General features: G+C 36.7%; 1 protein-coding gene and 1 pseudogene across 4 annotated transcripts; one reads left to right on the top strand and one right to left on the bottom strand.

Moving 5' to 3' along the window:
* Positions 1-26,749: 26,749 nt before the first annotated feature.
* Positions 26,750-142,196, bottom strand: LOC131679051 (coiled-coil domain-containing protein 170). 4 transcript variants are annotated; one of them, XM_058959593.1, is made up of 10 exons: positions 141,973-142,196; positions 38,121-38,168; positions 28,894-29,635; positions 28,655-28,836; positions 28,413-28,583; positions 28,192-28,356; positions 28,021-28,128; positions 27,813-27,950; positions 27,432-27,737; positions 26,750-27,372 (listed from the first exon to the last, which is right to left on the bottom strand). In XM_058959593.1, the coding sequence occupies exons 2-10, from the start codon at positions 38,163-38,165 to the stop codon at positions 26,986-26,988; spliced, it is 2,244 nt and encodes a 747-aa protein (XP_058815576.1). In that variant the 5' UTR covers positions 38,166-38,168; positions 141,973-142,196; the 3' UTR covers positions 26,750-26,985. The 4 variants fall into 4 exon arrangements, with proteins under 4 accessions (XP_058815576.1, XP_058815575.1, XP_058815573.1 ...); XM_058959592.1 differs by lacking the exon at positions 141,973-142,196 and adding an exon at positions 120,548-120,870; XM_058959590.1 differs by lacking the exon at positions 141,973-142,196 and adding an exon at positions 58,020-58,355.
* Positions 136,662-137,461, top strand: LOC131679633 (putative nuclease HARBI1; annotated as a pseudogene).
* Positions 142,197-144,179: the final 1,983 nt, after the last annotated feature.

Below are 144,179 nucleotides of genomic sequence, written 5' to 3'. Positions count from 1 at the left end.
AAGAAATGTTAAAGAAAGCACCGGCCACGACTAATTTCTACGCTTCTTACGCTTCTTCTAATGTGCCTATCAGTTTCCGAAAGAGGAGAATCCTTTCCTCCCTTAAATTTCCTTGTAAAGGCCGGAAAGTGTCTCTTGATGGATGCTGCTACCCGAAGAAAGTGGCTTCTGGTCTCGGAAAGTCCACATAGGACATCCAAACTCCAAGTGTTTCTTTATTTCAGTCCAGAGACAGAGAATGCTCAGAAATGTATGCGAAAAGGTCCTATGAGGACTTTTTGAACGTCGCATCGCCTAAATTTTTCCGAATATACGCAACGTTAGAAACGCAAACGAATAATATGATGCAAACTGAAAAACACGGTTATTGGCACCGGTTCGTCGACGGATTACGAGAGAAATAATATTTCGTGTGGTAGCTGGGCCCTACGTTGTGGACTCGATTCGACCTTTGATCGGAATACACGGAACTAAGAATCCTTTATCGGCGACAACAGTATTCCACGTAGATTAACATTCAAATGATAGACGTTTCGCGATGAAATTATATTAATGTATATAAACGTAATAATTGTTCTTCAAACAAACAAATTTATCTGACAGAAAAGATACTCGCGCTAAGCATTCTCCCCACAAAACGTATCGTTTTATATTTACCTACGACCATGTCCACATCGTCGCAGTTCCAAGTAGGCGCTTCGATCGATGGAACAAGGAAAGCACTCTGTGCTTCTCCTGGAGAAAATATGGTTGTTCCTAAATTATTTATGTCAAAATCGTTCCCGATTACCTGATACAAATATTAGATGGAGTTCTTTTGCATTGTTCTATTCCGGGTAATGCGAAAAGTGGCACTTAGATTAGAATGATAATGAGAAGGCGGACACCTAGGCCTTAGAAGGTAATATTTCAGACAGATCGGGCAGCTTTAACGAATTTTTCAATATTTTTTATCAGAGGACACTCGAAGATGGGCAAATTGCATGGGATAAAGAAAGTTTTGGAATCCCAAACGCATCAACCAACCTTGGTTAAAAAGGAAGGATGAAAGTTGTGACTTCCTTCGAGTGGCATCTCGGGACATGTCCAAACATTATACGTTGAATGCGCATCTCCGGCGTATTGGGATCGTGGAGAACGTTCTCTGCGCTTGGGGTGACGACTATCGCGACATTAAGCATGTTGTCTGGTCGTACGCCTAGTGTTGTAGCTCCAGATCTCCGGGGCCGGTTTTCCGGGTCACATATTTTTTGTCTCTAAAAATGGAGACAATGCATCAAACACTTTAAAAAAATCAGAGAAGTTGCAAACAGTCTGTTCTTTCATGCCGCGTGTTCTATTTTGCAAGATCTACCTACATCAAAGCGATAAAAATTGAAAACACCGCCAACTAACCCCGGCCCCCCCTAATTGATAACAACTGCTTCTAACTCTTTTTCCCTTTCGGGAGTTTGCGTAATTTCAGGCGTTTGGCTCTCAAGCCTAAAAACAGTAGTTCGTTATCACTATCCTGTAAGAGACTGGTGATTTAGGCGTTCAGTGTAAACTATTCGGTGAAAAAAATCGTTCTTTAAAAAAATGTTTTGGCGAGGCAGAGAGTGTTTGTCGGTTCTGTAATTTTCCATATAATAAGGCAATATTTGAACAACATCTTTTGTAGGAAATCAGATTCTTGGCTTCAAAGTGCTACGAAAAATACATAAATCGGAAAAAAACCCGCCCTTGTTACTTGGAGAATTTTTTGGATAATCACTGTACACAATTTGGAAACGATTGATTCAGTAGGGCTATGGTGTATTTTGCAATACCGGCCGAAAACAAATTAAAAAAAAATATTTCTGCTCCATTTAACTGAAGATAATTTAATGCTACCCATAGCATTAATTTTTTTTGCTGCATACCCATGAGGCAATGCAATTACAATGTAGACAAATGTCCGTTGGATATGCATCGGTGCCGCAAGCAACCGCGATCGTGCACTCGCGTCAAAGCTCTCCACTCTTCCTCATCCCCTTCATTTTGGCGGTCAGTTGAAAAGAAATTTACCACCATAATTTTCCCGCGGAATGTTTCCTCCCACTATGATTAATGTGACCGGCTAAATCGTCTCAAATCGTCGCTATCAGAAACAACGAGGAGTGAGTATCTCGCGCTTGCTTCAATGTCGTGACTCGTGACCGCCATCAGCGTGGACTTGCGCAGGTCGCCATCGAACGCGCTTAACAGGTTAATTATGGGATTAATTGCAAATGCAGCGGCTTATCATCACTATAAACTCCAGCCAAGAAGCTGATCTTTACCGCGACGAGATAAGCTTTGTCGCATCCGACTTGACACGCATCTGTAATTAAGAGAAACTACGTGTAGCCACGGGTTATGTTTTTTTGACGCGCTGATTATGATTCCGATAGTTTGACATATTTTGATAGGGAAAGACATAACTGCCATGGGAATGAAGTGGTTTACCCAAAATTCATTATGCTATATTTCTCCAATGGAGAAAAAATTAGATAAAAACAGTTTTTTCTCCACTAAGAAGAAAATTGTTTTAAACGGCATTTGCGCGTCAAGGGCACAATACTTAGAAATAAAGATAGAAAGATGAACGACCACTTTGTTTTCAGTAATGAGAGATGGCGTTTGGTCACGGATGAAGGCATAGACCTTCGAAACGTTGGTAATAGACGCAATAAAATATTATTGTAAGAAATCCGTGACCAAACGCCATCTCTCATTACTTAGAAATAAATTAATTATGGAATTTGCGTTTGGACTTCGTCTCATCAGATTTCGACAATAACCTAATGCCGGATTATCTCCTTTTCTTGCGGGATATCACCCAGCCTAGGAGTTTGCTCAGAAATTAAGTTGGAGTCGGATTCTGATGAGACGAAGTCGAAATGTAAATTCCATAATAAAAATCATATCATATCAATTTCATGATATTATTTGGAAAAACCCTGTTCATTCTACAAGTTTCACCCAATCACAATTCCAAAATTGATCTCCCTCTCTCGGTACAATGTGCATATACCATCAGTGGCAAATAAATCACCTGTTGCAAATTGCCAACCTCAAACATAAACTACAACAACACCAACACAGACAATTAAGTTCAATCCATACCGGTTTACCGACTCAGTTAATGGACAGAAACCGCAACGAAAGTAAATTTCTCCTTTATTTCGATTTTAGCCTGACCACCACGGACAGCCAAAAGGTCAGGTCTGGACCCGGCGGGCGGCACCAGCAGTGAACTAGCAGTCGCCGTCGCTGACCAACCGGAAAGATCTTGTTTTGTATGGTAGGTATGTATCTAAATAAAGTACCGATACCGGATCGATTATTTGCGCTCACTTTTGGTTTCTGTGGGCAATTTGGGGTTGGCGAATAAAACATAATTGATTGCTGTTGGGTGCAGTATTAACTTGTGCGGATGTGATTTTCGCGTGATCGGTACTATGTTTCATAACTGCTTATATAGCGTTTAAAACGCGTGTAATTGTTATTCCAATAATGCAAACCTTTCTTAAAATTAAAGCGACGACATTTAAGTTGTATTCATGTACGTGCTGTAATATTGCCAAACTTAAAGCTAGACGTTGAAAAAATAATGAAAATAGCATAAATGACCCTCGGACAGACCCCACGGAATTTCCGTATTAATCCGGAACCGGTTATCTGACCTGACCAAACTTCTGTCTGTCACGTTACAAGTTTACGCATATTTTATAAGATAAGTCTGCAAAAACGATAAAAACAGAGTCTATCACAATTGCACATTATTAAGGTCACCAAACTTCACATTTTTTATACAGAAAGTTATTTTCTATCATGAACAGTTTTCGCTTTATTGTCATGTTGATACGTCTGTCACGTTACACAATTTTCGCAGTGAGTTTGGAGGTTGCCCGACTAAATTGAAAAAAGTCCTTTCCGTTGGCCCCCAAATTTGCGTGAACATAGGTTTAAGTTGAAGATTGGAAAACAAAGAAGAATTTAAAATATAGATTTCCCGAAGAAAAACTTTTTTTTTCGTTTTTATGGGGTATTCTCAATGATCTGTCACGTTACAGTTCTGTATTTTTATTGAAGCAAGAATATCGAGACAGTCATACACAAATCACCCTTGATCTGGGAACAGAGTATTAAGGGGAAATTTCATGTATATTTTGAAAGACATACTGGTTTTGATGAACAAACGTGAATAACTTATGAAATGGTCGTAATTTCACGAAGTAACACATTATGTCGAAAGAAAATCTAAAATAACTTAGAAACATTTGCATTTTGAAGGACAATTTTTCAGGAGCATTTTGAATTGAAAAAACATTTTGAAATCCATTCTATAACTAAATTTATTAAAGAAAAAAATTAAATTTAAATTAAAAATTTACAGAATTTTTGAAATATATCTCAATTTTTCATTATAAAATCTTCTATTGTTATTTTCTTCACAGTGCAATTATATTTTAAACTTTTTTTTATTTTCAATCAAATTTTAAACGTGGTATATTTTTTGCGTTTAGTATTTGTGAGTAACTTATTAAAAGGGCGTATTTTCACTACTAGATATTTTTTTAGGAAAAAAAACAAAACATTTCGGAAAAAGAGCGCATTGCTTCGAAATGATATTTAGTATTAATATTGTATAAGAAAATTATATTTATGAATGTAAAATAATAAGAAATTTAGAAGCATGCTTAAAGTCGTTGTTAAAAACGCTTTCGTACTAATATCTTCTCAATACTGCAATTATAGTTTCTTCTATTTTTAAACTTGGATTAACAAAAATATTCATTGGTTTTTTGTAATTGTTTGTTCAACATTGACACAGAAGAATTAATTCCCTAGAAGTCGTTGTAATATAATTTCGCTGCACAAATGGCTACTTTCGAACAATATAATTTGGAAGCAGTGTATTCAAGATCTCATACAGCCTTTTTAAATGTTACTATTGAAGAAAAATTGTTTGTTTAACCCTTTCATGCCCAACTTTTTCTAGTGCATGTAGGGTTTCAAAACTATTTTTCCTTGAAAACGGTGGGGTCAAGAAACACGAAAAGCCTATTTTCATAAAGATAAGTGCTTCCATGGCAGTGCTAGAAGATGGTCAATTTTTACCTTCTAATGCTCAATACAATTCTCCTAGAATAATTACAATAGTCAAATAACGTGGAAAACGTAGCCAACTACAGTCTAAATTGATAAGTTTTATCAGTTTTCAATAATATTGCACCATAATGAAGATATATGAAAAAATCATTTTCCGTCGTCCACGTAAACTGTCCCTGGCAGCACTGCTCCATCGGAATCCATTCAGACTAATTGCAATAACTTCAGTTCCAGAGCTGATCCTTGTAACTTGTATTACTCAAATTAAAGGCAATAATCACATTAATGAGCCTTACTTGTTTTTGTGAGCAAATCTCGCTTCAATCAAAAGTTATAGCTGTTTAAAAACGTTGTTGTCCACAAACAACATGGGCATGAATGGTTTAACATTAGTCTCCCATATAGATGAAACGCAAAAAGTTTAATCAGAATCGAAGATGGTTGCCATTTTGACGTAATTGAATTAATCTTGATGGACTTGCTTTATAGCAGAAAACATCTGTCACGGTACATAGAATCAATTGTGTTTTCTCAAAAATGAATAAAAGTTTAAAGTTTTCACAGTACAGTTTCAAAAAGTATACTCAAAGAAGTAGGAAAAAGTGTAGATTAGACATTGTATGCAAGGTGTTAGTGTGGTCCACAAAACTTTCGAATTTTTGATCTGTCACGTTATAAGTTGTTTTCCATTACTTCTCAATTAAAAATAAGCATTAGCTTATTTTCATCTCAAAATTTCAAGCAATATCATCAAGTTCAAATTAGACTACGAAGTTATAATGTGGTTTCAGGCAAAAAGTTTTAAATATGGCTCTCCTTACGGCCTTTTAGTCAATTTCAGGTCATGCAAGAAGCATAAATAAGTTTTAATAAATAACAAATATCAAATTTTTATGGGCTCACCATTGTTTAATATTAGAGATTGTATACATACGGGAAAACAACAGCTGGACGAAAAATTTGATAAAAAAAAAACTACAAGGGGCAGCCCTATGGGGTTGCACGAACTGTTGACGTAGGACTATACTTCTTAATGTAAAATATTTATTTTATTAGTACTTAATGTGTGGGAAAAAACACCCGGACCGGTGAAGAAAAATCAAATTTTAGACAATATAATCACATCTCATGTATAGAACAAGCTTTCTAGTTGCTCTCAAACAGATCCTAAAAGTTCAAACACCCATGGATAACCTCAAGTTTGTAGATGTGTTTCGATGCCACAGGATTGTAAAATGGTTAATATTACGTCATGAAAATTCAATTCTTCCGTGACAATATTTTTGCCTGCGGAATGCCCTGTGTGTATGCAAAGCTCATGATTTGTTGGGATGTTAGCATTGATCGGAAAATGCTTTCCAACGCTGCGCATTACATACATAAGGACATTTTGCAGGTCACCAGAAGCTGTTCATTTTACCACCGCCACATGTTCATTTTACCCACTCGCTATAAACATTTTGCACATGTTTAGAAATCAAGAAAACATTTTGGACATGTTTAGAAATCAAGAAAACATTTTGGACATGTTTAGAAATCAAGAATCATGTTTGAAAAAATGTTTTTATGACGAAATATTTTTACCAGATATGTACAAAACATGTCTAACAAGAAACATAAGGTGATTGTAATATCTCATTCACTTATTAGTTAGAAAATAATGACTTTGCTTAACGTGTTCATTTTACCGCCAGTTCCTCTACCTACCAACACATTCGCACCAATCATTGAACCCAAGCGTACAATGCAAAATGAGTCAACGCTGATGATGATGGGTAGAGCGAAAGAGGCAACTAGTACCACCACGGCACTATTAGCGCGTTTCACCAAAATTCCACGCGGCCTTTCCCAATTGAAAGGAACGGCTGCGCTTAGCCCATCTGTCATAATATCGTGATTTTGCATAGCGAAGGGCTGAATGATTTTGTTACAAGAAACAGCCCAGCGTTATGCAACACTTTGTGCAGGTTGATTATACCAGTTGCAAGTGGGGCCAAATTCACCAAGTTCCGTAAAATTCCTTTTAAATTACAGAATTGATAAAATTGCTTAGATGAGCTAAACTAATTAATCAAATCCTGTTTTAAAAATTGTCCTTGCGTTTAAACCAAAATGGGAAGCTTATTACTACCACTACATTACTTAATTTCAAGCGCAAATAGCAAATACATGCGCTAGTTAAACCAAAAATTTACTGGCAACATTACAGCGGCATTTAGGAAGCAGTTGGAGCGGTCGCCTGTTGGACGACACAAGGTAGCGTCCCTCCACAGCCAGTGTAACGGACTTCTAACTCAGCTACACTGGCTGTAAAAAACACAGCGCAGTGATCTGCTTCGCCAGCCGTTCAACAGGGAACTGAGCGTGTCTGGCCAAGTCCGTTCTTTAAATAGTCGATGATGACGTCATTCATAGAAGCGTTGCGCGCTAGGTACACCAATTCGTCGTACAGGGCTTGGGAAGCGCTATCTTCTGTGTGTTAATGCGCGATATTTTGACAAGGTTGTATATTTTTAATTTTTTAATGCTATGATATCAAAAATCTTTGGATTTATCTATTGGAATCAATTCTTAGAAGTATTTCGGGGCGATTTGTTCAAAAAAATTGAAAATTTATCTTGAGATGGCTGAATTATATGCGTTTAAAATTGGACCACTTTTCGTTACATACCATTTTTGTAGAATTTGCAGAGTGCACCCCCATATCGAAAACAAAGACGTAGTCCTACGTCAAAAATTCGCTTGTGGTTGCCATTTTCGGAGCCTTGCCCATACGCATATCACGGAAGCGTACAACCAGCCCGGGGAATATTTGACAGCTCCCATATATTGAACTCATAGGTAAATTTTGTGGTGATTTGGTGATGTCATGGCGGCTCGAATGAAGCAAAATTTGAAAAAGGCTCATCCCATTTATTATTTTCCATATCTGTGAAAAATAAACAATAAAAAGTATTTCTACCATCAAATTTATTTCGTTGTTCAAATGAGAAACTATCCTCATTCCATCATACCTAAACAGAACCATAGATTCCATTTCGAATTTTAAAAATCCAAAATAAAATAAATCGATTTTTGGAAATACAAGACTTTCAAAATCAAGCCACTTCGACGTATCGAACCAGCATCGCCCCATGTATGAAATTCTCCGATAGATGCCGTTCCGTTAGGTTTATATCAGACTGGAGCCGAGTAAAATGACAAGATTATTGCAAAAGTCGAACAAAACTCTGGCAGAAATCGAACAATATTGTACATTCCTGGCAGCTTTCTTGCTGAAATCGAGCACTACCGGTTTGCTGCCAGAATACTGATAAAAGCACGCCAATTCTATTCAAAACCAATTTTACTAAATGTGTAGAAAAAATTGTCGCAGTAGCAAATTATCCGGACGCATTTACTCATATGAGCGATAAATGCAATGCCTGATGGCAGCGTATTTTTTGCCTTTCGATTGAAAACTGAAAAACAAACATTTGTTTCCAAAACAAATAGGACTAGGACAGAGCAGATTTTAACAAGCATGTAAGCCAATGTATTATAATTATGGTTCAAAAATGTTATTGAAAATACAAATATGTATATTATTTACTTTCTTTCAAATTCGCTTCTTTCATTTGTAAACAAGGAATCATAACCTCGAAATTCACTCAAGTGGTGGCCCAATCGAGGCCCAACGCTCCATACAAAAATTTGTCCAACGATGGACTCATGTTGGTCGTCCAAAAAAGAGTTGCAAAAACTTCTTTTGTGAGTCCCTCGTTGTGCGATTTATTGAACGTTCGTTGGACCGTCGCCCAACAAATTGGGCCAACGAAGGACTCTCGTTGAGCATTTTTTCTTAGAGGGAAGCAAAAGCGGCCCTTGCACATTCAATATTTTTGTCAATACACAGTATTGACGATATTGCTTCAATACGCCAATCCCATTTTAAATGCAGATCGTCAATACGTCAATACTTCCATTACACGTACAATACTTTTGTTAAATACTCTCTAGTATTGACAAAAATATTGAACGTTTAAGGGCCGTTGAAAACACCAGCTGTCGTTCCACTCGCAGCAAACGTCAAAACGGCCGCGAAGTTGAAATCTTGGATTCCCTGTCAAAAAAAAAATGCGGACGAACATTGTCAGGCGATTTAAAAAGTTTGGCGTTTGACTCAATTCGCCTGTGCTAATTGCCCTTAGGAACAAATACAATTTGCGAATGCGATTTAAAGGCAATTTCAATACTTAGACAAATTTTCTGGCGGCTGAAATGGACTTGGTTGTTTTTTTGCGTTTTTCAAACATGCCGGTTCATGTTTGGCTTAAGCTTAAAATTGTTTTTTGAACAATTGGTGTGTTCTCACTTGTATTTTGTTTGTCTAGTGCACTTCATTTAGACAACGAATGTAGAAAATTGTGGAATCGTGTGTAAGTATAGTAGAACAAGATCTCTGAATGAACGTCAGATTGTGATAAGTTTTGGTGTGCAATACCAATTTCACCTTTGATTTTTCCAATAAGTTGGTGGTGATTACCTAGTATACTGGTAAGTATATGTAAGTAGATAATGAATCCGAAAATAAGTATTATTTTTAATTTTAATATTAGGCAATTAAGTGCAATTAAATGGCGCGTTCCGTGAGCGATTTGGGGACGATTTAAGGACGGGTTGGGCGGCAAAAAAATGACGGCGGCAAATCGCCCAAATGTTGCATTTGAAATAGCCCCCTAATTGCCAGCAATTTGCTGGCAAATTGAAGGGCAATTAGCGCATTCGAGTTGGCAAATAGCCCCCCGTTGGCCATCAACTTGCCCTTTTTGACTGGGTTGGACTATTGTTCGAGCTACGACGCTCACCGCTTCTAGAAGCCGCAAGCACTCACGGTCACTCACGCTGCTGTCAACAAATACCGCTTAGGGGCCGTACACAAATGACGTAGCTTTTTTTCAGCGATTTTTGACCCCTCCCTCCCCCCTCGTAGCATTTGGTCACAAAATTCTAACCTCCCCCTCGTAAATAACGTAGCATTTACCTACCCCCTCCCCCTCGTCCCATGCACAGCGCCCGGGTGATGAAAAAAAAATTACATGCTTTTCAATTATTTTAAACACATGTCCTTTCGAAATGTTTGACGACTTTTATCAACATTTTCATTATAACAACAAATTTCGTGTAAAATAAGCCCATTTCATCACAAATATAGTGTTGATAGTTTTGTTTTGAATTTTATATGTCAAGGGGAGCATGAAGAGAAGTTCTCTCAATCCTGTAGCTGCCAATGATTCTAAGAAACATACGTTCATCTAAATTACTAAATTTAGTTTGGTTGATTCCGAAGTGAAAATTTAATTCAGCTTCCAAACTAAGTCTACTAGTTAGCAACATTAGCTAACTAATGTAGCAAGTTAAATCCGCATACAAAATCTTTTCGTATTTTTGCGAACTTGAAATTGAAATTCTGCGAATTGTAAAATTTACCTCATGAAAAACCGCATCAAAAGTAACTTGTTTGAATTTAAATTCATTTCTCTTGGGAACGGAGGATCATTAAATTGTTTTCTCTAAACAATGGGTTTTAAACATAATGCTACGTCGCACAACTTCTGACCCTACCCTCCCCCTCGTCACACTTCGTCACAAATTTGGTATACCCTCCCTACCCCCCAAAATGCTACGTCATTTATGCATGGCCCCTTACGTAAACTTGTCAAGAAGTAAATGCGATGCCGATTATTGTTTTGGTGCTCCTGGATCGCGAGGCGACAAAATCAGGCAACTGGCATCCCTATCGCTACATACAGAGTTTGACAATAGGCACCGATCGAGGGGGGTCAGTTTGACAATGTCAAAATCGCTTGAAATGTCATCAACAAACAATACTAGCAGTAAACAAAAATAATAATGAACACTTTCTCTGATTTGATGTAAACTGAAGTGCTCCTCGTTCGTAATTAGTGTTAAATTCGATAATTTTGTTACAAAGTTCTTATGTTGGCTACGAGAATATGACGTCACGCCACCCTCTTGGATAAAATATGTTGTGAATTTTGCTCTATATGCTTCCATCTTAAGTGTGCCAATATAAATTGTTCTCTCGTAAAATCTACTCGTGACTACCCCAGTATTTATATCATTTTCTTCGTTTTTTATTTGCGAAATCAGCTGAACAGCTGAAAGTACAGAATTTATTGATTCACTGATACATAAATACCCTGAACAAAAAAAACACTTTTAATCCACCAGTGTGATGAGACATTTGTTATTACTTATCATTCTCTTCGGATATTATATTGATTGAGAACATTTAGAATTTGATGTTTTGCGATATTTTTGATAACACATACTATTTTTGACAGTGGATTCAGGGACCTAAGAACTGAAATTCCAGCTCTTGATATCACGCGACCTCTGAAGTACATGCGTGCATAGTTCAAACTTTACTTCGATATCGACTTTTTCTAAAAGTGACTTCACAGTAGTACCTTTGATTTGAATTATTATCGCTAATCCTCTCGAAACCAGTTAGAGCAATTCATCGTTAAACTTCATTAAACTTTTCGATATCCTTCCGTCACTTGTGTTAGTGCACTGGGTGGGTGGGCTGGTATCCCATTCAGAGCCATCTGCTCGATTTACGGCGGTAATGATATGTAAAGAATTCAAAAAACTAACTTCTATTCCATAATTTTCACTTCAGCAATTCAAGAGATCGTACTCACCGTAAGCCAAGAAAAATAAACTGCCTTGTGGAGCGACGGTCACTACTCCGTTTATTAAAAAATAAAACTATTAAAAAATTTCAAATACTTTATAATTTTCACAACCTTATTAAGAAAAGTTATTTAATAAGCTTTTGTAATAATGTGTAGGAAAAAAGCTAGAAATCTCTGTATTTTATCTATCTGCAACATATAAACCCTTAAGTACACCAATAAATTTAGGATACCTTTTAACATAAACTATCAAACGAATAGGAATAGGTTCACCACATTTTGAAAGAAATCGATAAAATAACCCCTTGAAAACTACCAAAAATTTGGTGTAGCTCGATACATTTAAAAAAAATATCCTCAAAATATGGGATGTACCTATTAATGGGGGATCGGTGTCATCCCCATGGTGTATTTTTGGCTGACGAAATGGGGACATTGTCTAAAACGGAACATATTTTTTCTTTTTTTATAATTGTTAAAAAACTGAAATTGTTAAAATATTATTCCCTTCCCTTGATGTAGTCTGATAACTAATTCTGATTATTTAATATAAATTTTCCTTAAAGGTGTCTTCTAGCGTAAAATTAAAACAAAAATGATTTTTTTTGTATATTTGAATCTTTAAGATAAGTAAAATATACACAAGAAAGTATTTACTCGAATTCAGCCTTGTTCGTCTGCTAGAGCCCATCAAACATATTTTCATATTAGGCTGACAAAATCGGGGGCACACTAAATCGGGGGCTGATCAAATCGGGTCTTCAATGTATTATAATAGATAGGCAGTATTTGAAGAAGTTTCTTGTGGACAAGTGTAGAAAGACTTTGTTTTTACTTGCTTGGAGTCAGCTGCGTAGCGGCGTTTTGGTGGGGGTTTGGTGAAAATTGAACTTTCTGCCCAAATGGCATAATTCCGAAACCGTCATCTTAGAATTTTGGATACATTTAGATGTTTTGGATTCAGGAACTCGACCACTTTTTGATTCTGTGATATGAATCAATGATGAATATATCTTATTCTTGGTAATCCGGATTTTCCGGAGTAATGTTCCAGTACTGTAAATTTTAATAATGTCCTAAAATATGGGAGAATTTTTTTATTAATAGTAAAAGAGTTTGTCTATTTAGCAAATTTGTTGACACTATCATTTTAATTAGCTTTATTAAAGGCATGAATACTACGTGTAGGAAGTATATCGAGTTATAAAATGATATATTTTTTCTAAAATAACTTTCTATTGTAACTCAAGCTTTGGATAAAATGTAAATTTTATTTTTTTTAAACAGTAAAAGAGATTTATCACAAACAGTAAAATCATAATAACTTATTTAAAGATAAATACAAATAGCCTAAAATATTTTGATACCCCTGGAGCCTTCATTTTTTCAACAAAATGGTATGTAAAGGCACTCCCCAAGATGTTGCTGTCTCGAATTATTTAAGGGTCATTCGCCTTTTTTCGGGTTGGAGAAATCTCTTTTGGAATAATCTCTAAACCTATATGCGGGGTTGGGAATCGAACCCAGATGAGCTGCGTACAAGGCAATCGATTAACCAACTACGCTATGCCGGTTAATGTAGAATTAAATTTATTTGAAGAATAAATTCTCCATCGAAAAAAATCGGAAGAATAATCGAAGATAATAAACCTACGAAATTGGCGGTTTCAAAATGATGTGATCTTGATCTTAAATTGCTGTGTTCGAACATTTTTGTTACCTATTCACATAATTGGTAATACAACAAAAATCAAATGCTCATCAAAATCGGTCAGGACCTGCTAGCGTCGAACGGAAAACGCCATTTTTCATAAATACAAGCCAAACATGTCAAATGGTCCTAATTGCAAATGACAGTCTCTTTGTTTACTTTCTCCTTCGCTAATAACTCGACCGTTTATACGTTTGTTCCTTGAATCTTAGCATAATATCCTAGTCGAAATCTGGGTTTTTCGATATATCCTGAAACAATATTGAAAAGTTTTATGATGATGCCTCCGTAATAATCGAAAGAGAAAGTAAACAAAGATAGGCTCTTATTTGCACTTAGGACCATTTGACATGTTTGTCTAGAATATCCCTCTACTTTCGGAAAGTTTTATCCTCGTTATTAACCGTTAGGTGTCCAACAAAAATAAACACCTTTAACGGGCCGACGAGGGTACCCGGGTACCCACAAATTTAAATGTTCATAAATATGGCTTCCTTTAACCGATTTGGATACATTAAGATGTTTTGGATTCAGGAACTCGACCAGTTTTTGATTCTGTGATATGAATCAATGATGAATATATCTTATTCTTGGTAATCCGGATTTTCCGGAGTAATGTTCCAGTACTGTAAATTTTAATAATGTCCTAGTAATATGAGTATCAAAACTCTTCAAATTGTCTCGGAAGTCTGTTATTTATTGTTACGGAACCCTATGGTAACTTGAAAAATGGAATCCTCGAGAACTTGTTCCGGAATGTGTGTTCCGAGGTCAAACCACCAAATGGTTCCAAAACCACGAGATACAGCCTACTGATGCAATTCCAAGAATTTTTATACTCATAAGGCTAGTATTTAATTGAAGTTTACGAATAGTATCTCAGCATTAGAACCTGCAGAAATCCAGATTTCCAGGAATTGAATTAAGCAACCCGATTCATTTTTACCAAGTCCAAAAGTGGATGAGTTTCTGAATCCAAAACCCCCAAAAATGGCAACCAAAATTCAAAGCTAAAACATATCGTATTCATTTGAAAGTAGCATAAATATAATTTGAAATAGCACATGAACTGCATTTAAATAGATTTTTATGTGAAATTCGAAGAGAAATCATTTGATTTGCTTTTCAACATGCAAGTGCACTTGAAAATTATGTTAAATTTCCTTTGGTTTTGTAGTGTGATTTTTTATCAGTGCACATATTCCCAATAGTATCGTGAACACCGCTGCAGCCTCCAATTCCTCCCAATTGACCTATCGACCCTCAATGTAAGCAGATATAAGCAGATCGTCACCCCCAAAAGTATCAGAATCGGTTGGAAATAATCTTAGTTATTGGCATTTCAGTTTTGTGGGTACCCGGGTACCATCGTCAGTCTGTTGCGTACTAAAAAAATTCAGGAGCCCCACCTTACTCCCCCCCCCCTTTACTATATCAACAATATTATTAACCCAAAAGTTTGACTTAGTGAAGTTCTAAGATGTCACAAAGCTTCAATTTCCAGCTATGGATAAAACATTTCATTAATTGAAACCTAAAAAGGTGTTCCTAAAACCGTTATTAACTAAAAAAACCTATTTTAATCCACCTAGCGGTGCAATTGTGCCTTTCTCAATCATGAATCACAAGAATGTGTGCGTTGTTTATATTCATTAAAAGCTTTTAAATGCATATATTACATTTTATTATTGTACATCACATGACAACTATATACAGGAAAATAAATCATTATTCGAGTTCTAAAATTTTGAAAAAGAAAAAACAGCCACGGTAATATTGAACTGAAAAAAAGTTGCGAAATCGGCAAAGTCCCAAAAAGTCGACTTTTTATAAAAAAATTTTTTCGAGATAACATAACGTTTCATGCATTTTAAAGATGTTTGGCATCAAAAATACGAAATCGATTTCTGAAATTTCATGGGGTCCCCCCTTTGAAAAAAATTGAGTTCCGGCTTATATGAGAATTTCATGTGTGACCGGACCGTTCAGTCTATATTTCCGGAACCATACAAGCGATCCGTGCGAAATTTTACAGACATCTGTGAGGATAATATAAGTTTGTGAAAATCGGCCCAACCATTTCCGAGAAACTGATATGAGTTTGCTAGTTATGAAAGATGGCCGCTTTTTCCGGGTACTTCCGGAACCGTCTATGGTGGTCAATGTAGTCAACGAAAGTTTGTTTGGCCGTCGGTGACCTAGAACTGCAAAGTTAAGTTATTTGAGAGACATTTTAGCGAAATTTTTACCTTTTTTGCTTCCATCGGAGTATCGGTTTGAATCACAATTTGCTATGTGATCGCACGCCACAACCCGTAACTTCGGAACCGGAAGTCGGTTGGGAATAAAAATTAATAGCCATTTACGGGGACGCTTCCGGAACCGATGATGGTGGCCAATGTGACCAAAGAGACTTTGAATGGCTGTTAATGACCTAGTACTACAAATCGAAGCAGTTGTGGACACATTTTGGAAAAATTTTCACCATTATACATTCATTGCAGAATTTCTTAAAATCAACATTTTCTGCGTGATCGTACTCATCACCCTGTAATTCCGGAACCGGAAGTCGGATCCATTAGAAATTCAATAGCAGCCTATGGGTACGTTGCACCTTTAATTTGGGACTAAGTTTGTAAAAATCGGTTCATCCATCTCTGAGAAAAGTGAGTGAGATTGTGTTCGCGTACACACACAGGCGCACATACACACACATACATACACACACAGACATTTGCCGAACTCGACGAACTGAATCGAATGGTATATGTCACTCCGCCCTCCGGGCCTCCGTTAAAAAGTCGGTTTTCAGAGCAATTGCAATACCTTTCTATTGAGAAAGGCAAAAATGACCATAAGTTTGGCATACGGCATTCGAAAGATACAGCATCCAAGCATCTTCTCAGTGAATTTCAAAATGATCCATCGAGGAATTCGAGAGATATGGCGATTTGAAGTTTTATGATACGTTTCATAAAGCTACCAGCAAACACCCACGGGCTTGGTCCAATCTCTATAAACAAAAAATATTTGTCTACTAATTTAGTACATGGCATTCGAAAGATATAGTAATCAAGTATATCCCTTGCAAGTTTGAAAATATTTTATTGACGGAATCGAAAGTTATAACGGTTTGGATGTGGTATGCGGTCATAGATGGGTTTTCTACCAGACTTCAAGCGTGAATCCATGTTTGTCCATTGACTATTTAGATCGTTTATACGTGTCGCGATTTTTAAAGGAAACCCTTGCGATTTAATTACATACATATAATGTACAAATGGTGTTATTTATATGGTGCACTGAAAAAAATATGAAAATAGGGTTGTCTACCAAACGTTCAATATAATGTGTAAATTAAAAAAAATAGATGAAAGTTGGAATGTTTACTTCAAAAGGCCATATCTCAATGGTATGTTGACTGATTCTAATTATTTTTTCATTATTGAACAAGTAGACGTTTCATCGTTAATTTTCATCAAGAAGAATATAAAATAGAGTTGTCTACATAAATAAATAGACAATATAGTCTCAACTATATGTATTATAGTCTCAACTATATGTATTATAATTATTTAGTGATTATTTTTGTATTAAAAATACAAATATTTATATACTAGTTGATTGCATTTGCTTTTTACTACATATTTTGGATATATGAAATGTTAAAACTAACACAGTCGTGATTCGCTGGTCGCTCAATTTTTAACAGGATCCGCTTTTTAGTTGGACCTCCGCTAGTTGGTTCATTGTCGACATCTAAATGTCAAATTCTCATGTTAAATTCAATTCGACAATAAAACTGACAATAGTTAGAGATATGACCAGATGAACTTGTACTAATAACATCCCCTGTGATCCCTCTACTAATAACATCCCCCAGTTTTAACATCTGTCAACCCAACCAGCGAATCACGATTGTACAAAATTTCCAACAAAAACCGTATCATAACATAAATTGATCTGAATCAGCAAATACCTTAATATTTCTTAAATTTAAGGTTTTATATTTCCATGATTTGTAGTTTGCGTACGTTGCATTCAACTAATGTATAGAAATTGATAGGTCGTCGTTTTGAATATAAAAATATTCACTAAATAGTGATAATACGTATAGTTGAGGATAATTATGTTGACTATTGTTTAAAGTAACCAACTCTATTTTATATTTTATATCTTGATGAAAATTAACGATGAAACGTGTACCTGTTCAATAATGAAAAAATAATTAGAATCAGTCAACATACCATTGAGATATGGCCTTTTGAAGTAAACATTCCAACTTTCATCTATTTTTTTTAAATTACACATTATATTTAACGTTATGTAACCCTATTTTCATATTTTTTCAGTGCACCATATAAATAACACCATTTGTACATTATATTTATGTAATTAAATCGCAAGGGTTTCCTTTGAAAATCGCGACACGTATAAACGATCTAAATAGTCAATGGACAAACATGGATTCACGCTTGAAGTCTGGTAGAAAACCCATCTATGACCGCATACCACATCCAAACCGTTATAACTTTCGATTCCGTCAATGAAATATTTCCAAACTTGCAGGGGATATACTTGATTACTATATCTTTTGAATGCCATGTACTAAATTAGTAAACAAATATTTTTTTGTTCATAGAGATTGGACCAAACCCGTGGGTGTTTGCTGGTAGCCTTATGAAACGTATCATAAAACTTCAAATCGCCATATCTCTCGAATCCCTCGATGGATCATTTTGAAATTTATTGAGAAGATACTTGAATACTGTATCTGTCGAATGCCGTATGTCAAATTTATGGTCATTTTTTTTTAGTTAATAACGGTTTTAGGAACACTGTGCCCAGTTACCGTGTCGGACACATAACGAATCAATGAAATTATTCATGACTGTCCATCTTGCCCCACGAATACACATATTTTTTAAACGTTTGCACGTATTCACTTATAAATCAACTTACCTCTTTTTTCCACTACGATGTCACTTAAGAGTTATAATGTCGAAATAAGCCAAAAATCCGCAAAAAAAATATTATTTTCACAATAAACCATAAAGATAAATTGAGTCTTAAAAATTACAACGCACTAAAAGACACTATAGATTTGCAATGTTTACTTAATTTGTACACGCTTGACAGTAATCAAGGCCTACTGAATGTTTCACAATTCAAGGTTATCCATAATGATAACGAACACCATTCGACAACGAGTCGTGCTCGCAGTTAGACGTGATTTTCATTATCTCTTATAGATTAATCCACACGCTTTGTCTCAACCAGAACAATGGATTCGTCCATTGTGTGAATAATCAGTTGCCTTAAACCGTATTGTGTGATCTAAGTAAGGTTATAATCCAACGACCACGTTTTTTGAAATGGCAGAGTCAAAAGTACGAGTGAACACGTTAAAGTTTACCTTCGGGCGTGGTGCTAGTGAGCCTACGGATGCGGAAATGTTCAACTTCTGTCGAGAGCTACAATTCAAACCGGAGGATGTTTACTCAGTTCACAAAGAAAGAGATGCAGGCGCAATTTTCGTTAAACTGAAGAGCGAAAGTGTAATGAGGGCTGCGCTGCAAGCGTTGCAGCAAGTAGTAACGTTTGGTTACAATAATGGAACAACGACCAATGTAACGGTATCGGAAGCAGACAACTCCTTCAAGTATGTCCGGATTTTCAATCTCCCTCCAGAGATTGAAGACAAAGAAATCCACATGGTTTTATCGCAATATGGCATTATTCGACAGCAAGTACGAGAACGATATCATCAAGACACCGGATTCCCAGTGTTCTCAACAGTTCGCGGATTGTATATGGAAATAACTAAGGAAATTCCCTCGCAGATTCGGATTCGACACTTCCAAGCCAGAATATATTATGATGGTCTCGTGAACAAATGCTTCATATGTCAAAGCCCCGATCATGTAAAAATGAATTGTCCTAAACGTCCAGCACAGGTCCTGAAAACTCCAGCACAGGACCGACTGTACAGTGAAGTGGCAGCTGCTCGGTCATTACTCCCACGATTTCTTAATCCTCTATCCACGGGAATAGAGGTCTGCCAGATGACCACTCTCGGTAAGCGTCCCGATGGCATCCAACCTACATTGAATATCGGAGGCGTTTCGAAATCACCGTCGCTCCCCAATGACCCGTCGGTGCTAGGTCAAGCGACAGCTTTGACAAGTTCGCCAGCAGATTTGCAGATAACAACAGAAGTTCAACCAACAGAGACACAAAGCGTAGAAGGAATCATGGATGTAGAACGAGACGCAGAAGCATGGGAGGAGCAACGTAAGAGAGGTCGCCCGAAAAAACGAGAAGATTCCAGTTCACCAGGGTCCGAAGCAGTTGCGAGAAAGCGTGACGGGAATTCATTGCTGGCAGCACAATCGCAGCGTACCCGCAGCAGGAGTGAAAGACGAAAACCTAAGGGAAAACTGGTCACTGCGACAACGTCAGCCGAGTCATCAATGCCCAAACAACAGCAAGTTAACAAGCGTGACGACACCACCAACAACAATGACAGCGAATCACCATTTAATGCGTAAGTTATCGAATTCTCTAAAATGACTTTCACGAAGAAAATTGCTACTATTAATCTGAATAGTATTAGGACAAACGTCAACAAATCTTTGCTCAAAGATTTTATCATCAACGAAAATTTAGATTTTATTTTCTTGCAAGAAGTTTTATTTGAAGACTTTTCATTTATAAGCACGCATAGAGCGTTTGTGAACATAAGCGATCAAGACAAAGGTACCAAGCCGTGTGGTGTCCGGCGGGCTGAAATCTTTTTGCACTATTTCAACCAAGAATAGAACCTCTGGGAACTGCTCCCATGTCGTAAGAGGCGACTAACAACATGCTAGGAGTTCCTAGGCCGAGGTTTTGTTCCGTACCGAAGACTTAATCTGGGCGGACCTTAAGGTTTTCCATATTACCCTCTTTCCAGTCTGTATTTAGTGAATCACTGACATATACCTTTTCTGATTCGCCTTTCTTGATTGTGTACCAACGTTTTAAGTTTCTTCTGGCGGTTGTATATTAGCCGTAAATGACGAAATCTAATTCTACACTAAGTAACAGAATATATTAATATACCGGCACTTCCACGCCAAGGTTTAACTTCCAAAGCTTTGGCTTAAAAACCGTTTTTAAAAAATGGAAACTTTCATGCAGGAAATTTATTGAATTGGCCTAAGATGGAGCTGTCGAATTTCACAAAAAGCTTTTTATGTTGCAAGTGATCTGTAGTTGTGTTAAATTAGGTATTTTTCTATTATATTTGGAACCGTCTACCGACAAATCTACATTTACGAATACCTCCAAAAGTGACTTCTTGAGGTCTCATGAAGGCCTGACACTAGCTTTATGATACTTTTGCTTTTCTAAACAGTAATAAAAATCTCAACATTCAAGAACTTCACTTTGTCAGAAAATGTAGGGCCATCGGAAGCTAAAACTTCGTAAAATCGCACTCCTGGTCCTTTTTTCAGTGCAGTACTCTACGTCACTCGTTCAAATTTGCACCGCTCTTATGGTAGTCGGTATTTGCTAGTATTACTGTTCTCCCATCCATTCTGGTAGTCAAACGGTGGGATAGCAAAATTCTTACAAATTTCCTATCTCATGCCTCCACGCGATTGTAAGTCTATTGATGACATTTGGTCCTTAGACCGCAGAATGAGAGGGTGCGAACAGAATGAGAGGGTGCGAACAGATCTAGTCGAGAAAACATTGCCGTAAAAATGAATAGTTGATCGGAAATTAGCCCCAATACGACTAATCTGACTAGTATCTATGAACACGGCTCAATACGTATTGAAAATTCGCCGCGTCTGTTTTTATGAACCTAATTTAAAGCTCCGTTATTGCTAACAAGCCCGTGCATCAGATTAACAATCCTTTATATTTCCCTTCAGTGTTCGGTATTATCGCTCGTATACTTGTATTCCACAAACAATCCGATATGGAAAATAAGAAATACTTTCCTTGATTTATAACATCTCGCGCTATTTTTGCCAGTATAATATGCTGTCACTTGGTAGTTTTCAAGCCAATAAATATATCGTAGAGAAGAAGTAGCGAGTTCTGTCCAAATACTGTTGCAATAAATAGTGAACCGGCCCATTACGCAGATAAGATTAGCTTTTCCAGGCAATACTCCCACGATCGGCTGTGTGGAGTTCAAATTGTTTTTGTTTAGGGAACATAGTATACTCTCGGTAGCCGGCTGCCCAGAGTTTAAAAATAATCAAAAACTAAACAAGATCATCTCTTTTTCGAGTGATCGTGCACTCGAAGACTAACTAAACAACTACCTAATAAAATATGCTTTACAGGTCGCATCGTTTGCTTGGAGCGAATCCTAGACCTGATACCCTTCCAAACCACCAACTCCGCGACACCTATGGAAGAGTCTGATGAATCGTCGTCCTTCCGTTAAGTAGGTGGAGCATCAACACTTCCTGTCTACCTTATCCTTTATCCTTCCCCGTGAACGATGGAGATGGGGGCGGCCGGCAATGATGGCTATCATGCTGTTGAGGTTTTAATATGGGTCGGATTGGTATGAATTCCTACTTACCACTTCCTAAGCAACTCTTATTAGATAATCAGCAGTCAAACATGATGAAGTCAGTGTGCAATCCGCCAAAATCATCGTCACAACGCAACGCAACGCAACGCAACGCAACGCATAAGCGATCAAGACAAAGGTACCGCCATTCTTATCAGGAAAAATCAAAGTTTCAGGTACTTAATTTACGATCCAAATGGACGGATTTTATCTATTGTTTGCGATGATATCAATCTTGTAAATATTTATGCTCATTCCGGGACTAACAAGAAGCGCGACAGGGATGAATTGTTCAGAAATTGCATTACACCTCACGTTATGAAGGGTAATTGCACACAAACAATAGTTGGGGGAGACTTCAACTGTGTTCTTAACAAACGAGACAGTCGAAGTACAACGACGAACTTTTGTCCTGGTTTAAAAGATTTGGTAACTTCCATGCAGCTCAAGGACGTAGCAAATGAGCGAAATGGATATAATGTTGAACACACATTTCTCAGAGCCGAATCCGCCTCACGATTAGATCGATTTTATGTTACTGAGCAGTTTCTTGGAAAGGTCGTTGATATACGAACAATTCCAGTTGCTTTCTCAGATCATTCAGCAGTGGTAATGAAATATGAAGTGAACCAATCAGATCTTTGTATGCGGGGAAGAGGATATTGGAAACTTAACAGCAGTCTCCTAACGAACGATGAAATCTCATCCAGATACGTTGCGGACTATGAACAGTTGAAAACTCGGCATATTTACTCGACTAATAAAAGCACTTGGTGGAACACTGTTGTGAAACCAAAAGCACAGTTTTTCTTCAAGAATGAGAGCAAACTGCTAAACTATCGGATAAACGCTGCTAAGAGCACTCTTTATGGCACGATGTATGAACTTTCAGCTGATCGTGCTAGAGGAGTTGATAACAGGAATCAACTTCAAGTAATTAAATCAAAACTGATGGAAATCGAATTGGACAGATTAAAGTTTTATGGTTCAAAAATCTCGAATACATCCTTAATAGAGAGGGAAAAAATGAGCGTTTTCCATGTCTCCAATCAAATGCATAAGTACAACACTTCGGGTAATTTTCAATTGAAGGACGGTATCCACATTATTCAAGATTCTAACCGTTTGAAACAAATTATTCAAGATTATTTTACGAACATATTTCAAAAAGAAGACCCTAACCTGGAAAATGTAGCAACATCATTAAATAATATCTCTAAATCACTCGACCATCAGCAAATACTGGACCTCGTTAGACCAATCACAGAGATTGAACTTAAAACCGTGATACAAAATGCGACAAAGAAAAAATCGCCTGGACCCGATGGGATTTCGTACGAATTTTACTCTACCTACTTTGAGACCTTAAAGAATGAACTACTGCACCTATTCAATCGCTACTTGGATGGCTCTCTAAAGCCACCTAAGGAATTCACTGCCGGAATAATTATATTAATTCCGAAAGTGAAAAACGCTGAAACATTAGATGACTTCCGACCAATTTCAATGTTGAATACAGATTACAAAATATTTGCAAAGATTCTGGGGAATCACCTTCAATCTGTAGTAGAACATTTGTTGGGACCAGGTCAAGTAGCATGTACAAAAAATCAGTCATGTTCTTCAAATTTAATTGATTTAAGAGCGATTATTACAAAAGCTACTGAATCGAAGCGCTTCAAAGCTTTCTTGCTAAGCATTGACCTTGAAAAAGCTTTTGATAAGGTGAGCCACGATTTCCTGTGGAAGGTGTTACAGAAGTTTCGAATTCCGGAAAGATTTATAAACTGCATTAAAAATCTCTATTCTACTGCTTCATCACGGATTATTTTTAATGGCTTTCTCACATCGGATATCAAAATTAACAGTTCTGTGAGCCAGGGCTGTCCGCTGAGCATGCTTCTCTTCGTACTGTATATTGAAGGATTGATTCGTAAAATTTCTTTGAACATCCGGGGAGTTTTACTATCTGGAAAATTCATTCGGGTGTTGGCGTACGCGGACGATTTAGTAATACTCATCAGGGATGACGCTGAGTTTGATTTGATCCTTCAAATTATCAACTCCTATGCAGAAGCATCCTGCATAAAGCTTAACCTACATAAATCAGCATTCATTCGTCTCAACAACGCAAAAAGTGGTCCGCAGCAATTCAAGGAAGCAGACGAAATCAAGATTTTGGGAGTCATTTTCAAAGAGAAATGGTCATCCATTATCAAACGAAATTACGATAAGCTGGTTGATGACATCCGATATCGCTTATCCAAGCACAGAATACGTAACCTGAACATAATTGAGAGGTCATGGCTGCTGAATGTTTTCGTGCTGTCAAAAATGTGGTACATTTGCCAAATTTTTCCGCCAGATAATAAGCACATTGCCAAGCTGAGGAGGATAATTGGCAGTTTTATCTGGGGACCCAAACAAATTTTTAAAGTGGAGCGGAATCAGTTGTACCTCGACTTTGAGCAAGGTGGAATAAAGCTCGTCGATCCAGAAGCGAAAGCTAAGGCTTTGTTCATTAAAAATAGGCTATGTGGATGTAGAAGTGAGAATCTCGAAGACTCTACCCTTTTGTATTTCACCAAAAAACAAGCGCTGAGTAGAAATACAAAGGAATGGCTTGAGATTGCTTTGCAACTGAAGCAGAATAACATGTTAACATCAGTACAAATACTGTACAACTACTTCAGAAATGAGAGAAATACAAGCCCCAAAGTCGTAGAGCATTTTCAGGAACTATGTTGGGAAAACCTATGGGGAAATATAGGACATAGCTTCTTAACCAGTGAGTGTCGATCGCATATGTTTCTTCTCTACAATGATCTAGTGGTCTCGAAAGAAAAATTATTTGAATACAACATCGGACGTCTAACGGATAACTTGTGTGAGTACTGTGGTGTCCCGGAGAGTAATGAGCATAAAATTAAGCATTGTGACAAAACGCGTGAGGTATGGGAATGGCTTAGGAAAACTTTGAGTTCCCGTTTCAAAATTGTAGTAGACCCTGAAAATATTTTAAGTTGGCGAATAGATACCAAAAATCAAAAAGAAAAAGCAGCGCTTTGGCTAAGCATGTATGTTATTTCATTCATCATCAAAACTTATCCTAATAGCAGCTTGTTTTACCTCCAGAAAGGAATCAGAGATAATAGATGGAACAATCGACTATATTATAAAAAATGTTTTGGTCAATGGCTTGATGTATGCTAGCTATAGTAATATGATATAAAAATGTAAATGTAAATAATTTGGACACAATAAAAAAAAAAAAAAAAAAAAAAAAAGCAACAAATAAAATGGTACCGCACACCAGTTTTGAAGTTCGAAACAAAAAAAAAAAAAAATAAAAACATAAAATTCATTTGAATTTTGTTATATGCCTAAAATAACCATGTATTTGTCATTACACTCACACCCCCCCCCCTCACCACCACCATCACTGTGTATCTTACCTACAGTTTCCCTTAGGGGCCATGCATAAATGACGTAGCATTTTGGGGGGTAGGGAGGGTATACCAAATTTGTGACGAAGTGTGACGAGGGGGAGGGTAGGGTCAGAAGTTGTGCGACGTAGCATTATGTTTAAAACCCATTGTTTAGAGAAAACAATTTAATGATCCTCCGTTCCCAAGAGAAATGAATTTAAATTCAAACAAGTTACTTTTGATGCGGTTTTTCATGAGGTAAATTTTACAATTCGCAGAATTTCAATTTCAAGTTCGCAAAAATACGAAAAGATTTTGTATGCGGATTTAACTTGCTACATTAGTTAGCTAATGTTGCTAACTAGTAGACTTAGTTTGGAAGCTGAATTAAATTTTCACTTCGGAATCAACCAAACTAAATTTAGTAATTTAGATGAACGTATGTTTCTTAGAATCATTGGCAGCTACAGGATTGAGAGAACTTCTCTTCATGCTCCCCTTGACATATAAAATTCAAAACAAAACTATCAACACTATATTTGTGATGAAATGGGCTTATTTTACACGAAATTTGTTGTTATAATGAAAATGTTGATAAAAGTCGTCAAACATTTCGAAAGGACATGTGTTTAAAATAATTGAAAAGCATGTAATTTTTTTTTCATCACCCGGGCGCTGTGCATGGGACGAGGGGGAGGGGGTAGGTAAATGCTACGTTATTTACGAGGGGGAGGTTAGAATTTTGTGACCAAATGCTACGAGGGGGGAGGGAGGGGTCAAAAATCGCTGAAAAAAAGCTACGTCATTTGTGTACGGCCCCTTACAGTCCAAAATCCTTGTTGTCTTTCCACGAATGCTCAAACGGTTAATTTGGTTTCAGTGTTAACTTGTTCGATTAAACTGAGTAGTCGCAGTCATCTGCATCAATAAAGCTTATCAACGGCTTTCGTAAGTTCTCGATTACTTTTTCAAATGGACGTAAGTAACATTGAGAGCCTCTCTTTGTTTACTTTCTCTTTCGTTTATTACGACGTCATTACAACACTTTGTACTAATTTTCCAGTACATATCGAAAGCCGACGGTTTTTACTACAATATTATGCAAAGAGTAGAGTAGTAAATGTTGAAATGGCCGAGTAATGAACAGAAGAGAAAGACCTCAAAGAGAATCTCTCATTGTTACTTACGTCCATTTGAAAAAGTACTCGAGAGTTCAATATTTTTCAACATTTATTGCATACAACATTTTCTTCAATTTATAGCTACAACTGGTTCGCTTCGACTATCCACGCCTAGGTGTCAGCAGCATGCACATAAAGTCCCTATACATATAATGGTTAACTATAAAATTGCGAGTTTTTCTCATTCCACACGTTTCCATTTGGCGGAACAACTCGAGAAGAGGCAGTGATGCATGTTGGCTTCCACGCGGTTCGCAGAGCAGGTTCAATACTTTTTGCCAAAATCGAAATCATCATCAAAGTGATGATCGTGATCGTTAAAACCCGAATCGATATACCGTCTGGTATGGACCGGACTGGAACTTAACGGTCTACAACCGGAAGAGGCCGCCGGTCCATCATCATACCGGGAGCAATGATGGTCACTACCGGCGGTTCCCAGCGGCGATGTCGACCCATAACGGCGGCCCAAACAGGTGCAATGGTGATGAGAAATGCAGATGGATTGAAGCTTGTGAAGTAGCTCCGATTCCGGGCATTCATGCATGTGCATCAATTTTGCCACCGAAGTGCGAAAGGCTTGCAGTTGCGAGAGACGATGGCTTGTGTCCGCCAGTTGAGATTTTATCCGGGACAGCTCTTCGCGCAAATGCTGAACGGGAAGAAATCGGTTAATAGTCTGAATAGAAGATAATTAAACTTTTGACTTACCGAAATGGCATGCTCATCACGAACTCTCCGGTCGTGGGAACTTTCGACGGCCGAACGTGCCTTCGATTTATACGCTGCCAGTTGATTCACTAGTCGTTCCCGCTCGCCCTCGAGCTGGCACAGCCGAGCCTGCAGCTCGTCACATTTCCGGGACCGTTCCAGGGCAGTCAGTTTGTAATCGGATGCTTCGTTGAGTTGCGTTTTTACTTCCACTAGTTGAGCTTTCACCTCGGCCAGCTGCTCGGCGGTTCGTTCGGCATTTTTGGAATTTTTGCGTGCCCTGTGAACTGCCTCATCGCGCTCGGTCTAAAATTGTGAAAAGTACAGAATTAGAATGGTAATCTTAAGTCGAAACTGAACGAATGGTTGAATGAAATCTACTTGAAGCATCACTTTCCCCCTAGCATTGTCCTCTAGCAGTGCAATTTTTCTCCGTAGCAGCTCCAGGTGCAAGTCTCTCCGCTGCACCTGCTCCCTAAGGACACGAACCCGCCGTTGCAAATTGTACAGTGCGGAGCTCTACAAAATGAGAATGCCATGATCTGAGTGACTAAGTAAGTGCTGTGAAATGGGACAGTAGTCTGTTTACTTCTTTCATTGGCAGATCGGTGCAGGAACGCTCGCGCCTCAACTTTGGCAAATGGTTGTGATGATGAGAATGGGAATGTGTGTGGTGGTTGGACAGTTCCCAGCAGTTCTGATGGGTGAAAGAGACAGCTAAAACATTTGCCCCAATCTATTCTAGCGAATACACAGATACCTTATCGCAGATTCCATGAATGTGGTGATCGTGGTGAGTGGACAGACGACTCGCTCTTTCCAACAAAGTTTCCCCGAGAATGGTGGTGTCACTACCTGGTGCAGGAGGTTCCGTGCATTCGCTCCAGTTCAAGGCTCGAGCCAGCCGGACCAGGTACTCACTTAACTACGGGAAGAAATCCATTTAGTACATCTGCGAAAGATTACAAATATTTACTTTACCGTTGTATGCTCCGCTCTAAGATGCTGCAATTCATGACACGCCTTTTCTAAACGTTGTTCCACATTTATCCGGTGCTGCTCTTCAGATTTTAAGCGACAGGTGGTGCCTTCCAGATGTTCGCTGTGACGGGTTGCTTCCTGATGAAGTTGCTCCTTGAGATGAGCTACTTGCTGAAATTCAAATTTAATTCTTAGGATCTTTCTTTCGAGGATCATCCAGTAGAACAGAACTCTGTACTTACATCATGCAATGCCTGGTTGTGGTTCGTTATTTCCCGAACTTTATCCCGGATATTGTTTTCACAGGGTTCATTAACACCAACAATAGTGGCCACGGTTCTTAAAAACTGTAGTCGTTCCGTTTGCAGCCGATCCGTGTTGTTTTGAAGTCTACAGCTTCGCGATTCGAAACCTCTGAGTTCCTCTGAAAACGAGCAAAACCATCTAATTACAATCTGACTATCGCCGTTAAATAACAAACCTCTCAGCTTATCCCCGTTGAGCTCACTTTCCGCCAATCGATCACGCGTAACCTGGAGATCCCGTTCTGCCTGACGACATCTGGCTTCCAAACCCTGCGAGAGAGACTGCAGCCCTTCGATCTGCGTCTGTAGCCGGGTCTTTTCCGTCGAAGCCGTAGTTTTGGTGGTTATCAACTCCGCCTCGGTGGATGTTAAATGCTCGCAGGTTCCCGCTAGCTTGGACCTCAGCCGTTGAAGTTCCGCCACTGTTTCGGCGGCCTTATTTAGAACACATTCCGGTGTTAGGTGTGCTCCTTCACAAACATCGATCCCTAGACAGAGACAGAGCCGTCTGACCAGATCTTGCAGGTGAGCTCGAGCCTGATCACGATGACCTTCCTCCTTGGTCAGATCGCACTCCAGTCGTCTGCTTTTCGCACACAATTCCTTTATTTTGTCCTCCAGATGCTTCTTGTCTCGATTGAGGGTTCCGATGACGCTTTCGGATCGCGAGTGCAGCGTCTTTTCACGCGATTCGGCCGCCGCCAGTCGCTGCTGCAGAGAACCGATGAGCGAAGTCTGCCGTGCACTTTGGGCTCGCAGCGCTTCGCAATCGTTCTCTTTGGCGCACAGCAAACTTTTGGCCTCCGAAAGTTCCGCCATCAGCCGGTCGCGTTTGTAGGTGGATGCGGCCAGTTCGCTGCGTAGCGTCGTGGCCAAATCGATCGAGTGCGCCAGGTGGTCGCTGCATGATGGGTCGGGCTATGGGGGAAAAAGATGAACAAGACAGAAACGACATTAATGAATTGAATAATTATGGTTAAATACAATTTTATCCGCGGAAATTCAAAGGACCGCCCTTGAGCTGATATTTTGTTATTGAACAGAGCCTTATGGTTTGAAAAGCTAAGTTTTTGCAATTTGACCTAAAGTTTTCCGATAAAAGTTGGAATGGACATAGGATTAAAAAATTGAAACTATCATCAAACACAACGTCGCTTTCGACCTCACGGAACGGCACATAGATGCGATTTTACTGCATAAAAAGCACTGTTGCTACACCGATGCGCCGTGCCAAAAGATGCAAAAATTTGAAAAGTTCAAAGACGAGCATAACCGAGAAGAATAGTGTTTCCTCCACTATGCCGGTTGGTCGGGTGCCATTTTTCGGATCGTTGCTTCCTATGATCGCGATTGACTTTCCATAGACCCATCTTAGACCTAAAGTGCGCGAGGTGTAACAGTTGATCAAGATGGAACTTCTTACAGTTCTTACAGAATTTTCACGCATACAGCTACACCATACGAGACAAGTAGTACTAATAACGTCCAACTCCTTAGTCGAGGCAGAAAGCTTCCTAGCGAAGAACGACATGCAACACGAAGTCGAATATGAAAACTAAGATCCACGTGTAAATGATTTGGCACCACGTACTAGAACGGATTAAAAGATTCATGTCGAAGTATGGAAAAGTGGAATCTGTCTCCAGCGACACTTGGAGAAACTTTTTCCCTGGCATTCTCAACGGTTTTCGAGTAGTGCGAATGCAGCTGAACCAACTTATATCGTCATATTTGACTTTCGAAGGGCAGATCATCTCAAGGTATTAACAATATACAAAGAACCCTATGAACATACCCTGGGCAGACGTGCCAGTTCTGCAACCAGATGGCACACTACAGTAAGTCATGCGCCAAAACAACTAAGAAAAATTTATCTACTACAACCAACACATTCAAACAACTTTTGACATCTGCTGATACGCCACATGCAGGCGGCCAACTTCTGAATAAATGCCGGACAAACAATATTCCACGGTATCGCCAAGCCAATAATTAACATACCTAGGGAAGGATTGAAAAAGAAATACGGCGGCTATACCAGAGTCACTCGCAAACACAAAAAAGCACCAAACATGTAACAGCGAAAATCAAAGCTCTAGTGACGACGGCATCGACGCATACACAACCGAGGAAGAAAGGATGATCAGCAAGCGACAGAGGATAAACCCGACTATTGCTCACCACCAAGAAAAAAATTTCACACATGAAGCGAAAGGCAGTGCGCGCAGGATAGTCGACAAGAATAATATTGGATTTTTTTTATCTAAATTTCATTGTAAATGGAATTTTATTTTGAAATGTATAATATTCTCAAAAATGCGAATGACTCTCGAGGTTAGAGCCTTAAAAAAAATAAAAACTGCAAGTTGCAGTCCTATGGGGTTGCATGAACTGTAGACGTAAAACTATACTACTTAATGTAAAATATTTATTTTCTTATACATTTACAGTAATAATAAATATCTATCTATATATATATATATATATATATATATATATATATATATATATATATATATATATATATATATATATATATATATATATATATATATATATATATATATATATATATATATATATATATATATATATATATATATATATATATATATATATATATATATATATATATATATATATATATATATATATATATATATATATATATATATATATATGAAAGTCAATGTTTCTATGTATTTGATTTACGGACTCCCAAACGGCTTAACCGATCGCCGTCAAAATTTATACGTAGTAGGCATTTGTTATGGAGCGTGTTTGTGTGCTATTGGTTGGGGAGTTTCTGCCCGACAGATGGCGTTTCGGAACAAATTGTTTTCCTCCTATTTTGTTGAAAGTCGCAGCAACGCGCGATGGGTATTAGCTAGTACAAATATATTTCTTACATATAGTTTAGGCACAACCAATTAACATCGAATGTTACATATTGAACCAAACCTTCTTGGTTATCAGGTCATTTCATTTGTAGTAGGTGAAGAAAGAAGACAAAAGCGTGACCGAACTAATATCTGGAACAAAATCGTTATAGCACAAGATCAATGAATGAAAAGCTGTGATAAATTTCCGAAAAAATCTGTGAAAATCTGTGAAATTTTCATCAAAATGCCAAAAATCTGCCATCTGTGATCAAAAATTGTGAAAAAAAATCTGTGACATTACAGAAAAATCTGTGAATATGGTAACCCTGCTAACAAATCTACCTACACGCAGCATTTTATTTATGCATCGATAGCATACTTTTCTATTCGCCTCTCGTTTCTTCTGCATTGGACATATTCCTTCTATCCACTCATTAAATGCTTACTAGAAGTATATGCATGAAAATCACAACAGAAGAAAAGAAACGGGAAAGTATGCTAACAATGTATATTTTTGTTTCTCAGTGTACACATTCGCCTCAAACATTGATCCCAAGCGCAGGGATGTCAGTATGCCAGATTTATCTGGCACAGCCAGAGTTTTTGGCAGCTTCAAGACAAAAAGACAAACCTCTTATTCTACCAGATTTTTAAGTTTTAGAAGCTGCTATACACACATTTTGGAAATTTGGGTAATAATGATCCAAATTTTACTAAAATCCATTGATAAAGGTTCTATGAATACTAATATGTATACCATATTTCGATGACTTTGAGGTCACTGTCAAGTGCCAGATTTTGCCACAAGTTTTTAGTTGAACTGCCAGATTTTCTTTGCAAAATAGTGGCAACCCTGCCCAAGCGCACAAAACAAAATGACTCAACGCTGATGATGATGGGTAGAGCGAACTAGTACCACGATACTATGTTAACCGTGTTTGCAAATAGAGCTCGAATGTACAAGCGATTTTGTGTATGAATAATTATGTTCGAGATTTTACATAAAAGTGTGCTTGAAACGAGCACAATACAAAAGAAAGCATAGTATTTTAACGGACAAGCTTAGTCGCGTGTTGGAGGGTACTGAGTAGCGTACCTTCACAGCCAGTGTAATGGACTTCTAACTCAGCTACACTGGCTGTGAAAACACACAGCGCGGTGATCTGCTTCGCCTGCCGTTCAACAGGCAATTGAGCTTGTCCGGCCAAATCCGTTCTTTAAATAGTCGATGATGAAGTCATTCATAGAAGCGTAGCGCGCTAGGTACACAAATCTGTCGTGCCAGACTTGGGAAGCGGTGTCTTCTGTATGTAAATGCGCGATATTTTGACTAGGTTGCACATTATTTAAATTTTTAATGCCACAATATCAAAAATCTTTGGGTTTATGTATTGTAATCTATTCTTAGGAGTATTTCGGGGCGATATGTGCAAAAATTTTTAAATTTATTCTGAGATGGCTGAATTTTAAAATTAAAATTGGACCACTTTTCGTTACATACCATTTTTGTAGAATTTACAAAGTGCACCCCCATATCGAAAACACAGATGTAGTTCTACGTCAAAAACGATACATAAAATCTAACGAAAACTACGCCAACCAAAGTATTTAATATAAAGCACCAACAGAACAAAAATATTTCATGAAATTTCAAAAATTTGTTAACTCTAGTTTTGTCTACAATTTCATTCGAAGTAGTGTGCAGATCGGTTTACTGACCAGACGATTTGTTAAGGAATTTAACCCGTCTGTACCGTATTGAGTATTTGTTCCTTCATCAACCGTTTCATTTAATTCCGATGGTTGGAAACTTGTAACGAAAAACCCGATTTCCAAAGTATTCAACCGAAGCTCGCTCATGTTTGATTGTCGCTTTTTTCATGTAAATTCCAGCAAATTTTGAACAGTATATTCATAAAAGCAATAGACGCTAGGTGTTTGAAGGCGACAGACGGAACATCTATTTGATAGACTGTGTATCAATACCAGTATACTGCGGAGACCATTTTTAGGAGTTGTGACCTGGTTGATGGATTGTTGCGTACGGCCATATCATTAGATTTGATTTACCAGTCCAAGTACTGTCACGACATTCGGTCTATGTTCTAGGTATTACCCACCCTCTTTTTTACAAAAAAAAATGTATTTATGATCTGTTGCTGACAAAGGGTTTTACACGTTCTTTGGGCCGGCTTCTAAGAAAATCTGTAGTATCCAGCCAAACACCGACTAAAGATAGGCGACTACATTTTTCCTTTACTATCTTTTATCTGAGCCATCTTTCAAATTGTTCGTCTTCCGTAATTTCTCTCTCTTTCTTCGTAGTCGTTAAATTTTCACTTTGCGCCGAGCTCTAGGCCCACGCAATCATACAAATTGAACTCGGTTGGACCATATCTGATCTTTTCTAAACCGTGACAGATATCTCGAAAGTTCGCCAAGGTTAACTCGGAATTGTGATTGCCTTTCTAAAGCATGTAAAAGACAGTATTGGCGACAAGTCTTTTACGAAGGATTACCACGTCTACACGCCCGTTAACATAGTTGAGATGGACGGTGTAGTCACCGATTCGAGTTTGTCATGCGTTACGGGTTTCCAGGACCCCTTTCTCCAGTCAATGAAGATTTTTTAATGACAATTGCACAAAGCGGGACCAAATTGTTTGCCCTTTAAAACATGGCATTTTCCCTCACGTTTTTGCCTTTCTTATATAAAGAAAGTCTATATAATCACTCTAAAAAGCGACTTTTTGACCGAGGCCCGGAGGGTCGAGTGTCATATATCATTCGACTCAGTTCATCGGGATCGGAAAATGTCTGTGTGTATGTGTGTCATCCAAACTCACACATATTTCTCAAAGAGGGCCTAACCGATTTACCCAAACCTAGTTTCAAATGAAAGGTATAACGTCCCATAAGCTATTGAACTTTTAGTTGATCCGTCTACAGGTTACGGAGTTACAGAATGCGGTAACACATCAAATTTCTATATAAACTGGTAACACCTTGATGTCCGAATGATGTAATTCATATTAAAATGGGTAAGACATTACGTGGATTTGCGGGTCTAAATCACTAATGATTAATTAAAGTAGCTTTGGCCGCATTGACCACCTATGACGGTTCATGATGCCAAGCTTCTGAGCTAATATCACACCTATTCCCCATAGAATTCTTGATCAATTTTTACAAACTTAATTTAAAATTAAAGATACCGTAATCCCATCATCTGCTATCATTCGGATCTGACTTTTGGTTCCGGAGTTACAGGGTGGTTAGAAAGGTAACACAGGAATTTCTCATATAAACCGTTGCGATCGTAATATCTCAGAGGTTAAAAATCTATTCGAATCTACACTAAATTACATTGATTCGCAGGTCTAGATCACTGATGGCCAATCATGTGGAAAGATAGAATAGTGCCTATAGTCAGTACTACGATGCGCAAGGACGTGAGTTCGAATCTGAGTGCGTCCTTTACTTTTTTCATTAATCGTGAAATCATCGGAGTGTTTATATATGACTTTTATACAGTCATAATTATCTGATAGCATGATTGGATGGATTAAGCGTTGGTGACCTCCACGTGCTGGGCTTATTTTTCAATGCCAGCTGTCTTTTTTTCTAACACATGCGTCACCAATACACATACATTATTACATGCAAGGAAGCTTCTTGCAATTTTCGCACATTACCAGAACGCTTGCAATTTTCGCTCGTATTTATTGCATTAATATAAGCGATTCTTATGGGGTCTATTTTGGGTGCATCAATATAAAATCGAACTTATGTTTATTAAGCTAATTAAATATTATACTTTTTTGTTTAAAGTGAGTCAGCGTCTACATTCGTGGTTTTCGTGGAATACGTGCTAAGTATAATAAGATTGTAGTGGACATTTCCACAATTTTATTGAACAAAACCAGCTAACAAGCTAAAAGCTAGTTTGGATAAATGAGAAAGGCACAGTCGCACCACTATAGTGCACTAGGTGGATTAAAACAGGTTTTTGAAATTTAGATTTGTCATTTATAGTCACTCCTAAGTATTGAATGTCACTAACACTTTCTAACACATTATTATCCAGCCATTAACACAATCACTGTTCATTGGCTTTTTCTCAAAAAATATGTATTTTGTTATCGTCACGTTCTGTTTCAATTTTCTGAATTTTAGTCATGAATTCAAACTTTCTAGATCACTATTCAGTTTTTCAGTAGAAGCAATAGCATTGTCGGAGGTAATAAATATCACTGTATTATACAGATTAGGGTACGTGGATCGCCTGCCTCTATTATCTGTATATGCACTAACTTTCAAATTCTTGGGAATTATGTAGTTATTGGCCCGGGGCAAAGTGTAAATGCCTTTGTCCCAACCTAAAGGACCAAAGGAGTGACATTAACATTCATAGCTAAGTCACCCCAACGTTCTATTCTAATCCACTATAATCTGAAACGGTTGGTAGGGTTGTCCTCGTTTCTTCCTCATTCAAGTTTCAAAACGATTCGTTGGTTGAATTGTTCATTGTTCATTGTATAAATAGTTAAATTGCCGTTTGAAACATCTTCAAACCTAAACTCTGCAAAGTAAGCCTGGCCGTTTTAATATTTGCGACATTTTATAATATGCTTCAAATATTAATATTGACAAGAAAAACACTAAAGAATAACTGCAGTGTTTTCCAGGGTGCTTTTCAATACCGGTTGTGTAAGGGTTAGAATAGAATAAAATTGGATAGAAAACATTTAGCAGCTCGTACAAGTTTTTATTGTACATCTTTATACACTTGTAAGGATATAGCCCAAAAGCTGTTAAATATTGGAGGTGGCAGCACAAACACTAGATAAAAAAAATCAAACACGTGATTTCAGTTTGTCTTTACATCTCGCCCTGAGCAGATGCTAAAAATCGTCCCGCACAAGTGAAACAGTCAATTGTTCCTACAATCCGATCGGTGCCTATCGCACAAGCAGTCAATAGCATATCAGTGCACAAACAATATTGTATTGTTACCCCCGGCTGTGGAGTGAAATGAGTTTGCCAAATGAAACAAAAGTGCCCGTACTACGGGATAACACGATTTCGATCAACTTTAATAAAACTCGTGTTAGACCCACAGTTCAGGAAGTGGAGCAATTAGTTAAAGTTAAAATGGAGCTTAATCTCGCTGAAGTTACGTACATTCAGCTACATCACGTTAAAAACTGTGTTTTGATCACGTTTAGAAGTTTAGCACACACACCAACAAATCTGAATTTTATCGTTGACGTAATTGCAAACATGACACAATTCAACAAACCGTAATTTACGAAATGACGGAACATTGCCGTGTTCCATTTAATTTTACAAGAAACATATACTTTACATGCGTGATGACATAAAATTACACTTCCTACCATTCAGAACAAACGCTGTATGTGGAGTAAAATTACATGATTTACGAATTAAACGTCATGTAAAATTAAAATCAAAGGTAAAACTAAGTCATTTTTGATGCTCGTATATGTCAGGGTCAGAAGACGTAAATTTACACTATTTTTTCTAGGTGTGCAGGCAGAAAACTTCATTGCAAGACGAGGTCGAGTTTAATAACACCAGAATCAAGATCCCGGTGCATATGGAAAACGACATGGTGGACGTACGTATCCATGATTTGGCCCCACGTACTAAGAAAGATTACATCAAACAAATCATGTCGCAATATGGAGAAGTGGAATCTATTTCGAATGACACTTGGAGAAATTTTTTCACCGGCATTCCCAACGGTATTCGTATTGTGAGGATGCGAGTGACTAAACCAATACCTTCTTACATGACTACCGAAGGCGTGACCTATAAGCAAACAACGCTAATCACATATCTCGGGCAGACCCCAACATGCCAATTCTGTAACCATACAGCCCACTACGGAAGAACATGCGCTGAAGCAACTAGTCAAAACTCATCTACTACAGCCAACTCTAACAATCAGCCACCGACACCTTCAGTTAAACCAAAAACAACGATCCAATTAACCAATAATGCAGGTACAACGACCACGACAACCGCTCCTAAACCAACAACTAGCATCGCCAATAAAGAAGAAAATACCGATGAAGACGGATTTGCAACAGCGACCCATAAGAACAAGAAACAAATAAGAACCTCTGATCGTGAACAGCAAGAAAGCAGTACCGATGACGACATGGACGGGAACGATAACGTGAAAGAAGGCAGACTGAATGACCCCCAAGCGGCGTCACCGCCAAAAAAAAAAAGATCTCAACACGCAGCAGCAAACTGCGTCAACAAGATCTGGCAGACCGACATTCTTAGATTTTTTTTTATTTTTGCTTAGATTAAAACACGTGATTTGGGAGTGGAATGACCGTTTCTTGACGCGTTGTTGTAAAAGAGCTTGTTGTACACACAATTTCTGTGTCTAGGGTATGTCCGTCACTGAAACTCAGTGCAGTGGTTATAGCGATGAGCTTTGTTCAACTCACGTTACTACTTTTCACTATCCATAATTTACTTACATGATGGTGATGGTGGTGTACTGGCGAATGATGATGCTTTGGCATAATCTGAAAAGAACGTCAGCAGTGTAAAAATGTTGTCATTTATTTGAAGTTCCAAGTTGCATTATATGTAGTTCAAAAATCATCAAAACAAAAGTAACACGTCAAAGTGTTCCGGTAAATCTTTCAACGGCTAAATTGAACTGGCATCACGCTACAAAGAAAAAAAAACTCATTTTGCAACTGCAGAACTTTTCAAACTTTTGCGGCAGACGCTGAGATTTTTTCTGCCTCGTCCTTGGTAAGCCCGATTGGAAATGAAAATCTATTGCCAGATTCCACACGAGTGAATGAAACAAAAAATAGGATAACAAATGTTCAACCTGCTCTGGTTGTTTGGAATCAGGAATTCGGGACAAGTTGTTTGATGGTATTTATTGTGTTATCCATTGTTAGAATTGTTAACGAGTTTCCCTAGGAGATTGGGTGGGGGATACCTCGCCGTACTAGAAAATATACATAGTGTAGGGTCGATGTACCAATAGCCGTATCCTTTAAGAAAAATTTTTGCCGAGGAAATGATGAAACGATTAATTGGCATTGAAAAGAAGTCACACGCAAGTTTTTAATTCCTATGTGATAGAAAAAATATAAAAACTGCTGTTGTACTAATTAATGTATTCAATTATACTTAAAACCTATTTCTGCAACTATTGGTGCTCCACAACTATTGGAACACCCACCCTGGTTGGTATTTAACGATCTATCGAAGCACCGAAAGCAGGTGTTTCGATTGAGGGGAATGGGAACAAATAAATCCTTGGGATCAATGATGAAAATTAAATTCGCTGGTAAAAATATATTTCATAACTTGGGAGGCACATATTGTACTATACATGCTTTCTGCAAGGATTCGTCAAATCGTTTTCATTAATGTATGATAAAATTTATTTCAAAGATTTGAGTTTATACTCGATTTTGAATTAATTCGAATCTAAAATTTCGCATCTTATCATCTATAGCTAAAAACGAGTCCTTCTACGAATAAAAATCATAGAACACATACACTCGGTACAGCAAAGATTTTGTTTTTTAGATATTCAGTTAGTTATTCGATTAATTTGCCTTGATTAGACACACTTTTGATTTGCTATAGAGTCCAAAGACTGTTAAATAGTAAAAGCTTCACTATTCTGGAGGTCTCATTAATTCTCTGCTATGCTAAAATAGTCCGTTTACCAATATTCAATACTTAATCCTAATAAGGGATTTGGTCACATCTTCAAAGTTCATTAAACCGTTCGGAGAATCCCTTGGGTAATATTCCATAATTCTGATGACTTACATTAATGACACGTTTTCCGTAAATTTGATTAGGACTCCTCTTTCCAATTCATTTTCACTACTTGTTCCGGATTAAGTATCCCACTTTGGAACGTATATACCACATATATTATTTTATTTCCAACTCAGGTGTTGTTCTCAAAACATTTCCTCAAGCACCAAAAATAGCCGTTTCACAACTAAAATTAGTTAAATTTCACCTCAGTTCGTCCATCATACTTCACTCAAAACCGAACTAAACCAGCCAGCCAGCGCGCTACGAAAGCATCAGCACATCCGACCCTTCCAGGTATCCTTGCAAAACTACTGCAAAGTTTGATTCACGATATCGGAATTTCCTGCACACCACCAAAACCAAACAGCAAACAAACGAAGTTTCACGCGAACCAGAATAAGCCTCATTCCTCCCGAACGCAAACACATTCGCATTTTTTTTATGCTTCGCTTGTAATAATGCAATTTATCAAAACAATAACTAACCCACCATCACCCATCATCCTGCTCCTGTCAGCCGGTAGCTAAACTGACTCGTGCTCCCATTTTGGTTTCCGTTCGAAAGGAAAATTGAGACCACTAAATTTCTTACTGACTTGCACGAATCGTTATTATACCATAAAATTCAATCGGTTTCATATAACTACGACCCGATATTGCAATTGGAACGTGTAGCTGCGGTTGGCGAATGAAAAACTTGGACACAAACCTATATTAGAAGCAAACAAAAACAAATTGGAAAATTTGTCTCCAATCATAGGATTATCTAAATAGGGTATACGTAAGCCGTTTTTGCAAGTTTCGCTAGTAAGTGCAGAAATATTCATTCAGAAAAGCTTACCTTGAAGGTACGGAAATAGAAATAAACAAAGTTGTAACTTCCATGGAAACGGCACAAAACGTGTTGGAAAGTCGACTTTTGCGCCCAAAGGCATTAGGCAGTTGGAAGCGTAAGAGGGACAGTTGCCAACTTTGAAGGTTTTACCGTAATTCAACGTATGTCGAATAACCTATAAATTCGACAATCATGGATTTTTAGGAAATCCTACGGTAATCTACGCACTGAACATGGTCACATGAACGAGAATTTGAATAATGCAGTGCAGCATGTTTTGTAACTTTGTAATATTTTAAAACTCAATAAACATTTTTAGATAAGACTTTTAGCTTAGTTTCTTTTGTTCTGTACAATATTTATCAACATTCCACTAATTTTTAATATAGTCCCGGTACAAAAATAGATCTAAATCTTCTTGTTACTTCTGCCTGTTTGTAGATGAAAAGCTTTTCAAGGTGACTCACTGTACGAAACGAGAGCACAGATCTTTCACTATTTTCGCGTTTTTGTAAAGTAAATATTCCAAAGAACATGAAACCAGGGTGTCCACTATACTATTCCAAAGAACATGGAACTAGGGGACACTATAGGGGAACATGGGGAGACTTGACCAGGCGCAAATTTCTATTTTTGGCTATGGTGTCTTCTATTCGATTCTTAAATTTTTTTCAAAAATATTTTTATACTTGTTTCGATCCCTTAAGGTAATTTTAAAAGTTTTGAATGAAAAATCCTTTCCTTGCAGAAAATATTACGTGATTATTAAATTTGCATTAATTAGGGGTGGGCGTAGCGAAGTTGGTAAATCGATTGCCTTGTACGCAGCGCACCTGGGTTCTAGTTCCGACCCCGCACATAGGGTTAGAAATTTGTCATAAGAGATTTTCCTAACCCGAAGAGGCGAATCATCTTATGGTTAAAACCTCTATAATCGAAATAAAAAAAAATTGCATTAAATGATGTAATTTTTTATTAAACTTTGTATGGACCTATCTACTCGACTACTAATTATTATTAATGTACTAATATACCACCTTAATCTTTGTAAAGCAGTGAAATGATTTTACATAAATTGGAACATTGGAATAGTTATTACTAGAATTTGAATGACATTAAACGCAATAACTAAAGTTGGGGAGACTTGACCAAGTGGCATTTAGCTGAAGAAAGATACTAAATTCCTGATATTTATTATGCTTTGGTATCTACTATTGATGTTAATCACGCCATAAAAAAATCCCACCTCAAACATAAGTCTTTATATTTTAGTATTAGTAAACAAAGTTAGCAATAGTAGGACTGATTTCGTGATGTGTGAACATACAATGCAAGCAGTACAGTCAATCCTTAAAAAAACTGCATTAAAAAAATCGAAATTTTTCAAATATTTATATTTTTACTGCTACCTAAAGATCTCGACAAAATAATTACAGTATGTTTTATATCATTATTTTTTGTTACGGTTTTTTTAAATTCTTTTGGTCAAGTCTCCCCACACCTTGGTCAAAACGATCTCAGAAAAAACTTTTGTAACTTTTCAAAAATTAAATTAAAAATTCTGCAAAAAATCATGAAGAAGCACAAAAACTTTGCACATTATATCTCAATGGCATTTGAGGAATTGAAGGCCTTTTTAGAGATTTATGCAGTTTTAGCTGAAAACATGGTCAAGTCTCCCCATGTTCCCCTACTCGGAAAACTGGTTTTCGCATAAGCTGTTTATAAGAGAGTAAAGCCATGTCAAGTGAATGTCTTCGAATTTTTCACAAATTCACCGATTTTCATGAGGTATACTTTATTGTATAGGGATTATGATGAATAGCTTTGGGTATAACTATTTCGGAAAAACTCCTTTTTTACGATATTAACCCTTTAACTTTATTGCATGACAAAATTGAAAATTTTAAAACTACTACAAAAGATAATTGAATGAATTTTTGTATACTTATGGAATGATATTTACACTAACTCATAAAAATATTTCTACTGTATAATTGTGTGAACAATGGTAGTTTACACCCATTTAAAAATTTCAATTGCATTTTTTCTTATGTTCTTCCCGCTAAAATTTTTCAGAAAGTATGTCAAATTACGCGGCAGTCTTTCGCCTTCAATAATCTGCATGGAAAATTGTTCATTTTGTTTCTATGGAGAGTTATGGATGATTTTGTAACGGTGCGTTCCTTCGACGCACGGCCCACTTCGATGCAGCCCTCGAGAACTTGTATATTGGCAACGCCACGCCACACATCGCAGCGTCCTAATGCGCATCGCGTTGCACAGTGGTCCAGATCGCTAATTTAGGAGGAATTTTAACTTTCTGACAAACCTGTATAATTTAGCCGTATCATGTCTTAGGATGTATTTGTGTACATCAGAAGATGCTTCTTTTCATTGGGATAGTTATTAGGGTGGTTCTAGTATATCTAAAATACTAAAATAAACTTTTTATTGATGAAAGATAGAACTTCACGGTCTTCCACAAAGTTGTAAAGAAACTTATTTTGAATAAATTCGTTGAATAGATCAAAGCTCTATCTCTCTTAGTATTTGATATACAAGAAATTTAAAACAATGGATTAGGGTGTTCCTGAAAAAATCGTGTTTTTAGTATAACTTTCGTATCTTTTACTGTTTGTTAAAACAATCTTCAAACAGCTTATAGAAAACGTCAAGCCAAGTATTTTTTTTCTTGGACACCGAAGGTCTAACTTTTTTCTTTCAAAAGTTATGGACACTTTTCTTCAAAAAATAGCCTATTTCAATTACCACGAATACGACCTTCCTTTCCCTTCAATCGAGACTTGACCGACTTGAGTGGTTTTCCACTCTCCTGCATAGCCTTTGGCATACCGGGCATGTCGTTATCGACAAGTGTAGCAACATGAAACTGCAACATTTTAATATTCTCCGCAATTACGTGAGCCGCTGCACCCGTCGATTCGTTCTTCTTCAGTTCATTATTAGCTTTGATGATGTCGGACAGTTTGTGAGTTAAATCATCCTGATTCTTAGTTGCGCCAAACATGACAACAGCCGGTCGCACAGCCAAAGGCGGAACCGGAAGCACCGTTATAGTCATCCAATCAGGGCGTGCGAATTTCGGGTCCATTCCAAGTACATAACATTCTTCATCGTGCGGACATTCTTCATGATGCGGACACCTAAAATTGAATACTGTTTTAACCACATGAAAGATCATACTTTTTAGTATACTTGTGTAAAAATTGGCGAACACAATATTTTTTTAAATTTTGCAATTTAGATTTAAATTTTGTAGTTTTGCAGGTTCAACGCATGTTTTACACACATATTGTTGTATTATGAAAAAATGCCACTTCAAATATCATTCTCCCATCGCAGCAAGCTTTGCATAAGTGGAATGACTGTCAAAAAATGTTTTCTGATTTTATACGTTTTAAATAAAACTGTAGTCAATATGGATATTAGTCGAAGAGAGTTGGTGAATTTGCTTATCGCTGGTAAAAAGACAGATGAACTGCTTAAGTTCATTACAAGTAGTAATTCAAATGTATAATTGAGACTTGTTAATGTTCGGAAGAAATTTTCCATGTTGTTAAAACAACCTTTTTTCTTTCAAAAGCTATGGAGTTTTTTCAAATGTAAACTAAGTTCGGATTGAACCATAGAAAAGAACATACTTTTTTTTTTTACTTTGAACAAAAATTGGAAAATGCGACATTTTTTTTAAAACTGGCAACTTAAATTTATATTTCGAAGATTTTAAATTTTGTCGTATAGCGACATAAAAAATACACACCAAAAAATATGAATTTTATCATTGACCTAATTCCAAACATGACACAATTTAACAAATCGCAATCCACGATATGACAAAGTATCACAATGTTCCGTTCAATTTTACGTGAAAAATGTAATTTTCATGAGTAGTGACATGGAATTACGCAGTTCTAACCATTTAGACCATTTAGAACCGATACCATATCTGGTGCGAAGTTACGTGATTTATGAAAATTAACGTCATGTAAAATTAAAATCATACGTAAAACTATGCTATTTTCGATGCTCTTATATGTCATGGTCAGAAGACGTAAATTAACACGACTTTTGTTGGTGTTTGCTTTTCTATTTTGCTTACATATCAACAATACTTTTCGAAAGTACAGAATGTGTTTATAAAAAATAATTTGGATATAAAAACTATTTATGATTCATGTAAGGAGAATTTATTCAACCAACCGTGGAATACTTATCGCACAACTTTCCTGATCGCTTTATTTAGGCTCAGGCCCGTAGCCAGGATTTTGTTTCGGGAGGGGCTTGAAAATTATTGCATAAATGTATAAATTCTGATGACTTGAGATAGTCACAGTAAACTGAATGTAATTATGAAATGTTCTTAGTGAAAACAATTCCATAACTAAGACAATAGACACTAAAAACCCTAAAAATATTGTGTCTGTTACAAGAAAAGCTATAGTGCATCGACGAATTGAATTTTATTATTATTAGTTTATAAGTTAGAAATTTCTCTCAAGATTCATCAAGAGATCAAAGTATTTAGGGCTGATTGAAAATGCTACGCATTCTAGACTACACGTTTACAAGGTGTAGAAGACGCTAAATTGGAATGAGTACAAAAATATCCAAAAACCCGCCTAACGAAACTTTACACGCATTTGCTAAACAGGAGAATGAAACCAACGTCAAGGTTGTCTCCATGGATAAGAATATATCAGTGTGAAATCCAAGTTTATCGTTGCAAAGAATGTCCGAACAAAGTGAACTTCAACTCCTATTTTCATGATCAGGCTACTATTACTAGTTCTGTGACTTCATCCGAAGTATGCGTTAACTCAACTTTATGAAATTTCTGTTTAAATGATACTGATCATGTCGTAATTATAATCCTGAGAAAAACACATGTTTTTTCATTTGACTCTCGTGGGGAATGGGTTAAACGCTATCTTCGACAATATTATCAGGCGACTGAGAATAACTATCTATTTATTTATTTAAGTAGATTCTTTTTAGATACTTTCATATCATTGGACTTACGAATTAAAAATATCGTAGACTGATTTTCCTAGATCCCTGAAACTATAGTAAAAGTCAAAATGTAAAGTGAGTGCAAAAAACTACTGATTCCACTACAATGCAAGAATAAGATCATTAGCTCATTGACGTTCAGAATTTTGCAAAACCGTTGGAACTTGAGAAGATTACCTAGATTAAGTTAATATTATATTTGAACATTTGAAGGTATTATTTCGGATTTCATGGGTTTTTGGACAATGTAAAATATATATTTCAATGATTTAATCTACTAATGAAAACTACCCAGAATTTAATCTACTGAGCGAAACTGCTCAGAACTTGTTCACTAATCGAAAGAAAATTACTTAGCACTGATTCTGAATGCTTCTAATTTACGTAAAATTAGGTAAATATATCACCACCAAAATAACTAGAAACTATAAACACAAGTGAGCTTAATAATTTCAGCATCACTTGCTTCCGACACATGGAAGAGAACACATCGCACTTACATCTAATTTTCAAAAAAACTTTCTTTTAGAGTTGTCTGTTTTCAAATCACAGCAAATTATCCGTTTCCTGTGAAACTTTTGCAAAACTTTATGTCAATTCGTCAATTTTGCCTTTATGTTTGCGAATGTCTGATTTGTTCCTTGCTTCTCGCTCTCAATAATTATCCTTCCGAATGGATTCCATTTCTCCCAAATATGAAATTAATCTGCGAGTAAGCGATATCCGATCTTGTAGCGGAACATTGATGTTCTCATCGTCCATATATAGGAGGATCTTAATTATAGCATTGCCACTTTCAACCATGTGTTTTAAGTTGTTCGAAATGAATGGTTTCATCTGGGCTAATTTGTTGAGCGCTAAATGCCTGACATGGTAGAACTCGCTTCCGAAGGTCCAACCTCCATTTACACCTTCAGGAAATGTTCCACATTATGAATACTCGGTCCTAAGCGAATCATCAATAATTTTATAATCACCGTATTTGGCTGGAGCACCACTTCTTGCTTCTCGACAGATTACTACAGCAACAATTATAGTAACAGTTTCTTTTATTCTTTAGGCAAGACACACAATATAAAAGTTACTATTTTTATCGTTAGCGTCGCACTGGTTTGGGCAAAAGCATAAAGTGACTGTATTTCGTGACCATTGCCTTTGGTGGTTAGAAATAGCCTTCTTCAACTTTTTCTCAAAGATTTGTTCAAACCAAATGAGCAACAAATTTTGTTAAACATCGCCGGTTTTTGAAATTCATTTTTGAAAAATTTCGGGAGGGGCTTTAGCCCCCTAGCCCCCCCTCTGGCTACGTGCCTGGCTCTGCGACATATTTCGGAGAATGGTATCCTCATTCGTCCTTTACCTTCAACTTCGAATCTTAGCTTTCTTCAATCCACACAAAATTTTCTGGCTCAAACCGAATTTGCGTACCCTTGCTCCGAATCATCAACCTTATAAATTCCAATATGAAGATTTTTATTTTCTTCAGAGCACTAACAAGTCTCAATTATACATTTGAATTACTACTTGTAATGAACTTAGGCAGTTCATCTGTCTTTTTACCAGCGATAAGCAAATTCACCTACTCTCTTCGACTAATATCCATAACGAATAAAGTTTTATTTAAAAGGTAAGAAATCAGAAAACATATTTTGACAGTTATTCCACTTATGCAAAGCTTGCTGCGATGAGAGAATGATATTTGAAAGTGGCATTTTTTTCATAATACAACGATATGTGTGTAAAACATGCGTTGAACCTGCAAAACTACAAAATTTAAATCCAAATTACAAAATTTAAAAAAAATACCGTTTTCGCCAATTTTTGCTCAAATATGCTAAAAAGTATGATCTTTTATGTGGTTATTACAGTATTCAATTTTAGGTGCCCGCATCAGCGATAATGAGCCTTGAAATAGGCTATTTTTTGGACGAAAAGGTCCATAAACTTTTGAAAGAAAAAAAAGATGGGTGGGTAATGTCAGAGACATAACCGGAGTGAAGTAGAATACACTTTAGACCGGTAAATTCTGCTCTGGAATAAGCAATTTCTATGCGATTTTGTCGACTTTAACACATTCATAGTTTATTTGGAGTATTTTTGGAATTATCAAGTTGACAATTTGCAACATTCTTTGAAAATATTGTTGAACTTTTATGAATGAAGCGAGGGGCAGTTCACTCCCCATTCAAAGTGAATTTAAAATACCCAATTGAAAAAATACACCAGAAATGCTTCAATACACCTTAATACATTTAATACGCCGAAAATACATTAATGCACTAAAAATACGTTACTTCTGGAAGAAGTTTTCAATACGTCGAAAATACACTAATACACAAAAATACGTTAGTACCGGAAATATTTTTCAATGCGTCGATAACAATCCAATTCGTCAAGTAATACACTGTTGATACAAGCCATACAAATATTACATTAATTTCATGCCAAATGAAACTAATTCAGTATATTTCTTATTATGACATAGCGTATGTTTTTTCAAGCTAGATTGTTTACTTTTCTCGGAATTGGGACTCCCAGCAAACGGATTCAGAATCGGTGAATCATTAGAATAACAAGAAGGCAGAAATCAATCAGAATTCTTGTTAGTTTGATTCAGAGGAACAATCCCATAATCTTTAAAGAAAACAAACATTCCGTAGATTTGAAAATACTCCCAGGGGACGTGAACATAGGTAAATCCGAAACTTCCTACCAGCATCAGTAGGAAATTTTTGATCAAGAATTCGGTCGTTTTATCGACATAAACAATGGTTTATTGTTTACCCTAAATAGTGAATCTCTAAAATCTTGCAAGTTCGAAGTTCGCATTGCGATGGATCATTTTGCTTAGATATATAGGTTGCATTATAAATCAACACTCGTTGGGGGAATAGAATCGAAACCAACGCTCGATGGATTGAGAATGCAAAACACAAGATTGTACGCAGCTCACCTGGGTTCCATTCCCAACCCCACACATAGGGTTAGAGATTCTTCCACAAGAGATTACTCTAACCATAAAAGAGGCGAATAACCCTAAGGTAAAAACCTCTATAATCAAAATAATAAAAAAAATAATACAAAACACAAGAATCCGAATTACGTCACTTGAAGGTATGAGTTCAGCCATAACTCTAAGTTCAGTTGGAATTCCGGCTGGATTCTGCCAGAATTTAGGCTCTAGTGACACAACCGAGTCTAGTACAACCAAGGAATTTCGGCTGATTTTACTGAGGAGCTTCTCATTTTTACTGAGAAGCATCTCAATTTTTGAAATAAATTTAGATAATACTGCAGTGATTAAATATAATACCGCGTTGCTCAAAAAAAACCATTGGGTAAACCTAATTAGAATTCAGCAAGCCTAATTAGTTTTCACCAAACTAAAGATAAAGGCACAGATAACAGACGTTTAGGCTAGAACAAAATTTCTTCAAAACCTGTGTAAATTTTCAAATTGATAAACGTTGGAAATCCGTGTTTCACTATTGCCATCTGCGCAACTGTTTGCTACACATGTTTGACAGCTGCACTCTAACTGCATTGTATCGATCACTGCGACATCTACAAACGTTTGCCAAACGTGTTTCAGGCGTCTTATTTATTTGAAATTTCAGTAGCGGGTGTTTACACACGATTCAAATCGAGCCTAAACGTCTGTTATCTGTGATAAAGGTTCGTTCAATTACGTGTTCATCAGCCTTGGTTCAACAATAGCAGCATATCTGGTAAATCTCCCCGCTTCCTGCTTCTCACCAGTAGAAGCAAACTGAAGAAGTCACTAATTCTCTAAATAATAAAATTTTCATAATGCTTAATTGTTCTTTAATCTTGAAAAATCACTAGTAATTCCATTTGTACTAATTTTATTATTTGCGTTTATGAAATTATTCTACTTGCATTCTACAATAACATTTAAACGTCAAAATTCAGTAACATCGGTTTCAATTGATTATTCAACAAAAATACTATGCGTGCATACAATTGTACGATTTAGTACACTAATCCATAAGAATTATGAATTAATTCACCAATACGCATAATACATTGCATTTCGTGAACAATACACAAATACGTTTTTAATTCGCTAATACGTAACTATTATGAAAAAAATAATCAATACTCATCAATACACAAATACGTCTCTCAATACGTTAGCCTGAATCGAAAATACTAGAGTGAGTCGCCCCTCGGAATGAAGGCACGCAAACGAGCGTTAGACCGTCGTCCTACTACCAGCATCAGAGAAGTAGCAGATCAGAATGTTTCGCTACATGGCCTGTACCAAACAAACCGCTCGTAAGTCCGCCGGAGGAAAGGCTCCCCGCAAGCAGTTGGCAACAGCCCCCTGGCAACCCTATACCATCATATGGAGTTTGACAGCGACCGACATATATGGGGCGGTATAGCTATAAAGCCCCAAACAAAGAATTATGTTCGGCACTATGCTCGATATTCAAGCATTCCACACGACGTTTTGCATCTTGTGGGATGATTTAATAATTTAATTTAATCGACATTTTGTAACTAAATACAGCTTCTAATCATTCGGTTCAAAATCAATGTTTTGCCTTTCATGGCAGTGATGCTGGCTGTACAGAGACGTCGTCCTTGACAGGGGGCTGGTTGGCAACGAAGGCCGTGTAAAAGTGCACCAGTCACGGTTGGCGTTAAGAGCCTCATCGCTACCGAACAGAAACAGTCGCCCTGCGAAAAATTCACAGCTATCAGAAATCGAGCGGGCCTAAATTGTGACCCAAAATAAACCACAAACCAACAAGTTGTTTGCAGGACCAGCCAATTATAAAGTATTATTATTATAAATGAAATTTTCCATTGCCTTACAACCTCCCTCCCCCTTTCCTCCCGGCTTGAATAACTATCAATCTTGATGATGCTGTGCGGCGGGGGCACTAGTTTTTATTATGGTGGAAAATTTAGGTTTGCGCGTTTTTCCCAAAAGTTTTTTAGCTGTGCTGTTTTCAAGGAAGTTGTAGTTGAATTCAAAATAAAATAGTTTATTTCTATTGTCAGAGATGGACCTTCCAACGAAAACCAGTTTGGCTCGCTTGGAATCGAATTGTATGGACCAACCACTGCTTTCACAAAATCTGTTATTTTCAGTAATTGAACATTCTACATTTTTGTAAATTGAATCATTACACTAACCTGTCTACAAATCACACAAATAACTTTTTTATTTTGTGCCATTCTACTTGAAAGCGACGATATTGTTCACAAGTGGCTCACTTACCATCCAACGCTCTTGACAAGCCACTTTCTGATGCTTGTAATAAAATTTCAATTCGATTCTTTGTCGATAAATTGATGGCCCTGAAAAGGGCCTGTTGTTTGGACAGTGTTCGGAATTTACTTGAAGCTGGTGTATATGGTAACAGTTTTGGTGCCATCTGAGACGGCATGCTTGGCCAACTCTTCTGACAGCAGCAAACGGACGGCGGTTTGAATTTTGCGGGAAATGCTGCAAACGAACTGCTGCATGCTGATGCTGCAAACGAACTGATCGTGAACAACAGCATGCTGAGCTTTTATACCTGACTACAGCACAATGTAAGCTCGTCCTTTTTTGTGTTGTCCTCAATATGTGTTCTTCGTAGCTCCACCCCTTTGTTGCTCGACCACATATTTTTGATAAAGAACAAATTTAAAATTGTGTTTCCAATACGGAGGTTATCGAACACTCAGGGTAAAAAGAGTAATCTAATACCTTAGTAAAATTGAAACCTTTTTTGAATGCGCCTAGTAAACACGAAACTGTAAACAAACACACAAATGATAACTTTTAATTTTGTTTCATTCTACGTGAAATCTACGATATTGTTCACAAGTAGCTCACTTGCCATCGAACGCTCTTGGCAAGCTACTTTCGGATGCTTGTAATAACAAAATTTCAATTCGATTCTTTGTTGATAAATGGCCCGTACCAAACATACCGCTCGTAAGTCCACCGGAGGAAAGCCTCCCCGCAAGCAGTAAGCAACGAAGGCCGTGTAAAAGTGCCCCAGTCACGGTTGGCGTTAGGAAGCCTCATCACTACTGAACAGAAACTGTCGCCCTGCGAGATATTCACAGCTATCAGCAATCGAGCAGGCCTAAATTGTGATCCAAAATAAACCACAAACCAACAAGTTCTTTTCAGGACCAGCCAATTATATTCCAGTAAGATATAAATGAAATTTTCGTTTTCCATTGCCTTACAACCTCTTTCCTCCCGGCTTGAATTACTATCAATCTTGATGAGGTTAGGTTTGCTCGTTTTTCCCAAAAGTTTTTTGAGCTGTGCTGTTTTCAAGGAAGTTGTAGTTGAATTCAAAATAAAATAGTTTACTTCTATTGTCAGAGGTTGACCTTCCAACGAAAACTAGTCTGGCTCGCTTGGAATCGAATTGTATGGACCAACCACTGCTTTCACAAAATCCGTTATTTCAGTAATTGTACATTCTACAGAATTAGTCAACTATTTCCAATCAGCGCAAAAATCGAAGGTTTTAATTCAAAACAACAGAAGATTTAGAAAACGTTCGATTTTTGTAAATTGAATCATTACACTAAACTGTCTGTAAATCACAAATAACTTTCGATTTTGTGCCATTCTCGTGAAAGCGACGGTATTGTTCACAAGTGGCTCACTTACTATCCAACGCTCTTGACAAGCTGATGCTTGTAATAACAAAACTTCAATTTCATTCTTTGTCGATAAATTGATGGCCCTGAAAAGGGCCTTTTCATTGGGCAGTGTTCGAAATTTACTTGGTGCTGGTGTATATGGTAACAGTTTTGGTGCCATCGAAGACGGCATGCTTGGCCAACTCTTCTGACAGCAGCAAACGGACGGCGGTTTGAATTTTGCGGGAGATGCTGCAAACGAACTACTGTATGCTGATGCTGGAAACGAACTGAGCGTGAGCAACAGCATGCTGAGTTTTTATACCTGACTACAGCACAATGTAAGCTCGTCCTTTTTGTGTTGTCCTCAATATGTGCTCGTCGTAGCTCCACCCCTTGGTTGGTCGACCACATATTTTTGATAAAGAACAAAATTGAAATTGTGTTTCCAATACGGAGACTATCGAACACTCAGGGTAAAGAGAGTAATGTAATACGGCACCTTGGTAAATGTTTGAGAACTGAAACCTTTTTTGAATGCGCCTAGTAAAAATGTTTTCCACTTCACTCCAGTTTGTTTCTGACCATATTTGCAATTTGCGTACTGAAATAAATCATAATTTAGGGTTTAACCCAAATAGCTCTCCAAGGAGAAACAGTCCATGAAACAGAAAATGCAAACTTATTCTTTGAAATGATTTTGGTGGCCCTGAAAAGGGCCTTTTTTATAATGATACAAGTGAGTTCTACCTTTTCAACTTCCAAATCCATACAAAGTGCGTCCCTGCCGCTTCAGAGTATAGACGACATTCATTGCGGTTTTGCGCTTGGCGTGTTCAGTGTAGGTCACGGCATCTCGGATGACATTTTCCTGCACACCATCAGCATTCGTAGATTAAATCGGAGATGCATTTTACACCACCACGACAAGCCAGACGCCGAATGGCGGATTTTGTGATTCCCTGGATTTTATCACGAAGAACCTTGCGATGACGCTTGATACGGGAACGCAAACATGATACCGCTCATTGTACCGTCCGGACGAACATGTTGCTCGTGTGGTAAGCGAGCACCTACTGATACAAAACAAGCTCGCGTGACCTGTATATATAATATTCCCGTATGTAATGAAACGCTTACATGCCCCTTTTTGACGGCTCTGCGTGGGATATGCTGGCAAATTGCGCATTTTCCTCGCTGTTTCCGAAGGATTTTTTAAAAATCCTAGTTTTGGTTTATTTATAGTAGTCGCACTAATTACGAAATTTAATACGAAATACGTGCACAAATTTCCGATCAGATAGTGCAAAAATATTGCAATTTCGTCCAGTAGAACGGAAGATACTCGCATTTCAAACCTGGGAAAATTTCTCAACTGAAATTTTTGAAACGGGACCCCATATTGAAACGTTAGAAGTATTCTACTTCAAAAGTTAAACCTTCGGTGTCCAAGAAAAAAATACTCGGCTTGAAGTTTTCTATAAGCTGTTCGAATACTGTTTTAACAAAAAGTAGAAGATACGAAAGTTATAGTAAAAAAAAGTTTTTTCAGGAACACCCTAATCCATTGTGGTAAATTTCTTATATAACAAAAACTAATAAAGATATAGCTTTGAAATATTCAACGAATTTATTGAAAATAAGTTTCTTTACAACTTTGTGGAAGACCCTGGAGCTCTACCTTTCATCAGTAAAATGTTTTGTTTTAGTATTTTAGATATACTAGAAACACCCTAATAACTATCCCATTGAAAAGAAGCATCTTCTGATGCACACAAATTCATCCTAATACATGATACGGCTAAATTATACAGATTTGTCAGAAAGTTAAGATTCCTTCTAAATTAGCGATCTGGACCACTGTGCAATGCGATGCGCATTAGGACGCTGCGATGTGTGGCGTTGCCACTATACAAGTTCTCGAGGGCTGCATCGAAGGAACGCACCGTTACAAAATCATCCATAACTCTCCATAGAAACAAAATGAAAAATTTTCCATGCAGATTATTGAAGATGAAAGACTGCCGCGTAATTTGACATGCTTTTTGAAATTTTTTAGCGTGAATAACGTAAGAAAAAATTCAATTGAAATTTTTAAATAGATGTAAAAATTAAATTTGTTGATGGATGTAAACTACTATCGAAGGTGAATGCTTTCCGGAAGGTGAATTACAATTACAGTATTATTGCCATGCCAATCTGAAGTTTTGACAAATTTAGAAGTAAACCGTATCCAGTTTCAAAATTATACAATTAACTTACCCCAAGTACAGATTTATCTACAAAAGTACATAGGGTAAAGTGCCTATTTTTACCATACTAAGGAGGGTGCCTCGCTAATTCATTAATTATTCGGCCTAAAATCAATGGAATGCCTACAAATTGACATCAACAGCTTTGCTTCGTTGTAAAGAGCCAAGGTAATAACACAAATACCCTGAAAATAGTGAAATGTTCGTGCTTACATGCAACGAAAACTCGAATCGAATGCCCCTATTGTTGCTCTACAACTTAACCCTCCGGAAGTCGCGCTTATGGCCCACTGAACGAGTAGCAGCTGGTGCTCTAAGACGATATCGCTAGATTTTCAGAGCAGCGTGCACTCAGTGCACTAGCGCGACTTCCGGAAGGTTAACTCAATGCGTTGAACAAAGATGGCAGACGCTGCTCTAATCAACGGTTTCAAATAGGTAGGTTGATAATAGAAACATGGCGTAAATAAGCTCATCACCCTATTTGTTGAATTTTGTTGGCATCGAATTTTATGAAAAAGCACAGAACGGTACGGATTTCTGAGGCTAAGATTGTAAAATAAATTTGAAAAATTTTCAGCTACCGTCAAAATTATTGGTTTGCAAAATTTTGACGGTAGCTGAAAATTTGTCAATTTCGAAAAATTCCTAAGATTACCTCGGGTATGAAAGGATCAAGCACGGAAGTGGAAGTGGCGTAATTGGCCAATGAAGAGTGTTTGACACTGGTGCCCAAGTACCCAGACGTATTCCGATTTGCGAGTGATTAACTGGTGCCTGCCCGGAAAGGCGGATGTGAGTTCACTTCGATCTTTTTCTTATCAAGCCGAACTCGGCAGGTTTCGTCGCAGCAGTGAATTCAAGATCGACGGATTCATGAATTGCAATTGCTGGAAAGGTGGACCGAATTTCAAGAGAATCAATGCCAAATGGATCTTACATGTTTGGAGTTCAATGAATGTCCATCGCAGCTAATGACATCCAGTGAGGTCGTTTCTTTTCCTTATAAAACGTCTCCAAACTATTCCAATTTCTATCAATATAAATTGGTATTCGACATGACAACACCTTTTTTCTCGATCGTTATCGGCACAAATGTTTTTCAGGTCGGTTGAGTTTACGCAAATACTGTAGTCTCATTTCTAAACATTCTATTGGCAATTGGAAAATGGAAAACCCGACCAAGTATTTCCAACTAATATCATCATCTAATCTAAATCTCGATTCAAAAATCTTTTCACGATATTATTGTTTTCTTTGTTTCCGTAAATAAAATCTGAGTATACGTGCTCACAGCTTGGGCAGCGCTGCTATTGAATACGAGATTTTGGACACATCATTCTGAAAGTACGGTCCACAACTTGTATGATGTCGCAGATTCAATTGGTTGGAACACTGTTCCCACGTCCATATGGGGTATTTCGGGAAAGTCGCCCTGCTCGCATCCGACACTTATATACAGGGTGTTTGGTTCATGGTTAAGAATCTCTCGGGGGGTGATAGACTGCCATATTTGGAGAAAAAAATTGTTCTACACACACCATCAAATCTCAACCGTTACAGAGTTATTGAACTATTTGTGTAAAAAACTTATTTGTCTTAAAATACCTCTAACTTTAAAAGTATACTTTGTATTTTAAATGTTTTAGTTCCATTCGAAAGATGAGAAAATTTCCTATTGAATGGTGTTCTCATATCTTTTAGTTAATTAGTTTTAATTACCTTTTAGCTGCAAAGTAGTTAAAAGTTAGTGTTTTTGAGGAGGTTTTTGCTAATTTTCTCGAAATAATGAAGTATGATTATAGCAATATCCATTATCCAAAAGTTGGGTTTTAAGACGATTCATAATTTGTTCTTGGACGTCATATTTCTATCTCTTCTCATTTCTCTGTAATTTCATTACTATACTTTTCCTGTAACCGACTTGCAAGTGCTTAAAAGACTCTAATCTAAAAAATATGCTTTATATCGTAATTTACAAGATTTCATTGGAAAGCTGAGAAAATGTCCTATCAGTGTATGTACAAATATCTTTTAGTTAAGTGTACTAGATGATTTTTTAATAACGAAATAACTCAAAATTTGTGTTCTTTGGAGATTTTTTTAGTTATTCTAATTATTAATCAACAAAATTTATCGTTTCTATTGTTCATTTGATGCCCCTTAATGTTCTCTATAACTTTTTATTAGACACTTTGTCTATATCTCTTTTCATTTTGCTGCTATTTAATAGTTAACACAGCATGAGCTCGCCACAAATGTAGTGGGTTCGAAATCGTTATTTTTGCATATGAAACGATGTGATAAAAACGATTTTGTGTCGAAACCAAAAGAGATAATTGAATGGAGTTAAAGAAAGAACTGTAGAACTTGCTGAGATGCATTATTTCCATGATAATAATGGTGATGTTTATTATTTACTATTTTGAGAAAATTAACGAAAATGCTAATAATAGCACTAACTTAAAAATAATTTACTTTTAAAAGAATACTAAATTCACTTAACTGAAAGGTATTAATACATTTTTCACTGTAAAATTTTCCTGGCTTTCGAATAAAAAGAAAAAAAAGTACAATAAGTGCCATAATTTTTCTATTAGAGCTGGTACTAGTGAAAATGAGATAAAAATATCCAAGTTGAATAACCCAAAATCATGAAAATAAGAAAAGGTAAGTGTATCATGTCAAAGAACGAACTAAGCAGCTCATCAAGACTATCAATCTGAATTATTAAAATGATGAGGTTAACTATTAGGATTTTCAAGAAATGAACGAAAAATCGTTTAAAATTGTTTAATTTTCAATAAATTACTTTTAAAAGGCTACTTAAACTTATTAGCTGAAACATGTGAGGGCATCACTCAATGCGAAATTTTCTCACCTTTCGAATGGAACTAAAACATTTAAAATACAAAGTTTACTTTTAAAGTTAGAGGTATTTTAAAGCAAATAAGTTTTTTACACTAAAAGTTCAATAACTCTGTAACGGTTGAGATTTGATGGTGTGTGTAGAACAATCTTTTTCTCCAAATACGGCAGTCTATCACCCCCCAAGAGATTCTTAACCATGAACCAAACACCCTGTATAATCCACTCAAAGGCAAATGACGGTAGGTATAAGGTAATAAGGGAAAAAGGAAAATCTTGAAAGCAATTAATTTAAATTTCATGATACACTAAATTGTAAATACACGTCAATTCCTTGCGCACTTATCCGTGGCAAGGAATCGAAAGTTTGGTAATAATAATACTGGTACAAATTGATACTCGTATTATAGTTGAGCGGAGCTTGCCGACAGATAAATGACCTCGGAATGTACCGCAAGATCCCTGTTATTCTGAAAAGATTCATTAGAAAATCGGCGGATCTAACACCTCCTCCATCCTGAAATCAAGTTGTTTGCATTTTCATGATATCACTGCCGATTATTGGGATTTGGAAGGTTAACACAAACAAAATTATAAAATGAAATTTTGGTTTAACATTTCTACTCGGATAAAAAATTAGCTGTGTTATATTTATCACACACTTCAAATCTATATGAAGAAAAAATGTTGAACCAAGTGCTCGAAGTTTTATGTGCCAACTGTACATATTAAATATTATTATTATTTCAGATTTAATTGTTACGCTTGAGGTAAATTAGTACACAAAAATGAGTGAATCTTATCCAAAACATGATTTCTGAGGAATACATAGTGGTTTGGCATTAATAAATGTCTTTGCAACTAAACGATAACGATAAATCCTTAAGTGTTGTACAAAGTACAACAGCGCGAGTACTCGAGGGTTAAAGTCGCTTTTACACTCATTTTACTGCAATCTCTTACCTCCTCTCCACCGCACAATATATCGAAAATTTCCCAATCCTTCTCGCTGTTTCCTGACTCTTCATCTGCCACCTTTTTCTTCGACATATCTACCTACTATGAGCTACCTTATTCTATGTACACACAATTCACTAATCAACTAACACTTAATCAGCAAAACATCTACTAATCCTTGATCTACTTGGACTCATCCATGCTAATTCATACTTTCACGGCCAGAATAATACTGATTAGTCGATGGTGAACTTTCCATCACGAAGGAATCGCAGCACCTTTTTCCACTCCAAGGACGACAAATCGCGACTAAAACTTCACAGAACCCTTCGCGACTAAAACTTTCTGTAACCCTTCAAACTTGTAACTGTTTTATTTACTGCTAAAAACTTCCTTCCGTACTAGGCTGAGTAAAATTTCAGCGAAAAGAATTCAGGAAAGAAGTTAATTCATCAACGTATGTATATTGTATGTGGCTGAAATCAGAATGTGTGTGCAACACATACACACTAGGGTGTCCCAAAATGACATAATGTTAAAAAAGTCATCGGGCTCACTTCTTAAATGAAAGGTTAGGGTATTGGGACCACTTTCTTCTTCGGAGTGAGTTTGCTAAAACGCTTCCTACTGGTGGCGACTTTTGATTTTTTGAAAAATGGACCGATTTTGGATAAAATTTCAAATTTATGCCTGTTGAAGTGGTCCTGAACTGTCTTAGATTTTTTTTCAGCATTTTTTATTTTTCTGGAGATCCAAACGGAGAAGTTTGGTTAGTTAGTTTGTACAAATTTGGAATTATAAGAGCGGCAGGGCCTTTAAAACTTAGTAAAAAGTGAAATTTTTGGTGTTTTTCGGTATTTTTTCTTCAAAACTGGGTATCTACAAAATTTTAAAAGTACAGAAAACACTTTATATAGTTTAGCCGAATTCAGGGGCGTAATTTTGCTGAAGAAAGTGTGTAGCTATGGCTAATGGGGTATGAGTTATTTAAGTTTTTGTTAGATAACCTTTGACATTTTTAGCAATTTATCAAAAATAAAGCTGTTCCAGAAAGCAAATCAGTTCAAATGTGCTTTGACCACACATTTTTTTTCGAAAAATAGAAGGAAAATCATGAAAAATGACGTTTTCTGTACGTCTTTAGTATGTCAGGACGAGGTTTAATGAGCATATGATGATTTTTTTTGTAACTTAAATTATAAAAATAATAACTTTGCTAATGACGCCAAGTCTCTAATTATTTTTTGAAGAGTTAATTCTCCATAATTACTTCTAGGAGGCATCTTCAACAAAACGATTGTGTCAGAAGATGCTCTGTATTCTGTTGTAAAACTTTTTCGAGGATATTTACCCCAAATTTGACTATTTCGGAATTATGTGATCTAAACAGTAAATATCAGTTTTTCAACACTCACCTCACTCTTCTGCATTTTTCTCCACTTCAAAGTTCCTAACGTGAAAATAAGACTTTATATACAAAATGTAAGTACGTCAATCAATTCAGCCTTCAAATATACGCCATAACTTGCCATTAACTCGACATATTTGTTTAATTTTAGTGATTTTCAAACCCGCTAGGCGGCTATTAGTATAGAAAATATTTTTTAAAAAAATCGTCAAATGCTCATAAAAACCGATTCTGATGTACTAGAGACAAGCGAAAAACGCCATTTTTCATCATTTTCCTTCTATTTTCCGAAAAATAATATGCGGACTAAGCCCACTTAAGTTGTTTTATTTTGTATTTTGTTTTTTTTTTTATTTTTGAATATCATAAAATGTCAAAAGGTTATTTAACAAAAACGTAAATAACTTATACCCCATTGGCCGTAGCTATACACTTTCTTCAGCAAAATTACGCCCCTGAATTCGGCTCAACTATATAAACTGTTTTCTGCACTTTTAAAATTTTGTAGATACCCAGTTTTGAAGAAAAAATACTGAAAAACATCAAAAATTTCACTTTTTACTAAGTTTTAATGGCCCTGCCGCTCTTATAAATCCAAATTTGTACAAACTAACTAACCAAACTTCTCCGTTTGGATCTCCAGAAAAATAAAAATTGCTGAAAAAAATCTAAGACAGTTCAGGACCACTTCAACAGGCATAAATTTGAAATTTTATCCAAAATCGGCCCATTTTTCATAAAATCAAAAGTCGCCACCAGTAGGAAGCGTTTTAGCAAACTCACTCCGAAGAAGAAAGTGGTCCCAATACCCTAACCTTTCATTTAAGAAGTGAGCCCGATGACTTTTTTAACATGATGTCATTTTGGGACACCCTAATACACACCTTGTTTTTGCAAATGGAGCAGAAAGCCGTGACTTGTTTTGTTCTGAACAACAACAATCGCTGCACGCCGTCACACAAACTTCCAACAACCGATGGTTCCATTTTTTAGCTTTAGTTGTGGAATATTGTTTATACCTTCGAGGGTGTTTCCAGGGGGATCTCCTTGAATCGCGCCTGCAGGCTGTTGCGATTTCGATTGTAGGGGTACTGCTTCTTAATGCATCTTAGCCCCAGTTCTCATGCTGCACAATTGAACAAAATAAAAACAGTGCCTGTCAGGGTATTGCATCAGCTTAAATGGAAGGATGAAAGAAGATATGCTGGATTCGAATTTTAGCTTCATTCGAATAAAGGATTTTACATTTTTCACGCTAGTTTTGTTACTAAACAACTTAATATATGCACAAGAAATTTCAACACAGCACATTGATCGTAGTCTGAATAATCAATGGAACAATCCAGCACTCTGACCAGAAGGATAAATAAAGGGTACACCACCCTATGTATGATTCAAAGGCTGGTACTGCTAAGTTACGCTTGTGGAATATCGATTCAGGGATCGAATGGGATTCCTGTAGGAGCCGTTCAGTTTGTTTTGATGAAGCTGATTCGTCTCAAGCTATTGCAAATAAGGAATATTTTAGGCTGCTTTTTTGCTAGACAATACCGTTTCCAGGACAAGTCCAGCAGACGAATCGTCATAGTTAGGTTTCCAATTCATAAAATGGGTTTTAGTAGCAATAGCAAATAGCTTAGGCCAGAAGTTTGCTTAAAAATGGTGCTTAAAAATGATTGCATAAATGAATTAATTCAGCTGACATGAGATAGTCACTAGACACTGAATGAAATTTTGGAATATTTTAAGTGAAAACAATTCGAAACTACCCAAGTAACCATAATGCATTATATACCCACCTCTAATTAACCTTATATACATCTTTAGCGATTCGCTTTCAATCCCATATAACTTGGAGAACTTTTATAATGTGGATGTAAAGCGGAAATGGGCAATTATATGACTGAATAAAGGTTTTCTACCTAAAACTCATTAATTGCATCTGCAATGCTTATATAAAGTAAACTCTACTTTATCGATTTGGGCATAAAATAATGCAATGCTCTGCAAATGCTCTCGAAAGATATATTTTTTTAATTTTGTGAAAATAAAAGCCACCACCTAAATTACTTTTGTTCAAATACCCAAATACTATTAGAATGCTTAATGTGAAGTAAACTTTTTTTCCTATATTTTGTTGTTGTATACGTTGTATCTATCAGGATTCGACCTTGGTTAATCGTAGTAATCATTTGAATTCCTGCAGCCTAAGCACACTAATCTGTAATGAAAGTTGCAAACATTCCGAGTATTGTGTGTTATTAGCGACACATCACATTGCTTTATTTCTTTCAATTATAGCACTATAATACTTCTCAGTGTATTACTAAAATGCAATACTGCACGGATATTTGTTTTGGCACCACTTCACAAAAAATCTGAAATGCGACATCACTGGTCGGTTACTTTAGACGCACTGAACGCAGAAATCATTTAAAATTTATCTAAAAATATACAAGGTTATTTTCCATGCAGCTTTTCACATAATTCTTAAGTGCTTATCACATAGAGATTCCTGATATGCTCACGATTATATCCATTGGAGCAATCACATACATTTTACGTGAAATATTAATAATAGCTATTGGTTTTTGGTAAAAGATTTTAGCTGAAATATCAATAGATAGTTTATTAGTTTCGAAAATATATTTCAAGTGATTTATTTTTAAAATTAAAATGAATTTCTTTCTAGTTCAGTTTTGGTTAATTTTTTAAGTTAAAATCGAATGTGGCCAATGTTCTAAATCGTTTATTTAACATAGCTGGTTGTATTCTCACATACTAATAATACTCTTAAGCAAAATCGTTCTCTGGGATGGCTGCGCGCTTGTTTTCAGACACACGCCAGCATGAGAAGCTTCCAATACATCTGGGTCTAACGCTCGAAGAATACTTGTCTTCTGTAAAAATAAAACCGGAAAACGGAATAAATCACACTGTTGAAGATTTTATTATTATATATAAAACTTACATTGAGTTTCCTCCAAGCATCAACGTGTTCAATTCGCTGAAAACCGGGTTTCGACTAATTGCTCCTCAGCTATCCGAAAACTACGTAAGGGATTCCTCCGAGAAATCTAGATCGGCCAGTAGTTGTTAATTCAAATTCGCCATCTTGAAAACAGTGGCAAGTTTTTTCGTATGTTTATATCACGTAACATTCATTTGAAAACACAGATACCCGTTGTTCACATACAATGTATCGTATTAAGCAGTGAATATTATTGGTATGCCATAATCATTATTATGTGTTTTGCACATAACTTTCAACGGATACACATAATATGTATGTGATTGTCATCAATGATGAGCTATGTGATCTTTTTAATATAAGTTACGAGATTTCTTGGCTCAGTGCGGGATTAAAATCAAAAACATCTGTGAAAATATAAGTAGAATTGCGGTGAATTCTATTACAAGTGTAAAATTTTGTTTTGTCAAAATCGTTGTGTTTATTATAAAGCCGTACTTTTCAGGTAAATTAACATATACAATAATTAATAAATGGTCGCACCATAGTTTAATTTTACACGGAAACAAATCCTTTACCATTTTCATGAATAAAAAATCATGAAACCATAAATTTTGTCATCCTTAGAAATCATGATAATGGTTCACCATATCATGATGAAAAAGACGAACTATAACAAGCACTCCCATGATTACTGATCATGGCCACTACTTGTGTAATTCATACCGGCAATTTTTGTCATGTGAGAGCTTTTTAGGAGCAATCATTCAACTGTTTTGAAGTAGAATACTTCTAACGTTTCAATATGGGGTGCCGTTTCAAAAATTTCAGTTGAGAAATTTTCCCAGATTTGAAATGCGAATATCTTCCGTTCTACTGGACGAAATCGCAATATTTTTTGCACTATCTGATCGGAAATTTGTGCACGTATTTCGTATTAAATTTCGGAATTACTGCGACTACTATAAATAAACCAAAACAAGGATTTTCAGAAAATCCTTCGGAAACAGCGAGGAAAATGCGCAATTTGCCAGCATATCCCACGCAAAGCCGTCAAAAAGGAGCATGTAAGCGTTTCATTACATACGGGAATGTTATATATACAGGTCACGCGAGCTTGTTTTGTATCAGTGGGTGCTCGCTTACCACACGAGCAACATGCTCGTCCAATGAGCGGTATCATGTTTGCGTTCCCGTACCAAGCGTCATCGCAAGGTTCTTCGTGATAAAATCCAGGGAATCACCAAATCTGCCATTCGGCGTCTGGCTCGTCGTGGTGGTGTAAAATGCATCTCCGATTTAATCTACACTGAAAGCCATTCGATGAAGAAAATAACAAAACAAATTTTTGTTTTCCTAATTAGTTGATTTCAACAGAAAAATGAATAACGTAACTAAATTTTCTCTTAATTTTGAGAGATTCTCAAATAATAGTTATTGAAAATTATTATTGATTTTGATTCAAGACGCACATCATACGAAATGACAGCAAGTAGCTAAGATGCACACCTTACTGAAATACATCAAGGTAGCGACAGCAACTATATTCATACACGCTGGGCATAACGGTTAAGCACGTAGGTAGTTGTCTCAGCTTGGAAAGCTTGTTTTATCCTGGACGCAACTACCTGAACCAGTACACAAAAAAAAACAGAAATTCAACTGACCTCATTTTGGTTTTACCTAGTTTTTCTTTAAAAACATTTCAATAAAGGGATGATTTTTATTGACATTTTTTTCAATACATGTGCACTGAAAATTGAAAGAATTGTCGAAAATTGTCAAAATCATTCTATTTCGGATTTAGTCGATTATATAGTAACATTTCAATTATTAACCAATGTAATATGCAATATGATAATTATTTTTCATCGTTTGAGATTCCAAACTAGATGTGGAATAAGTATGAAGTTTTTTTTGTAGTGCTGGATAGTGTTTGTGACTAAATAGAAAAAAAATATACCTTTATTCTAAAATTCAAATCATTTAATTTCCAACAATCCTTAAATACCTTTGGCTATTTCGTCTCATTTAAGATTGCAGTTTATAAAAAGATAACATTATGAGAAACATAACTCTGTATTATATTTACGTGTGAATTACTGACATACGGAATTTTTCAACAATTTAATTCCATACCTTTCATCCGTCGGTCGGTGAAACAAAACGTTTGAAATATCCTATGTTGTATTTTACGATGAAGCAGTTTAATTCAACAATGAGATTAGTTGAATTCTAGTCGTTTGTGTCTTGGCTGAAAAGGTAGTGTAACGGCATATGTGTCTGGACTAAAACAAGCGTTACAAGCTGAGACAAGCGTTTCAAGCTTTAGCTCATGTAGCTTTTCAAGTTTTGTGCTTTAGCTTTTTAAGTTTTGTGCTAGGATGAAACGTTCGTGTCCAGACTGAAACTGACAGCATCAAACCAACAACGTTGGATTATTGTTTTCAACAAAAATTTAGTTCGCCCAAATATTAACTAGACGAAACCAAAAACTCAACTAATTTTTTAGTTGAAATTGTGATGAATCAGTTTTCCGTGTACGAATGCTGAGGGTGTGCAGGAAAATGTCACCCGAGATGCCGTGACCTACACTGAACACACCACGCGCAAAACCGCAATGAATGTCGTCTATACTCTGAAGCGGCAGGGACGCACTTTGTATGGATTTGGAAGTTGAAAAGGTAGAACTCACTTGTATCATTATAAAAAAGGCCCTTTTCAGGGCCACCAGAATCATTTCAAAGAATAAGTTTGCATTTTCTGTTTCATGGACTGTTTCTCCCTGGAGAGCAATTTGGGTTAAACCCTAAATTATGATTTATTTCAGTACGCAAATTGCAAATATGGTCAGAAAGAAACTGGAGTGAAGTGGAAAACATTTTTACTAGGCGCATTCAAAAAAGGTTTCAATTCTCAAACATTTTACCAAGGTGTCGTATTACATTACACTTTTTACCCTGAGTGTTCGATAACCTCCGTATTGGAAACACAATTTCAATTTTGTTCTTTATCAAAAATATGTGGTCGACCAACGAAAGGGTGGAGCTACGAAGAACTCATATTGAGGACAACACAAAAAAGGACGAGCTTACATTGTGCTGTAGTCAGGTATAAAAACTCAGCATGCTGTTGCTCACGCTCAGTTCGTTTCCAGCATCAGCATACAGTAGTTCGTTTGCAGCATCTCCCGCAAAATTCAAACCGCCGTCCGTTTGCTGCTGTTAGAAGAGTTGGCCAAGCACGCCGTCTTCCATGGCACCAAAACTGTTACCATATACACCAGCTCCAAGTAAATTTCGAACACTGCCCAAACAAAAGGCCCTTTTTAGGGCCATCAATTTATCGACAAAGAATGAAATTGAAATTTTGTTATTACAAGCAGCAGAAAGTGGCTTGTCAAGAGCGTTGGATGGTGAGTGAGCCACTTGTAAACAATACCGTCGCTTTCACGTAGAATGGCACAAAATCAAAAGTTATTTGTAGACAGGTTAGTGTAATGATTCAATTTACAAAAATCGAACGTTTTCTAACGATTCGATATAGGTGCTCCGTTTCAAAAATTTCGGCCAGAATGTTGCCTGTTTTTCTAAAAGTGAAAATCTGCTATTGTACTGAATGAAAACCTTCGATTTTTGCGCTGATTGGAAATAGTTGTGTAGAATGTTCAATTACTGAAAATAACAGATTTTGTGAAAGCAGTGGTTGGTCCATACAATTCGATTCCAAGCGAGCCAGACTAGTTTTCGTTGGAAGGTCCATCTCTGACAATAGAAATAAACTATTTTATTTTGAATTCAACTACAACTTTCTTGAAAACAGCACAGTTAAAAAACTTTTGGAAAAAACGCGCAAACCTAAATTTCCCATTATAATCAAAATTAGTGCCCCCACCGCACAGCATCATCAAGATTGATAGTTATTCAAGCCGGGAGGAAAGGGGGAGGGAGGTTGTAAGGCAATGGAAAATTTCATGTATAATAATAATACTTTATAATTGGCTGGTTCTGAAAACAACTTGTTGGTTTGTGGTTTATTTTGGGTCACAATTTAGGCCCGCTCGATTTCTGATAGCTGTGAATTTTTCGCAGGGCGACAGTTTCTGTTCGGTAGCGATGAGGCTTCTTAACGCCAACCGTGACTGGGGCACTTTTACACGGCCTTCGTTGCCAACCAGCTCCCTGTCAAGGACGACGTCTCTGTACAGCCAGCATCACTGCCATGAAAGCAAAACATTGATTTTGAACCGAATGATTAGACGCTGTATTTAGTTACAAAATGTCGATTTTCTGAATGATATGATATTAAATCATCCCACAAGATGCAAAACGTCGTGTGGAATGCTTGAATATCGAGCATAGTGCCGAACATAATTCTTTGTTTGGGGCTTTATAGCTATAACGCCCCATATATGTCGGTCGCTGTCAAACTCCATATGATAGTATAGGGTTGCCAGGGGGCTGTTGCCAACTGCTTGCGGGGAGCCTTTCCTCCGGTGGACTTACGAGCGGTCTGTTTGGTACAGGCCATGTAGCGAAAAATGCTGATCTGCTACTTCTCTGATGCTGGTAGTAGGACGACGGTTAAACGCTCGTTTGCGTGCCTTCATTCATAAAAGTTCAACAATATTTTCAAAGAATGTTGCAAATTGTCAACTTGATAATTCCAAAAATACTTTAAATAAACTATGAATGTGCAAAAGACGACAAAATCGCATAGAAATTGCTTATTCCAGAGCAGAATTTACCGGTCTAAAGTGTATTCTACTTCACTCCGGTTATGTCTCTGACATTACCCACCCATCTTTTTCTTCAGGACATCATATTGAATGAATCAAATTGAACAAATGCAGTCTGAGTGCGCGTGACGAACGATTTTTTTTGAAGTCACGTAAATAAAAAAAGCAAAATGAAGAAGTGTGAGTAACACGAAGAACAAAGAACTTTAAATTCACGTAAATAAAAAAAAGTTCAAGTCCAATAATTTTAATTGGTTTCTAGACCCAAACCATAGTGAAAAAAATCGGAACTAGCCATTGACGTTTACTCGAGGCTAAGTGGATTTGGAACCTAGTTATTATATTATGACGATCAATATTACAATACTGTTTTAAAGCAGGTCACAAGCTAATATCTTTTGAACAAAAGCAAATTATCGTGAATTTTGAGCACTAATTTACGGAAAAATTACAACATGAGACTAAAATTACGAAACTTCTCATGTTGTTTTGTGATAATTAGAAGTGAAAACTTTCTTGTATACCAAATAGGAAATAGATAAACCATAAGTTGCCGAACCAGTCAGCGGAGCAAAAATAGCAACCCTATTTGGGTTATCTCTATCCTATTCTGGTAGTCCAGAAGCTACAGCAGTGATCTCAAAAGGTCCTACAAGTGATGATACCTCGGAAGACAGACCGAGTGATGGTGAACTCGACAACAATGCATCTCATCAGACAGAAGACCTTACAGATTCTCAGGGAATAATAATTGAATTCCTTGAAGAGACTGTTCTCAAATCAGAACCTATAGTGGAGTAATTATTATATTTTTAAAGCGTATTAGAACAATGTAACGTTCGAGACTTTTTCATTGTTGTTCATGTTTTGTTGTACAGGATTTTTAAAATAAATACTCATTTTCAATATATTTTGAATAAACTTTTATAATGATTGATCGTTTGGTAATGTGTGATGCAGTGGTATAAATACTATTTCATTGTATATTGTAACTGCTATTAATTTGCATAAAACTTGACCAATGGGGTATAATTTATTATTGATACAGGTAATATCTGTTGCATGAAAAACTAGAATGTTCGTTGATGGAAAAGGATCTGTAAATAGATTACCAAATTTTATCAGCTCTGATCCATGGATATCATTCAAATCTGCAAAATCCATGAAAACTATTTTTTTTATCGGTTGTTAGGAACCATTTGTCTGCAAATGAACTTTTTAGTGTGAAATTGTTTGATAGTTGAATACAATGAAATTTAGAACTGTCTCTTTTTGCTGGGTTTGTAAGGACTGGATACCGAACTGCGATAATATTTGCATCTACATTAGCGTTACTTTTCTCTACTAAACGGTTTATTATCTGTTGCAAAGGCAATCGTCCTGTTCTAACCAATTTCTTTATCTCGTATAGATGATATTCGAACGGATATGAAGAGATTGTTGGTAAAGGGCCAAATATCTTCATCTCATCCACTACATGAGATAAATTATGTATATTGCTTGTTGCTGAATTAAACTGTTTGTAGTAGTTGTCGATGAACTGTTTAAATAAAATGTGTGCTACAGGTAGAAAACGATGATAATAGTTACTAGAGCAAAAAAGATTCGAAAAATTAACATACATGTCGTCTCCAACAAAGTGTTTTAGAATAGCAATGCCAATATAATTCAAAAAGGATGCACTCTCTGAGGCCTTCCAGTGGTTAAGAGTATCTATACCGCGAACAGATCGATGTATCTCTATAGGAAGTCGATTTTTTAAAAATAATTCGTAAATTGTGGTGACATCATTCTTCGACCACCTACGGGATTCCAAGCCATTGTGACCATCTCTGAAAGCAAGAAGTAGTTTCTTCATTACTTCAAGATGAAGCAGATGAAGCTAGTCAGGTATAACAACGTCTTCTATAATATCGATCGGAAGCTTCAATAAGGGTGTTACCACTGGCTGTTTTATTTTATTTATTAATTTGTACACTTGCTGATGTTCTACATATATGCTTCGTCGGAACTCATAATCTGTTCTTCTAACTGCCGTCGTCGTGTCAGAAAATATGTTCGTACGTAATAAAGTAGAATGTTGGCCAACTGTGCAGCATTTCAAGCAACCGTGCTTAGAATTGAAATTTACCACTCTTAAAAACGTTATATGATTATACAACATAAATCAGACACTATCACATCACATACCCTTGATAAATGCTCTAGCTGGCGAGTCACAAATGAAACCACGAATTTTTACTTTCAGTTTAAACCCGTTTATAATCAATTCGTTTTGTAACACGGGCAAAATATCGATCACAAACTTCTCCAAATATTCCTCAACCTTCTTTAGTTTTGAATGACCATGGAAGATTCCGATCATCATACACACCAAAAAATAATGAAATTTAAACGACATGTAAATCAATACGAATGTAAACATACAACGATTGAATCAAAAATTTGATTGAAAATTGCGTTAAAATCAATTGGAGCATCAAACAGCAGAAAATTTTACACTTTCGTTCGTGTAATATTACATATCATTCATTTTACAGCAGTATTCGAGTAAAAATACATAAGAAGCGCATTGGTTTTCCGTTTAAAGAAACTGTAATTTTCAATCCACGTGTAAAATTATAATAAAATTCGTTGAAGAAAGCACGACAAGTCGTGTGTGTTTGTGGTGGAACTTAATTTTACATTTATATTCAAGCTCCAAATATGTGCATGAAAATAAACTTAAAATTACAAAATATTTTTTTCTGTGTAGGGTTAATTTGAGGCATCCCGTCAATATTGAACAATATAGGCCACACTTGACTGGTCCAATTACACTAGTTTACAAATTTCAAAAAGTTGTGATATCCTCAACTTTTTTTAATCATTTTTATAGTAAAATGGCCTACTGAAAACGAAAATGCGATTGAAAAAATTTTGTATGGAACAGATTTTGAGATATTGCGAAAAAATCCGTTTTTGTATTTTAAAAAATTGGCCCTTCACTTCATCACAAATATCTCCAGTTGTACTCTACCGATTTTAATGATTTTAATATCATTTGATCGACAATTGCAAGACCTATCAATTATTCCTAGAACATTTTTTGATCACTATTATAATTAGATCTCTATTCAGTAATTAATTAAAAAATAATTGCTATTTCTTGCAAAATTTTGGAATTTTTTTTTATTTGACGGTAAATTACTCAAAGAAGAAAGATTTATTAAATATTTTTTATTCGTGGGTATTGAAATATGATCAATTACGAAAATAATGAGCGGTTGTTCATTGGAATCTAAATAAAAATATAGAAGTTATGAGTATTTTTGTAAAACATAGAAAAAGTCAGTTTTTTAGAGTTTTGCGTTTCTCATATAGAAAGGTTATGCAATCGGTCGGAATTTCGACTTTTCAACCGAGGCCCGAAGGGCCGAATATCTTATACCATTCAACTCAGTTCGTGGAGATCGTAAAATGACTATATGTGTGTGTATGTGTGTATGTATGTATGTACATGTGCATGTGTCAAACAATCTCACCGACTTTTCTCAGAGATGTCTGGACCGATTTGTACAAACTTAGTCTCAAATGAAAGGTACTACCTTTCCATCGGTCGCTATTGATTTTTTCATTGATCCGATTTCCGGTTCCGGAGTTACAGATTGAAGAGTACGATCACACTGCAAATTCATATATGCACTGGTATCACCATGATGTCCAAATGATGCAATACATATTAAAATGCAACATTACTTGTATTTGCGAGTCCAGATCGTTGATAACCCATCGGAGTCGTAACCGGAAGTCGAATAGAAATAAAATTTAATAACAGTTTTAAGTGACGTAACACCTAAGTTTGGTCATATCGGTCCAGTCATCACTGAGAAATGGATGTACCTGTTATTCTGAATTTGGATTCTTCCGCCGGGGCTTCCGGAACCGTCGATGGTGGCCAACGTAGCCAACGCGACTTTGAATGATTGTTAGTGACCTAGAGCTACAAATCCAAGCAGTTGTGGTCACATTTTGAAAAAAAATTCACCTTTTTACATTCATCGCCGTATACGTTGAAATCGGGATTTGCTGCGTGTTCGTGCTTATCACCGTGTAATTCTGGAACCGGTAGTCGGATCACTTAGAAATTGAACAGCAGCTAATGGGAACGTTGTACCTTTCATTTGAGATCAAGTTAGTAAAAATCGGTAAAGAATTCGCTGAGAAATAGGTATGACATTAACGTAGGGACTTGGTAAGTTCCCCGGGGCATTAGGAACCATAATAGGTGGCCAATGTGGTCAAAGCGACTTCGGTGGGTCATCAATGATCTAGACACGCAAATCCTAGCAATGTTGCACACATTTTAATATGTATTGCATCATTTGGGCATCATGGTGGTACCAGTGTATATATGAATTTGCAGTGTGATCGTACTCTTCAATCTGTAACTCCGGAACCGGAAATCGGATTAATAAAAAAAACAATAGCGACTGATGGAAAGGTAGTACCTTTCATTTGAGACTAAGTTTGTACAAATCGGTCCAGCCATCTCTGAGAAAAGTCGGTGAGATTGTTTGACACATGCACATGTACATACATACATACACACACATATAGTCATTTTACGATCTCCACGAACTGAGTCGAATGGTATAAGATATTCGGCCCTTCGGGCCTCGGTTGAAAAGTTGAAATTCCGACCGATTGCATAACCTTTCTATATGAGAAACGCAAAACTCTAAAAAACTGACTTTTTCTATGTTTTACAAAAATACTCATAACTTCTATATTTTTATTTAGATTCCAATGAACAACCGCTCATTATTTTCGTAATTGATCGTATTTCAATACCCACGAATAAAAAATATTTAATAAATCGTTCTTCTTTGAGTAATTTACCGTCAAATAAAAAAAAATTCCAAAATTTTGCAAGAAATAGCAATTATTTTTTAATTAATTACTGAATAGAGATCTAATTATAATAGTGATCAAAAATTGTTCTAGGAATAATTGATAGGTCTTGCAATTTTCGATCAAATGATATTAAAATCATTAAAATCGATAGAGTACAACTGGAGATATTTGTGATGAAGTGAAGGGCCAATTTTTTAAAATACAAAAACGGATTTTTTCGCAATATCTCAAAATCTGTTCCATACAGAATTTTTTCAATCGCATTTTCGTTTTCAGCGGATCATTTTACTACAGAAATGATAAAAATATTGTGAGGATACAAATCACTGTAAACTAGTGTTATTGAATAAGGGGAGACCGTCAATGTTGATGTTAATTGATATCATTTGTGATTCACTCATCTTAGCAAAACACTGTCGAAGACAAATTTCTGAAAGAGAAAATAAATGTTTTAATGGCTTTGATTATACTCATGCATTCAATACAATTAACAATCTTGCCGATTCCTTGATGCTAATATTCTCCACCGGCTATGGTTATAATGGTTGGGCTATTCCGAGGTGTATATAATAAACGTCTCGGATCTATGGGCAATGATGGGTCTAGTTGATTAAGTCTTTGCAACAGGGGCTTCATGGCTTGCTGGTGAATATTGTACTGTATGCTCCAATTTCGAAGAAATGTCGTTAGATTACTTTTAGAATCTTCGGTCAATCCGCATACGAGATGTTCGTTTTCTAGATCCATGGAAATCTCAGCTACATTATTCAAGTCATTCACGTCGGAAGCAATAGATACGTTCAAGGATTCGTTCACTGAAAGCCATTCGATGAAGAAAATAACAAAACAAATTTTTGTTTTCCTAATTAGTTGATTTCAACAGAAAAATGAATAACGTAACTAAATTTTCTCTTAATTTTGAGAGATTCTCAAATAATAGTTATTGAAAATTATTATTGATTTTGATTCAAGACGCACATCATACGAAATGACAGCAAGTAGCTAAGATGCACACCTTACTGAAATACATCAAGGTAGCGACAGCAACTATATTCATACACGCTGGGCATAACGGTTAAGCACGTAGGTAGTTGTCTCAGCTTGGAAAGCTTGTTTTATCCTGGACGCAACTACCTGAACCAGTACACAAAAAAAACAGAAATTCAACTGACCTCATTTTGGTTTTACCTAGTTTTTCTTTAAAAACATTTCAATAAAGGGATGATTTTTATTGACATTTTTTTCAATACATGTGCACTGAAAATTGAAAGAATTGTCGAAAATTGTCAAAATCATTCTATTTCGGATTTAGTCGATTATATAGTAACATTTCAATTATTAACCAATGTAATATGCAATATGATAATTATTTTTCATCGTTTGAGATTCCAAACTAGATGTGGAATAAGTATGAAGTTTTTTTTGTAGTGCTGGATAGTGTTTGTGACTAAATAGAAAAAAAATATACCTTTATTCTAAAATTCAAATCATTTAATTTCCAACAATCCTTAAATACCTTTGGCTATTTCGTCTCATTTAAGATTGCAGTTTATAAAAAGATAACATTATGAGAAACATAACTCTGTATTATATTTACGTGTGAATTACTGACATACGGAATTTTTCAACAATTTAATTCCATACCTTTCATCCGTCGGTCGGTGAAACAAAACGTTTGAAATATCCTATGTTGTATTTTACGATGAAGCAGTTTAATTCAACAATGAGATTAGTTGAATTCTAGTCGTTTGTGTCTTGGCTGAAAAGGTAGTGTAACGGCATATGTGTCTGGACTAAAACAAGCGTTACAAGCTGAGACAAGCGTTTCAAGCTTTAGCTCATGTAGCTTTTCAAGTTTTGTGCTTTAGCTTTTTAAGTTTTGTGCTAGGATGAAACGTTCGTGTCCAGACTGAAACTGACAGCATCAAACCAACAACGTTGGATTATTGTTTTCAACAAAAATTTAGTTCGCCCAAATATTAACTAGACGAAACCAAAAACTCAACTAATTTTTTAGTTGAAATTGTGATGAATCGGTTTTCCGTGTTAGGTTTTCCCATTTTTTGTTCGTGATTCGACTCGGATATAGTTTACAGCAAAGATCGATCATGTTCTAGATATTCATCTTGTTTCTGGGATCGGACCACTGGATCATAGGGATCGGTAGAGTAAGAAAATGGCACTCGATCAATGCACTGTTCCCGATCAGAAACACATAACAGAAATATTTCAAAACTATATCTCGCATTGTTACTTGTTATAAATTTCTGTTATTTTAACTACTAACGAGACCTAATTTATAACACAATATGTTACAAAAATTGTGTTCTGTTATAATCTTGTTATTTCATTCTGATCGGGTTTGTTTACATATATATGACGATACTTTTGGACTTTTCTTCAAAAATTTCCGCCATTGAGATACATCTTCCACTTTTTTCTATCTTATATTCAACACTATGGCTTCGGCTTAGTGCAGTGAAGTACTTCAAACATTAAAGCCTGTTGGCATGTAAACAAAACATTACATGCCAATATAAAGTACGCCAAAATGTTATTGTAAGATCATGCTTCATAATATTGAAAATGTTAATTTAATGCGCATTATCATTAAGCATGTTAACTTGATGTAGTTTCACATTATCGATGCCATAATAGAGCTATAAATGTGCAATGATATAATGCATATGGTTACTTGGGTATAAAAAATAAAACCAAAAAAAAAACAAAAATATGTCCTAAACAAGAAAGGCAATATTACATCGACGAATTACTGTTATTAAATTTAATTTTTTATCTTTTTACAAGTTAGAATTTATTCTAGTTACAACAATGGATATTCAAGACAAATTATTATGGGACTAACCGAGCATGACCTGATAGTTGTTGAAAATGCAAGGTATTCTAGACTACGCCTTAGCAAATTGTAGAAGACGCTAGACCAAAATGAATAGAAAAATATCCATGGAATGATCGAACAAAGGGAAATTTTCTTTAAATCTTCAAATCTGGCAGGCAATTTGCAGATACCGTATCAGTGGGAAAGGCGATGGCCTCATAAATCACGCGTGGCATGTTCGAGCTCCAGCGAGAAACGATTCTTAGCAATCAATAGGATTATAGCACTAGCTCTGCAATTGTCCTGTACATTAAGAATCGGCTGAGAAATATGTGGAAATCTAACACGCTTAAGTGTGATTATACTACAAGTAAAGTATACTAACCTAATACAGAAATTCAAATAGTGCTCAACTCAAAAACTTGTCATTTAACTTTACTCTGCGAATATATGAGTTTTGTTAAACGTAGCAGTCACTAGCGATAAAGTGCTCAGTTTTGGAGAGTTTTAGCGTAGTCCCCTTTTAAAACTTCTACTTCTTCATTATATAATGTTAAACACTTTTACCGTTGTCTTCCGTTTTAATTCCACTATGATGAACAAAATGAAAAATTGCATTTTTCTGTTACAGATACGTATTTCGGCTACGACTTGCAGCCTTCTTCAGTGTATAGTATAGTATTCTGATACTACGGTAAAAGTGTTTAATATAACATTCCACTAAGTCGCTCAAAACATTGCTTTTGTTAAAGTGTTCATTATATGATCGATTTGTAATTTGTACTCGGTTCAATACTTTAGCTATAAACGTAAATGTAAATTGACACAAATAGTTTTTCGAAAAAATGAGATAATCAATCATAAAAAGTATGCTCTACATGCTATTATGCTACTTCCATTCGGCACGAACACCACTCCGTACGAACGTGAAAACGGAGGGGGGTAAACCTCCGAAACCGAAACCGGCTTCGCTGTATGTAATTGCATACATGTTGCAAAGCGGCTATAAAAGGAAATCTTGACCACCAAGGAAAAGGAACAAAAGAGCACAAAAATGCATTCGAACTGATTCATCGCCTGACAGACACACACACACACCCCGCACAGTTCATGTTCCTTGATGTGGCGAGCCCTTAGAGTGCTTCCAGTGCAAGCTGCCTTCCTGTTCCAATGATACACTTTCGAAACACGCCCTATTTCGGAACACAATGCAAAACCACGCATAAGGGCTCGACCAACTTGAGCCCTTTCGGTCATCAAAAGAAAAAGGAATAACGCAACAGCCTCCTGCAGTAGCCCTTGATGCAGAAACATATGTTGAGCCTTTTTGTTAACTGCTAGCTGCCTGCCTAAAGTGAAAAAGGAACCGAAAAAAAAACAAAATTTCTCGGAAGGGCAATCGTTTCTGATGCATTTCTCCGTGCAAAGTTTTATTCATGGGATGCTGTTAACCTGCGGGTGAATTTAGTTGTAGTGGTCACTTTTATATGAACCCATGCGCACAACTGACCTTTTGGCCCTTATCATAAAGGGCGATAGCGAGAAGCGTACTTGTTCTTGTTTCGCGAAAAATAGAAGCTTTCGAATGAGTAGAGGACGAAAACATAATTATGTTGAAACTTAAGAAAACCATACGAGAATCCTACTTCCGGACAATTTGTGCAACGTACCAAATTTCCAACGATGTTTGAAAAAATAGAAAACGACTAAGCTCAGTATTAAATGGAATAAAATACATTTTGCACAAAAACAAGCAAAGTGTGAATGAAATTTCCACCAGTGTAAATGAAATGGGTTAAGACAATTTACACGAAAAGTTTCACAATCAGTTAGAAACAAATGAGAACTCGGATTGTCGAATAGTTTAACTTAGTGCCAAATTTCAAATATGCAAAGAATAGTTATCGAATTTGCGTTTCGACTAAGTCTCATCAGAATCCGATACTAACTTAGTGACAAGACAAAACTTGAGCGGGTTGACGCTAGTTAATTATAACGCGGTCTCTTTCCAGTCATCCTTATAACTTGCATATAGTTACGTTCGGAATTCTCGTTCAGGAAATATAGATAAATAAGCCTAATACAAACCAATACTGTCAAAAGGAAATTGTTCAAACTATCAGGATGGCAAAAATGTAATCAGATCAACTCTCTGTCCAATGCATAAATGCACAAGTAATACTCGCTATTTTACTTGTACAATATGAAAAACTGAATTGTCCAATGCCTCTCTACTAATTGTGACTGACAATGAAACATCAATTGAAGTGTAGTCAGTATAGAGCAGATATGGACGACGATAAGTTAGAAGACACATTGTACTTGCATCCCCCATCGAGAGTGGGGATTTTGGGAGATTTCTTTTCCGCATCTAATACGTGGATATTTTTGGTCTTTGATCCGTTATTTTTCATGAAAATTCATACCAATACAATGAATGTGCATTTTCAATAATATCATCACAAAAAAGGAGTTCTTAGTTTTCACATGATATATTTGAGCATATGTTTCAGTCAAAATTCAATGGAGATACGAAGAGTTTAAATATCACACGTGGAATGCCTTATTTGAAAATTTTCATCGTAAAATATTCATATTACCCAGTTAAGCCAAATATTTTTCAGAGATAGTCATGAATTTCCTTAATTATAGTGTATATGGTGAATAGAACTGAATTAAATTTAAGTTTATGTAGTTTTCGATGGTCAGCTGTCTGTCAATAGTGCAACGTTTCGAAGGGATACCTCTTTCGTCTTGAGGGTGTGAACATTTGCAAATAGTTATAGTTTTCCCGTAATGCAAATATTTTGCAAATTTTCTAAGGACTACAAATATTTTATTTGCCATGTAGGATGTACTATTAAACTTGTTTCCGCGAGTGGCCCTCTTTTACACTAAAGTGCGAAAAACTTTTTATATGGTAACAGCAGATAAAAAATTGTTTTGTTTTCTCAAACCTTCACAATTACATCGCACACCTGAAATTATCTTGGATATTATTAAATATTTCAGATTAGCAGAAGATCTTATCACACAACTTAGAAATTGATAGAGAAATAGCAAGATAGATGTGTGTCGCTACAGTTGCCACGAACACGAAGGGAGAGAAAGACTGAAAGTGAGATAGAGCTGGGGGTCGTGTGGGGAATTTCAAATGACGGTTAATGCCGTGACCTTATTTTTATAGGTATATTATGCTATATAGTGATCATTGATAAATAATGTAAGTAGTAATTTTTGCGCCATAAACAGTATAAATAACCTAAATCTTGCAAAAGAGCTAAATTTTCGCAAGAGTTTTGGGATTCAAAAATACAGTTACATTCGGTGATGCCACGAGTTTAGTTATATGAGCAATCTTTTATCTCACTACTAGTTGAAATATTTGCTGATCTGTGTATTAATATACCATCAACATCTACCCCACAATTGAACGCAATGCTTAATCCAAGGGATAAATACATGAACTCTAGAAAAAAAATTCACTATGAATACATTATTTTGTCTTTGAAGTGAACCTACATATAAATTTTTGAGAAATAGTTCACTTATTATAGATGTAATTAACAAAATGTTCTCAACATCGAATTCCTTGAATCACGCAGAAGTGTTTTCATACCCCGAAATTTGTCATTCTGACGGGGAGCCCTTCCGAGAACCTAGCTCTACAGCTCCAGTAGGACAACACTCGAAAAAAAAATTCTTGTTTATTGTTACATATTTTAAAGCTGGCAAGAGTCTAATGTAGCTGAAGAAATTCTTTATCCAGTGCTACCATTATCTCACTTTTTGATGTTTTGCGACTTAGTCCGGTCTGACTTAACACCGACCAAATGTTCCCCAGCTAAGTACCAATTACTCTATTCGTTGCATTAATTTTCTATTTCCTCCGTTAAAATCTTTGCGCGGGTACTGAAACCCACATGATAGTGTTGACTAATGGGAAGGTATCTCTGGCAACAGACAGTCCCTCGGACTCAATGGAGGTCGATTTGAACATTTATCCGATGGCAAAATAATTCCGATAAATCTCCTTTTCGATATAAAATATATTCATCTACTACAACACGCCCCTGGAAGGTCTACTTCCGGACCGAATATAACCAATCTAACATCATCAATATATCGCGTAAACTAACTAAACAACACTCGGCCGTGTACGAAGAAGTGTCTTGTCTACGTACCTACCTGGGAAGTAGAGATTGATAGTGTAGTCTCCGACATGGGCCTTAATTGCGAAATATGGGGTTGGCTCTATCCAGGCTTCACTCCGTAAAAATTCTGGTATACAAGCACTTGCGTTCAGAATAAATTGAGGAGTATAAGAACTTATTTTCAATCAGTCTCATGTCGAGCCTTTCACCGGATCTACTCTTCCAAACTTTGTTCATTTGAACGGGGCTCGTCTACCTGTTCGACTTTTTGTGCGTCAGGGCATGCGAACAATAGGGCAATACAGCTACCCAATGTAGAAACGTATAAACCATGATTAATTTCTACGCTTCCTGGTCCACAAGCGAGGGTCTGACAATCCCATTGAGGGAACATGTTCTAATGTGCCTAGAAATTTTCGAAAAAAAGAACATTATCCTAATCTGCCTCGTACAGGCCTGAGGGGGTCCTTTAATGGGTGCTATTACAAAACCGAAGTAAGTGGCCCCTCGTCTCAGGAATGTTAGAAACTAACAGGAATTTCCTCATGGGACATCAAAAACCCCAAGTGTCCCAATGTTTCATTCCCATTATTTTACTAAGTTTATCACGACGTATTTGATTAACTTCCGACGTAGATCTTCCACAATTTTAACATTATTCACCAAGGCCGAGTCCATCCTCGGTACCAAATATTGAAGTTGTTGGATGTTAAGTCCGAATCAAAAACAGAGATTGTTCCCCTATACATCACACTTCAGCTGGTTAAAGAAGACTTCAACTCCAACGGTATGCTATAGGGTTGTCTTCACGTTGATAACCGATTCATCTTACCGCATTATATTCGCGACAATTTCAATATGATCATGACTACTTCACCACCGCGGCCAAACGCGTTGGATTTATCATTGTACTCAATTGCAGGTTTTTGGCAATTTGAATGTCGCTTCGCCCGAATCTTTCTGAATATACGGAACGTTAGAAACGCAAATGAAAAACTTAATGCATGCAGAAAACGCAATTATTGGCACCGGTTTGTCGACGGATGTTTCGCGATGAAATGATAATACTTTATTTAAACGTAATGATCGTTCTTTGAATACATCAATTTATCTGACAGCAAAGATGCTCGCACTAAGCATTCCCAGTTAAACTCATTCCGATTCGGATTTCTGAATGGAGTCAGTATGGTTTCCAACTCAAATTGAACAACCGATTCCTACTCAATCGGTTTCAGAATCCATGGTTGCATTTGAGCTGAAATCCATACTGGTTCCATTCAGGATTCCGAATCAAATAGAAGTTATACGTACTTTATGGAAGTACGGTTTTTGAAACACTGCTTTGGAAGCTTTACATTCCTGCATAAGTGGAGATAGATTCATAGTTGTATGTTTATGCTGGAGATTGATTTGTGCTTTGTAACCATTGTTGGTTACAAAACTATACAATTCATTTCCAACATAAATTGCGCAACAACTAGAGGACACAAGTAGGGGTGTCAACGCATGTAGCGAGCCATATCACGTTTAGATGGGATACGATCGTGGGAATCTTCCCTTAATTTTCAAAGAAAATAACAGTTCACTGTGTCAGAGTTTCGCATAAAACAATTAGGGCAAATCCCAAAACGATCCGTGCGGGACTGGCGTATTTTAGACCCAACAGCCATTAATTCCTCGGCACGCACCTTCTGTTTCCAGTCGCCCCTACAACATGGAAGCAGCAACAAAGTGAATAAATTCTTGACCGGTTAACATATGGCCTCTAGACAGTATTGTCTGTATACATCGAAATTTAATAATCGAAATAGAAATGCAGAATGAATTTCCATTTCTCGTCTTTCATCTAGCCCCAAACTTTTTTTTATACTGCACGTATCGAGATAGAACAGTCACTACTAAAACAAATCGCTGTCAAAACATTCCAAATCCGATCACTAGAAACGTTACTTCAGACTAAATATCCGGATTCTAAATGAAGCAGATTTTGTATCTAATTTGAAAATCTTTGGAATACAGTTTTCTATACAATTGTAAAAACTACACTAAATACCAGCATCCTTAATAATACTTCAAATGAAGTCGCGTGTGCCTATTTTGTTTTGAATTAAAAGTTGATTACCTTCGTGCATGTAGTGTTGCATATTAGCTGACTAAGGAAAATTTTAATCCTGTTTCAAAAATGGCAGCATTTCTGGCAGCTCTGTCTGGTGATTGGTCGTGCTCTTTTTGGTGCTAGTGTATTTCACTAATTTTTAGATAAAAACAAGCGAATAATCACAGAAGTACTATTTTTTTCTAATTGTTCGGTGTGCATTTCAGTGAAAACCATTAAAGTTCTCAGTGTTATGTGTTCGAATTGTCTATTAATTAAATGTAAATTGTTTTACGTTGAGTCTTAGCTTCTTTTTTATCTTTCGTTAAGTCTGTGAATTGGCGCACATAGTGTGGGTTGTATTGTAGTATGCGGAACTGACAGCAGTAGTGTGTGTTTGATGGACAAACAGCGGATTTCACAAAGTGTAGGCGTTGTGAAGCTCGTGCACGAGCAGGTGCTCTAGCTTTAGTTCACTTATCGATACACTGTAGTGGCTCGCGCTCTCTTTGGAAGCTGAGCGGGCTGCGTATGCTTACTTGTAATCATTCGCAACTGTGTTCGAGAAGCTCACCATTCACGAGAGTCGGCTTAGTTTGAAGAAATAGATACTCATAGTAAGCTTTTCAGCACGGTGCACCATGGGCCACAAATATTTTTTTTTGGTCGAAAATCCAGAACTCATAAACCGTCAGTGGTAGACATTCAGTGTCTTTGGAACACATTCTCTACAATAAGTGAACTTCATTTTGGGGAAAATAAAATTAGAGTGGTCCTCTCGATTTTTGAAATAAAAAAATTATCTCCTGAAAGGAAAAAGAAAGGAGAATATAACCTTCTAAAGAAATGTAGAGAAATCAATTCTGAGTAACTTTGTTAAAAATGTCGAAACTCTATCTTCAACGGTTTTAATTTTACAGCGATTTCCCTTGTTTCGTTTAGGGTGACTCTTAAAAAATCAGTTTTTTTAAATATAACATCTTTGACGTTGATTTCTCATGAAAGTCGACTTCGGACAACAGTTAGCTCTTATAAATGCGCACATTTCTTCTTCAGAGATCAAATCAGTAACTTTTATATAAACAGAGTTATTGACGATTTTATGCTCAAAATTCGACATTTTCTAAGGTGATGATTTTAATTCCCAATACAATGACATTACAGGTAATCTTCGGATCCTACAATGGAACATAAGGGGAATGAACGAATTGGAAAAGTTCGATAATATCTTGGAAATGTTAGAACAATGTAAAGCGCAAATAGATATGTGAGTAATAGGGGAAACGTGGATCAAACAATGCAACAGTGCAGTTTATAATATTCTAGGATATAGTAAAACTTTCTCATGCAGAGACAACTCAATCGGTGGTTTAGCAGTTTTTTTTTAACCATCGAATAAAACACTGAATTATTACGAACTTAGCATCCGGTGGGCTCCACCACATCCATGCCGAATTAAATCTTAATGATACCTTCATTGATATCCATGGAGTAATATACCTATGAACTTGTCGACCATTTTGCATCGAAAATAGATGGTGCGGTTCGATTACGAAATGATACAATTTTCTCAGATGTCGGTGGTAATCTTCAAATAATCTCCTCCTGTAAGCTCACCCACTTATATAATGAATCCACACTAACGAAAAAGATGATTGATCAACGTAAATTGCAGACTTCATTCAGTAAATATATAAGCAGTATTAACGAGTTTTCTGATGTGAATCTTTGTCTATCCGATATTATTTCTAACTATAACTCGTTAATGGATAAACACACTAGAGCATTTACTAAGCATGTCACGCTCAAAGGAGATAACTGTCTTTGGGTAACATTTGATTTGTGGACATTGATGAAAATAAAAAAATAATTACCTAAAGAAAGTTAAAAATAGTCCTAATGATGTTAGACTCAAAGAAATGCTTCTCCACGTGTCGAAAAAAGTAGATAGACTTAAAAAAGTTAGTAAAAGATCGTACTACGAAAACATATTGAAAAATGCTAATGTTTGGAAAAATATCAACTCACAATTCGGACGATCAAAAAAGAATCAACAAATAACATTAAATGTGGACGGGATTAGTACAACCAGTAACGCTGAGGCTAGTGACGTGCTCAATACGTATTTTTCTACGATCGGGCAAAAACTAGCTGACAATATTCCCCCGGTGCAGAACTATCACTCCTGCAGAAATATTCAACGCGTTGTGAATTCAATATTCCTGCATCCTGCAACGTTGAATGAGGTCTTGTTACTCATAAAGGAACTGGATCCTAAAAAAAAGTCCTGGGCCTCACAATATTCCAGTAGATGTCCTCAAAAATAACCCAATTCCATTCTCACAAATTTTATGGAATGCATTTAACTTAATAATAGAAACAAGAGAATACCCTGAAAGCCTGAAAGTTGCAAAAGTCACACCAATATTGAAATCAGGAGACCCTTCGTTGCCCTCACGTGTTAGTAAACCGTTTGACGGACTTTCTAACTAAGAACAATGTGTTATACAGTCTACAATACGGATTCAGACATGGATGCAGTACTACTACCGCTGTTACGGAACTCGTAGAAGACATTGAATCTAAGAATTCTTAGATTTGAAAAAAGCATTCGATACTCTTGATCACAATGTGTTACTCAATAAATTAGAATACTATGTTAGGGGTATTGCACTTGAATTCATGCGAAGTTATCTTTTAAATAGAAAACAATTCGTAGTTATAGAAAGTGAATATAGTTCAGTGCGGCACATAACTACAGGAGTGCCACAATGTAGCAACATAGGACCTTTATTCTTCTTGATATATATAAATGATATAGGAAATCTTTAACTCTATAGGAATTATAGAAATGTATTATTTATGTATAATATAACTGGTAACTATTGTCTGACGGAAACAATTTTTATAGTAAGACCCAGAGTCTGTGAACTTTAAGAGTCAAGTACAGAGGAATGCGCTACACTGCATAATAAAACTAGTTCTGAAGAAAATTTTCAATAGAACCTTAGTAACATTGGGAGCCTCTTTCTCTTTCTATTATTACAATGTCACTACAAAAATTGGCACTAAATTTTCAGTACATATCGAATGCCCGTATTTAAGAATACAAAACTGATAGCTCCCAAATAACATGTTTTAGCTTTATGATGTCTTTGGCAAATTTGTTAGTTTTTTTGACGATTTTTTAAAATGAATGGAATTAGGGTGGTCCTTGTAGTTAGGGTGTTCAAAATATCGACTGTTTAGATGTGTGAAGTTTACCTGAGCACATAAAATAACATAATAACACAAATAAATTGAAGCAAGCTTACTGAATAAACAAGGCTATCTATAATGATTAATTTGTTATGATTTTTTTTTAAAGATTTGGGGTAGGGTGGCTCTTGTTCATTAATTTTCAGAAAGAAGAGATAACACTACCATGCAGTGAATTGTTTGAGTTTTGACGTCCAGTGGACCGAAGAAAAGCGAAATGGTATGTTACACCTCCGTGATGAGGGGCATTGCACTCGAGAAGTGCGCGAAGATTGTGAAAATTCTACTGGACGACGCACAGTGTCGCCCAACCGTACAAAACCTAAATTTTTTTTCATAAAACGTTTATTTGACACGGCATTTGCAAAAGCTTTTTTACGCCGGGGTTTTTTTACATAACATGTTACAAAAGTTCTTAAGACTATCACGTTATAATAAAAATTCACTTTCTAATGCTAACACTGAGGATAATCATCATTTTGAATATTTTTATTTATACTCTATTTTCTTGAATTTCATTGTAAACCTATTGATAGTTTTTCTGTAATCTTTGTTTATTTTTTTTTTCTTTATTTGTATCGTTTTATCTAACTTAACTAACTGCGAGGAAATCTAAATTGTTTGTGGGTAGCAAGGGCAAAAAACTAGAAACGTTGTGGGGATACTTATATTTGATATTTATTGTTTTCAGGAAATGATAAATATGGCCCATGTATGTAAGATCTCGTAAAGCGAGGATATCACGAACAGGAACATAGGGTGGTTTTCTTCTGGGTCGTAAGGAGTCTATTAATTGGGATCTGGCTTCACGATATTCAGTGCAAGACCAAACAACATGTTCAATGTCTTCGTAACAAGCACATTGATTATCTTCTGCGATCCAAATACGGCGGAGATGCGCATTCAACGTATAATGGTTGGACATGAGCCTAGACATCACACGAATGAAGTTTCGACTTACATCCAACCCTTTGAACCATGCCTTCGTTGATACTTTAGGGATAATTGAGTGCAACCACCGTCCCAGATCTCCATTGTCCCATGATGTTTGCCAACTAGTAAGCGTCCTCTGACGAGAAGCGCTTTAAAATTCATTGAAGGAAATAGGTCTTTCATATATGTCACCGTCCAGTGCTCCTATTTTGGCTAAATTATCCGCTCTCTCATTACCCGGTATGGAGCAATGAGCGGGAATCCACACTAAGGTAATTTGATAAGATTTGTTTGTTAATTTAGTTAAGTGTTCTCGTATCTTCTTCAAAAAGAACGGAGCGTGATTATCAAACTTTAAAGAGCGTAGTGCCTTAACTATGCTGAGGCTATCTGTGAGGATGAAATAATGGCTCGGAAGTAAAGTATCAATGATTTCCAGACTATAGTGAACTGCTGCTAGTTCGGCTGTGTAAACAGAGGCAGGTTCTGCAAGCTTGAAAGATATCGAGGTGTTATTGTTGAAAATACCGAAGCCAAAATTTTATTTTGGATTTTTCATGATTTAACATTTTTTTTTAAACAGGGTGAATAGAGTCTTCTCAGAATATTGAGGACAAAAGATAGATTTTTTACAGACCTTCAAAGGTGAAAAAGATGATCAATTCTGGAAAAAAAACCGTGTTCAAACCAATGTTATTCAAATTAACTGAACTGATTTCATTAGTAAGGTTATTCGGTGGACTTATATTCGCCATTCAATTTAGTCGATAAAACGCTTTCTTCTCAGTCACTCTTTCTGAAGAACAAATAATAAATCGTGCATTAAATTAAAATTATTTATTCAAAGTGGCTGTACTTTTTTTTTACTTTTTTGTATTTTAGCATTATCAACAATTGAAAAAATGTGGATTCTGCTAAAAATTCCCTGAACCAATTTCTTTTAAAAATGAATTTTCAGATATAGTGCACTTTATATTCGTAAATGTTGAATTTTCAAACCACCCTAGGTGCCAAAGTTTCTAGGTAAAAAAATTAAAAAATTAGCACCAAATATAAATTTTGCGACGTAAAATTACCCCAATGTGAAGTTTTCACTGAATTCGGACACCATTTGAGGTTTTGTCCGACTTTTGTATGGAATGTGATCACTGTGCGACAACTGAATTTGAAAAAATAAGAATAAAATTGAATTTTCTTATTTTTTTTTCTTTCATCTCATTCCATTTCACACATGATTAAAAATTCTTGAAACATTTTTGAAGTCGTAAATTAAAAATCCAAACTTCAAAAATAAGGTTCCATTTTTGGCACGTTTCCGGTTTTGGCAACTGAAAAAAACAAAATTGCCAGAAACGGAATCCTACTGTACAATCTTCTACCCAACGAACTAAAATCAATCAACAACAACAACAACAACATATTTAAAACCAGATTGTGGGCCCCTTCAAAGGAACATGCTTCCACTGGGCGCCCATATTTTGTTATTTGTAATTGTCTTGTTTTGTATTCCCTATACACATTTCGTAATTTCGTTAACCGTCTAGTGCCCAAATTTTTTTTGGCTTGAAAAAACTTTTGGAGATGGGCTTCGTGAAGAGAAAAACGAAAATAATGTTGAAAATTCTTGAAAGTAATGGATTTTTCATTAAAGCCTTAAAATAAGTAGGCCGCCTAGAGGCGGTGTTGGGCACCTGGGCGAATCATAACAAAAACTATTTTTCCTGGTTACTTCAACATAAGCGAATACAGATGGTTGGTTATATTTTGGACTCCATCAGAACGCAAAATACCTAAACTGTAAGGAGTATTTCTCTAGTGCTTTGGTTGTTTAATTATTTACTTCTAATTTATAGTAGGGGAGTCCAGGGTCTGCTGACGATGGTTACACTTATCATGTTTTATGTTTTTAATTTAAGAAGATCGTGTAAAAGTGAATGCGTTGCATAAAAGAGCGGGCTGTTAGCTGCATTACAGAATTTTAAATATGTGACGCAGGAATCTCGCCAATTTACGACTATACGCACTATGATGCCACCTGGCCTTTTTTTATGATAAAGTATGGATCGCTTGAGATGCTTTTTGAATAAAACTTGTTATTATTTTTCAGCCTCAATGCTCCTGCATTTTAATTTCGGCGCACACTTTGTATTCAAAAGCTAAATTTTCGAAATTCTTCAGGTGAAATTCCGAAGTAAACAAACAAAAAAAACAAACAAAAAACAAATTTTGCTTGTGGTTACATATACGGCCAAGGAAAGTTGTTTTCGCGCGCTATCGAAAAATCTAGTCATTGGTGGAATAGCTTTTAACTCACCCTAAATAACAAAAATGCTGAAATTTAAAAACTTTACCTAGAGTAATGAGCCTATGTTCGCCCTGACCATGATAAACCGTTGGTTAGAGCGGCGTTAGCCATCTTTGTTCAACGTATTGGTTCAAATGGCGATTTTTGATATCATAATGCTTCATAAGAAGAAAGCAAAGATATTGGTGCCAATTCATACGCATTGCATCAATTGTATTCCGAGTAATTAATAAAATGGTGAGGCACCCTTCCTAATACGACTAAAGTAGGCTCTTCACTTTAATACGCTCGAAAACTCAATATCACTTACAACGTGTACGAAACAGAATTTAATGCAACATAAACACATTGGAGAATGGATTAAACAGTACTCGAAGTGTAGAACTAGAGACAGCACCATATGTCTAATACAAAAGGAGAAAAAAAAATTCCGCCAGCTAGCCCCAGACTAACCCCTAAATATTATTAAATGATAAGAATATCCATATTCTAACAGCAACCACTCAAAGTTTTTAAAACATACTTCTTTGCAGCTAAAATTGCACATAGTGCTAGTTTCGGTACGATAAGTAATCACTAAAGACTGAAAAAAATTTTCGCTCAGGCGCCCAACACCGCCTCTAGGCGGGCAAAATATTTTACCAAAAAAACCTAAACTTCCGAATTATTCCACTAAACCAATTCACATCTACAGTGAAATGCTAGTAACAGGCTACTCAAAAATATTTTTTTTAGTTTTTGAAATTTCCAAAAATAGTTAAAATTTGTTTAATGAAGATTACCACTAAACACAAAATAATTTTTTTCCATATTTTCCTCGAGTTTTCAACTTTGAGCTTCAATTGCCTTTGACAGAAAGCTACGAATATTCAAATAATGTGTGTGTATGAAAGGTGTGAGCGTTGGGAAGAAATGCTAGTGCGGATGACAACATACAATCATGTTTTAGTAGTTTTATTTAGATTTTTATAGAGACCGCCTAGAGGCGGTGTTGGGAACTAGAGGGTTAATCAACCAGGGTTGAACACCGGGCGCTAGTAACAACGTGTGTATTTATTTACTACAGTCAGGCCGCAGAGTCTGATGAGCACTAATTTTCGCGCGACTTCTGACGTCTACCTTCCACTGCCTGACGTCAATCGAATCATCGTTGGAATTATCATTTTTGCTTCGCGGCAGTTTCCCACCTTGCGTGCATTGCACCCCCCGGCACGCATGCCATCCTGATCGCGGGGACATCGTATTGACGTCATTTTCGGTATTCACGTATTTAATATCCATTTCCGTTGAAATTGTTTATTTTATTTTGTATCATAAAAATATCGACAACCCCTACTTACAGCAGTCGAATGAATACCGCCACCATGGCAGATCGCTGCGAAGAGTAGCGTTCGATTGTCTGCTCCCCTTGTAAAATAAAGTAAAAGTTCGAGTGAAATCAGACAGAGTCGAACGGTGACCGATTGTGAACGAAGCGAAACCAAAGGAACAGCTCGAGAATAGTGTTCGTTGTTCGTCTTCAACTTAAAACAGCAACTTTTAATCTGAAAGATGGCTCTCGCTCTAGTGAGTGAGCGAATGCGCTACCTACGTGGGGAAGACTCAAGCGACCTCGTCAGAGGGAGTCGGATCGAACAGCAGGATAACATCGTTTTCTTACTACCTTGTCTGCTCACAACACAAGCGGGAAGATGAGTACATATACAAGTTTGCCACATGAACTCCTGGTTCGTCGTTTGAACCATTCGTGAAGAAAGAAACAAAAATCGTGTGAGGTATCGTCGTATTTCTGTGCGAGGTGTGAGCCGTCCATCCTTCGTATTCTGTGACCGACGTCGTCGCTAATATCGGTACAAACAGGCTGTCGTCGTTCTGGTCGCAAAACTGCAAAACCTTGGTTGGATGGTTCTGCGGGTAACATCTACCTACTAGGTTATTTTATTATATGTGTAGTGAAAGTTAAAACTGCCGTTTTTGGTCTTCCGTGTATGCAGCTTTTTCCGCGGATCGCATACGCTTGGAAAGGTGTTTATTATGCGTCAGACCGTAGTAATAACAATTGCCTATCGACCATCACCAACAAGAGCCCCAGACCTTCGGTCTGTCGGTTGCTGCGTTTTTGTAGTTGAGACTGCGAGATAACGTACCTCCACACTGACAAGAAACCAAACGAAAAAACTAACATAAAATATTAATCACAATTTCATCAAATGACGGTCCTCGGATGGTCCAACGTTTGACGGCGTCCAACGACATGTTCAACAGGTATCCAGTGTTGGACCCGTGATGAAATATTTTAATATACTTTTTGGGCTTCTCAATGGGATCTGTGCCTAATCCGCGCCTTCAGTCAACACTGTAGTTCAGACAGGTTCAGACCTAGTAAGCTAGTTGTTGTTTCCCATGTTGAGGTTTTTAGCTGGATGTATGGAGATGCCACGTATTCACCAGTTGCAGCAGGCTAGTCAACTATAACTACATCTGTACTGGTTTGTGTGTGTGTGTGTGACAATAAACTCCGCTCTTTCAAATCTAAAAAAGTTTTTTCAATAATTGGTACCCATGACGTCATATTTACCATGTGGAATATGCTGTCTCTGTTCATGGCATAAACAATTTTTTTATATTTACTGAAAAAATATATTCAAATATGTAAGGTAAAATATATTGTACCCATTTGAAACAAATATTCAGTCAACGGCATTGGATTAGAAACATAAAATATTTCAAATAGCGACGCTCCATTGACCCTGCAGAGGTCGCATAGTGTACTGAATGTTCTACATTTGGAAATTCTAGCGAAATCGTTTTTACATGTTTACGTTTCGGCTTCGCCTCATAAATTTTCGCCCTAGTGAGAAATTTGGTGTTTACCAAATTTTCCTCCTTAGGGTTAAATATAGCATAGAAATCGTTTTATTTGTTTCTTATTTTTGAAAATTTAATAAATAGGGGTTCTAATGTACCATCGAATGTCAGGAGCAACCACAAGGTGTCACAATACGGCTCCATTATACAAACCAAATCATGTTGTTCCGAATCGCATCACCAGGGCCGGCGAAACACTTTTTTTTCGAGTGGGTAATAAGGTTCGGAAGGATTTCTACTCGTAGTTCAAACATGGTATATTTAAATGAAAATGAAAATTTCCTGATAATACCTGATGCCTATTTGGAAATACCCTTTGTTAACGGGCTATTTGACCGACGGCTCAACGAAAATGTGTTTATTGATTACTGATACTACAAATGTTCCACAGTACTTTATTCTTTTAAATTTCTTTGCATTAATTTTCTGTTTCCTGCGATAACACGTTCTATGCGCGGGTACTGAAGCCCGCCTGATAATGTAGACTAATGTTGACTCCGACAATAGACAGCCCCTCTGGCTCAATAGGGGTAGATTTGATACTTCTCCGAAATAATGCCGATAAATCTCCTTTTCGATATAAATTATATTCATCTAATAAAACAGGCCGCTGGAAGATCTGCTTCCGGACCGAACATTTAACATCATGGATATATCGCGTAAACTACACTGAAAATAATCGACATGATAAAACCATATGCAATTAAGCATCGCTTTCATATGCGTTCTCATTTTAAAAAGTAAAAGAAATGATTTTCCTTTGAATTTCACATGAAAATCCATTAAAAAGCATTTCATTTGGTGTTTCAAATTAGAGTCAAACAAATTCCACGTGAATACGACATATTTATCCTTTGAATGTTCATTGCCATGCCATTGAGTCGTAAAGTACGAACTTTCTCCATGACATTCGCATGAAAAACATGTAGTGCATTTCTACGTGTAAAACAATTGATTTCACCGATTCTTCTGCCAATGAAATCTATAAGTAAAACAAAATGATATTCACGTATAATTCATTTGGAAATTTTAGTCAATGGTATTTCTTATGATGTTGATGTGCTTTACACGCCATGTTCGCATGAATTTCATTTGAAAACCCTATTTTCCACACTCGATTGGATATTCAAGTGACAACCGTGTGCATTTCATGTGTTTGTGGATTGAAACAATTCAATAGATTTCCACAAGATGTTAACGTGTTCAGTTTTTTTAGTGTGACTAAACAACACTCGACCGTGCACGAAGAAGTATCTTGTCTACGTACCCGCCTAGGAAGTAGAGATTGGTGGTGTAATCTCCGCCTTAATTGCGAAATATGTGGTTGGCTCCTTACAGAACTTTTTGCTTCAGTCAGTGAAAATTTTAGTTTTAGTTTCGCCGGATCTACTATTTTTTTGTTCTTTTGAACGAAGCTCGTCTACCTGTTCGCCTTTTTGTGCCGCAGAGCATGCCGTCATTACAAACAATTGGGCCATACAGTTACCCAATGTAGAAACGTAGAAACCAGGACTAATTTCTACGCTCCCTTGTCCACTAAAGAGCGAGAGTCGGACAATCCAATCAAGCTCTAAATTGCCTAGAAATTTTCGAAAACAGAAAATCATTTCCTCTCCTAAGCTTCCTCGTAAAAGGACTGAGAGTGTCCTTTGATGGGTGCTAGAAATCTTTGAAACTGACAGCAATTTCCTCATGGGATATCAAAAACTTCAGTGTCCCCATATTTCATTCCCATGATTTTTCGAGGTTTAACACGATGTATTTGGTAAACTTCCGACGTAGATCTTCCATAATTTTAACATTATTCACCAGGGCCGAGTTAATCCTTGGTACCAGATATTGAAGTTGTAGGTTGTCAAGTCCGAATCAAAGGCAGACATTGTTCCCCTATACATCGCACCTCAGCTGGTTCAAGAAGACTTCAACTCCCACGATAGGCCATAGGGTTGCCTTCACGTTGATAACCGATCTATCTTATTGCATGATAATCGTGACAATTTCAATATGATTATGACTACTCCATCACCACAGCCAAGCGCGTTGATTTTATCATTGTACTCGACCTCAGTTAATGTGCCTATTGATTAGAACAGCAACGCGTCCACTGTATCAGAAACAATTGAATCAAAACAAGAAATTCCTCCGGTGAAGGCATACAAGGTTTTAACTTGGCGAACCTGTTTGTTAGGTTAATCTTATCATGATTTTGTTGTTTCAAACGAAATATTTGTTGAAACTATTGAAAGGCCAACAAATGAATTTGTAGGTAATTTCAAGCAACAGTATTGATTAAATCAAACCTGAATCTCGTTTGTCACTATATCAAACGGGAAAATTGTTAATTAAAACCAAAATTTCACACTCATTTCACTGTAGTGTTCCAAGACGAATACAGGTGTGCACATTGTTTTTCTATGTGAGTGCGGTTGTCATTTTTCTTCGATGAAGCCGAAAAAACAAGAGGATATGAAGAAAAAAAGCACAATCAAATGACGCCTTTCCGTTTCCACAAGTTTTGTTTCGGTTCGGCCATAATTATTTTAATCGGTATTTTCGAGGTGAAAAGTGTTCGAATCGGCAGATCCGAGGTTAAGCTCGGCGTTTTCTCACTTTTCATCGTGCGCCAAGGAATCAAGAAGCTCGTTCGGATGTTTATGTTTACTTTAAGGGCCCGGACGCCATGCTGTATTTTTCAAGTATAAAACTAATGCGCTCAAAAGCGTCAAATGTTCCCACCTTTCTTTCTCTTCATCTTGGTAGCGTTCGTTAGATAATGACAGCTCGTCGCTGTTGTGCTATCTTATGACAAACGCCATTTTGGGGTAAACTGAGTTAGATATGCCACATTACTCTCTAAATCTCTACAAAGTGCCGTTTTCAGAATTTTGAAATTCTACTTGGTTACTTAGATATAGCGGGAAACATGATGAGAAATTGTGAGTTTTTTGCTTCAAATCACTGTATCTAGGGATTTGCTCAAGTTATATTGAAGTTTTAGATGTTTTTATGTGTGGAAATGTCTGAGGAACACAATGACATAAACATTTTCAAAGGAAAATTACACGAGTTCTGAGAAGAACACAGTTTTAGTTTTAAACTGGAAATAAAGCATATTTGGCAACACTGTAATCAAAAATAACATTTTTTTCTAGATTCCCTGACTCATTTCCTTCAAAATTCATTTCACCGATTGTTTATGGACGCAAAGATATGAGTAAAAGTAAAAAATGCTATATTTTTCTATGGAAAATTTTCCATGCACGATTATGACACGTCATACAAATTTCGTCATCAATACACGCCTATGACACGTGTGAGTGCGACTTTTGTTTACATTCATAGTAAAAACTCGCAACATAGTCAACCGATCTTCGAAATATTTGAGAGATTAATGCAGAATAGATAGAAGCATCAATTGTCTTCTTTGGATTGTTTATACCATTTATAAGTTTCAAAATATTCAATCTCAAACTTTAAAAATCGTTTTTTTCGAAATGTGCTAAATGGCGCTTGTCATAAGATAGCACAACAGCGACGAGCTATGCCTTGCTATGATAATTATTATGAGTTTATGACAGTAGTGGTGAGGGTGTTCATAAAAGAGGCTTTAGAGTTCTATGCAAATCACTTCACACACACACTAATTGGGGGTTTGTTTTCCTCCAGCTGTCATATATAAAACTGTCAACATTTGAAACATTTATTCGGGAGACGTACAATACCGGTTGGTCAGGTTCCATCATGAAAGTAATCCGATCGAAAAGCTGTTTTCGATTTGTTTTCCTCCACCTATGACAAGTGGATGAAAACCAATCGTTGAACACACTAATACAGTTACAAATTGTCAAGTGCTCTATGATACAAACATTCTCCCGCACAAATCAGATGGTTTTATATTTACCCATTAACGACCGCATCGTTACAGTTGCAAGGATGCTCTCCATTCGATGGAGCAGGGAAAACACTCCTTGCATTTTCTGGGGAAAGCATAGTAGAATCTTAGTTCTTTATCTGAAAAATCATATCAGATTACCTTAGTTTGATTTCTTTTGCATTGCTCTATTCCGGGTAATGAGAAGGCGTTGGAAGGTGACATTCATGAAAGATCGCGTAGCTTCGACGAGTTTTTCAGTATTTCTTGCCAGAGGAATTGGCAAATTTCGTGGAACAATGGAAGTTTAGGAATCCCAAAGGCTCAAACAAGCCTTGGTTCAAAGGGATGGAAAAGGTTCTTGATTTCAATCATATGATATCTCGGGTCACGTCCAGTCACTATACGTTAAATAAGCATCTCTAGTGTAGTGCGGTCGTGGAGAGCGGTCTCAGCGCTTATTTTGACTATTAATGCAACAGTAAACACGTTGTCTGGTCGTGCGCCTAGCGCTCTAGCGCCACATCTCTGTTAAACGAAAACCTTCGGCCTCGTTCCAGTTCAAGATGTGCTAGCTATCCTTGATCTCCCTATGTGTCTCTTATGTACAGATTTTTAAACACGATAGATAGCCAAATTTGATTATCTCTTCTTATTTGGTTGATATGTTACCTGGAAATCTGGTGCCAAAAGAGTTCCCAGCGAATACAAGCAGAGAAGTCGGCGATCCGGTTCATGATGTCCTGCAGTATTATTTCGTTTGCCAAAAAGTTGCAAGGTTAACTTCTTCTTTTCCCTATCATTGTTGTCCGCTCTCTCTTCACTTTCCCAGATACGGTATCTGCTACTCTGATGTTGAAATCAATTCCTCTTGTGTATATCTTTTGCCTTCCTTGTAATAAGCCTAATAGTGTTTCACCTTGTTTAAATTGGTCGGTATTAAATCAGAGCGGACTAAGTGACTATTTCTTGATTTCACGAAAAACGGGTTTAAAGTTTAAATCGCAGCATCCTTTTCATTGTAATTGGAAATTAATTTTCGTCTTAATTCTTACTTATTGTTTCGAAACTGGCAAAAATCGAATGTAGGTGAAGAAATTCTTTAACCAGTGCTATCATTATCTCATTTTTTGATATTTTGTGACTTAGTCCGGTCTGACTTAACACCGACCAATTGTTAATCAAATAATAGTTCGTGCTAAAAAAATAACTAATATTTTTCTGCATATCGATCTGAATTTCTTGTTTTAAGATATATTCCACTTAGTATCACTAAAAATAAGTTCAAATTTTAAACAAATCATTATTATACCATATTTTCAATAAATTTAAATTGTAAATTAAAAGAATTTGGTATCTAAATAGAAAAACGCATGCTTATTGTGGATCGAGAATTCCAGACGCATGCTTTTTGTGCGCAATACAAATATGCGGTAAATTTCAGGTTTTAGTTTGTTCCAAACATTCAAGTGGGTATTTCCCCTCTCGGTTATTTTCGAGTGGGTAGTACTACCCATACTACCCACGGTATCCGCCGGCCCTGCGCATCACAATCATGTAAGGTTGCCACCCCTCCGCCGGTTTGACCCGGAGGCTACGGTTTGTGGGGACGTTTTCCGGTTTTCCGTATTTTACAGCAATCTTCCCGGACAGTGGCAACACAGTTATAGCTATGCTCCACCATGATCTCTCTATACTCTATTTTTCTCTCTGAGCAGAAATCAATTGTTGAAGATATTATTGGGAGAAGAGCAATACTGTTTGTGTCAAAGTCCACTGGAACTCAGAGCAGGATATTATTCAGGATTTTACACCGGATTTCATTGAAAATAGGAACATTATTCTATCAGCATCTGGAATAAACCATAATCTTTAGCAGAATTCTTGAGAAGGATTCCACCAGACTTCTAAGAAGCTTTTCTTTAGAATCCTGCATTGAAATTCAGAGGAACAACCGCAGAAATATAAATATGACGCAATCGAAATTCTAAAATAGATTTCATTGAAGTATTACCAGTACCGTCTTTACGCATGGGCACACTGGGCCAGGTGGTCTTTTAGGGGCCCCCAACTTAGAATGACTTTATAATCATTTTGAAGGCTATATTCCAAAAAATAATAGCACTCAACTCTTTAGCATGTGAATAACAATGGATCAGTTGCTCGGATTCGTACAATGCACTTTATCTCATGTGACGTTTAAAGAGCATCAGACAATCAAGCGGAATGATGGTAGCGGTAAGAAACGACGTACTGCATGACCAGAATGGTATTTGACCAATTCCAACGTCAATCCAACATTTCGATTAGGGATGTCCGATTGCAATTCGATTAATCGATGAATGGCTGTGGAAATCGAATAATTTTACTTAAAATGTTTACTTTTAAAATATAGCTCAACGCGTTAGCTCAACGGAGTCAAGGGTCTTTTCCATATGTCCAGGTATAGACAGTAAAAATATCAGAAAATGAATCTTATTGGCTGGTCGTCCGATTGAAGTCGTTGTGCTATATGAACCATCGGCAGACCGTATTTGGCTGGAGCTCCACTTCTTGCTTCTGCGACTCACTCATTTCGATAGTTCTCCAGTAATCAGTAAATGTGAACCATTTAGTTTATGAAGAGCCCTATACCTAACATTGGTAAGTTTACATTTCAATGTTCTCTCATTAGTATTTGACACTGATTTAACTTCAGATTGTTTGAACGCAGCTTGGACTAAGCTTTTTGTTTAAATTGGTGGGAGTTCGTGATAAACTTATACAACTAATTGTATTCGTTTCGAAAGGCACCAAGCAAGAACTGCAACCAACAAGGTGGCAAAATTTGCACAAGCTAGCTGCCCAGAAAGTGAAAGAGAAAGACTTCGAAATTCGGTACACAATCCTTGTTTGGCGAGCGATCCGCGCTTGGGGAAAATTTTCATTTCTTCGTCACATCAGAAATGGTGAATGCACAAATCTACATGAAAACCTCTAAAAATGACTCCTGGACTTCTTGAGGTTTCACAATACTTTTGTGGCCAGAATAGGCGATTTTCACTATGACGTCGTATTCTGGTACAGAACCAATTATTTTATTTTTGTTCGGCACTCCGCTTTATCAAAACTATTTTAGACCGTCAGAAACAGGAATCAGAATATACTGGATCAAATGGAACGTATCCCGTTGGTAGGCAAGGGTTTGTGTCTCACGGCAGCGTGTTTCCTATTTCGACTGTTTTACATGACTGGCATTAAAATAATTTTTTAACTTAAATTTTTATTAATTTATATTTGGGTTTACAAGTTGTATAATATTGCACTCTAAGTGATATAGCATTTGCTTTTCGTTTTTGATGAGCTTCGTTGCGGCTTATTATGAATGAACTGTTAATAGTTGTGGTAATGAATTATTGAAATGAATTGTGTTGCTCATATAAATAGGATCGAGTAATTCGAGGCGGCTTTACCATCAAACCCCCAGACATGCCACTCCACAGGCGCCGTCGCTGAAATACAATTTTTTTGAATATGAAACTATTAATATTACTTATAAAGTACTTGTTTGCTATCTTCGCCTCTCCGAACCGTTCACTATAAAAGAAAGAACGAAACTTCTATTAGAATATATAACAAAAATCTACCTTACCTATAATTTGTGCATGAAGAGACAAGAAGATTGAAGATTTCAAAGAATCGTTCTATTCCTGCAGCGAAAAACGCGAATATCTAAAATGAATGAACCTCGAATCGAGCACTTAGATTCGACATTGATTGATTGATTTCAATAACTTCAATATTTAATATTATCATCTCTAAATGTAGTTGAATTTTGATTGAAAAATTGGGCTTTTTTTAAAAGCTGGTAATTTACTTTTTCCAGTTGCATGTTATCAGGAACAGTAGGAAATTGAGAACAACATTGTACGAATCAATGCAACTTTTGTGAATCACGTAGTCGTTATCTATAAACAAGATGAATTTTATTAGCATACAGCTAAATATTTTTCCTTGATTGTCATAGTGTAAGGAAAATTAATAAATGAATCGTCGACATTGTAGTGTTGACGTTTAACCCGCCTTACTCCATCATTCCTCATTATTAACGGAGGCATTCTTCAGTCTCAAACAACGTCTTACAACTATGAAGGTCAGATTATATCATATGAGGAGGGAATAGTGCAGCTGGTAAGTCCGTTACACTGTACGAAGCTCATCTGAGATCGAACTCCCACAATCGCATAATAATTTAAAAAATAAATCTCAAGGTCAAGGATAGGAAGAATCGCATCGTTTTACGCTCACTCAAGGCTCATGCGCACTCACCTACCTCCGATGCTTTATTCTGTTTTTCTTGTTTATGAGTGTGCATCTGTTGAGCGCCCGATCGGCCAAAGCCAAGTGAATATGGTATCTCACATGTTCGTATTTTTTCACTCTTACGCTCACCTTGGATCACTGCAATTTAGGTTCTTTCCGATACATGTTCGGAATTGTATCCGAACTATGATGATCGGATCCGTTCGGCAATGCGATTCTTCCTCAAAAATTTGGATCGCGATCTATGTTCGCCTAAATCGAAAATCGATTCAATTTCCACCGCATGCGAGCGGGAGCGGTGCTTGCGATTGTTTGCATTGACGCTGCCGCGGTGTTTTGTATCGATGGAGTGGTGTTTGTAATTTGCTAAGCGAGCAGATTGTCCCTTTGTATATCGTTCATATTCCACATAGGTATAAAAGAATAGCGGACTTTACGCGTTCAATATTTTTGATACACATCGTCAATCCAACTTTGTTTTTGTTTTCAAGACAGTTTGATGTTTTGCATAATTTGTAGTATGATAGTACAGTAAGTTGACTTTGTGGCCAAGCCGGGGTGCGTGGAATCGGTTTCTTTCACAAGGCTGTTCACAGTGATGACGTGGATCTAATTCGGAATGATGAGCGGTCAAGAATGGATGTGGAAGGTGATGTTCCGGGTACGACGATTTATCCATCTGTTCTAAATATTATTTTCCCGATGTTTTGATTACTTATACTTTTTGTGGTGCTTTTTGTTTTTCCTGCTGTCAATCATCATATATACTAGTAAAGAATGTTTGATCTTGTTTGTGTTCCATATTAGCGGTCCTTACACGTTCAGTTGTTTTGTCAATACTGGAGCGTATTGACAAGGTTTTTCGACTTGTAATGGAATGGTGGAAGTATTGACGATATGTGTTTTTTATGTTTCTTGGAGGCTGTTCAATGATAGTACAGTAAGATTCCGTTTTTGGCACGTTCCGATTTGTGCATGCTCCCTTTTCGGTACACTCAGATTTTGGCAACAAATGGGTTCCGTTTTCGGCAACATTATTATTGTACATAATAGGTCTTTTAAAAATGTGCAATAGATATTTTTTGTATCAATTGATATCACATTTTACTTTTTTTCCAAACTTGGGAGTCATATTACCCTCAAACGCGCAAATAATTTTTTTTTAAACTTTTGTGAAAATTGTTTCATAGTTTCAATACATTACTGTGATAATTTTGAGATGTTTTGCGTAATATTGTTTTAAAACAGCGTTAAGGGTTAACTATATTTTATGCTATACGTGTTATATTTATTGATTACAATGAATAGAAATGTATTATTTATGTATAATATAACTGGTAACAGTGTAACTAGTGTCTGACGGAATCAATTTTTATAGTAAGACCCAGAGTCTGTGCACTTTAGGAGTCAAATACAGAGGAATGCGCTACACTGGATAATAAGACTATTTATGGAGAAAATTTTCAAAAGAACCTTTTGTTTGGACAGTTGAAAGTGATTTTTACAACAAAAATGGTTTTCTTCCAATCTAAATATCTTCAGGCATTACAATTCGATTTTCAATCTATCGAACTCGGCCACTATTAACATGACGACAGTAACGCACCGGGTGGAGATATCCCAAATGACTTCGACAACGTTAGTGATTTTTACACAAGTTGAACGCTAAAGATGGACGTCTGTTCTCTGTGGTATGTGCTTCTCTTTCAGTAATAAGCTACTACTTAATGTTTACTTTCCGAAGCACAATAGAATTCCCCTAGAATCTTTGCAAAAATCCAGTTGCTTGGAAAAGATAGCCGAAGACTGTCCAAATTGAAAATATTTATAAGTTCTTCAGTTCTACGCATTTCTGTGTCGTAAGTTCCCCAGCTATCGCAATGGACACCGTTCTCAGCAGATAGCTAAGCTTTTACAGGATTGTCATCACTTCTTCCATCTGACACCACACAAGAACATTATTAAACATACAATTTTTTATATAAACTCAAAGATGTAATTAGGCCCAAGTTTTCCTAACAGCTTTTCTGTGCTGTCTGAAGGCTTTTCACATTCTTTTGGGTCTGACCCTAATGAGAACAGTGTAGTTTAAATTCTAATATAATTCACACAATACTCACAATCATAGAATTGCGACCTGGATTAAAATTCGCATCTTCGTAAAATTAACCATGTAACATTTTTCAAATTTGAATCTTGGGAAAGTATCTTTATACCGTGAGATTTAACCAATTTCCTCTGAAAGTATTATATAACATGGGGTCTACTATTAATATTCGATTCAAACTCAACTGATCTTGTCCGATTCAGAAATTCCAATTGATATGAAAATACTGTGATTTTAAACAATTTGAGGCGGATCGAAATGTTGTTGGCCAGTTATTATGATTGGAAAAATATATGGCTACGAAAGTTGCACACGTTGCCATCCCCGGTTTTTGAATGATGTCTATAAACAAATTCATTCACACCGATCATTCGAAACATTTCATGCTAGACTTTTTTTTATTTGTTTGTATCAAGAAACACTAAAAACCTCTGATTATCAAGAGTGATGCTTCTATCAGAGTGCTATGGCCTGCCCAATTGTTCAATAGCCCATAGCACAGGAAAGATAGGCAAAGATCTACATTTATGTGTTTTTATCAGTTTTCAATAATAATGCAATATAACGAAAATATCTACAAATTTCATTTTAACTGCTAACTGAAAATGTCCTTGGCAGCACTGCTCCAGCGGAATCCTTTCAGACTAATATCAATAACTGCAATGCTATAGATACTACAACTGTAAGCGCATACATGAATGGTTATAGTCCCAGTTACTAGCCTTATCTATTTTTGTGAACGTTGCCTGAAACAAACACCAATAGTTACTCCGCCAGAACAGTGATCCTTGTTACTAAATTTCACGCAATCCCCATTCCAATTATTAGAAACTTAATAAACTTAACAGAATTTCAGTGAAAATTTCGTTTGGTAAACTGTTTTTAAAATTTCGATTTATCTATTATATTTTATTATATTGTTATTAGTTGATACATATGATTCCCTTTCTATCTGTTTATTCACACCTAATTTCATGCACACAAAAAGTATGAACTTTATGCGCCGGACTCGTATGCCCTAGCTCGAATGTGTTTTTGTTTGATCTCGAAACTGAGTCAGGTTTCAACCGAAACTGTTATCAATTAATTTATTTTGACATCAATTTGAGTTATAACCTGGGCCAGCTTCGTCTCAAGCCAAAACCACCTAAACGTGGATAATCATATGATTGAAGCAAAAGATATTATCATTACAGTTAAAAACAAGAAAATTGATCAGCGACAATCGATATTTTGTCAATTCTTTGCAAATGCATATCACCGGAAGTAGTGAGTTATATTCGCGTAACGATACGCTATAAAACGCACAACTTTCGAGATTATTTATTTGCATAGAAAAGAAGACAAATCTAAGTTTTCTCTCGAATGTAGCGCATGGAAGGAGCCGAACGCGCCTGAACATTGAAAATTAAACTAAATCCAAACAAATCTAAACCAATGTACATTACCACACATCTTGTCTACATCGCAAGTACGGCATTTGTACATACAATGGTAGAGTTCAACTCGAGCGATAACATGTATAGCGCATGACAAAATTAACAAGCAGCAAGGAAATGACTGCGAGTTGAACCTACACAGCAGAAATTGCCACTCCGTGCGGTGTCCAGGCGGACACTGACTCCTACCGGTATTTTTAATCCAGCCATATATTTCAATCGTCTAGTTTCAGGATTGCGCACGAAGATTTGGATCATTTTTCCGAACGAACATGTTCGCTGCCGAATATGTTCGATGGCACTCATTACCTCACTGCATCGGCAATGCGGAACGCGTTAAAAAATTTTGAGATTTCCGATTCTCTCTCCCTTCGTAATCGCATACGGTGTGATGCGGAACGAGTTGTGTGGGTCTGTATCTTTTTAACGAGAGCGTAAACCCCCGACGATGTATAAGGAAACAAATTCATGTACGCTCATGGCGGTGAGCGAGTTTTCCGCACCTTGCTCAAGGTGGCATAGATGGCTCCTTGATGCTGGGGATCATTTTTTAACCATCATATTCTACAGCAGTGTATACCTGTTCAATTATAGGCCCCCCTCAGTTCAGTTGTGCCCAGGGGCCCGAGTGGTCTAATGACGGCCCTGAGTATTACGAGAAAAACGTATTTTTAGTTTAAATTAAAAAGTTGCATATTTGACAACATTGCACTATGGTCCCAAAGCTGTATTTAGGAAGACAAAACTGTTTGCGCCTAAACCGTTGGCATTAGATATATATAGTATCTTCGGCAAACTTTATTTCCGAATTTTTTATATTAGTTGAATTAGGGTGGTCTTTGGGGTTAGAGTGTTCAAAGTATCAACTTTTTGGATATGTAAAATTTAGCTACATAGTATTCTATAAAGTTATAAATCAATTAAATTGGAATAACTTTTCTGAAGAAACTATGTCGCTATCTGTAATGGTTCATGTGCTATGATTTTTGCAATATTAAAGGTAGGGTGGTTCTTGCAAAATTGGTTTTCTATTAATATCTTTTTATGTGTTAATTTCTCGCTAATACTTTGTTCTATAGGTTTTTAGAACTTTTGTAAATACACATTTTTGCCGAAGCAATAAAGTTTCTATCTCTTTTGTTTGCATAGTTACAGATTTTCAAAACAAAAATGGGGTTTTTCAAAGCTGTATACCTTCCAACATTGCAAATGAATTTTCAATTTTTTAATTTCATTTGAAAGATCGGAGCTTTTCTAGTTTTTGGTGAAAAAACTGCGGAAGCTTAATTTCTGTAAAAAAATTAATTGATATTTAAAAATGGAGTATTTTTCAAATATCGTTCATAATTTTTCAAATCTAAGTTTCCAAACCATTGAGTTGATTATAAATAACTAAGTTGGCTTGAAAAAATTCAAATTATTAATACTCAATGCAATAAGCAACAATTACAGCTTTTTTGGTTTATTTTATCGAAAAACCGATTTAATCCACCCAGCAGTGAGATGATACATTTCTTACTCATATAACTGTTGAATCATTCATTAGTTTGCAGATCTTATGCGAAGTAGGTACTCAACTATAGTTGGGATGAACACAGTTTCGTATTCTGCACTAATAAAACCTCAAACTAAATAAATTATAGAAAAACAATAAAACAAACAAAATTCAAAAAATAATAGGGCAAAAAATGGAAAAAGTTTTCAAGTTCATAAAGTAATTAATATAAATCAAAATTTAATAAATCAAAAAATCAAATTAGTTCCGCTCACTAACTGCAAAATTTGAAAATATTAAAAAAGTTATAAAATTTGTTTCAAACTAACAAATGGGTTGGAATAAATAAAAGGAATGAATAAATTAATAAAATGAACATGCTGAATAAAATACACGAACCAGGAAAAAATCATAAAATCAATAAAACAAATAAACTAAATGAAATGAAAGAAATGCATGAAATGAAAAAATAAAATATATATGAAACGAATAAAATTAATAAAATAAATACAATAAATAAAATAAATTTAAAAAAATGAAACGAATAAAATTAGTTATATGAATAAAATAATAAAATCAATATATTAAATAGAATGATTAAAATAAACTAAATAAATTTAATGAATAAAACGAATAAAAGAAATATACAAAATTAAATGAGTAAAATAAAAAATAAATGATATTAGAAAAGCTATAAAAATATAAAATAAATTAAATTAATTATTTGCATTAAATAAATAAATTGAATGACTGAAAAAATTAGTCAGTTTATTGAAATGAAAAAAAAACTGAATGAAATGTATGAACTGGAAAAAATTAATAAATTGCATAAAATGAAGACAGTTAACAAATTAAGTTAAATCAATGGTATGACTAAATGGCATGAAATGAACAATCTGATCAGAAGGAATCTAAACATTGAAACGAATAAAATAAATAAAATGAACAAAAGATAGCAGAATGAAATAAATGATCATATTTTTAAAATTAGTGACATATTCAAAATAGAGAAATTAAACAAAACGAATTAAATCCGTGGAGTGAATGAACTGAAAAAATAAGTATTTAGAATAAAATAAAAAAAAGATTAAATGAAATAAAGGACTAAAACGAATTGCACAAATTAAATGCATTGTTTCAGAACGTTCTGAAATATTTATGATAATTCTTTTATTTAAAAAATGGCTAGGTTTCTGAAAAACGACAGAAAGCGAAACAGAAAGAGAATGTGCTTCGTGAATGAGACAGGTAGGCAATTCAAAGTACTCATTTGCATTGAAGGAAGTGTGAAATGTCTCGGCTATGTTGTTGATTATTTCATTGAAAATAGCTCAAAAGCCGTACATTTAGTCGATTACAATGCAGTCTCTTTCCCATAGCCTACAAATTGTTTCGATCGGAATCCTCGTTCCAGAGATATGAATTAATGAGTCCTATACAAACCGATACCACGAAAAGGACATGGTTCAAACTATCAGAATGAGTACTTAATTTTTTGGAAAAGCAAGTGGTCATTGAAAGTGTCTCCGGATATAAAGGCTTTTTTCTTGAAAGACAACGTTCTTGAAAGTTCAAGTCTTAATTTTATTTCAAATAACTATTTTTAGTCACATTAATAATGAAAAAAATCTTGGGATTTTCAGTACAACACGGTGTCATTTGTTGCTACACAGTAATGTGTATGGCCAAAATGTAGTCAGATCACCTGTCTATCCAATGCCTAAACTCTGATTGTAATCCTCGCTCATAGTGCACTGAATTATCCAGCGAATTGAAATTTCAATTCAAGCGTTCTCAGTGTAGGGCAAATATGAGCAACTGAAACCTTCGTCATGAGTTAGAAGAATCTTTGAGGTACTTTTTCCCGAATCTAATTTGTGGACAATTTTGGACATTTATCCGTTATTTTTCAGAAAAGCTCATACCAATACAATAAATATTCATTTTCAGTAATATTATCTCAAAGCTGGTAATCTTAATTTTGAAATGGCACATTTGAACATATGTAGATACGGAGAGTTTGGAAAACGCCCGTGGAATGTCTCTTTCAAAATTTGTATCTCCAAGCACCCATATTATCCAGTTAAGTCGAATATTTTTTGAGATACCCAAGGATTTCGTTAATTATAGTGTACATAAACGTTCAGTATAGAATTGAATTATATTGGTTTTGATGTGGATTTCAATTTTTGATCACATGTCTTTCCATAGTGCAACGTTTCGTTTCGAAGAGATATCATCATCCTCTTTAGGAGGAAAGCAGTGTTTGTACATAAATTAGGTATAGTTTTCAAGTAATATAAACATTTTTCACGTTTTGTCTGAACTGCAAATATTTTCTTTGCCGAGTAGGATGTAATGTACGATTTTTTTCCCGCGAAAAGTTCTTCTCTACGCTAAAATGCAAAAACTGTTTATAGGGATTTCTAGTTTTGTCTTGGAGAATTACAAATATATCAGATTAGTAGAAAATCCTATGACACAACTTAGAAATGGATCAAGAAATATTAAGACTAATGTACCACGAACAGAAAAAGCGAGAGGGTGGGGCACGTGAGTGATGATAAATGATGTTTAGTGCCGTGTCAGTTTTATGTTTGATATAAATGATGCAACTGGTAATTTTTGCGCCATAACCAGTATAACCTAAACTTTGCTCAAATGTCAAATTTTCGCTAGAATTTTGGGATTCCAAAGTGTAGCAGCTCTCGGTGATGCCAAAAGCATGACATGAATTTGAGTTATATGAGAAATTTATCATCTCACTACCAGGTGGATTATTTGGTGTCTGTGTATTCATGTATTTATATTCCAACATCTATCTCACGGCTGAACGCAACTCTTAATCCAAGTGGTAAATACACCAACTCTGAAAAAAATTCACTTCGAAGTTAAGTTGCACATTAATTTGTGTTTGAAGGGAGCTTTCATTTATTTTTTGAGAAATAGTCCACTCATTATTGAGTAAATTTGTAAAATGTGTATGGAATCGAATTCCTTGAATCACGTAGATGTGTTTTCAACCCGGATATTCAAAATTTGTTTCGTTTTGCTTTTAAAACACCAATAAAGCAATACTCTACTCTGTATGCAACAGTCTCATTTTTAGTTATTCGAAATAGGTAAGTGAGGAATAGAAATATAAAATGTTTAATATCTCTGCCGCTCGTGAACGGATTTTGACAATCTATAGCTTTCTATTTGCGCGATGTGGTTGCTTTATTCGCAAGTTATTTGCTTAGAACATGCTCTGTTTTGACAAAATCACCCATATCTCAGAAAGTAAACAACATATCGAAAAACAAAAATAATAGTGTCAAACTGTCACGTTAGATCTTTCATTTAAAACTAGTTCCATTAAAATCGGTTCCGCCATTTGTCGAGCTGAGTCGATTGGTACATGAAACTCGGCCTTCCGGGCCCCAAAAAAAAATTTCAAAGTTTGAGCGAATCCTACACATTTCTTTTGGAAGAAATGTAAAACCGCCTTAATTGAAAAATTATCTCGAAAACTCAACGTAAGGATTAGTTATTTTTTACATAGAATGTGTATGCAGTAGAAAGAGAGCAACGAGTGTTCTTGATTTTAATTGACTGAAACGCCGATCTTTAAATTGTGTATGCAAACTTTGGAATAAATCGGTTAAGTAGTTTTTGAATGGCAGTTAACACCGCAAATCGTTTTTTTTTCCTTAAAAGTTCCACAAAAAGTTTCTATTTTATTACAGGCTCAGTTTACCACAATTTGAAAACATTGTTTCAATTGAAGCTGTAGCACCTAACGCATCAAAACCCCTCCGGATAACGAAGACGTAACGGTCTTTCGAAGATGAGAAGATCAGAGCGCAATTCCGAAAGCACTCGAGTTGAGTGTATAGAAAATATAGAAGAGTTGCTCTTGAGTCATTTTTCTCTTTTTTTCTCCGTGATCTCTGATCATCTCTCTCATTTTATTCGAAAACGAACAAAAATGAAACGAAAGACTGAAATCGAAACAAAAATCCCAACTTATTGACTTGTAGACTCAACTAGTTACAACATTTTAGTCGCTCTTCTACTGATGTCTGTTAGCTGATTCGTTACGTCGTTTTTAAACTTTTAAACAATAATTGGAAACCACTGAAAGCGACTAAAATGCTGCTGCTGGTTGCAACATTAAGTTTATTATGAGTGATTGACTAATATGTGATCTAGCATCATTTGACATCCAGCTGTGACTGTGATCAATTGACTGTGTATGCTTCTGTATGTCAACAAAATCAGTAAACCTGGTAGAAGAGCGACCACTTTTTGGCTTGTTTACGTTTTTCTTCTTGTTATATTGTTTAAAATATCACGATTTTTCGGACTGACAGTGTTTTAATTCGGAACGCGTTCCCCGCATAAAATGAAATTGAGTGTCGATAGAAATACTATTGCATTAATATGAAGCGAAAACAAAAACTGTCTTAAAGCTTGAGTGAGATGCCTGATGTTTATACAAAGCATACAGTGCACTAACCTATTGCAGAAATTCAATTATTCTGGCCAACATATAGCATAATATCTGAGTTTTGTTAGACGCAATCACTAGTGATAATATGCACATTTTAGGAAAGTTTTTATGCTCAGTTTTCCATAAAACTTTTATATTTTTATGATATAATTCGATTATTTAATTTGGTGCGATACATTAACTAAATGAAACCTTGAGTCTTTAATATACTTCCATGGCGTAAACAATAAAAATGATAAAACGTTAATGGTTGTCCAACCGATCTCTTGCGAGAGACGAGCGATTGCGCGTAGAGATCTGTTCACTAGGCTGGGAAATATTTTTCCTAACCACCAGCGTCTTGGTGGTCGTTCATTTCTATCTCGTACACTTCCCTGTCATCATCGTAGTTACTGTCATGTACATCTGTGTTTCGTGCCCTCACGGGTCACGAGTGCCGACTTCCACAATGATGGTGCTGACTGTTAATTTTGAGATACTAGACGCGACTTTTGGCGTCAATATTATCTGAACAACAGACACAATTGTTTGTTTTTCAGGTAATGGTACTGGAGACTGAATTTGCAAAGATGTACTGCGTATAATAATACTATTGCATTATGTTTTGTGCGTGCGTGCGGGTCAGACAGGAGGAAATGAGTCAGCCACCTAGATTCTCACGACAAAAACGCCAATTAATATATGGGGAATTACTTCCTAGATGTGTCCTATATATAATAAATTCCCATTCTTCCAAAAGTGACAGGAATCTTTCAATGGCAACGGTGCACGTAAGATCACATTTTGTAGCCGAACATTCTCCATATATATGAAGATCAACCACGTGTTACAAGTTGCTATGCTAAATGACTGGTTTCGCCTGGGCTAATTTGTTGAATGGCATCAGCACTGAATGCCAGATATGGTAGAACTCGTCAAAGGCTATGTTCGTAGGCATAACCTCCATTTTCACCGTCAGCAAATATTTCACACAACGAATAGTCAATAGCCTCTGTATTTGGCTGGAGCAACACTTCTTGCTTCTGCGACTCAATCATCCGACCGATCACCACAGCAAGAATTAAAGTAACAGTTTCTATTGTTCTTTCGAAGAGTCACACGATATGAAAGGATCGGTTTTGTCACACTCAGCATACGGAGAAGATATCGAGACTGCTGTCTTCAGTGGTTCGAAATAGCAATCTCCCTCACCATTATCCCATTAATTTGTTGGAACCGAACAAGATTCAATTTGTTTAAATAATCACCGAAAAAACATGTTGAGCGCAAGAAAAAAATATAGAAGCGCCACGTTCTTTGCCCGATTTATGGTTTAGATGTAAAAAAGTGTTTACCAAATCCACGGATCAAAATCATTATCTTAAAGAATGTAATGTTTTGCATGCCCTGGACTAATGAACCGAAACGACAGCATCGAACAGTCAACGTCAACCACAAAACTCATAAAATCAAATGAACTGTTATAATTGAAAATCATTGAACTGTCAATAGTGTAAAATTTTACCATAATAAAAATTTGAATAACTGAAAATGTTTCAATACGCAACAATTGTATGAAGAAGAAACCCTGCTAGGTGGATTCGCGTAAATGTTTCCCATAAATTATCTTCGCAACAGAACTTTGGAAGCATGATAAATTTACCTAATTCCACCAGGCCGACAGACGCGTGGGCTGGTAGGTACAGGTGGGCGCGGAAAAACACACCTGTGCACGGTGCCCAAGCCACACACCGTAGCACAGCCACGAACGAGCCATCAGCAGCAGCAGCAACTTTGTTATAAAATCAGGTAAACTGGAGCCCGTTCTGATGCCAGGTGAAGAGGGTAGCTAGGAGCTGAAACGGAAGCCTTTTCCATTTATCCGTGGTCGGCCGCAGCCTACTGAGATCACCTCCGTTTTCGGCTGAACGATTATTGAATGTTGTTACCTGAGCTTTTGATGTGGCTTTGCTCCGAAGAGGCATTTTGGGCTCCTTTCATGCATGGTGGCTACGGGAAGGCTTTGCACTTGCTAAGCCCTTCTCCGTGGCGGAGCCCACAAAACCGGTGAGTAACTCCTGCTGCGAGTTCTTGATTCTTGGCCCAATTGTAAGCTCTAAACAAAAGGGTTAGCTTCGGTGTGGCTATGCTGTTTTCGGCGGATGGCTCTCGGCAGTTTGGGGTCTTTGGGGATCACTTTCAAACTCGTTCCGGGTGTGTTGTTCTTTTAGACGAAAAATTATTTTAAAAGTAACCGTTCATCATCGGCGACTAGTTTCCGAAAGTGGGGGGGAGCAACCACAGGCGTACTTTGTGAGTGCCCTAAAACTCTAACCCGTTCAGTCTTTTCGAGCATTTCGATCAGGGAGCCAGGATCGGGTGGAAATACATATAAGCCGGTTAACTGCTTCTTTCTTCACTCGTTACAGGCTACAAAGAACACATGTTTCTTCCTTTTCTTTATCGTATGTGAATGAGTATCCTGACCTGACAGCCGAGCCAGGGCCCGCGTCACGAGCATACCGTCGTAGGAGAGAATAAATAAATAGCACATTTTTGTGTGTGTCGAAGTACGTACCCTACATTATCCGGGACACAGACGATGGGGGAGTAAACTAGAACAATGCCGGTCGTGTTGAGTCATACCCCGGTTTGGAGAACGGAGTCGCAGCGGGCATAAAAATAAAAATGAATGAACGAACGATGGTAGGAATGGTTATTTTTAGCAGGTACGTAAAACAGCAAGAAGGTAGTAGGCTAAGCTGCTGAACTCTCCATGCAGGACGCCGGATACGAATTGCGTGGGCGTTCGAACTTGGAACAAAAACAGGTTGTTCTAGTGAAGGCAATACCAGAACGGCAGCTTGCCCGAGAGGGTGACCTGCAGCGTTAGGGAAATATGTGAAGCTTATTATATTTCATTTTTTTTATTGAATGGAAGCCAACGAAGGATATCCCTGCAGTTTAAATTAGCTGTGAAAAACAAAAGTAGAAAGGGAGTATCCTGATTATTAAATTTCATAATCATCTTAATACCCATGTTAATTATTATCAACAACAACGGTTATACATCGCTAAAACTTTTGGTATAAATTCACAAAACGTTTATGCAACCAAATTCCTTAGATTCCGCACATATCACACAATGGCGTAGCAAGAGGAGTTTATCTTTAACTCCTCTAGCTACGCCACTGTGCGGTATGAAAACACTTTTTTACCCAAATTATTCTACTTAAAAAAAAATTGTAGGGATGCTGATTAAATTAACTCTCTAGTATTTTTCAAGTAGACTTCGTTTTGATAAATTTTTTTTTTTTCGATTATTACGGCACCATTACAACACTGTTCAATGATTTCCTAATGCGAATGATTATTGTTTGAGTTAGCATATTTATCCAAAGAAGGAGCTACGTAAAATGACTGAATAATTGACAGAAAATAAACAATGAGTCTCTCTTTGTTAGATATTCGTATATTAATATTTCAATATCTAATTATTTTAATCATCAGGAGTATTTTTGAAAAAAATGGGAAAATGATTATCTTGAAACTGATCTTTTAGCATGGATGAGTGCTGTAGTTGTGGTTAGTCACGGTTAGTCGGCGACTAGCCAGCTCCTGAAATCGAAAAAAAAGTACAACCAATCAACATCGAATGTTACATATTGAACCAAACCATCTTGGTTATCAGGTCATTTCATTTGTAGTAGGTGATCGAATCCGATTAAACTCACCTGAGGAAAGATGACAGAAAACCGTGACCGAATTAATATTTGGAACGAAATCTTTGTAGCACAAGATCAGTTTTTAAATTTGTAAAAACTTCTCGATTGTGTGTGGTAAAAAACCCGGACCGGTAAAGAAATATCAAATTTTAGACAATATAATCACATTTCATGTATAGACCAAGCTTTCTAGTTATGTTTTGCCATTATTGTAACTTTCCTAAAGTAGGGGAGCCCGGGGCTAGTTGGCGGTTGGGGTAAGTTGGCGGAATCCCTTTTTCTCTGTTTCTATTAAACATATAGCGCTGCCTCTTCTTGTGTACCTCGAGTTATGTGAAACCCGTTATCCAATGTGTTTTTGTTGCAAAACGATTTGTTTGGTGGAAGTTGTGGGTGATATTGTGTTTTCGACCATACCAAGTAAATTTTCTAAATTTTAAATACTTTGCGTTATTTAGCGTGATTTTCAATCTATTTCCTGAATGATTATATTTTTCGATAGTGCGTGAAAAGAGCTTTCAATATCCGTATAGATATTACAACTATCCACAAACAAAAGTTATTTTTTAAATAGTTTTTCATAAAATTTGTGGTTGGGGTAAGTTGGCGGTGCTGCACGCGGGGTAAGTTGGCGGTACTATTTACAGTGCAAAAAAGTCATCAAAAATATTTATTTTTTCATTCCAAGGTAAGAAAAAATTTTTCTTGTGTATCTCGCCAATGTAGGAGTCATTTATTCCGGCCAATTGCATGAAGAATTTCGAAAATTTGCTTTTGAATAGGGAGTATGCGTCAAAGTCAAAATGCCGGGGTATTGAAACTGAAATATAATAGCAAATGTCGGTTAATATACAGTTTTCTCGAAAAGACATTCAGCACGTTCCAAAAGGACCCTTGAAATAATTGAATCTCCATTTTATTGCTTAGTTTTTGGCGTATATTCACATAACGCCGGGTTTTTCACGTCCCATATTTTTGTCTCTATAAATGGAGACAATGCATCAAACACTTTAAAAAAATCAGAGATGTTGCCAACAGTCTGTTTTTTCATGCCGCGTGTTCTATTTTGCAAGATCTACCTACATCAAAGCAGTAAAAATTGAAAACTGAAAACACCGCCAACTAGCCCCGGTCTCCCCTACGCATACTAATATAGCGAATGCCGTGGTCTTAATCATATATCGAAACTATAAATATACAAGAATCGAAAACAATTTTATATGGACAGGGATGCTACACTGAAATCTGTGTTTCGGTCAAAAATATCTTTTTATCATCTGTGATAATTAACACATGAAAAAATCTGTGAAAGTCTGTAATAAATTTCCGAAAAATCACAATATTTCCAAAAATCTGTGAAATTTTCATCAAAATGCCAACAATCTTCCATCTATGAAAAAGAATCTGTAATCAAAAATTGTGAAAAAAAACTGTGACATTACAGAAAAATCTGTGAATTTGGTGGCCCTGCTAATAAATTAGATATACCTACCTACACATTCACCTCAAACATTGAACCCAAGCGCACAAAGCAAAATGAGTCAACGCTAATGATGATGGGTAGAGCGAAATAGGCAACAAGTACCACGACACTATGTTAACCATGTTTGGAAATGGTGCTTGAATGTACAAGCGATTTTGTGTACGAATAATTGTGTTCGAGATTGTACATAAAAGTGTGCTGGAAACGAGCACAATACAAAAGAAAGCATAGTGTTTGAACGAACAAGCTCAGTAGCGTATTGGACGACACTGGGTAGCGTACCTTCACATCCAGCGTAACGGACTTCTAACGCAGGACGCTCTCAGATTCTCTCTGGCGCCAGTATGATATTCCCATAGCTCGCAGGGCACTCTCAAACTCACTAGTATGGTGTTCACATTGCTCGTAGGGTGCTCTCAGATTCTCTCGACTGCCAACATAATATTCCCATAGCTCGAATGGCGCACCACAAACTCCCTAGGGCGCTACTCAGATATTCTCTTTGTTTGCAAGGCGCCAATAAATTATCTGGAACGCTAGGATAATATTCCCATAGCTTGCAGGGCACTCTTAAACTCACTAGGATGCTAGTTTGATATTCTCAAACCTCGCAGCGCGCTCTCAAGCTTTCTAAGGTGCTAATATGGCTCTATGAGGTGCTAGGATGATATTCACATACCTCGCAGCCAGCATATCATGCTGGCAATCTCAGATTTTCTCTAGTGCCGGAATGATATTCTTATAGCTCGCACTCACTAGGGGCGGCCGGAAATGATGGCTATCATGTGTTGAGGTTTTAATATGGGTTGGATTGGTATGAATTCCTACTTACCACTTCCTAAGCAACTCTTATTAGATAATCAGCAGTCATACATGATGAAGTCAGTGTGCAATCCACTAAAATCATCGTCACAACGCAATGCAACGCAACGCAATGCAAAGCTCGAGTTGGGTGTATTCACCACTCAACCAACGAGAAACTTTCATTATCTTATTAGAAATTCCCAATAGTTTCGTAGTCACCGCTATAGCCCCAATACCTATTAGTGGGACTCACCGAGCGTCAATGTCTCGTCACCGTTCTCTTTCTTCGATTAGTAATATCTTTCCAGTTATCTTTTTTTATCTTATACCAAAATACTTATAAAATTATTATCAGAAATTACCTTGTAGCGGAATCATACCATATATTACTATTGATTCTTAACATTTCGCTTTAGTAACATTGCTAAAGAATTTTTTTTAAAAAAAATTACATGAATGTTAAATCGAGGTAAAAATTATGTTAAATCGAAGTACGTTAAATCGTGAGTATGTTAAATCGAGGTATACCTGTATAAAAGTTTACATGCAAGATGCGTATAGCGATTGGTCCGTAGTGACAAGTTGCTACTTACCGATAGCATTTCAAAGTAGCCTGTACTAAGGTATGATGAAAATAGGCACTTTACCCTATAGTCTGACTTAAAGTTATGAATCTCTAGCGTTGAAGATGGTCTAATTTATTCGATTGGAAAGTAAATGCTCTATTTAAATTTTTTGGTAAATTAATCACTATACCACATATGTATATTAGGGTGGGACAAAAAATAGATTCCAGCTCCGAGCAACTTTTTGGATGCCATTTGGGTCCTAGAATTTCAGTGCAAATTCTGACCTTGATCCCTGAAACTATATTTTCGCGCCCACTGTTTAAAGTTTATATGGGAAAATTAACTTTCAGAAAATAATTCTTCCAGGAGTCGCCCATTGCTTCCTAAAAATAAACCGTTATGTGGCTTTTGTAGGAAATTTAACAAAGAAACAAAGTCTCGAAAACTACGAAACGATCTGATGCTTGAGAAAAAAGTTATTAAGCTGAAACCAATTGATGCTCTGACGATTGATAAAATATTCATTTTTTCTAGCACCACTGTTGTTGGTTGTCCAATTATGTGCAATTTTGTTTTGATCTTCTCTTCATATGTCTAAATCATTTATCTATACTGTGTGGCCACTTCGCATGAGTTTTGAGGGATAAATTGAGTCTTCTTTTGTACATAATAAGAGAAAATTAAAGATTTTCTATGTAATTCGACCGTCAGCAGCAGTGATGCTATGAAAAGTAAAATTTTCATTAATCTTCAGGGCATTAATCGGTTTATGCATAATAACTTTTTCCACAAGCATCACATCGTTTCATGGCCTTCTAGACTTTGTTTCCTTGACAAATTTCCTATAAAAATCAGACATCTATTTATTTTTGGGAGGTAACGGGCGACTCTTGGAAGAATTAATTTGCAAAAGACGTTTTCCCCATACGAATACCATGTAAACTTTAAACCGTGGGCGCAAAACTATAGTTTCATCGATCGAACCAAAAATTTGCAGAGTTCTTCTGGGAGCTAAATGGGACCCAAAAAGTTACTCGGAGCGAAATTTAAATTTTTCTATATAACCATGTCCCACTCTAATGTATATCGAATGAAGCCGTTTATAACTAAAAAACGCTTTTAATCCACCTAACAGTGTGATGATACATTTCTTATAACTCTCTAAATTTTCTCAATCGATATAATACCCGAAGAAAGCGTTCTTCGGGTATTATATCGATAAAGAAAATTTAGAACTTGATGCTTCGCGATGTTTTTGATAACACATACTACAAGGACTCAGAAAATCGCTCAAATTATCATTATCATTATCATCGCAATATCAGTGCAATCAGTGTCATTATCGCAATATCAGTGCAAGAAATTTCAAAGATTAAACCAATTTAATGGAAAAGCGGAAAAATGGCCCATAAAAGAGAAATATAAACGAATTATAGCTAATGCTCCGTTAATAACATATATAGATTCTTCAATCAATGCATTGAGTTGGGAAAACTGAAGTTTCCTAAAGGTATTATATATGTTGTGCTGAGTCAAAAAATTCGAAAAGCAAATTTTCGAATGGATTTGAAGTTCATACTCTCAATAGCGTTTGCTCAAGTTCCCAACGCGGCTGAGAACTAAGCACTGAAATTTCAGCTCTTGATATCTCGCTACCTCTGAAGTGCATGCGTGCATAGTTCAAACTTTACTTCGATCTTTGATCTGAATTATTATCCCTAATCCTAATGCCAAAGAACAAATAAAAAACTCTCGAAACCGGTTAGGGAAAATCATTATCATTACTGGAATTTTCTTTTTCACGAAACTTTTCGATAACCTTTCGTCACTTCTATTAAAAATTTTCAAATGTTTTATAATTTACATAATCTTATTTGGAACAGTTGTTTAAGAAGCTTTTGTAATATTGTGTAGGAAAAGCTGAAAATTTAGGATACCCTTCTAACATAAACTATCGCACGAATGGGAATAGGTTCGCCGAATTTTGGAAGAAGTCGATAAAATAACCCCTTGAACACTACCTAAATATCCTCACAAAATGGAATGTACCTATTACTGTGATTAATAAATACAGTAAAAACCCGTTCTTATCATCTCCATGGTGTATTTTAGGCTGATAAAATGGGGGCATTGACTAAATCGCGACACTTTTTTCCTTTATAATAATCTGAAGCTGCTCAAATATTCTTCCCTTCCCTTGATGTAGTCTAATAACTATTTCTGATTATTTAATACAGTCTTCTAGCGCAAAAACTAAAAAAAAAATAATTTTTTTATTTTAGCATATTCGCATCTTTAAGATAAGAAAAACATGGTCAAAAAAGGATTAACTCAAATTCAGCCTTGTTTGTTTGCTAGAGCCCATCAAACATATTGTCATATGAGGCTGATAAAAATGGGGGCTGATCAAATCGGGTCTTCAATGTATTATAAGAGATAGGCAATATTCGAAGAAGTTTCTTGTGGACGAGTGTAGAACGAATTTGGTTTCTGCTTACTTGGAGTCAGCGGCGTAGTCAGAAATTCGGTTTGGTGGGGATTTGGTGAAAATCTAACTTACTGTCCAAATGGCAGAATTACGAAACCGCCATTTTTTGTAGTTATAAAATTCTGTATCGATTTTGTGGGTTATTTTCGGCAAATTTGAGACCGGTGTCGGCGGTAAAAGACGATGATGAGTTATGTTCTAACATAGACCATGCGGTAGACTTGGGTGTAACGCCCAACTCCTACTTAGCAGAAGGCAAAGAATTCTTCACATTTCCTTTCGATCATGTCCATATGAGCCTGCCTAGTCCTAGTTTTCCGTTCTAAGTTTATAACTATTCGCTAAGTCTTTAGCGAATTTGTTGAGACTTTCATTTAAAACAACTTTATTGTAGGCATGAATACTACGTATATGGAGTATATCGAGTTATAAAGAGATATTTACAAAGTGTTCCTTAATCTAGTTTTTTTCTAAAATAACTTTCCATTGCGTGCTTCACAAACTCAAGCTTTGGATAAAATGCAAATTTTATTTATAAACAATAGAAGAGATTTATCATAAATAGTAAAATCATAATAATTTAATTAAAAATTAAATAGAAATAGCCTAAAATATGTTAATACCTTGAACACATGGACCCTTCATATCTTCAACAAAGTGGTTTGTAATTGCACTCTCCAAAATTTTGCTGAAAACATCAAGTCTGGAACTAAATTTGTTTGAAGAGTAAATTCGCCATTAATACTTCTTTGAGGATATAACGCCAAAATTATTTTATCAAATGATGTGCTGTTTAACGTTTGTAAAATTCATCGAAGATACTAAACCTGCGAAATGGGCGGAACGGAAAACGCCATTTTTCATAAATTCCCCTACTTTTGGAAGGTGGTTTTCTCGTTATTAATTCTATAACGTTTTCGTCTCAACTCGACGCATTCCCAAAATAAAAACAATTTCAGCAAATGTTGAAAGTTATGCTATTTTTCGGTGAGCAGTTCTAAGTTTCATAGACACTAAAGCAATTCCAGTTTCGCTTCCAATTAAAAAAAGACTCTAATCCATATTACAGTACACCCCTTCAAAACTGAACTCAATATGATAAGAAATTATGATTATTATTTATGATTGATTTCAGAATTCTGGAATGAGATTCTATTGGAATGTTTTAGGTAAGTATTTGATATGGATGTTATTAGACAACTGTGAGACCAATAGATCAGTTACAGATCAGGATCGCATACCCACAATTTGTCATATGTCCTCATGATGTTTCAAACAATAGGTTATCAATGTACTGATCAGATAATTATCGTTGTAATATTGAATTAAATCAGTCAGCATCAATAAATTTCCAAACCCAATCCATTTTTTTGGGTGAGGGGGGGGGGGGGGGGGGGGTTGTGGTTAAACCCCAAAGCATCCTCTTGGCTACACCACTACTTGGAGTTATTCATTTCGCTTTTCATTTTCCGAGATATGTTTCAGATCCATCCAATGGTTATAAGTCAGAAGGTTCGCGCAAATGAAAATTTTTGCACCGATAAGTGATCAAGTTCCATCTAGACAACTAGGAATTGTTCGGTGGTTATTCTAGCGGTTGTAGATTGAAAAATGAAATACGAAATTCGCTAATATTTGGCTCATTTATATCTTGGAAACTAAACACTAGAATCAAAAACCATTTAATAGCTTTCTGTCTGGGTGATAGGCCTTTCATCTAAAATTGGTTTGGATAAGATCGGTTCAGCAATTACTGAGAAACACGAATGAGAGTTTGTCCGTTATATACACACACAGACATTGTCCCAAATCGTGGAGCTGAGTCGATTGGTATTTAAGATTAGGCCCTACGGGCCTCGGAAAAAATCTTGAAAGTTTCATGTAACTTTCAAATGGTTTACAATATCGCCTTGATGTCAAAGAGAAAGTTGCAGGAAAGTTCGCAGGGTCTTTTGAAAAACCTATTATTGTTGATGGAGAAACGCGACTAACTTATGAAAAGGTCGTAATAAAACAAAATAATTGTGTTGTTAAAACAAAAGTTAAAATATCTCGAGAACTACTACATTTTAGAAATTTTTTGTTAAGAGCATTTCGTTTTAAATTGGCGTTTAGAATCATATTCAAAAAGAAAATTGTATTTTTGACTGCAAATAGTAAGAATTATAAAAAAAATGTCAAAAGTTGTTGTTAGGAAAACTTTTTTATTGAAAGCTTCTCCAGGATCCAAATACACTAAAAAAGTTGCTCTTACGTCTTTAAAACGATAAACATTAAATTTTTGACATTTTTTGATTGGGTAACGCGTAACTTTTAAAAAGAGCATAATTACACGAATTAATTGTTTTTGAAGGAGCAAAATTTCAAATATCTCGAAAACTATCGCATTTTGGAAGATTTTTGTTAAATGCATTTTGATTTTAAATGGTGCTTAGAATTATATTCTGTAATAGAATTGCAATTTTGTATGTCTATTAGTATGAAGATTTAAAAACATGTACGAAGTTATTGTTAGAAAAACTTTTTTACCGATTTTTTCTCCATCATGCAATCACATTCAAAATGTTTCTTTTCTCTTTAGGTTTTTGGTAACAAAATATAAAAAATTAAAAAAATGGGTTTTTTCGCAATTTAAATTTTTATCATAAATTTTTGTTTTTTTGAAAAATGGCACAACATTTTTTTCAGTGTATATTTTTTCAGACAGAAGTATTCATTCCCTGTAACTCGTTCTCAGATAGTTTTGCTGTATAAAATACAATAATCGAACAAAAAAAAATTGAAATTCATACACGTAGAAACGTTTACGCCCTTTTGAAAAGTTGCTCTTGAGTCAAAATAATCTTATTACCTGTGGAAAATATTTAGTCTTGCATGACGGTGAAACGTGTAAAATTTCATTGGAATATAAGATGGTCGGTCACGATTTTAAAGATTTTCGGACGGATCTTCGTGGCATTCCTCAGATGTACTGTAGATCAAAATCTGAAATCATCGATAACATACATTTTATACGAACATAACACCCTACTTTTACCCTTTAGCTACAAACGATGATACCCAAATTGTAGGGTTATTTTGTATTAACGGATAACGGAACACTCGCAAAAAAATCACTTCAATGCCGATAAATTTTATTATCTTCTATTTATCTAACAAAGTTTAAACTCAACCACCTGACTGCTCAGATGAGTTAAAGAAAATTACTTTGTTTATACATATCTGTATCATGTAATATTGCTTTATTTACCTTCCTCTTCAATGTTTATGTTCCTACAGTTTGTACCATGCCTCATTTGTGTATTGACTCACCGAGAATCGCCTTTCCAGTTGGTATCCACACCCATAATATGTATACCGTTTGCTCGCTTGGTAGCAACGTCACACACTTCGCCAGCAGCTCTTTAAACGACCGAGCTTGCTTTCTTGCCCACGACACGACGCGAACGCGACGCGAATGGCCCAGTGCGGCGGCTCTTGGGATTCCTGGCTACCTAGTAGCGAGACCTCTTAAATTCCACTTGTCGAGGTCTTTTTAAATCTTTCGCAACCGTGCATCATGTGGTGAGCGAGTTAAATTTTATGTTTTTAGTGTCCGTCGGTTGCGAGTGGGACTCCCTCGTTGCTACTATGAAACCACTGGGGAGCCAGGCGCGAATGTGCATGCGGACGGTGTCGGCTCAACGGTTGCTACTATCGAATGCGAATTGGCTCGTTTAGCTGGCAGATGGGGACGCCACGTTGCCAGTGTGGATTCGTGTCCAATCACGAACAGCAGCAGGCCCCAAGCACGTTTACAGTGTGACGTTGAATTCTCTACATACATACGAACGCGGCTCGTTGCATCTGCGTATGAAAGCCATTTCAACGAGGCTGTCATAATTTGATACAAGTCTTTTTTTTCATGTGGCGCGAATAAACGATGATAACGGTTGATAGTGGCGCGCTTAGTTACTCTTGCAGCTATGCGGGGGCTCTCAATTTGAACCGGACCTGCGAGCGTTTGCGTTTCGTTATCAAATGACAAGTATTCATAACAAAGTCGCAACAATGGTAGTCTTTTTTTCTAGAGAACTATACTACTACTAATTTGGATAGGGATGTGATCACATCTACTGAAACAACTTAATTACATTAAAAATATACTTTACACAAACTTCGTTCGATCGCTGGTCTGAGCACGACATACAGGTTTCGTGAAAGTACCACATTGGCAATTACAGGACTGAATCATGCTTATCCTTGGGGCTTCGATTTTCCGGGGTTAATAATTCGAGAAGTAGTATTAAGTAAACAAGCTATAACCTAGAAAGAACATTCCACTATCTTCCGAGAACCTTTGCAAGAGGCAAAGAGAGGATTCGTCACTCAGGGTCGCAACTCGCAACTAAAGGAGGAAAACTCACCTCCCTAGCTGCAAGTCAAAAACTCTTTGTAGTTCACAAAACCGAACGGAAAAGACCACTCGCTTTCTCACCAACTCTGTGACACCAAGCAGCAGCTACCGATAATCACCTGCAACAATGAGATGATTTCGTGAAATTGGAGTAAGTTGACTTTTTTAAACAATTTTAAACGACTTTTTGAAATATATAATAGCAGAATATTTTTCTCAAAGTTGTGATAAGGATTGATTTTGTTTTTCATTTTCCCTGTTTTAAGTATGAAATCTAAAATAATTGGTAAAATCATTTGGAAGGTCAGGCAAAATAATTCAGATTCCGGAGTTTCCGGGTAAAACCCGGAGGGTGGCAACCCTAATTTCAACTCTCATTCAAGTTAAAAGAATGCGCGTAGTACTTAAACAAAGAGATCGGTGTCCTTGTCCTAATATCATCATATCGGTGACCTGTGTCGTACCGGATTGCTACGTGGTCACTACGCATGTAGTCTTCGAAAACTCTGCAACTCATGTTTACCAACAGTGACGGACTATCAAATAGATAATGGATTCCCGGCCATCTCAGCGAAAACAAATGCTCTTTACAGAGCCATCCATCTTTGCTTCAGCTACCTAAGGACTGAACAATCCTCACACGTCGAACATCCGACGTCGAAAAACCGACGTCAAAAATAAGACGTCGAAAAACCAACGTAGAAATCCCGACGTCACGAGTCCGAACACGACGAGTAGCACACTACACGTCAGAATTGCGAAGCCGAAAATTAGACATCACAGCTCCGATGTACAGAACCCGACAACGCAAATTCGACGTTGGAATTTTGATGACGCGAATCCCACATCGCAAATCCGACGTGGAAATTCCAACACAGGTATTCCGAAGTCGAAAATCTGATGATGTTATTTCGACACCGAAAATCCGAAGTCAATAAATTGACGTCGAATTCCCGACGTCGCAAATCCTACATCGGAATTCTAACCTCGAAATTCGAGGTCAAAAATATGACATCGCAAATCCGACGTCGAAAACCCGGCTTCAAAAGTCGTAATTCCTACATGAAAATTCCGACGTAGGGTCCGACGTCGAAACTCCGACGAAGCCATTTCGACGTCAAAAACTCGGCGTCAAAAATTTGAAGTCGGATTTCCGACGTCGAAAATCAGACATGAGAAACCCGACATCAAAAATCCGACGAAGTTATTTCGACGTCAGAATCTCGGCGTCAAAAATCTGACGTCGGAGTTCCACCATTGAAAATCTGACATCGGAATTCCGACGTCGAGTTCCGACGTCGGAGTTATGAGATCGAAAGTTCGACGTCGAAATTCCGACGACGATAATACGACGTCTGAAATCCGACATCGCAAATCCGATGTCGCAAATACGACGTCGAAATTCGGACGCCAAGAATCCTACAAAGCAAATGCGTCGTCGGAATTTGGATGTCGATGAACTACATCAGATTTCCAACAACGAAAATCCGGCGTCGGAATTCCGACGTGGAAAATCCGACATTAAAAATGTGAAATTCCGACGTCGAAAATCTGACGACGTGATTTCGACGTCGAAAATCCGACATAAGAAATTGAGGTCGGATTAACGACGTCGAAAATCTGACGTCAGAATTCCCGCATGGAAAATCCCACAACGGAATTTCGACGCCAAAAATCAGAACTTGGAATTCAGACGTCTAAATAGCGACGCCAAAATCCGACGTCGAAAATCCGAAATCGGAATTTCGTCGTCGAATCTGCGGTTTCGGATTCACGGCGTCGGAAATTCGACGTCGATTTTTCGACGTCGTATTCTCGAAGTCGGAAAACTCATGACAAATTTGCGAAGCCGGATATTCGACATCGGACTTGCGCTGTCGAATTTTCGACATTGGAGTTTTGACGTCGGATTTTAGATGTAGGAATTCTGACTTCAAATTTATCAGGTGGGATTAACGACGTTGAAATTTCTGCGTCGGAATTCCTATGCCGGATATTCGACGTTGGATTAAAGATGATATGTTCTCGACGTCGGTTTTCTGACGTCGGATCTCTTACGTCGCATTTTTGACTTCAGAATTTCGACGTCGGATTTGTGATGTCGGATTTTTGCTGTCGGATTTTCGACGTCATTTTTTGACTTAGGATTTGCGATATTGGATTTCGTCGGACTCGCGACGTTTGAATTCCGCCAAATTTTTGTCGTTGGGAGTCCCGACGTCGGATATGCGGAAACGAAATTCCGATGTCGGATTTTCTACGTTGGAATTCCAATGTCAGATTCGCGCCGTCGGAATTTCGTCATCGGACTTTCGTCGTCTAATTTGCGATGTCGGATTATCGACGTCGGATTTGCGTTGCCAGATTTTTGACGTCGGACTTTCGAAGTCGGGTTTTCGACGCCTGATTCGCAACGTCGGATCTAGTCGCCGGAATTCCGGCGTCGGAATTTTGATGTTGGGTTTTCAATGTCAGATTTCGACCTCAGAATTGCGATGCCGTATTTGCGATAGCGGTTTTTTGGCGTTGGATTTGCGATATCGTATTTTCGACGTATAAACGTCTACGTAGCATTTTCGACGTCTGCATTCCGAGGTCGGGTTTTCGATGTCGGAATTCCGATGTAGAATTCGCGACAACGAAATTCCGACGTCGGATTTTCGACGCCGGCGTTCTCTTCACCGGTATTCCGACGTCGGAGTTTTTGATGTTGGATTGTCAACGTCGGAATTCCTATGATGGTTTTTCTACGTCCGGATTTTCAAGAACAGAATAGCGATGTCGGATTTTCGACGCCGGATTCACGATGTCGGATTTTTGTCGTCTGATTTGCGATGTCGGAATTTCGACATCGAAATTTCGACGTCTGAATTTCGAGGTCGGATTTTCGACGTCGAAATTCCGATGTGGGATTTTCTATGTCAGAATTCCGACGTCAGATTTTCGATGTCAGATTGTTGATGTCGAATTTCTCACGCCGGATTTTCGACGTTGAAAATCGGACTTCAATTTTTTTATAAAAGATTTTCGACGTCACGTTGTCGAAATTTTCAATGTCGGATTTCGGCAACTTCGGAATTCCGATGCCAGATTTTACCAATGTCGGATTCGCGAGGTCAGAATTCCGATGTGGGATTGTCTGTGTCGGTATTCCGACGTCACATTGTTGAGGTCGGATTTTGGAAGTCGGATTTCTTACGCCGGATTTTCGACGTCGGAAATCCGACATCGCAATTGATCCGTCTAAAATCCGACATCACAAATCCGACGACGGAATTTCGACGTCGAAAATCTAGCGACGCATATCCGACGGTAGAGAACCGACGGAATTCCGACTTAAAAAATCCGCAAATTCAACATCGCAAATCCAACGTTCGGAAATCCGACATGGCAATTTAGACGTAGTAAATCCGTCATCGGAACTCCAACATCGAAAAACCGGCGTAGAAATTTTAACGCCGTGAATCCGACGTTGAAACTCACCCGATCGTCGTTCCTGAAATAAACAAAAAAAAAACATATTGAAACGATGAAAATCCGACGATGAAAATCCGATGTCGAAGATCCGACATGGCAAAGTCGACGTCGCAAATCCGTTATCGAAATTCCGACGTCGAAAAACCAACGTAGAAATTTTGACACCGTAAAGTCGACGTCGAAAATCGCCCGATCGTAGTTCCTGAAACAAACAAATATAAAAAAACAGAATGAAAGAAACTACGCCGTCAAAAAAGCAACATTGGGAATCCGACGTAAGAAATCTGACGTCAAAAATCCAGCGTCATAATTCCGACGTAGAAAATTCGACATCGATCATCTGACATGACGTCAATAATCCGACTTCGGTATTCCTACTTTGAGAATCCGGCATCGAATATTCGACGTCCAAAATCAGATGCAATAGATTCGTCATTGAAAATCAGTCGTCAGTCGATGTCGAAACACAGACTAACAGACATAACAGTTGAAAATAATTCTTCGCCCGCTTTAACGGCCATTTCAAATATATTTTTAGTTGGGACTGTGGCAGCATTTGAGATTATGGCGCCACTGTTATATGTGCAAGTACACGATGGATAGACCACTAGTGAAAAATTGTTCCTGAATCTGAGGGATAACCATTTTGCAAATGAGTGGTTGGGACCGTGTATAAAAGGTGGAGTTAGTGTTCTAGTAAAATTCGTGGATCGATATTTCTCGAAGGAATTCCGTCATAGTGTTGTCTGTTAGTCTGTGGTCGAAAATCCGATGACGAAAATCCGGCATCGCGAATCCGACATTGAAACTCCGACGTCAAAAATCCGACATAGCAAATTCGACATCGAAAATCCAACATCGCAAATCTGGCGTCTGAATTCCGACTTCGAAAATCTGACGACAGAATTTCGTCGTCGATAATCCGATAAGGAAAATTTGACGTCGAAAATCCAAAGCCAAAAATCTAACACCGAAAATCTCGTGTTGGAATTCCGACGTTGAAAATCCGACGTCAAAATTCAGACGTCGAAAATCCGACAGCAAAATTCCGACCTCTAAATTCTGACAACGAAAATCCGACATCGGAATTCCGATATCAAAATTCCGTCGTGGAAAATCCAACATCGCAATCCGATGTAGACAATCCGACGTCGTGATTTCGACAATGGAAAATGCGAAATCCGAGTTTCGACAATCCGATATCGAAAATCCTACGTCGGAAATCCGACGACGAAATTTCGACGTCGAAAATCCAACATCGCATATCCGACGTCAAAATTCCATTTTGTATAATTCCGACGTAGAAAATCCGACATCGCAATCCCAACGTCGAAAATCCGACGCATAAATTTGATAATCCGACATTGGAGAACCGACGTCGGCATCCAGACATTGTGAATCCAACATCGCAAATAGGACGTCAAAAATCCGACGTAGGAATTCCGACTTCGAAAAATCGACATCGTAAATCCGACGTCAGAAACCCAATCGCAAATTCGACATCGCAAATCCAACGTTCGAAAATCCGACGTCGAAGATCCGACATGGCAATTTGGACGTCGTAAATCCGTCATCGGAACTCCGACATCGAAAAACCGGCGTAGAAATTTGGACGCCGTGAATCCGACGTCGAAAATCACCCAATCGTCGTTCCTGAAATAAACAAAAAGAACATATTGAAAGAAACTCCGACTTTAAAAACCCGACATTGGGAATGCGACGTTGAAAATATGGCGTCGAAAATCCAGCATCGTAATTCCGGCAGAGCCGTCTTAATACCACTCGGGGCCCCTGGGCACAACTGAACTGAGGGGCCCCTATAATTCAACAGGTATAAATTGCTGTAGAGTAGGATGATCTAAAAATGATTCCCAGCATCAGGGAACCATCTACACCGCTATGAGATTAAAAATACTGTAGAAATCAAAATATATGGAGAAAAAATTTATGTTTCCATCATTGTAATTTTCCAGGTACCGTCGAAAAACGGAAGATAATATTGATAGATCTTAAAAAGATATTAGCATTTCTGACTAATTTGACCGAAATTGGCAAATGGCCTAACACACTATATGCGGTTGTTGGAGTTCGAACTCTGGTGAAATGCGTATAGAGTTGCGTTATTTGCTTCCCATATGATATAATCTGACCTTCATTGATCTAAGTCTAATACGATGTTTGAGGCTGAAGAGTGCCTCCGTCAATAATGAGGTATGATGGAGTAAGGCGGGTTAAACGTCAACACTACACACCTAGAAAAAATAGTGTAAATTTACGTCTCCTGACCCTGACATATACGAGCATCAAAAATGACTTAGTTTTACGTTTGATTTTAATTTTACATGACGTTTAATTTCGTAAATCATGTAATTTTACTCCATATACAGCGTTTATTCTGAATGGTAGGAAGTTTAATTTTATCTTATTGCGCATGTAAAGTATATGTTTCATGTAAAATTAAACGGAACACGGTAATGTTCCTTCATTTCGTAAATTACGGTTTGTTGAATTGTGTCATGTTTGCAATTACGTCAACGATAAAATTCAGATTTTTTTGGTGTGTACAATGTCGACGATTCATTCAATAATTGTCCTTACACTATGACAATCTAGGAAAAATATTTACCAATATGCCAATAAAATCCTATTTGTTAATAGATGACGACTACGTGATTTACAAAAGTTACATTGATTCATATAATGTTGTTCTCAATTTCTTACTGTTCCTGATATGATGCAGCTGGATAAAGTCAATTGCCAGATTTATAAAAAAGTCACATTTTTTTCAATCATGATTCAACTACATTTACAGATGACAATATTGAATATTGCAGCCATTGAAACCAATTGATTTTATGTCAAATCAAATTGTGCGATTCGAGGTTCATCCATTTTAGATATTCGCATTTTTCGCCTCAGAAATAGAACGATTCTTTGAAATAGTGTCTCTTACTGCAAAAATTGTTGGTGAAGTAGATTTTTGTTACATATTCTGACAGAAGTTTTGTGCTTTCTTTTGTAGTAAACGGTTCTGAGAGGCAAAGATAGCAAACAAGTACATTATATGTAATATTAAAATTTTCATATTTAACGAATTAGTATCTCAAAGACGGCGCTAGTAGTTAAGCGGAAAGTCTAGGGTTTTGATGGTAGAGTCGCCTCTCTGGTGTCGGTGATAGGCACTCAGTACAGAAAGAGACGAAAGGAAAAATAATAATAACAATAATTAGCCCTTTCACCTTTCGAAAGTACAAATATTCCATACCTTCATTGTTACTTAAGGGGTTATACATATATGTTCAGGTCGGCCAAAAAATCGAATTATTTTTTATTCTTCTATCGTAAAGCTCAGGTTCTTAAGAATGTTACCTCAAATTTTTATAGAGATCGGAGCAGTGGACGCAAAGTTATAGCGTTTTTCATCTTGCTCCCTTATGGAGGTGTTGCTTATAATTGAAACTTTAAACGCGATTATCGCGAAATCATGTTTCCCGAAAGCGTCTTTGCGGTGACTACGATTGCTGGAAAAGTTTTCAACCGATCTCAAATTTTTTTTGACTTGTTCGTAATTTAACTGCCGTGTCCTTGAACGATCCCATTTTTTCGTCAAAATATTCGTGTTATTGTTATGAATTTTTTAATAATTTTTTTCAGACGAAAATAGTGACTTTTTTTGGAAAAATCGTCCCCGTTTCCAAAAAGAAGATTTTTTTTAATCGATCGTTCAAGGACACCACAGGTACATATACTAATGAATTTTTTAAGTTTGATGATTTCTGTTGAGCTGTTGGACTGGAATCGTAGTCACGGCAAATCTCTTTGAAAAAACGCGTTTTGCGGAAATTGCTATAGTTTCGACAATTATTAATAGTTTTTTATTTTCTCAAGTGGATTGGATATTGTACCACAGACTAACAGACATAACACTATGAGAGAATTCCCTCAAAAAACATCGATCCGACAATTTTCGCAGAACACTAGCTCCACCTTTTATTCACAGTCCCAAACACTCTTTTGCTGGTGGGTTCCCTCAGGTTTCGGAACAATTTTTCACTAGTGGTCTATCCCTCATATGCTTGTTCATATGTCAGTGGCGCCATAATTTCAAATGTGGCCACAGTCCCAACTTCAAATATTTTTAAAATGACCGTTAAAGCGGGCGAAGCTTTGTTTTAGAGTGTTATGTCTGTTAGTCTGTGATTGTACTACGCTAAACGTATAACAAGTATTTCATAAAAATATAGCTACATACGTTTATAAAAATTCAAACTTTTTCCTTTTTTCCCGCATCTCAAAAGGTTATATACCCCTTAAACAAATAAACATAGCAAAACATCGGAATTACTCGAACCTATTAATATGAGCAACACAATTCATTTCAATAATTCACTACCACAACTTTTAGGAGTTCATTCAAAATCAGAGATGCAACCATCTACCAACAAAGCGCATCAAAGACGACAATCATATGCTATATCACTTAGACTGCAATATTATACAAAATGTAAACTCAAGAATAAATGAATAAAAAATTGAATTTAAAAACATTATTTCAATATCAGTCGAAATAGGAAACACATCGAATGCATGCTGCACAAATCCTCGACTCCCTACGGACTACGTTCCATTTGAGTCAGTATATTCTGATTCCTGATACTGACGGCCTAAAAAATTTTTGATAGGGCGGAATGTCGTACAAAATAACATAATTCGTCGTTGTTGTGCTATCTTATGACAAGCGCCAGTTAGCTCATTTCGAGAAAAACGATTTTTAAAGTTTGAGATTGAATATCTTGAAACTTATAAATGGTATAAACAATTCAAAGAAGACAATTGATGCTTCTATCTATTCTTTATTAATCTCTCAAATATTATGAAGATCGCTTGACTATGTTGCGAGTTTTAACTATAAATGTAAACAAAAGTCGCACTGACACGTGTCATAGGTGTGTATAGAAGACAAAATTTGTATGGCGTGTCATAATCGTGCATGGAAAATTTTCCATAGAAAAAAATCATCAACTATTAACTTTTATTCATATCTATGGTTTAATTTGGCCTATAAACAATCGGTGAGATGCATTTTGAAGGAAAAGAGTCAGAGAATCTAGCAAAAATAGTTATTTTTGGTTACAGTGTTGCCAAATGTGCTATATTTCCAGTTTAAAACTTAAACTACATTTTTCTCACAATTCGTGTAATTTTGTTTTGAAAGTAATTATGCCATTGTGTTCTTTAGATAATTTTACACATAAAAACATCTTATATATCAAGATACCTTGAGTTAATCCCCAGACACAGTCATTAGAAGCAAAAAATTTAAAATTTTCCATCCTGTTTTTTGCTATATCTCAGTAACCAAGCAGAATATCAAAATTCTGAAAACGAGAGGAGAGATCTTTTAGACACGTGATGTGGCCTAACTAAGTTTACCCCAAAATGGCGTTTGTCATAAGACAGCACAACTGCGGCGAATTGGTACTGTACAAGATTACGACGGCATAGTGGAAAATGCCTAATCTGACCGCGAAGGTATATTGAGACCTAAAGAAGTCCAGGATTCATTTTTGGAGGTTTTCATGTAGATTTGTCCATTCACATACACACTGAATTCGCATCGGCAATTTTCCAACAACTGTGTAGTCAGCAAATTTAGAAACTGAAATCTCAGCAAAGTGAGATTTGTTTGCTGATTTTCGGTGAAATATTTTGCGAGCATCAGCTATCATACGGCACTTTTACTGAGATCTCAGCAAAAAAATTGTTTACTGAGATCTCAGCTGTTGAGATTTCGGCAAAAGATGCGAAAAAAGCTGAGATGCGGTAGAAAAAAATAAGTGTACAATCCCTGATGTAATGAAGAAATGAAAATTTGCCACATGCGCGGATCGCTTGCCAAACAAGTATTGTGCACCGACTTTCGACATCTTCCTCTTCCACTTTTTGTACAGCTTTCTTGTACAAATTTTGTCAACTTGTTGGTTGCCGCTCCTGGTTGGTGCCTTTAGAACTTTCTATATGTTGTAGAAAACATTTCATTGTTTTTGCTCAAAACGAATTGAAACTTGAATCGAAATGTTGGGCTGACGTTTGAATTTGTCCAATACCATCCTAGTCATGCAGTACCTCGTTTCCTGCCGCTACCATCACTTCGCTTGATTGTCTGATGCTCTTAAAATGTCACATGGGTTAAGGTGCAATGTGCGAATACGAGCAACTGATCCGTTATTACCCACACGCTATAGAGTTGCAAACAATTGAGTGCTATTATTTTTTTTGGAACAAAGCCTTCAGAATAATTCTAATTCACCCTAAGTTGGGGTCCCCCAAAAGCTCGGGGCCCCTGGCCCTGGCCCAGAGGGCCCATGCGTAAAGACGGTACTGAATTTTGGTTTCTGAAATAAAAATTTAAAAACTATGGCGGCAGCTCTAAGGGGTTGCACGAACTGTATACGTAGGACTATACCACTTAATGTAAAATATTTATTTTCTTGGTACATTTAGAGTAATAATAAATCAAATATATTGCGTATAGTTTAAGCACAACCAATTAATATCGAATTTTACATATTGAACCAAACCTTCTTGGTTATCAAGTCATTTCATTTGCAGTAGGTGATCGAATTCGATTAAACTTATTTGAGAAGATCTGATGAAAGAAGATGAAAGAAAACCGTGACCGAACTAATATCTGGAACTAAATCTTTATAGCACCCGGTGAAGAAAAATCTAATTTTAGACAATATAATCACATTTCATGTATAGACCAAGCTTTCTAGTTATATTTTTCCATTATTGTAACATTTCTAAATTATACATACACATGGATCAAATGCAGTGGTCTTAATCATATATCGAAACTATAAATATACAAGAATCGAAAAAAAATTTATATGTGGACTTAGATGCGTTTTTGCAACGGTTTTTCGAGTGGCAGTGTATTCATTCATAAATAGGCTTTGTAGTATGTACCTATTAGCAGAATCAAAATAGGATAGGCTGAGCGGAAATGAATCACGTGAAGTAGAAATTAATCAATGAATTGATCGAACGTAAATAATAAACTTTCTTTGTGCTTTCCATCGATTTGCGTAAATTTGTTACTAAGAAAGTTTTCGTCTTTACGCAACGATTGCTATCATGCAGGTTACGTATGCAACCGCTAACAAACAGGGATGCCACATTGAAATCTGTGTTTCGGTCAAAAATATCTTTTTACCATCTGTGATAACTGAAACAGGACAAAAATCTGTGATAAATTTCCGAAAAATTTATGAAAAATTATAACATTTCCAAAAATCTGTGAAATTTTCATCAAAATGCCAAAAATCCGCCATCTGTAAAAAAGAGTATGTGATCAAAAATTGTGAAAAAATCTGTGACATTACAGAAAAATCTGTGAATATGATAACCCTGCTAACAAATTAGATATACCTACCTACATATTCGCCTCAAACATTGAATCCAAGCGCACAAAGCAAATGAGTCATAGCTGATGATGGGTAGAGCGAAAGAGACAACTAGTACCACGACACTATGTCAACCGTGTTTGCAAATGGAACTCGAATGTACAAGCGATTTTGTGTACAAATGATTGTGTTCGAAGTTGTACAGAAAAGTGCGCTGGAAACGAGCACAACACAAAAAAGCATAGTGTTTTAACGAACAAGTTCAGTCGTGTGTTGGACGGTATTGGGTAGCGTACCTCCACAGGCCAGTGTAACGGACTTCTAACTCAGCTACTGACTGTGAAAACACACAGCGCAGTAGTCTGCTCCGTCGTTCAACAGGCAACTGAGCTTGTCCGTCCAAACCATTCTTTAAATAGTCGATGATGACGTCATTCATAGAAGAGTTGTGATATTTTGAGTAGGTTGTACATTATTTAAGTTTTTAACCCTCCGGAAGTCGCGATTATGGCCCACTGAACGAGCAGCCACTGGTGCCCTAAGACGATTTCGCTAGATTTTCAAGCAGCGTGCACTCAGTGCACTAGCGCGACTGCCGGAAGGGTAATGTCATGATATCAAAAATCTTTGCGTTTATATATTGGAATACATTCTTGGAAGTATTTCAGGGCGATATGCGCAAAAAATTAAAATTTATCGTTAGATGGCTGAATTATATGCGTTTAAAATTGGACCATGCCATTTTTGTATAATTTGGAAAGTGCACCACCCATATCGAAAACAAAGACATAGTCCTACGTCAAAAAAACAGAAACGAAAGAAATTACGACGTTAAACATCCAACATTGGAAATCCGATGTCGAAAATCAGACGTCAGAAATCCGACGTAGACAATCGGAAGTCGGAAACTCAATGATACAATGGGCCGTATGAATAAAAAAGAGTTTACTTTAAAAACTAGCAGATGCTAGTAGTAAAGTAGCATTGGTATGAATGAAAACAGCATTTACTACAAACAACTTTCGAGCATGTGACTTTACTTTTTCGAACATAGTAAACGCTATTCTGGTATGAATAAAAAAGTAGGTGCTATATTTTTGTGTTTTGGTCGAGTAGTGACAAGCATAGCTTTTTCTTTAATTATATGCTCACTTTCACTGGTAAAACGACAAAAACGAGTCTTACGATTTCGTTTGGTCTTATGAGTGATGCTTCTTGAAGTCACTATTATAACTTGCCTTTTTGAAAGTGAAGAGTAGAGATGGTCGGGTTTCAATTTTTTTGAACCCGTACCCGACCCGAACCCGAGAGCTTGAAAATTGAAAAACCCGAACCCGACCCGAGCCCGAAATTATAAAATTTGAAAAACCCGCACCAGACCCAAGCCCGAAATTTTCAAAATTAGAAAACCCGGACCCGACCCGTACCCGAGAATGAAAATTTTGTAAAACCTGAACCCGACCCGACCTCGAGAATTTTAAAATTTGAAAACCCGAACCCGACCCGACCCGAAAATTTTTAATTTGAGAAACCCGATCCGAACCTAACTTGCTAATATGGAGAATCCACCAAAGATCTCGAAGATTTTTAATTTTAGGCACCCTAGGGTCATCTTAGAATAGTAGAATCACTCGAAGCTGAAGTAGCACCATACGTGTTGAGTTAAATCTGCCTATGGCAAAACGAATCACTGGTCAATAGAATCCCTATTTTTATTTGCTATTATTTTAAAAAGAAAAAAATGCTATTATTGAACGTCGAATTTGTAATATGAGAAACTTACAAATCGTCGATATCTTAACCGGAAAGTAGAATAAATCGGTCACTAACTCATGGGGAAACAAACAACTTAATGGTAACAGTTTCAAACAACCTTGCCCGTCGTACTTAACCAAAAGTTCTAAGTTTGCATCAAAAACCATTCCTGCAAGGCAGTTTTGTATGATTTATCACATGTATTAAAATAGCTATGGTAATTGGTCACAGCAGTACCATCAAATTAGTGATTTCAATATATGGGAATTACGAAATCGTCCCCGGGCTACAACGCCCTTTTTAGTCAATGGTTACAGTTTATTTTAACTGCAAGCAATCTTTATCATAAATCAATTTGATTGTTACTAAACTCCCACTAAAGCAGGTACAACCTATTTGTTGCATTTGACCAACTTAACAGTACCCGCTTAAAGTTTCTTTGGGGTACAAATGTACCTCACAAAACCGTTTACGTTAATGTTTTATCATGTTTACATAATTCCGAAAACATTATTATATCTTGTTTTAAAAGCAAAACATCGATACATAGTAAGCGAAAAACTTGTGTAAAATTGTATGTTTTAGAATAAAACTATCCAATTTAATTATAAAATTTAATAAAAATTCGGCATATTAGAGCGATTTTAGTTCTGGGGCACGAATGTATCCCACAAAACCGTTTACTTAAAGAAAAAGGCACGAAACCGTTGTAGGGTTAATGAACAATTATTATTCAATATGTAGCAAAAAGTACTACCATTCAGTGCACTCTCGACACCCATCGATTTCTCGCGACTGTCAAAACGACCAATCAGGAGCGGATCTATAGATTGGTTTTAATTGTTTCTACTTCCCGAGGATTTCAACTTTGCTTTAGATACTAATTGCTGTACGCTTTAGCCGAGTTTTACGCGTTTACTCAGACCACGGCCTACGTATCGGTTTTAAAGTACCTGTCGAAATTAATATTTTAAAACAGAAAGTTGAACCAATGTTTTCCGATAAATTCCTGTTGACTTGATGTATTACTAATCATCATGAAAAATAAATCGCAAAGAGATTATAGATGTGAAACACGTATTGTTGAATTCTATCTCATGAATGTTCTTTTAAAACATAAAATAATTCAGTCAGTTTGCGAATCTGAAGAGACAGAATTTTATACAAGAATGAAAAAATAATATATTTGGGCACCAGAAAATACGACGAATTCTAGCGATTTAAAGGTGCTACCATTTGGTACGGTTATATGTGTCTTCCATTCGTATCACGAAGTATAAAAAGAGACTGGGTTTTGTGTATAGACAGCGTCAAGAAATGGTTTGGTTGTTTTGTTAAAAACCCGAACCCGACCCGACCCCGACATTTTCTAATTTGAAAAACCCGAACCCGAACCGAGCCCGAAAGTTCAAAATTTTAAAAACCCGGACCCGACCCGAGCCCGAGAATTTCAATTTTGAAAACCCGACCCGAACCCGAAAAGCTTCAATTTATAGAATCCGAACCTGACCCGAAACCCGTCGGGTTCGGGTCGGGTCCGGGTGTCGGGTCTAAAAACCCGAACCCGACCATCTCTAGTGAAGAGTGCGACCACCTGAGTTATGAAGGAGGAGCTGAATAGGAAAATTTAAAAATCGATTTTTTATTTTTGATGTCAAGTGTCTTTAAAATGCATGAAACGTCGAAATTTGATGAAAACTCAAAAAAAAAAATTGACAAAGATTGATTTTTTTGTATATTGGCAAATTTTTGCCTGTGCCTTGCTCATATAGAAAGGTTATGCAATCACTCTGAAAATCGTCAATCTAATTTTCTTTCGACTGACATAGGATTTATGGATTTTACAGGAGCGTAGCTAGGGAAGTAAGGAGGACATCAGGTCCGCGGCTGGCGAGCGTGTGTAGGTGCAAAGTGTATTAAGAATGTAATAGACATTTCCACAATTATATTGAAAATAATCGGTCATGCAGAAGTGAGAAAGGCCCAATTGCACCGATAGGTGGATTGAAACAGGTTTTATATTGACCGTAGATGAACAATCTCTCCAAAATAGGTTTAAATCCACAAAGGCCTATTTAAAGTTTGCACAATATTCGATCATTTCGCGCGGAATGACCCATATGCATATTATAAAGAATTAGTTTGTGTTAGTTTACAGTTACAGTGAATTTACAGTTATTTTTCTAATATTTTCTAACATCTTACGTGTAACCATTTATGTCAATGAAATATGTGTTTTTCGCAGCAACTAACACATTTTCAAAATTTCATACCTATTTAAAGTAGTTGTGATAAGTAGGCTATTTTTTCGTACGTGCTATGAAAATCCATCTAACCGTTGCTTCTTGGAAACAATAAGAACACAACTTACTGGTGATCCAACACAAAAATGGCCATGTTTATGGATTTTAGTGTTCGACGTCGTAAAATATATAGAACACGACGTAGCAATGAATTAGGCAGTTAAACCAGTTTACAGAAAATAATGTCGAATGGTTAGCTGCTGATTTTCTCGGTTCATCTCATGAAACTAGAGGCGGTGCTTTAAGTAATTTCCAAAAGATGCAAATTTTTCTTCGATATATTGGAGATCCCGGATTCCAGGTAAACAGTTTTGTTTTGGAATATTAAAACAGCTTTTTGTTATACATCTAAGAACGTTAAATTTATGAAATATGTGCATATTTCTAGGTTGGTGTTGGGGAAGATATTGGAATACCTCAAACGACTGTCAGCAAAACTATTTGGAACGTATGCCAAAAAATTGCATCAAAATCTTCTAATTGGATTAAATTTCCGGTCACGAAAGAAGATTTGGATGCGGCTAAAAATATATGGCGTAGAAAGTTCAAATTTCCGGACTCAATAGGAGCATTGGACTGTACTCATGTCATTATTCAAAGTCCATATGAACATGCAGATGAATATGTGAATAGAAAAGGTTTAAAATCGTTCAATATACAAGCTACATATGATGCAAACGAAATGTTCACCACTAATGATTGTACATGGCCAGGATCTGCACACGATTCTAGAATATGGAAAAATTCATCAATGTTTCAGGTAATGCATGAGAATCCTGCCGAAGCCTTATTGCTAGGTGATGATGGCTATGGAATTGCTTGGATCATGCCTCCATACAGAAATCCCAATACCCCCCAACAACAACGGTACCGTAAACCGGGGTGACATTGATCACTTTTCAAAGTAATCATTACATCTTTTTAGACGCAACACATTTTTTTCAAGCTTAATATTTTTAAACCATGTACTGATGTATGGAGAACAAGATTGGATGGTTTTACCTAAAATTCTCCGCTTCCAGCTATTTTTCCAAAAATGATTTCAAATTGAAGCCCGTTTTCGTATTCCGTGGTGACTTTGATAACCTGCATGTTCACCCACATTAAGTTATTGATGTCAACGTTTTTCATTCAAATGTTTGTTTAAACTAATTCTGGAATTCGTTAATTAATAAGATTAAATAGAATCGTCCGTATCAGTATCCGGTTGGTGGTTTTGGTTTTTGTAGTCATCATCTGATCGATGATTGTCGCATTCACTATCTACTCCCTCCGAATGAATGGTTCCAGAAAACTGTTCATCTTCTTGGAGATTTGTGATCTCAACATCTGGTCAGCTTTCGACAGCACCTGTTCTATCTTTTTTGTCAATTCAGTTTGCTCAGTAAAATAATTCAACTGCTACAAGCACGAGGCGCTGCAAATCTGGTGTGCTCAAAGTAGCCGTTTCTGTCGTCTCAAAATACCCCTAAAATAGGAATTAATGAAGATTTGAGTTTATGACTTGTTTTTTAAGTGATTGATTGTTTGCTGATTTAGACGTATTTTAAATATGACAGAAAACATTTCACTATACCTGGTGTTTTGTTCGAATGGATCCTTTCGATAGCATCAATTTTCTTTGTCGACTGCTTCTATAGGCTTTGGAACTCGTAGATGCTTCAGATGGTAAGTTTCGTTTATCTTGTGAAGTCCCTTCTCCTGGGCTCAAAGAACCAGAATCGCTTGCATCGGAATCGGGATAGCTTACGGATTTCTTGCACGTTCCAATAGATGCACCATCTATTTAAACCATCAATAATAAAAGTAACTATGCGGGCGAATTATTCCGTGAGCATGGTACTTACAATGAATTTTGGATATTGCTGGATTTTCAGCAGCTCCGAGAAGGTCATGAATGATCTTTTCACCACGATTTAAATCGATTTTTTTATTTCCAGTTGCCTTTCCGTCGGATTTCACTTTCACCCGGTTCTTTAAGTTGTTCAGCTTCTTTAGAACTTGCTGTTCGGTGAGCGAAACACCTTTCTTCCTTGAAATGTGCTCAACAACCACTTGAACCGCTTTCTTTTTCATTGATTTCTAAACGGGAGTTTGCCCTTTTTGAAACAAAACCGATCCGTGTTTTTGCAAACAAAGAGCAAAAAAAAAGTCCTCGACACGCTTAACTCTTGTGATTTTACCGTACTATTTGCAGCTATTTGGTCCATCCGAATGTGGTTTTCGTCCAGATATTCACCGAGCGTTGGGTTTCCTGATTCCATTTTTCGTTTTTTTCTCGGAAATATACAAGAAAAACCTCACGACGACAACGAATTGGGAATGCTTTACAGTTTGAATTGAAGTAAACGTTAGCTTTTATTTTTCGAATATAGCGCATGCTTTGATCGTTGTTATTCATACCGACACACAGTGGTCCCAAATTGAAAAAAGACGGTCATAACTATTTTCTGGCTCCCAGTTACGTTTTTGTGCTTCGGTGTCTTCAGAAAAGTTTCATAAAATTTGTTTGCGCATATTTTGAGATAGGCACCTTAATTCTCATTAAGGTGGTATAACAAGTTTTGAGTATCTTTTTTTTATTAAATAATCAAAAAAAAATTTTTCTTCTTTTAACTTATATAGTAATTCATTTGAAGTAACTTTGCTGAAGAAATTGTTTATCGATATATTTTTCAATGCAAGATATAACTGTGTGAATAAAAATGGACTCTAAAATCAAGTTTTTTAAGTTTTCTTTACAGGATCAGATTTAATCACTTAGGTATGTTCTAGAAAGATTTAGATATCATCAAAACACACAACTTTTGTGAACACACCAATGGTGTTTGGCGTAAAATTTAGGATATAAAAACATATTTCAGTTAAAAAATAGGGTTTTTCTGCATCATTTTGTGTTTGAACCGGCAACTTCCGGCAGCCAATTTTTGGATATGTTTTACAATATAGTACAACCTTGCATTTGAAAAAAAAACTGGAGTCCTATCTTGAAAGATTTGTATCTGAGCTCAATCAACATTCACACGAAAAACGCATTGTCTTCTATCTCGTCATCTTGGATTTATCAGCCACCACTTATTGTCAATATAAAATTCGGCTACTCCATATTTTTAGTATTAGGAAAGGGTTAACACGGTGCTGCTAGCATGTGGAATACTGGCACCAGCATGCTAACTTACACGCAGAACTTTTTCATTCAACGATAGCATACTTTTCTATCTGCTTTTCGTTTCTTATGCTGTAAATTTTAAGCATTGTGCATATTCGGTCTATCCTCTTATTGAATGCTTACTAAAAGTATATTCTAGAAGATGCATAAAAATCACAGCAGAATAAAAGAGACGGGAATAAAAGGAACGCTAACTCTGCATCTATTTATTTCTCAGTGTAATATAAATATGACATATGTGCATGCCATCCCGCAACCCTGCTAGAGTCACAAACGTCGAACAGGTCGAAACGTGAGCGCGTTGCGAAAAAATAGAAAAAGTTTACCGAAAGGATTTTGTTTTTTTTTTCTACCGGAAAGAATATGGATTATTCCAGCGAATGTGAGTACTTTCATATATTGTATGAATGAAATACGAAACGTATATCATATTGATTGACAATTAACAGTTTTTTTAACTGTCGAATCATATTAAGTTTGACATGAATTGATGCATTAGCCCGGTTTTCGGTTTCTCATACAAAATTATAATATGTAAAACATATCTGAAAACTAGCCACCAATTGCCGCCAATTGGAAAATGAGAGATATTTTTGTTTGTAATGTGTAAACACATTCAAAAATATACATGGAGCGCAAATCATAGAGTCTTCCTTGTTGCCGATAGGACAAATGTCTGAAGAGGCCCAGGAGGCTTGCAACAAATATATCAAGAAGTTCCGTCGAGATTTTAGCCGAAAATGTAGCAGGTCCAAAACAATGGAAGACGTTTTTTTTAGATTGCTAGTTTCGTCCGACCCCCTTATTTCTAGCATGCGTAAAGCGTCTTCAAAAAAAAAATAAAAGCGTTACCTGCTGAAGCAAAGGAGTTATTGAAAGAAACTGCGTTGGAGATCAGTAATGAACCAGATTTATCGATAGATGAAGTGGAGTGCAGTGACGATTATTTCTGCTGTGTAGAATAATTTGCGATACTAATAATATAATGTTCCTTATGAAACTTTCAAACATTCGTGTATTTTTTTTCCAATTTTTAACAGGAATATATAATCAAAAGAAAAAACCATTGAAATTTAAGCTAATTGTCGACATGCTGCTGGGGGTATGCATTGATTTGCATGCTATCGACTTAGTGTACGCGTTTTCTCTGTTTTAGGGATTAATCTAAGATGGCGAGATAGAAGACAATGCGTTTTTCCTGTGAATGTTGATTGAGCTCAGATACAAATCTTTCAAGATAGGACTCCAATTTTTTTCTCAAATGCAAGGTTCTACTATATTGTAAAACATATCCAAAAATTGGCTGCTGGAAGTTGCCGGTTCAAACACAAAATGATGCAGAAAAACCCTATTTTTTAACTGAAATATGTTTTTATATCCTAAATTTTACGCCAAACACCATTGGTGTGTTCACAAAAGTTGTGTGTTTTGATGATATCTAAAACTTTCTAGAACATACCTAAGTGATTAAATCTGATCCTGTGAAGAAAACTTAAAAAACTTGATTTTAGAGTCCATTTTTATTCACACAGTTATATCTTGCATTGAAAAATATATCGATAAACAATTTCTTCAGCAAAGTTACTCCGAATGAATTACTGTATAAGTTGAAAGAAGAAAAAAATTTTTTGATCATTTAATAAAAAAAAAAGATACTCAAAACTTGTTATACCACCTTAATGAGAATTATGGTGCCTATCTCAAAATATGCGCAAACAAATTTTATGAAACTTTTCTGAAGACACCGAAGCACAAAAACGTAACTGGGAGCCAGAAAATAGTTATGACCGTCTTTTTTCTATTTGGGACCACTGTGCGACACACCGTTTACTTTGCTTTCGAGCATTTACTACTATTTGGGCACATGCTAGTTTTTATTCATACGATCCAATATGTATTTCGCGTCCTACCCATTCCTTAACTAACATAAGAAGGGAGCAAGCCACCCCTAATTTCGACTTTCCCTTCACTCATTAACACGTGTAAAGTATTTTAATAAAAAAAATCATCGGATGATCCCTTCTTATGTGCCGTTTCACGGATTTTAAGTGATTGTACTTCGCCTTATAACTTAGAACCATACAATCATAAAATATTAAAAATGGATCAAAATGCTGCGATTGTTGACATAACGCTGTAACTCATCATTAAATTCGACGACTTCCTTGCACTTCAGAAATTGCATTTCCCCTGTCTGAAACAAAATAATATAAAACTTAAATACTTACTGATGACGGCACGAGCCTTTAGTCAGTTGAAACCAAATATTCTAAAATCTAATCGCACTTTTCTCGTGATTTCATCAAAATGAGTTATTACTGTAATACAGGGCAAGGAGGAACCGACAAGCGGTATAACGCCGAAAATTCCATATTGATAACCTGTGTATCTCGACAGAATGAATCTTTGCTGATATTTTAAGATTGTAATTGTTTGTTAAAATCACAGTCGATCCACCTCGCCTGCGTTGAACATTCGACGAAATGCGAATAAAATTCGACCTGAAAAAAAAACAAAACAAAAATATTAAAAAAGTTTCGCACTCAGATGCAATCCTGTTACCAGCTGATGACAGGTGAGGAGAAGAAACAAAAAAATTAAGACATTACCAACATCACTTTGCACAATAGCCAGGCATCCCTTTCTATCAAACCACAGACAGAGGAGACATCGAATCAGTTTGCCATAGGGGAATATCGCCCATTCAAAGGAGATTACCCAGCCGCAGGCAGACACTCGGTGATATAGCACGACCCCGAAGCGAGACATCGAAACCACACGGAACGAAATATGTATTCTGTTTCATCTCGACGACCCTTCTTTCATCTCGTTTCTGGCAAACATGGCTCATTCTCACTCCCCTACCGATGAAAGTAACAGAGGTTCAGCTTGAAAGAAAACCTTTTCCGCTTGTTTTCTCTTGGGTTTTTCTTTCCTCGCGTTTTTTGCTTTCATTATTAGGGGATTGCCGAAACGAAATGAAATACAAGCCGAAAGGTGATAAGAGATGTGTTTGTTTCATCTTCAACTGTACACATCTCTCACCCTGTCATCGCATCGCAGTCGGCCGCAGGCCACCCGCCTGGCGAAGCGAACAAGACGAGACAACCGCAGCTGCCACAAACCGTTTCGTGAAGTGAGATGCTTATATGCGCTGGTTCTCGCTTCCGAATCCGATCCAATACGCGCGGCGGCAAACCCCTCCAAAATGCAAACTTTGCTCCGAGCGGCGACGGCACAGCATCTTCATGATGCCCTGGTGCGAACTTCACTCTTGGATGCTGTTTGGCTTCATCTCGTGTTCCACTGAACTAGAAAAGCATCACTCGGAATGAACGAAGGGGGAGAGCCGTTTCGATTATCGGGCCAGCGAATCTCGGATGCTGCGATGCTGCGGGGATAATTCGGTCGGTCGGTCGGTGGTTCGTTTTAACGTTGCACTCGATGTCGAGATCAAATTACATCAACCAAGAGCCGCTCGGTGAAGATGTAACCGCGCGAATCCCTTCCCCGAGCCGGGTGTTGTATAATCCCTTCAAGGGCTCAAATGCACCGCTCATCGCTTTTGTACCAGCAGCGCCGTTCGGTTGTTGTTGTTGTTGTTGTTTGGGCAGGGGAAAATCGTACTGTTTCTTCTTTACTTCAAAAGATTACAACGTTGTAAGTTAACAGGCGACCATCGACTAGGGAAAGGTATTTCACTGTATGGTACTTTCTTCCGGTCTGACGGGCTAACTGTCGCTGTGCGTTGCTGGGAGCTTCAGTACTCGCAGGAAGTACACAGACACAGTTCATGCGGCTCTGATGCCGATTGTAAGGTTTCTTACATTTTAGCAGGGGAAAATTGCACGGGACTGTGCTGTGTGTCACGTTTCAATCCGCATCGTGCGAGTGGGGGCGCAGTTACACTTTCTTTTTGTGGTGAATGCTGGACAATTGCCAGCGGAAGGGCAGTAGCAAATTGGTCAATGGCATTGTTTGTTACACGGTGAGGTATGGTTATTTGACTTGGCACGTTGCGTTGATTTTACTGTGATAACATTTCATATAGGGTTACTGTGCCCTAATTCATCTTAGCACCTCTATTCATCCTACCCATTTGAACACATTAGTTAGAGCAGTATCTGCTCTCTCTATTCAACGCATTGGCTCAAATGGTAGGACGAATAAGGGTGCGTTGTACTCGACTTTTCGCTTCGCTCAAACGGCAGTATTTTACATTTTCCAGGCGAGATTTTTTATTGTACTGCTTCTTAGGAACGAAGCAAAGATGTTGATACCGATTTAAGAGCATTCCAATCACTGAAAGTCGAGTTATCCGCGAAAGAGTGTGATATCCCGACTAATGAGATGAATAAGGGCTCGTCTACCCTAGGTATTTTGAAAATAAATAATGTTTCGTTTTGTCCTTTTCAATAGTATGGGTGTGCGATTA

Source organism: Topomyia yanbarensis, chromosome 2 (assembly GCF_030247195.1).
Source record: "Topomyia yanbarensis strain Yona2022 chromosome 2, ASM3024719v1, whole genome shotgun sequence".
In the NCBI taxonomy this organism is placed as follows: Eukaryota; Metazoa; Arthropoda; class Insecta; order Diptera; family Culicidae; genus Topomyia; species Topomyia yanbarensis.
This window is presented reverse-complemented; position numbering and strand designations above follow the sequence as displayed.

What these genes read in the sequence shown, in the direction of transcription:
- LOC131679051 (XM_058959590.1), bottom strand. Translation starts at nt 58,106, where the DNA reads ATGTCGAAGAAAAAGGTGGCAGATGAAGAGTCAGGAAACAGCGAGAAG. An exon ending in TACACCACCATCACCATCAT is followed by an intron (nt 29,636 to 38,120) that starts GTAAGTAAATTA and finishes TTTCCCCCATAG; the next exon opens with CCCGACCCATCATGCAGCGA. An exon ending in GGGGGAAAGTGATGCTTCAA is followed by an intron (nt 27,738 to 27,812) that starts GTAGATTTCATT and finishes TCACAATTTTAG; the next exon opens with ACCGAGCGCGATGAGGCAGT.